Source organism: Anabrus simplex, chromosome 1, assembly GCF_040414725.1.
Source record: "Anabrus simplex isolate iqAnaSimp1 chromosome 1, ASM4041472v1, whole genome shotgun sequence".
NCBI lineage: Eukaryota > Metazoa > Arthropoda > Insecta > Orthoptera > Tettigoniidae > Anabrus > Anabrus simplex.
Window position 1 is genome coordinate 1524365304 of NC_090265.1, and position 144179 is coordinate 1524509482.

The 144179-nt window shown below is 38.7% G+C and overlaps 1 protein-coding gene across 2 annotated transcripts; it reads right to left on the bottom strand.

Annotated features, from left to right (window-relative positions):
- Positions 1-12433: 12433 nt before the first annotated feature.
- Positions 12434-105893, bottom strand: LOC136858477 (zinc finger C4H2 domain-containing protein). 2 transcript variants are annotated; one of them, XM_067138045.2, is made up of 5 exons: positions 105488-105893; positions 73111-73282; positions 72848-73026; positions 62620-62820; positions 12434-13676 (listed from the first exon to the last, which is right to left on the bottom strand). In XM_067138045.2, exons 1-5 carry the CDS (start codon positions 105541-105543, stop codon positions 13649-13651), a joined length of 636 nt encoding a protein of 211 aa, XP_066994146.2. In that variant the 5' UTR covers positions 105544-105893; the 3' UTR covers positions 12434-13648. The 2 variants fall into 2 exon arrangements, with proteins under 2 accessions (XP_066994146.2, XP_066994145.2); XM_067138044.2 differs by lacking the exon at positions 12434-13676 and adding an exon at positions 31881-32101 and having other exon boundaries at positions 105488-105885.
- Positions 105894-144179: the final 38286 nt, after the last annotated feature.

Below are 144179 nucleotides of genomic sequence, written 5' to 3' on the forward strand. Positions count from 1 at the left end.
GTAAGTCCTTTCAAAAGGGTGTTTAAAGGAGTGGGGATAGCAGTGATTCTATATGGAAGAAAGATTTTGGCAGTAAGTGAGTCCAATGCAGAACTTTGTGAATGACTTTGTAGTAAGACTTTAAATTTTGAAGGTTGACATTGTGATTATGCTTAATTCGGTAGGCTTTTTTTTTTTTTTGGTGTGTTTTATAAACTCTGCAGAGTTTTTTCTCAGGGAAGTTTGGAGGAGGTATGAAGTTGGGTAGCAAAAAGAGGTGAGATATCCTAATTTAAAGAAGAGGGGGGAATTGAGACCTCGACCTAGAAGTAGACAAGCTAGAGAATAATGAGACGCTTCATTGATGGATGAATTAAAAGCTAGAGTTAAGACAGGTAGATCAGCATCCCACAATTTGTGATTATCATGATGGAAAATTAGAAGAGCGATCTTCAAATTCCAGTGATACTTTTCAACCATATTGGCCTGACAGTGATAAGAAGAAGTAGTCATCTTCCTTAAACCCAAGCAAAAACACATATAGAATTAGTGATGGGCAGTCTGAGACGGGGCCTTGAGATTTCTTGAGACTAGTGCTAGCACCTGTTTCTTGCAAGAAATTTTGAGAGATCTTGAGAGCGTTGTCCCAGCATTGTGCAGCGGGCAGCGGGTCGTAGGCCTACAGGTAGACAGAGCTGAATGTTGTTTATGCTGAATCTGCGAATAGCTAAACATGAGCCTTCTCCATTCCGTAAATACAGGGTTATTCTAAATGATTGTCGGGTTTACAAAAATTCATAACTCACAGTGCAATTGACGTAGGAATATGAATCTTGTTTTATTGTGTACTGTAACTCATACAGTTATTTTGACATACATAGTACATTACAAATGCTCGATATGTGCGCCTTGTGTCATTCTAAACACATCTACTCGATAGTCCATCTCTACCCACACACGAGTCAACATGGCAAAGGTGATGCTTTTGAAGGCGGCTTGGATGCGCTGCTTCACTTCCTGAATATCCACCGGTAGAGGAGGAACAAATACCTGATCTTTATTAACATATCCCCACATGAAGAAATCGCATGGTGTAAGATCTGGTGAACGTGGTGGAAAGGGTAAGAGCATCAGATCACCTTCCGTTCCGCATCCCATCCATCGTTGTGGAAGTTCTTGGTTTAAAAATGCGCTAACCTCCCTGTGGAAATGAGTTGGTGCACCATCCTGTTGCAGCACGTAATCATCCCTGCCGTCACTCAACTGGGGTAACAGCCATTCTGTGAGCATGTCCAGGTAAGTCAGCTCTGTTACTGTCTGTTCATTGAAGAACAGGCCATAGACCTTCGTGTTTGAAATGGCACAGAACACATTCACCTTATGAGAGTCTCGCACATGTTCCACATAACAATGGGGGTTTGTTGCACCACAAATGCGAACGTTTTGTTTGTTTACCTTTCCACTTACATGAAAAGTAGCTTCGTCACTGAAAACTACTCTGTCAAGAAAACCATCATCTTCTTCAATCCGTTCCTGCAGTGCCATGCAAAAGTTGAAACATAGGGCTTTGTCATTAGCTGTTACAGCTTGACACAATTGTAGGTGATATGGCTTTACCTGTAGGCGCCTTTGAAACACATGCCATACTGTGTTTTGAGGAACTTGCAGTTCCCTGCTACATTTCGTAGTTGATTTCCTAGGACTATGGAGATAAATGCCCCTAATCAGATTCACATCCGCTTCTGACACAGCGGGACGCCCACTGCATTTCCGTTTGCATAAACAACCTGCATCCACAAATTGTGCGTACCATCTGCGAATAGAGTTGTCGGAAGGAGGCTCCTTCGCGTATTTTATCCAAAAATGGTGCTGGACTCTGGTAACGGATTAGTGTTGATGAAATTCAAGAGTACAAAAAGCTTTCTCCTTATCGCTAACCGCCATTTTGTTAAACACTGCTATTACTGTCATCTGGTGGTAACTTCTGTACTACAGTTGATGCAAAACAAAACTTTGAGAGTTTGACTAACCATTACTGTAACAATAAAAATGGTATGTTTTCCACGTTTTCAAAAAAAAAAGTTCACGAAACCCCGACAATCATTTAGAATAACCCTGTATGTGTCAACAAGCAACTAGGCTGTTCATTTATTTCACTTCTACTGGGGTCTATTTTGATGCAGTATATAAAGGATACATATTCTGGCATTGTATGCAGCAGTAATTAGATGAATGTGTAGGCTAAGTATGGAAACTGACAGCTACTGCAGATGTACATTGTTATCACTCATAATTTATCAGACCCCACATTCAATATCCATTTGAGCAGTGCTTATGTTTACCAACATTATGGTGACAAAGGAAATAATTCCTTACAAATTTATAGAGTACTAGCTGCACTACCCAGCGTAGCCCGGTTGGTTTAGGATGTTTACTTTTAAGATTAGTATCACCAGTTAGTTATGTTAAAGTGAATTTTTATAGAATTCCTTTCTGGGATATGGATTTTTACCATCTATTATATAGTTTTAGAGTTATTTAGATGTGTTTGATTTCAAGTTTTAAATTATTTCATTTTTGAGTAAAATTTTATCCTTGTGGAAGCTTGAATTGATCCTTTCAAAAAGATAATAAGTGATAACTTCATGTATTTATCAATCACGGTATAGATATGATCTACACGATTTCAACTGTCATTGAGACTCTCACCAATCAGCCTTGAGACCCCAAACGCAGTGGATTCAACACTAATCTCGGTCATTTTATACTATTCACTACAAAACCCCTTTCAGTGTACCGTCCCAATGGAGGCTGAACGTTGACTTAAATGATATTCAGGGAGTCACAACAATGAATTCGACATTGATATTGGTTATTTTCTATTATTTTTTAATTTTTGACGGTTATTTTAAATTCATTTTCACCCCTTCTCAACCTCCATACCAATTGCGGTGAAGTATGACTTATCCATCCAGAGTGTCACAGTTCAACTCAGTGAACTCGTAAACATTAATATCAGTCATTTTCGTTTATTTTTATATTTCACCATCTCCACAAGGAGTGCTACTGGTGTTTTACCCAATAGTATTTTTTTCAGATAGTAAGTCATATGTGTACCAATTTTGTATGAGGGCTATGTTGGAAGAAACATATACAGAATGACGCCCGGAGTATCAATATTCGTCTCACTACTCCACACTATTTTCGATTATTTTTACATCTCAGCCCTTCCCACCCCACTCCTAGCGTGCTAGGTCTACCATACCTCCTCGCAGTTTGTCTCACGATAGTAAGTCATAAATGTACCAAGTTTGGCTGAAATCTCTCCCGTAGCCCATAAAACTATGGATTCAACACTAATATTGGTCGTTTTTAGTTATAATTATATATCGCCCCCTTCCCTAGGGCTTCTAGGGGTGTCTTGCCCCTGCAGTATTTTTTACAGATAGTGTGAATTTATTAAATAAATTTAGTATTGTACCAAGTTTAGTTGACACCTATGCTGGAACATGCATACAAACACCCAAAATCTCGGTCATTTGCACATTTTCGTTTTTTCACCCCTTCTCACAACCCTGCTTACTGGGGCTCAACTTGGACTTAAACAACATCCGGAGTGTCACTATTCATTTCAGCCATCCCAAAAAGTATGGATTCGGCACTATTTCCCATTAATTTTATATCTCATTACCCCTCGCCCCCCACCCCAAAGGATGATGAACTTTGAATTTAAAAAATTCCGGAGTGCCACTATTCATCTCAGCGACCCCGAAAACTATGGATTCGACTTATATTTCCTATTACTATAATTATTATATCTCACTCCCACCTCGTCCCCCCCACTAAGGGTGCTGAATATGAACTTTAAAAATTCCGGAGTGTCACTATTCATCTCAGCGACCCCAAAACTATGGATTCGACACTATTTTCGATTATTGTTATTTATCATTCCCCCCTCGTCCCTACCACCCCAAAGGGTGATGAACTTGGACTTCAACAAATTCCGGAGTATCACTATTCATCTCAGCCACCCTGAAAATGATGAATTCGGCTCTATTTTATATTCTTCTTCTCCTTCTTATTCTTATTTCTCACTCCCCCTCACTACCGCCCCGAAGGGGACTGAAATTGGACTTTAAAATCCAGAGTGTCACTATTTATCTCAGCGATCCCGAAAACTATGAATTCAACACTATTTTCGATTATTTTTTTAACTCGTCCCCCAAGGCCCCCCTTTAAGGGTGCTTGTGGTGTCTTTCCCCCATGAGTTTTTTTTTCCTGATACTAAGTCATAAGTGTACCAAGTTTGGTTGAAATCACTCGAGTGGAATAGGAGGAGATGCAATACATACATACCTACATACCCACCTATAGACCTATAGATTACATAGACTCGCCTTTGCTCGTTGGGAACCCCCAGTTGCTCTTTGTTAGGAGGGGGGTGATAGCTCTTGTCATTCCATTGTTTATATTCTATATTTTTAAAAGTTTCTTAAATATTTTACATGTATAATACACAGCTACATTCTTCAAAATGTGCAGACCTATCAATGTTGGGACTATGACATGAAAGTACATCTCGATCACGGCATGTTGGATTGCTATTTCAAAATAATAGGCATAAGAAAGGTACTTTGTAACTCAATGCGGCGTGTTTTCATCCTCCTATATACAGCAAATATTATTCTCATCACGACGCGCAGGTCGCCTACGGGTGTCAAATCACAAGCCAAACATGTCCTCGGGCACTCCCGGAACTAAAAACCATACACTATTTCATTTAGCGGACTATCATGGTATAGCGTAAGCTGCTGTCGCCTAGCGACAATCTGTCCATCAAGTCGATCCAATCTTGGTGCAGCTTTGCAATTTAATAAAATTACTCATAATAAAAAAAACGACCCTACCGATTGAGGTATCTCATTGATTAGTATACCAGGCAAAGTATTCACTGGCATCTTGGAAGGGAGGGTGTGATCAGTCGTTGAGAGGAAGTTGGATGAAAACCAGTGTGGTTTCAGACCACAGAGAGGCTGTCAGGATCAGATTTTCAGTATGCGCCAGGTAATTGAGAAATGCTACGAGAGGAATAGACAGTTGTGTTTATGTTTCGTAGATCTGGAGAAACACTCGGCTCTTCTTCAAGTAATTCAGATGTTATATCATGTTATATATTTTTTTACAAAATTTTCAACACAGTTTGACCAGAATGTGATTCAAATCACACCACTGCGTCAATGATCATTCCGTTCTTGTTTTCCGGTTTAAAGGCAATGATATCTGTTCGTCTGGTGCTTCCATTTGCCGCCAATCCAGACACTTCCTCGTAGACCATATAGCGTCGTTCTTTGAGGTTGCCGGCCATCATGTGTCGAATGTTTACTTATGTCCTCAATTATAAACACGTGGGCTGAGTGTACCTCGAACCAGCCCTCAGATCCAGGTAAAAGTCCTTGACCTGACCAGGAACACTTGCATTGCTAAATAATTATTGAAGATATCATAAAACTTTGGAAGAAATCCTCTCAAGATTCCACTCAGAAACCAGAGTCCAAGCAGTGGGTTATGTATTTTCAGAGGCTTGAAATAGCCATTTTAGCTATATGTATTTTGGATTGATATTTTGAAGTGTTTTTTAACATACAAACAAATCATGCACTACAAATTGCTACTGCTACCTTGAACAGCATTATACAATTGTATAATTTACTTCATGAAAAAAGGGGAAGAATCTATCTCAGTGTGTTACCAATTAGATAAACAAAGGCAAACCAAAGGACAAATGAGAAAAGAGGAGATTCATAGTGATGTAGAATTTGATGGAAAATCAGGCATGAAAACCAATATATTCCTAGTAATATGAGACAGAGAACATGAAACACTAGGATTCAGTCTCGCAATCCATCAGCCCGGTTGTACCGTGTTAAGCACACACACAATAGCAGCCAGATGTTGTCTTCAGGCAATAAAATTGTTCCACAACATCCCTATGAGTTTAGGAAAGGTTATTCCAGTGAAGCTCAACTTGTAAGACTGGGCGAGTTGGCCATGTGGTTAAGGGTGTGCAGCCGTGAGCTTGCATCCAGGAGATGGTGGGTTCGAACTCCACTGCCGGCAGCCCTGAAGATGGTTTCCCATGGTTTCTCATTTTCACACCAGCCAGTTAAGGCCATGGCCGCTTCCTTCCCATTCCTAGGCCTTTCTTGTCCCATCATCACCATAAGACCTATCTGTGTCGGTGTGACGTAAAGCATATAGCAAATTGTAAGATACAGCAGATATTTTAGATTGAAGTGTGTGTACAAGTGGTTAGCCCATTTTCGAGGAGGCCAGGAAAGTTCTTAAATTAAGTCCAGGCCAGTAGTGTGGATACAACTTTTCCTTGGAAGGGGGTGTGAAAAGATTTTTTATTTTTTATTTAGAATTTGCTTTATGTCGCACCGTAGGTCTTATGGCGACGATGGGAAAGGAAAGGGCTGAGAGTGGGAAGAAGCGGCCATGTTGTTCATGACTACAGCTGTGTGCTTGCATCCAGAAGATAGTGGGTTCAAACACCACTATCGGCAGCCCTAAAGATGGTTTACTGTGGTTCCTAGCTTTTAACTCTGAATAATGTTGTGCCATATTTGATGCATTATCATAACTATCCTGGTGTGTCTTCTATGGGAATGCTTAGGTATGATAGGAGGTTCACACCGTGTTTCTCCCATTCACCTGCTCTATGACCATACACTCAGAAATGTTATGCATCTCTCTGGGGAGGTTCCAGACTCACAAACATACCCGAGTATAAGAGTAAGCTGATTAGGGTTTGTAGAATCGGGAGTTGAATTGACCATAATTGAGTAGTCCTTGAATGTCTTTGATTTCCTACACTATTACATTTAATACATTTTCTTGTATTAGATCAATAAATTCATTTATTCTCAGGAATCATACTTTTAAGTACTGTTGATGCAAATCAGAATAAATCTTGCCAAGCATACTTTCTTTGTGCTGCTATGCAGGTGCAGCCAGATCGACCTTCAAGAGGTTGAATGGACTGTATTGGTATTGGCCTATCCAAGGCTGATCATCTTATCAAATAGGACTGTCAGATTTGCTTCAGACACTTTTTTAACAGAACTGCAAACAGGAACATGAAGGACACTGAAAGAAACACATGCGATGCTGGTACGTGTTTATGAAGCTCAGGGACTGTTCTGACTTCATTCACCAAACTTTATTGTCACAGGTTGTATTTCTTTCAGCATGGTCTTATTTGTATTTCAGCATCCAAGATAAATTTTGATGGTAGTCTGTACAATGGTGTTGTCTGAAGAAGATAAATAAGATTTGGACAGATAAATGATGATAAGTGGTGGTGGTGATTATTGTTTTAAGAGGAAGTACAACTAGGCAACCATCCTCTATTAAATGAGGATAATTCAGTACATTTCTGATATGGCTGTAGCAAGGGAGAGGATGCTCGTAAGAGATTTTTGCATGATGCGTTTTGTCATCCTAACACTGCACTAAAAGAAGAGAAATAGACACATCATCACTATCTCCTCCCCACAATAAAGCAAAACAACTCTACTGGATAATTTATTTCTACTGTGTCATGAAACATCTGAAAGCTGTAAGTTGATTGCTGGCTGAAAGTGGGTATCTAAATAAGACCAAGGAACCGCTATGTGAACAGTTGTCTGAATGTTCTTAAAGCTACCAATTTTTTTGATTTTAGCTGTAATGAACTTATCATATTTTGAATTTCTGTTGGAAGGTGAACATGCAGGCTTAAAGGTGCTTTTAAAATATCCAACACAGGGCAAGTTTGCCATGCAGTTAGGGGCGAGCAGCTGTGAGCTGGGAGATAGTGGGTTTGAACCCCACTGTTGGCAGCTCTGAAAATGGTTTTCTGTGGTTTCCCATTTCCACGACAGGCTGTACCTTAATTAAGGCCACGGCCACTTCCTTCCCCTCCTAGCCCTTTCTTATTCCATCGTCGCCATAAGACCTCTCTGTGTCGGTGGGACGTATAGCCAATTGTAAAAAAAAAACAAAATCCAACGACAGTAAGCTCGTACCTGCTTTTAAAACTACAGACAACAGGGAAGCCACAGCCTCATTGACTACCTTGCTGTGTGTCCTCTGACCTTACCTGACAAGCAAAGAAACGCAGCACCTAAAGATATTTGAAAACTGAGATATAATATAAATTTTAACATTTCTGATGCTCTCCTATGAAATTTTTTATTGTGTACTGATTCTTAGTGAATGTTCTCAAATGTTCCAATAGCCAACTTAGACCATCCCAGATTACTGCCTATCGCAAGAATGCAAATTTTTGTTCCCATTTTCTAATTGTTACCTCCATGTGTGAGGGAGGGAATTCTCTAATCTTTTACTCAGTGTTAAACAGCACTTACAGGAGTGAAGAAGGCATTGAGCTCAGAGGATGCCGCTAGGGCTGTAGTGTTGATAGAGGGTAGATGCAGCTTGTGTTATGTGGCAGAGTTGTTACACTGTGCTCCATCAACAATTTCACGTACCGTGCAGAAGATTTGGATTGCAGGAGGCTGAAGATTTGACCACTGATTTCAGTCGAGCAATCTTTGTATTGAACTCAAAGAAATTGTGCTTTTTTGGGGTTCACTGACAGATTGCGAAGTTTGTTAGCGTGTTTTACATACGTGATTGTGTTATCTTCCGTGGATGAGTTTTCATTTATGACAGTGTTTCTACTAATTCTTCAATTTAGCTGTGAACAAGATGACAGCCACATCTTGTTATAATTTCTTGCTTGTTGTTGATTCTAAAATTTCTCCTTGACCTTTTTGAAAGGTATACTGTGTTAATTAACCCCACCTAGGTGTGCTCTACACCAGCTAAGGAATGGTAACCATGTTTTGTTAGCATTCAAGTGTTGTGTATTTTCAGTATGATATTCAACGCTTAAATTAGTTATTCTTTGTTTTTGTGTGGGTTAGATAGAAGATAACGAACAATTGCTGGTCATCTATGTAGGAAATCAGGTGATGCTAGATCCAATGTATTACTTCACTGTGAGATACGTTATTCAAGGATTCACGGAATTTGTGCTGGCATCTCTGATGTGAAAGTTCAGGTTTTTACTAGCACTGCTGACTCGTGGATGTGTCCATCGTGCTAATTACTAAGAAATTCGCAAACTGCTTCCATAGTTGGCGCTGAGTTAATAAAACTGTCCCCTCTGCGATAAATTTGTTAAAGGTACAAGAGGTCTTCATATTCACTGGTCCTGAAATCATCCCGATATGCCTATTAAATGAGATGGTACAATAACGACATCACAGGATTCTTTTTATGAGGAAGTGGCTTCTTGTAAGAATAATATACATGTGTTACATTGTATTCCCAAGGGTGCTAGGTATTTTGTCGCCAAAAATTTATGTGGGGAAACAGTAACTACTGATCATGGATTTTTGGAATCTAAGATCTGGCAGGAGAGGTAAGAGGGCTTCTCAGGTCATTAGCAAGTGAAATCCCTCTAAAACCACCATGAAGATGGGAACATGGAATGTACGAATGCTATTGAAAGTGGAAAAACTGGGCGGAGTGAAAGACCAGATAAGGAAGATAGATATATTAGGTATATGTGAGACAAGATGGGAAGGAAATGGAGACTTCTACAGAGTTTAGAGTAATTTAGAGTGGTAGAGATAAAAGAGGAAACCATGGAGTGGCACTTATAATAAGAGGAAAATGATCAAATAATGTTTGCAGTACCTACCTATCATGTCAGTGACCGGTTAATGATGGTGAAAATTAATAGTGCAACTGTGGACTTGGTAATAATTCAGATATATTTCCCAACATCGGCTCATGACTTGGAAGAAGTGGAGACTATGTATGAAGATACTGAAGAACTATTAAAACTAACTAAAGAAAAAGATAATGTCGCAATAATGGGCGATTTTAATGCAATAGAGGGATCTCATACAGGCAATAAGGCAGTATGAAATTTTGCTCTGGGGGAAACAAATGAAAGAGGTGAAACTTTGGTAGATTTCTGCAGTCAAAATGATATGGTTATTACAAACATATTATCTGAAGTTCCTCTTAGAAAAAGGTACACGTGGGAGGCACCAGACAAAAGACAATTTCAGTTAGATTATATACTAATGAAGCAAAGATACAGGGATCATATAAAATTATGCCACAGCTATCCAGGTCCTGATATAGATAGTGACCATACACTTGTATTAGACAAGTGCAATATTAGATTTAAGAACCAAAAGATCTATCAAAAAGAAGTGGAGAGTAGAAGGACTGAAAGAAGCAGCAACAAAGGAGGCTTTTGAAGATTGAACCAATAAAGTAGATAATGGAAGTGATGAGCCAATGCAGCAGAATACCATCATGATGAGGATAATTTAAGCAACAAATGAGCTTTTAGGAAAAAAAGGAAATTGGAGCCCAGAAAACCTTGGATGACAGAAGAAATACTAAACCTAATTCAAGAAAGGAATAAGCTCAGGGAGGAAAACAACAAAAGGATTAAAAGTCATATCACAACCAATGGAGAGAAGAAAAATAGAAATGGACCAAAAGCATTGCTGAAGAGATAGAAGAAGATATAAAAAGGAGAAAACAGGATCAAGTTTATAAGAAAACCAGTGCCCTTCAGTACAAAAACAGAACCAAATCTGCAGTAGTAAAAAATAAAGAAGGAATATTACTGCTAGACAACAATAAAATATGTGCTCGCTGGAAAAAATACATAGAAGAACTGTACGATGATAAGGACTTCAAGAATGAAAATAATCTAATTGAAGACATCAATGAGTGTGGAAGAGAAATGCAAGGTCCTCCAATCATGAGACATGAATTTGAACATGGCCTTCGGAGTCTGAAAGAAGGAAAAGCAACTGGTGTTGATGACATCCTAGCAGAATTACTGAAAAATGTAGGTAACAACGTGAAAGACCAATTATTCAAAGTAAAAAATGAATGCTACAAAAGAGGAATCATGCCAGAAGACTTCAACACAATGCAGAACCATTACCATACCTAAAATAGGAAGGACAGTTGACTGCACCAATTACAGAACACTATCAATATTTACATATGCCTCCAAGATACTCATTAACATAGTTAAGAACAGAATATAAGGAAAAGTAGAAGTATGTTGGAGAAGACCAATTTGGATTTAGAGAAAGCAGAGGAACAAGTGAAGCAATTCTGGCCTTATGCATGTTATTGGAGAGAAGGATGGAAATGAATTGAACAACTTATCTTATTTTCATTGACTTAGAAAAAGCTTTTGATAATGTGAACTGAGAACTACTGTTTGGAACTATGAGGAAAATAGGACTGGACTGGAAGGATAGAAGAATGATTAATCAATTGTACCTGAGCCACAGCACAAAAATAATCATCAAACATTGATGATGTCAGAAATGATCAGGTGAAACAATTCTGTTACCTTGGTAGTATGATAACAGAGGATAATAGATGCTTCCTGGAAGTAAAGAGAAAAATAGCATTGGCAAAACAGGCATTTATGACTAAGAAAAACATTTTAACCAGCACACACATGAATATAGATGTCAGAAAAATCCTTTGCAAAATCATTTGTATGGAGTAAACTGCAGTATGGAAGCGAGAGTTGGACTCTGGATAGATTAGAAAGGAATCGACTTGAAGCTGCTGAAATGTGGATATGGCAGAAAATGACCAGAACGAGCTGGACGGAAAGAAAAAGCAACCTGGAAGTCTTAAAGGAAGTTAAAGAAGAGAGAAGATTATTAAAAGAAATGGAAAACAGGAAATTAAAATTAATGGACATGTCATCAGACACAACACTTTCATCACTAACATTCTTGAAGGGACAGTGCTAGGAAAGAAAGGAAGAGGAAGACCTAGGATGAAGTATTTGGACGACATCAAGAAGAGGTTAGGTTGTGACAATTACATGGAACTGAAACGAACAGCCAATGAAAGAAGAGAGTGGTTGTATCGACAAGGCATTAGCCTTTAGAATATTGATTGATGGATGGAGAGGTATCAGGAACTGGGTTCGTACTCTCGCAGGCCAGGATCTGGTAGGAGGATTAACTTCTTCAAGGAATAACCAGTTCTTGTGTCTTCAAGTTCTGCGTGACCGGCACAGTGCTGTGGTTCAAGCCATAAGTCCTGCTACTAGCCTACATCTGATACGTCATTATTTATTTATTTTAATAAAGTAAATCACTTTTCTTGCACAATCTGAAGTGTTGAGTTTCTTTGTACTTTTTGTTTCTTGTCAATGTATGTTGATATAAGAAGTAGTTTAAATTGCTAAAACAGTAAATTCTTTAGTGCCTCATTTTTGTGCATCCCCTGAGGAGACAGTGCCCTTAAACAATAGTCTAGTTATAAATCCCACCTTGCAGGTAGATGTTTGTTGAACAGTTGTACAGCTCTAGAGTAATAAACATTAAAATGTATCACATCAGCACTTTATTAACAAATACCACAAATATACAATCATTTGCAATACATCAATACAATGTATATTTTAGTACAGAATAGCTGCCAGCCATAATGCTGATATAAAAGCTGGTTCTGGGAATATAAGTTCAGTACTTAGAAACTCATATATTAATTGTTCCATCCTCAAGTAGATAAAAGCAATATATATTTAGCAATTCATAGAAAAATAGATAAAAGAAGTCTTATGCAGGCACAAAAAGTTTAACTGAAGATTCATTATCTATAAAGAATCTTCAGAAATTCAGAGTTTATATAACTTAGAATGCAAAATATACTACCACACAATCTCTTTAAAGACTGAATAAATGAGATACGTATTGAAGATTACAATGCTCCATTCTTTAACAGACAGCATAGCATAACACTCATATTTTTATAGTTAGAGACAGAATCTCTCTCAAGGAATTACAGTTTAAGGACATTTAAAAAGTTATTTCATTACACTTAACACATCTTTTCTACAAATCATCATAGGGCAAGAACTCTCTTTATCTGAAATGATCTACTCAACGCTTATATCAGTTTTGAAAAAAGTCCTTCATGGAGAATTATACATCAAAAATGGTCTATGAATTTCCATTTTGAAGTACAGTATATCTCTGGAAGCAACTGCAGAAGATTTACCTCAAGTCTTCATGTAACTAATTCAAGTATGCAATGGGTCCATAACATATTCTAGAACCAAGGTTTCTACAGTGAAAAAGCAATTATCCACAAAATATTGTCTGGTATCCACTGTAGATGTTTTAAATATTGAATGTATAATGCTTATGAACTTCCATTAACTTATTTTGTGTGCAAAATATTTCAAAATTGTATTATATATTGGCCATATTAGAAGTAATGTTTTTTAACAAAGGTTTTTGAAGCATAATTCTTTTGATTTTGCACAAATGAGTTGCAACTTAATTTTCAGTAAAAATTAAAACACTCACACCCAAACATTATCTCTCTCAGTACAGTTTCTCAGGTCATTCACTTGCAGGAAGAAACAGTGTAATTTCTTAAAGTTTATCAGCACATATAAACACAAAACTTTGGAACATTATAACACACTTTCTACTCCACATCATTAAATACCTCCTTTTAAACCATTTCAGTAGATACACCTTCCTGGTGGAATGCACTGGCACCTATGACACAAGCATGTGGCTCAACATCATGCACCTCACTATCGCCTCCACTTTCTGCATTCATTTCTGCCATAGAAACATTGTTTATCAATGAACTATCATCTGAATTAAGATTAGTATTATCCAAATTGTTATAACTGATATTCAAAAGCAAAGGAATATTCTCATCAGAGAGCTACGCTTTACAACTTCCCACAATGATTGCTTGACACAGGGCTCGTGACTGTCAAGTTGTTGAAAGGAAAGTAAATAATCAATAGAGTTGATACAGCCACCTAAAGGAAGAAATGCCCTATTCCTATGTACTGTAAAAGAAAGTTTGACTTGGTTCAAAATCCATACAGCAGGTGGTAGCATAATGCAGACACTGCTCAATATCAGGCTCAAATCAACAGCTCATCAAAAGAGGAAAGTAAAAATGAACAGATGAGATTAACTTGCAGCCTACATGTTTTTACCAAGAGCAATTGTTTTATTGGTCTGCTGCATAGATTTTCACTGTGCTACGATAAGTATGTACATTACTGGTTCCATATCACCATTATCTGAATGTACGAGTTAATGATATTCAGATAAGGGGAGATAACGAGGAAGAGAGAGATTATAAAGAAGGGTCTTAACGGGTATTAAAAAGGGAAGGGCAGAGTGTGAGGTAGGATTGTTCATTTGTTCATCAGGAATACTACTGCACACAACATAATTTCTGTTAGGCACATAAATGAATGAATGATTTTGGTAGATTTAGCACAAAGTGGAATTAGGATGAGAATTGTCTCACTGTACTCACCATGTGAGGGTGAGGATGAGGATGAAGTTGACATGTTTTATGAAACATTGAGTGACACTGTAGTCAGGGCCAATAGCAAGAATAGGATAGTACTAACTGGCTTCTTCTTCATGTGGCATGTCTTCATAGAACGTTGGTGATCAGTAGCATGATCTGTTGTTTGTTCATAGCTGTTCTGAACAGAGTAAGCGTTATCACCCTAAACCACTGGGTCAAGTTGCTGAGCCACTATGTCCTACTTCACCCCAGACCATGTTTTCCATTAATTTTCCCTTGGAGTATTACTTGAAGAAGGTGGTATTTTTCTGCAAAATAAGACCAAAGTATTCTATCTTCCTTCTCTTGATGGTCTGGTTCTTCGTTCATATGGTGCAAAACTTGATTGGTCATTTTAGCTGTCCAAAGTATCTGCAGCATTCTTCAGTAGTCCACATTTCAAATGCGTGCAATCTCTTGCATATGGTCTCAGTTAGTGTCCATGGCTCAACAACGTATAGTAGGATGCTGAAAACAACATAGCACCGGAGTAGTCATGCCCATAGTGTAATGGAAAGGTCACAGCTTGTCAAAAGTTACACATGATAAATTTCGTGATTTTGTCTGAACTGACTTACACTAAGGTGATGTAAATTTCTTCAAAAGAAATCACAAAGTCAGTCCTCCAATTCAATACAGCATATAATATTTGATAGGACATGTTTCAACACTAATTTGGACCTTCTTCAGCTGAATAACAACATATTTAGAAGCTAAAATAACATATTATATCAGACATTATAATCATTTAAATCCACCATATTGATGTGGGTTAACAAGTACTAATACAAAATCTTATTATGACAACCCAAAAACATATTCAAAAAACAGGCCAATGACATGTAGTTTAAAACCTCAAATAGGAGTCCTTCACAAAATTCTATTAAAAGTATTGGACATACATAGCCAAAAGTAAATTATAAATACAGTTCACATGTGATAAAATCATCTTAAAAACACTGGAAATGTCTATCTTGAGTAACTTTTGAGTTAAAATTATTTTATGTATCTCCTCTGAGCAATAAAATGTTTCACTAGTCACATTAGCAAACACATAAGTTGTATCTCCTGATTAATATGGAGTTAGAGAGGTTCTTATGCTGTATTGAGACCTCGTGATTTATTTTGAAGAAATTTTACATAACTTTTTTGTCAAAAGTTTTCTAAGTTTCTGAAAAGAAGTTCTGGCCTGCTCATTTCTGCATCAGATCTCATAGGCAAGGTCCCAGTCATTATTAATGTGAAGTCCAAGGTACTTAAACGTTGCCACTTTTGTGATCTGATTCTTTTCTGCTTTAAGGCGACACTCTGGAGATAAAAATCGATATTTTGGTCACTTTGGCATTTTTTTTAAATGCTGAAATTGAAAGGACTGAGTTTCTTCTTTCTTGTCACAAAGTTATTTCATTGAATTCAAACAATTTATCACTTTAATAATGCTTTGTTTGCCAGTCTGCACACAGCAGAAATGGGCGTGGCATCTGCTGAACTGCTCTGTTAGGTAATGATGTCATTGTCATGTTTCCATTCAATAAAATATGCCTGTTCTTCGCAATTATGCATCCATGGGATGGGCCGAATGCCCCCCCCCCCCTCCCTTCTCCCTATATATTTATACAGACTCAAGCTGTAAGATCTACCATATTTCTGAATGATTTATAAAGCCTGTTAGAAATAATATTTCAGTACTCGACTGTCATTGAGCAACATTTCATGCTTGTATTGGTATTCCTGATGGTACTACAATAGTGCCGACAACTATAAGTTTTGTTATTCTTGTATGTTTAATCTTTTTTGTGGGTTCTGTGGTGGTAGCCAGTCTGTTTACTTTTGTGAAGTATGCGCACAAGTAACGTCTTGTAGTTGTGTATCAAGATACTGTTATTATTGAAAGAAAGTGTGCTGTAATAATTGACAGCTTGTATTCAAGGGAATAAACAATATGCGTAAACATAAATCAGCCTTAGCTAAGCGAAGAATTGCTGAACTTATTATAGGAAAGAGATGGGATTCAGCTATTACCAGACAGGAGTCTCCAGTGAAGAAATCAGGGACAAAGGTCATGAAATGTTATTGGAATCAGATTGTTCTCATCAGGAAAGCGTTGCATTAACTTCAAGCCATGTAAGTCCTGCACCTATACCCAACAATCATGACATGACAGAAACTACAATCCCCATAACTTTGACTCAGGAAAGTTAGCATTGTGAAAAACAAAATGCAGGTGAATAATTTTCCGTTCTTTGGAGAAGGAGAAGAAGAAGAGACAAGCTTCCAGAGTTACCAGTATTCATACAGAAGCTGCTAAGAAAGGAAGAGAAGGAAAAACATATGGTTCTAGTGACTTTTAGGTAATGAATCAGGAAGAAGACGTCACTTGAACTTTGATTTAATTTTCCCGCTAATTGTAATTTTTACACTGAAATCCCATTTTTCTCCCATAATTATTAGCCAGTAGCCTCCGTGGCTCAGATGGCAGAACGTTGGTCTCTCACCGCTGGATACCATGGTTCAAATCCTGGTTCTTCCACAAAGCAGAAGCGAGACAGGTTTTTCTCCGGGTACTCCGGTTTTCCCTGTCATCTTTCATTCCAACAACACTCTCCATTATCATTTCATAGTATTTATCAGTCATTAATAAATCACTTTGGGAGTGATTAATAGCCTATATATGGTTCATTCATTACACCCCTGACCCGGTCAAAGACAAGAAAACAGGCTGTAGGTTTTCATTTTTCAAAATTCAGCCAACTGTAAAAAAATTTGAATGGTATATGTACCTGTATCACAGCTATATTAAGTAACCTGCATATGGAATTTTTTATTGCAGAGTTTTTTCAAGTGGTAGAGATTTTTAAGTCCTAAATTTTAGAACGTGAAAATTACATAAACTTTATCTCCTTATATAAATTATATACAGAAAATTTGATATGTAATGACTTTAAAAGATGTATTATCCACCTAATTAAAAATTCATACATTAACATATTCATTGCATTTCATGAAAAAATTGGAATTAAAAATTTCAAAAAAGAATTCAAATTATTTTTTGGAAAAACTATTAATTATATATGAATGAAATTTTTGTGATATCTCTACTTTTATGTAGGTGACATTTCCACAAAGTTTCGTGAAAATCCATGCATTAGGTAAAAATATATTTTTATCTTCGGAGTGTCGCCTTAAGACTACCCCTCGGAGGGGGAGGAGTTCCAAAACACAAGCTATAGGAGCAAATAAGAAAAGACTGTGGATGGCGATGGTAGAATACAGATGACAGCAGGTAAGAGTGCTAACAGTTATGCTACGAAGATGGCTGTTGCATAGTTGAAGTTACTCTTAAAGCAATAATCACCACCATCAGAAAAACCTGCTATATTTTTGGTTATGAAATGGATTTAATTGAATAAAAAAAGGCACAAACATTTTAGAACATTACATTTACAAATCAACGGATTAAGTGGTAAGGTAAAGTAACAACGGCATATTGGGCAGTGCAGCCTATACCACAAGCATGCACTGTTAGACAAGAAGTTTTGTCATACTCGGGAAAGACTCTCAGTACCGTATGGTACCAGCGCGCAAGTGTGTGTTTCCTTGTTGATATAGATGATGGTGCCAAAAATGTGGCAACATTGCATACCAAATAAAAGGCTGCTAGTCTGAGAGTCAGTCTTATTGGCTTGACTGTAGCATTAGTTGCATTTCACGAACAGTGCGATGAAGAGACGGGATCTTTCTTTGAAGCGACAATGACATCTCATCTAAGGTAAGGGTTATTATTGATAGAACAAAATTATATTATCTCTTCAACTAATGAAATGTGTTCATAATTATGAAATGAAGAGTGTCAATAAGTATGAGCACCATTACTTTCCACTTATTCAATGTACTACGAAAATAAGTTTGTTGGTACAGTACTGTATTGCACGTCCTTATGGTAGCATTTTATGTTTTGTTATCAAACCTACAACTTGAAGTAAAGATACGTGCATACACCAGTACAGTATGTAGATAGATATATAGGAAAAATGACATATTTTGAAACGCTACAGTTTGTTCATAAATTTCTATCCGTTTACAAGTTTTTCTTTCCCCTTCAATGGTCTTATGCTGGAGAAAGTATCACAAACCCTGGAAGAGGAGAACACGGATATAAGGAACATATATACCATCAGATGCGGCTATGTATTCCAATAAGGATTCTGCGGGGTAGGATGAAGGTGGTTTACTTGACAGGAATGTCAATTGCGTGCTCCATCCGAAGTAGTATACAATGAAATAGGTGAGAATTGTTATGTGCAGTGCGATTCATAAACTTATTATTCCAAAAAGCCAGCACGTCGATGTGCAGGTGAAAATTCAAATCAAGTGTAAGAACGGAATGTGTAAAATGCAAGGTTTATTATGTGTTCTCTGTTTTGCAAAATTTCACACTGAACCATAGGTTAATGCTGAAAGAAAACTTGAAATCAGTTACGATGGAAGCATATTTTCCCTTGAATTACCGGTCTCATGCCTAATTATTGTCAATAATAGTCTATAATAAATCGATAAGCATAGAATTACATTTTGATGCTATTATTTACATCAATACAATTCCCAAGCACAGTCAAATGCTATAAAAAACGAACAAACCCCATGGCACTACAGCCCTTGAAGGGCCTTGGCCTACCAAGGGACCACTGCGACCCTTTGTATTAGGACGTTGATCAGCAGTATACAAATTCATTCTGCGATGTAACAAACTAAAATAACACGTTTTTACTGAGCATTACTTTCCCCTTTTTGCAGATTTTGGATGAACAGTCATTATTTCAATTTTCTAGAAGGTTTAGGTCAATATGTAGCATTTTGAAGAACGATTAGTCATTTTAAAATATTTTTTAAAAAATTTGTACATATATGATAAAGTTCAAAAGTGACAACATAAAAAATTATAAATTTTTCTTACATATGGTTAAATTTGCTAAATATCTTTCATGATGAAGCAAAATGACAGAAGTTGTTGCTGACTAAGGAAGGATAAGGGTGAGTCTTGTAGTTCCAAGATATGTGCATGAACACAAAACAGAACTCTGATAACTAGGAGAAAGTATTTCCTAACCTGTCTCAAGCACAAGGGGTACACCAGCCTTCGCACCCATCCCTCTAGCCAGTCATTCACCCATGTACCTCAAGGCCAAGAACAAATGGAAATGAGAAGGGATTGGAAACAACAGTTATGTAACTTCCCAATTCAGTACAGAATTTTCCTCCAAAATGCCAAAAGAGAAACCATCACAAAGTGCTTTTTTTAAAATTATTTACATTTGTATTATGCCTCACTGATATAGATAGGTCTTATGGTGTTGATGGGATATGAAAGGGCTAGGAGTGAGAAGGAAGTGACCGTGGCCTTAACAAAGATACAGCCCCAGCAACTGCGTGATGTGAAAATGGTAGTGATGGACAATGCTCTCGCTCAAGATTCCTGAGACTGACGTCTCAGATCTCGAGACCGATTCTCCTGTGCTACGTCCCAGTAACTAAGTGCATAAGCTCAATAGTATATCATCAGTAGTTATTGCGTGAAATAACAACCTCGTATGGAAATGTGTGCCGATAAATTTTGTCAGAAACCTGGAAAAGTATTGCATGTACAATTATGAGCCCCTTAATACCATTAATGAAAGTGAAAACAGAATGTCAGCATCATAAATGGTTCACAAGTTATTTGAGATGGACATCTTAGTTGAATAACCCTGCATAATTTGTGAATAACTGTAGATAGGATGTACACATACCTGGACACTTCGCAATTCTTGTCAACAGGGTAGCTTCTTGTGATGCAGACTAGACCGTTCTCTGTGACAATTCCCCTTCAGTGATATTATGTGTTTTTTAGTACCGGATCATCCCAGAAGTATTTCTGATATGACGTATTTTACTTCTTTTGAACTAACAAAGCGGGATGTGCTATATGGCATCTCTTCAAAATAATCCCACATCCACGACAGGTTGCATTTTAGACATCATCTTAAAGTTGTTGCATACAATCAGACACAATTATACATTGCACCATTGTATACCAAGGTACCTAATATGATGCAAATACTCTATAACATTGCAAGGAATTATTTCCTTCATCACCATGATGTTGGTTAACACAAGCACTGGTCAAATGGATATTGAATATGGGGTCTGATAAATTATGAGTGATAACAATGTACACCTACAGAAGCCGCCAGTTTCTGTACTTAGCCTACTCACGTGTGTACTTATCACTGCATACAATGCCAGAATGCGTCGGTATCCTTTATAAATATGTTATACTACATCAAAATAGACCTCGGTAGAAATGCAAGAAATGAACACCCTAGTCGCTTGTTGACACGTATTTATGGAATGGAGAAGGGCCGTGGTTGGCTATTCACATACTCGGCACAAACATTCAGCTCCATCCACCTGCAGACCTACAACACACTGCTCAATGCACAATGCGGGATGACGCTCTCGAGATATCTCTAAATTTTTCATGATAAATTTCAGGGCTGGCGGCAGTGTGGTTAGAACTCCAAATGCAAGCTGATAGGTACGTGGCCCAAACCGCACAGCCACTTGCTTGTTATCACAAAGTGTGTATAACAGATGGGTGCGTTTTATAATTGTGCTGTGTTAAAGTTAGTGCAGAAAGGAAGTTTGTCGCACAACAGCACAAAAAAGAAAACCTACCTGAACGCCGTAACGAGTGCGAAGAACAACAAGTGTTCTCAGGTTCTTCAGAGGCAAAGTGATAGCCTGGCACTACATCCAGCATTATGTCCAAGTAAACAGAACAGGGATATAAGGTACTGTATTAGTCACCAGAATTCAATTTGGTAAAATATTTTAATGTCTTGTACTCATTTTATAATTTTCTGTAAGTACACTTTTATTGATCTTTTTCAATCATTTTTTAGGTAAACAACATTAATCCCCTACTTATATTACACTTTATGTTTTCTGTATTTGTTTGATGCTAACATAAGGCCAAAGCAAAACATTTTATACAAAAATAACTTGATCTGGAGTGTAAATAATTGAATGATAGTGGGAAATCTAGTTTTTTAAATTATAAACAAACAAATCTCACTAATTAAAATTTTCAATTATTTTTCATTAAATATGTTAATTATATTTATAAAACCAAACCAAACCCCATGGTGCAACAATCCCTAAGGACCTCGGCTCCTACCAAGAGACCGCTGTTCAACTCCTGAACTGGCCGGGAATCGAACACAGGACCTCTGGGTAAGAGACAGGCACACTACCCATACATCGTGGGACCGGCTAACTAAATTCTTAGAGAAAAATGTAAAGACTGCACAGTCTTATAGGTTAAAATTCAAATATTTTATTTTCCAAATTCTTAATTTCATAGTAGTGTTGAGTTAATGGGTTGAATTTTTGAAAACTCGTATGTGCTGTTTAAATTTGTCAAGTTCATTTCGGTGTGCGTGTGTGTTTGAACCCTCTAACCTGCCCCTGGGTATGGCCTTGCTACTTACTACTTTCTTACTATGGGGCGAGTTGGCCGTGCGGTTATGGGCGCGCAGCTGCGAGCTTGCATCCAGGAGATACTGGGTTTGAATCCCACTGTCAGCAACCCTGAAGATGGTTTTCTGTTGTTTCCCATTTCCACACCAGGCAAATGCTGGGGCTGTATCTTAATTAAGGTCATGGCCTTTTTCTTCCTACTCCTAGCCCTTTCCTATACCATCGTCGCCATAAGAGCTATCTGTGTTGTGTGACATAAAGTAAAAAAAAACAAAAAACAAAACAAAAACAACACAACACTTTCTTACATTGACTGGATCTTCTTTACATTCAGGCTCAAGTCCATGGTGTTGCAGGCTTTAGCGACAATATTAAGCAGTTCCTTTAGATCCTGGAGACTGGTTGCAAGTAGGACAGTGTCATCGGCATACCTGATGTTATTTATGATGATGCCATTAACCACAACTATGAGTCTTTCCGTAAAGAGCATCTCAAAAAATATTTTCTGAATAGTTGTTGAAAAGCATTGGTGAATAATTGACACTTCTTTCGAGACACAACCATCAACTCTGGTACAGATTAACAAAATTATGGATGTCCCAACCATCAAGCCCTAATTCTTGAAGGATGTTCATGAGTTCGTTATGGTGGACTGTATCAAAAGCTTTATCGTAGTGACAAAACAAGCAAAAATATCAACACTGTCATCCCGGCACCATTGGACTGATAATACTGATGCAAGTGTAATGGACTAGTATAACTTGGAGACAATTCTCTAACCCACGGGTAAATAACAAAAATATTGAACTTCATTATTATTATGACTATTATTATTATTATTATTATTATTATTATTATTTACATAGTTATGTACAGACTTTATTTGGTATAAACCGTGCTCGTAACAAAATACATGAGGTTGTCACAACACGCCTGCTGTATGTATATTAATATGAGTTTATTTAATGTAAGAACATGTAATTAATAGTATATTACCTGTAAATATGATGTATAAATCCAGTGTTCACGGTAATAGTCCATAACAACGCATCTTGTCATTAGAGTTGTATAGAAAATTCCATTCATTGTAAATAGGTTATTGGAGACTCTAGAAATTGCAAGAAAACATGTTGTGTCATACTTTTCTAGAACCCTGGCCAGGCAATGTATATAAAGAGGCAGTCTTGGGAGTTGGGGTTGAGTTGTTAGCGAGAGTTGCTAGTGAAAGTCATTAGTCAAGTATGTGAACTTATGTCATGATTTGGTTGTATTGGTAATTGGTTGAAATGCTAATGGAGCAGTCTTCTTCTTCTTCTTCTTCTTCTTTAAGATGGCAGTGTATGTGTATGTATATGTGTATAATGTGTATATAGTTCGTAAATAAAACAGTGTACACAATTGACAGCATCTTGTGTGTGCGTCTTTGTGAGTACAACAATACTAATGGGTGATTTCAATGCGAAAGTTGAAAATAGAACTGAAGGATGCGAGAGGGTGATAAGAATGTGGGGAAGATATGGAAGTGTTTACTGGACTTCTGTGCTAGTAAGGGATTAGCAGTTACAAATACATTCTTCAAGCATACACATGGGAGGATAGCGGCGACAGATCCATAATTAACTATATCAAAACCAACTTGAATTCAGGACATCTGTCAGAAATGTGTGGTGTGTGGGCATTCTGGGGATTTTTCAATGATTCAGATCACTATCTCATCTGTAGTGAACTAAGTATCTCTAAGCTTAGGACAAAGAAAGTGAAATCTGTCTGCTGACGAATAAGGGTAGATTTTTTTTTTCTTTACAACTTGCTTTACGTTGCACCGACACAGATAGGTCTTATGGTGATGATGGGATAGGAAAGAAATAGGAGTGGGAAGGAATCGGCCGTGGCCTCAATTAAGGTACAGCCCCAGCATTTGCTTGGTGTGAAAGTGGTAAACCACAGAAAACCATCTTCAGGGCTGCGGCAGTGGGGCTTAGACCCACTATCTCCCAGATGCAAAACCACAGCCGTGTGCCCCTAACTGCACGGCCAACTCGCCCGGTAAAAAATCTCCAGGACGACAAAATTAGATAGAAGTACATGGATATAAGTGAATATTTTGAAACAATGGCCAGTAAGCAGGTTCAAGATATAGAAAGTGAACTGGTGGCATACAGGGATGCTGTAGTAGAAACAGCAAGGGAATGCCTCGGAATGACAGTGTGTAAAAATGGGAAGAAGCGAACATCTTGGTGGAATGATGAAGTGAGAGCAGCTTGTAAATGTAAAGAGAAGGTATATCAGAAATGGTTCAAAACAAAGACTGATGCAGATAAATGAAAGAAACAGAGCAAAACTAATAATTGTTGGAAAAATCGTGGGAAAAGTTAGGTAATGGCCTGGAAAGACTACGTCAAGCGGAAAGAATACCTTTCTGGACATTAATGAAGAATCTTATAATTGGAGGGATAAAACAATAGTATTTTGGGTAAATCACGTGAAATTACAATAGATTCCAGGGAATCACTGGACAGGTAGAAGGAATATTTTGAGATTCTTCTCAATATAAACAAAATCTTTCTGTGATATCACAACAACTGAGGTCATAGGGAGGAGGACAACGATTGTTTGGTGAAATTATGCTTGAGGAAGTGGAACGAGCAGTAAATTAACTCCTTTGTCACAAAGCAGCAGGAATAGATGAAATTAGACCTCAAATGGTAAAATATAGTGAGAAGGCAGCGATGAAATGGGTTCTTAGAGTAATAAGATTAGCATGGAATGTTTAGTAAAATACCTTCTGAATGGACGAAAGCAGTAATTGCACCTACCTATAAGCAGTGGCGGCCGGTCAGTACGTGCTACCGGGCTCCAGCACGTAGCTTGGAACTGTAAGGAATATTATTTATGTACAGTACAATTATCCTGGTGCCTTTTCGTTATTTTGAGTACGATATGAATTTGTGTTTTGTGAAAATCAGGACGAGATCTGTCGAACACCTAGCGCCGTTCTTCCGGGGAACAAGGCTCGTGCTCATGTGAAGTGAGCCCTTGCCTGTAGCCTGAAGGAAGCAATACGCAGGCAGCCAAGCTTGCAACATTCCCCCTAGCTGGCGGAGTATACCGTAAACCGGGATCAACTTTCACTGATCCCGTTTATAGTTACTTCCTCTCCCGCAAGGGGGTAGACTTACTCGATGTCTCCTGCTACCCTTATGTTCACGGCCGACTTGATGCGTCGCTCTAGCTAGCTCCTTGGAGCGCAGCGAGGGATCCAGTCGGCCGTGCTTATGTTGAACGTGGTAAGCGAACCTGCCACTAGAGAGTAGCATCGTCTGGGCTCGAAAGTAAAGCGTAAGTGGAGGCAATCTATCTCACAGATGCTTATTAAAATATCCATCTACCTTTTGTGTCAAAAATAAGGAATTCGTAGGTGAGTCAAAGAATCTTTGACTGACCCTAAATGTTATCCCGCATTACAATGTCATTTACTCTGGTGAAATGAAATAGCATACGGCTTTTAGTGCCGGAAGTATCCGAGGACATGTTCGACTCGCCAGATGCAGATCTTTTGATTTGACTCCCGTAGGCGACCTGCGAGTCGTGATGAGGATGAAATGATGATGAAGACAACACGTACACCCAATGATGGTTAAAATTCCAGACCCTGCCGGGAATCGAACCCGGGATCCCTGTGACCAAAGGCCAGCGCGCTAACCATTTAGCCATGGAGCCGGACATTTACTCTGGTAATAGGGGAGGTCTCAATGAATCAGTTGGCGGCTCTTTCAGTTGCTTTGTGCGGTTTTTAATCTCGCGGTTATATTACTGGTGCGTGTTTTTTCTGTCATTGGGTTAGTGCTAAAGTTTATACGAAGATTTATCAAATTATTTATCAACTGCAGTGTATATAAAGTGAAATTAAATTAGTATTCTTAGTGGGGATCTATATTCCCACGATTCTATTTCCACTGATGTAAGTTGCGCCATTAGGTTAGTAAAAACAATATTTCTCCAATGAATTATTTATCTCGTAGACAGTTGTCGAAGAATTCATCTGCTTCCAAATTAATGTTGTTTTTGTTTGTTCTGAGTTATAAAGCGTGGGAAAAGTTGTATTATTATTATTATTATTATTATTATTATTACCAAGTTTGAAGTATGCGTTGTTCATCATGGCAAAATGCAGATTTAAAACAGCGTATTTAGCTTGTTTTTTGTAGCACGTAGGATGATTTTTTCACGAGCCGCCACTGCCTATAAGCAAGGGAAAGGGAAGGATTGTAACAGCTATCGAAGTATTTCATTGATTAGTATACCAGGCAAGGTGTTAATTGGCATTTAAAAAAATAATAAAATAATGTTTTTGCTTTATGTCCCACTAACTACTTTTAAGGTTTTCGGAGATGCCGAGGTACCAGAATTTAGCCCCACAGGAGTTCTTTTACGTGCCAGTAAATCTACTGACAAGAAGCTGATGTATTTGAAAACCTTCAAATACCGCCGGACTGAGCCAGGATAGAACATGCCAAGTTGGGGTCAAAAGGCCAGCTCCTCAACCATTTGAGCCACTCAGCCCGGCATTTGCATTTTGAAAGGGAGGGTGCAATCAGTGGTTGAAAATAAGTTGGATGAAGACCAGTGTGGTTTCAGACCACAGAGGGGCTGTTCTAGATTTTCAGTATGCACCAGGTAACTAAGATATGCTGTGAAAGGACTGGACAATTATGTTTATGTTTCATAGATCTAGATAAGGCATATGACAGAGCCGAGGGAAAAGATTTTTTGAGGTTAAAAACAAACAAAAAAACAGGACAATTACACAAGTAAATATGGTATTAATAGGCATGAAAATGGAAATTTTTTACTACAGTCTTATGTGCTCCTCACGTAGATGGAGTGATCTGTTGTGCTAATTTTCGGACTGACTGATTGATTAATTGATTGATTGGGGCTTAACAACACTGCATCACAAGATTTTGTCAATTTCTTTCTCGTTTAAAACTGCTAGTTTTCTTGGGGCATTGTGTACATCATGGAACTTCGTAATCAAATTGCATATCGTATCAAGATATGAACTTTTGTGATTTAGCAAAAAGGCTCTGAATTTCTTTTTACTCATTCTGTAAACTAGTCTTCTGTGCATACAACTCCAACCGCATGTGGATGGTGGCAGTTGAAAACATCCGTAGTATACCCTGCCAGTCATAAGAGGTGACTAAAAGCGGTAATCCCTGGGGTTCTCAATTTGAGAGCATGGGTTGACAACCATAAGGCCCTTGCCGAGTCTAGCATTGTTTCCGCTTACTCATGCCAGGTTCCTCACTTTTTATAATCTTTCCGACCTGACCGCCCTTAGTCAATTTGTTCTCTTCTAACCACAAAGGTATTATTTACGAGACTAATGGAGTCTTTCATTTTCACGTCCTCTGCAGCCCTTCCCTTTCTTTTAACATTACCTTCATTTTTGTTAACATCTTCCTTTTTCTACAATTGCAACAAACAGCAAGACAATCTAGTTACTAATATACCTTCCTAATGGCACGCTGTATTTTCATGAAATCTGGTTGACAGCATTTCATGTGACTAAGAATAGTCACATGGTGCAATGGGACGACCCAACTGTAGCTGCTGCAAACTTAACCCATTTAAGTCACATTAAGTGGCCACATTGTTGACTGTGGAATCACATTTAATTTGCCCACCAGTAGTTTGAGCATACCTGTCACACAAAAACATGCATAATATTCTAACTAATGAAGATAATTCACCCAAATGTTGCATTCACGTCATTGAAATTATGACTTATCCATCCTTCATTCCTTGAATGACTGCTGGCTGTGGTACAAATGTTTCATTTTAAATAATTTCAAAAAGAGTAGATCCGTGTACTCTAAAAACATCGCAAGTTCAGGCGGTGGGCAGACTCTTAAGCATTTCTTAAACACTGCTGTATCCATGAAATGGATATATATATATCAGGATTATTGTCTTTATTCTCCAATTTCCAATCACTACAGTTCTTTTGTGGCCATGTGCGCTGGAAAGGACCTGGCGTGGCACTTTCTTCAAGGCTCTTCGCACTCGAATAACTTTCACTGTTGCTATCACTACTCTTGAACTTGGATTCATCTTCCAAAACATCATTATTGCCACAATCACCATCTAAAACACTGTCTACTAGCGCTTTCAAACTCTCGTCGTCATTATCGCAATGCCAGTTCTACTGCATAATGAATACTGAATACCGATAAAAATAAACTGTTGTTCAACAGACAACACTGTTTACCAACAGTTTATGCCTCTAGTTCCTTACAGTGTGTATTGCAAGGGAAATCTAATATACAAAGATAAGAGAGACACTGTGTCACTGTGAGCTAAGCTCATCATTTGATTCATGAGCCAAAACGCTGCACGTGACCACAATTTGTCAAATGATGCGAATGGGTTAACTGCCACAACAGGGAAGTTCTCTTATGAGATCCTCTCATCCCCCAGTAATAACGTTAGAAACCCAATCTTTACTACTGCATCGTTTACGTAGTAAAGAAAATTTTGCTACTGGCTGCATTCTCAACTAGTTAGTGGCTGCTTCCACCTATTTTCTTGTTTTGTATTATTTTATTCTTAACCTTTCTACCTGTCTTTTATTGACACCAAAAAGTATGTCATTGCACTCGGCGATTGCATTCTATATGTCTGTGTCTAATGGGAAGCTACTCCATGAGAACATGACACCATCTAGGCTAAGAATCCAACGCAGCCTGCCAGTAATCGCCATTAGGGTTGGCAACATTAAAGTTATGTCATTAGTTGATTCAGGAGCTCAAGCCTCCCTCATTTCAGTTAGACTATTAGAAGCCATAAAGGAGAGACATGAGGTACTTGTGATGCCTGTTTTCCAACTTAGGATCAAAGGGATTGTTCCAGATAAGTGCATTAAATGTAAATTACAGACTTTTATGGAATTCGTCGTGGGACATGTTCAATTTGAGCAAGTTTTTCTAGTGATTTCTCAGATGAGATTCAATGTTATCCTTGGATCTGATTTCCTCATCAAATATGGAGGAGTGATTGATTACACAGCAAACGTCATTACATTTTATAACGTTGAGCCTGTAGAATTACAGCTGATCAAAGGAGACAATGGTCGGATACAAGGGATAGATACCCCACAAGAAGAATTCGATGGTGGAAATAGCGATGCTGCGCCAGTTGGAGATGAAGAGGATGATCCCGATGAAGTGGGACCCGTTGGAGATGTACCCTTGATAGATGAGATGTACGACGACGGTCCAGACTATGTCAGCTCCGTAATCAATGTGATTGAAGACCCAGTGGTCAACAAAGACATTGCGGATTCAGTCAAGGAAATCTTCGAAACTTATCCAGATGTGTTCAATGATAAACCCGAAGAGATCCGAGATTTTAAATATCATCTGGATGTCAAGAATACTTCCACTTATAAAAGACGTCCCTATTCCATAGTACGGAGATGCAGAGCATAAGCAAGAACACATCATGGAACCACCGAAGGCATATATAATGCTTCCAGCCTAAAAACATACTTCGAGAGAGAAGCCTAAAGAAAATCCTTGTCGAATTTTCTTTGCCCTAAGAGGGGGGGACATGTACCGGGAACGCCGCTACGAGAGAAGTCCGAAGTATGTTTGTTGAACTTCGCGCGAGGTGGAGGGTAGGCAGCCCGCTGAATGCAGTGACGTACCCAGCGAGTGACATGGCCGCCGTAAGCCAGCTATCTGCTACCATATATGGTAATGTTCCAGCTTACCCTCAAAAGTACATTTTGCGCTAATTTATTGCTATTTCGACACTGCCATCTTAAAAACCTTTACGATGGACGTCATCTGTCAAGATTTCAAGAAAATCCGCCGAGTATCATAGGAGTTATAAGGGTAGATAATATCCGGGTTCTAGACACTTCCATGCGAATGTGTATAAAAGGAGGACCACCCGACCTACGAATTCACTATCTGTCACTCCGCCGTCTCTGTGACACGGGTGACAGGAGTATTGTGTGTGTCGAACTTCTAGTTGACAGTCTTCGAAATCCATGTATTGGAACTTCGGTATTTTCTCTAAGTGTTGTGTCGGGACTTTATCATATTCTTGAAGTGCCTGATTGAGACTTTGTTATTTTCTGCGAGCATCGTGTTGGAACTTTGTCATATTGACACATTGGAACTTTGTTATTTTTCATGTGTCGTGATTGGACTTTGATATTTTCTTAAAGTGCCATGTAGGAACTTCGTTATTTTTCTGAAGCGTCTCATTGGAACTTAGTTATTTTCGCCAAGTGTCGCGGTAAGACTTTATTATTTTCTTAAGGTGACATACTGGAACATTGTCATCGGAACTTTATTTTCTTCGAGTGTCGTGTTGGGACTTTAATATTTTGACACATCAGAACTTTGTTATTTTTTTGACGTGCCACATAGGGACTTAGTTATTCGACGAAGATTGAAAGGACTTTGAATTTTCACGAGTGTTGTGTACCACACTGAACATACGTTTCGAACTTATTCAAACTTGTATTTTGTGGATCAATTTCTGGAACATTGAAATTTTCCGAGCGTGTAGGATGAACTTGTGCCCTACCAACATAAACTTTCGTGTGAACGATATGACTTGTTTTCCCAAGTGCCTCATTGAATTTACGTCTTGTAAAGACTGCGAAACTTAGGGGACGTTCAACATTACGTTTAATTGCGAAATATGCAATACTTTCCAAGTGCTGCACGGGGACTTGTGTTTTGATTCTTATCCTCATTAAAGACTGTGACAATTCAGAATACGCATGTCACATTCCCAGAAAGCCTAGAACTTTCCACTATTTTGAGTGAATCCATAATTTATGAAATCAGACTTTTTCTTTCAAATATTAGTTTCTTTAATGGCTATTCACTTCGCCTACTGACGGAACAAGACAGTTTCCGAGTGCTATTTATTCAGTTCATTGCCAATGTGTTTTAAATCTTCAGAAACTATGCATTAAGAACTGTGGTGACAATAATCTTCTAGAACATTCTGACTTACAGTAAGCTTGTGTTATGAACTTGCATTTCTATCTGTACAAAGTCAAAGTCATCTTGTTCTTCGAGTGATTATTCCAGAACGTTTTGATTTAATATCCAGAGTGCAGTAATAACCATTAAAAGGTTATATCTGTTCAGACAGTGCCATGAATGTGTGGAGTGCCGTGCAGAAAACTCAAGTGTGAATTACGTCTCACATCGAACCCAGGAACGTGTGCCAATCTTCGAGACATTCCAGAACTCCTCATCCGAGCAGGCGTGGTTCCTGCCCAGGCGATGTCCAACGCCATCCCAGGACTTGGAGGTACCAACCAGCCACGACACTTCCATGCTGCCGTACGAAGGTGATATGAACTTGCTTTTGATGATCAATAAACTCAATTTATCAAAAGAATCTCTAAAATTGATAACAATACCCCTCTCTGTACCAACTCCAATAATAAAGCCACTTCCTAGGTTAAGAACCATGCTCGTTAATTTAATATCAAGCGCCTTAAAGATATGAACACTTTTTACGGGTACAATATATTGCTGTGTAACATATTAAAAAAACCTCGAACTATGCTAATAACACTGACAGCCCACAGAAGTATTATTAATACAATAATAAAATACAATTTCAGAGTGTATTACCCTCACTTAAATGCAATTAAAGTTTCACGGACAACGAACATAAATTCTAAGAATCACTTATGAATCACTTAGGAGTGAATTTAAATACTAACATACAGCAATATAAAGCTTTACATGCTAAGATTAAATTGCTCATCAAAGCACAAAAATACATTTTTGTGCAGATAATGCATAATGAGTTTTCAGAAGTGACTCATGCATATTATTCACCACTACTCACTGCAGAGTCTTTTGTACTTTTTCTATTTCAGATAGTTCTTTTTTTTTTTTAAGACTAAGCTTCCTTAGGGCTATGCATCGTTCTCATTCAATTACATATATTGCATTCTGTTCCCAAGGACAGTCTTTAATCTTTCTTCTTAGGTTTCTTGGGATTCCGACTTCTTGATTTGGCTTTGCACAATGGGCATATAGGTGCATTGCGATGAATTTGTTGGTGGCAAGAGAGACAAGACTTCATTGGTGGTGGCTGTTGCCTGCAACAAAGAGTTAACAGCTTGAGCAAGAGATAATACAGCAATAATGATGATTATATTAAATGTTTACAAATTCAGTTTTAAAATGTACAGCAAGTAAGTAGCACCAACCAGTAATTTGTTGAGTTCTGCAAGACATTCTACATACCAAAATCTTTGATTAGTGACATTGCACTTTCTGCCTTGAAATGATCAAGAAACCATCTCTGGTGACTTTCTTTAAAGAAATACAACTGTACATACTTTTGTATAGCTAACTAAAATATATTTGTTATTTTAAAATTATAGGGAATGGTCTAAATATCACTGGGTTATAAATAATATTCAAATTATTTATGCAATGCAAATAAATATTAATATTGAACGAATATTTATACATCAACATTTATAATAGTATTTAGTAATTTAAAGATGTTTCATAGTACGTATTTAGTTGTTGTTGGAGTTTAATTACTTGTGGAGGAACATTACTTCTGTTGCCTTTTCTGTCCAAATCAATTCCTGATTTTCTAAAGCTCTAATCTAAAAGTAGAAAATATTTCCATGCTAGATGCAACTGCTGATAAATGTTGCATAATTATTTTTACTCCTACCTCTGAAAAATCTTGTTTTATTTTCTGAATGCTTTTCCATCTCTCTAAGGCTGTTAAGACAAAAACTGACAAGCAACTGAATTATAGATATCATATCAGTAGAATGTAGCAGCCCGTTTCGCCTGATGACAGTGGTGATACAGCGTGGAATGGACTCAACAGGACACCATGTGTTGGGGAACCATACTGATCCATGATCACTGTGCAGCCTCCCAAAATGAGCAGAGATTGGTCGGGGCAGGGAACAGGGTGCCCACATCCATCTCAACAGCACCCCACATGTGCTCAAAAGAATTGAGGTTGGTTGATCTTATAAGCCAGGCAAGCATCCTCATGTCCGTGGAGTATTACTCGAACCAATCGGTCATAATTTGGGAGTGATGGGCTGTGCAATGTCTTTCTGTGAATACAGGTCTCTTGCAGGGTGCTAGAGCAGATCTAATGGTTGTAAATGATCTGAGAGCAGGTTTCTGTATCATTCACCAATGAGAGATGGTGACATACGTACCAGGGGTTCCATTTTATCCCACAGGAACAATTCCCATATAAGGATACTGCCATCACTGATTGAATTGTACCCTGCTGGGAAGAGGGCTCCATTGTGCCTCATTTGTATGGGAACACACTCATACCCTTCCATCGGAACGTACCAACAAGTACCTCAACTCGCCTGTCCAGGTACCTTTTTTTAATGCTTTGGAAATCTAATGACAGTGTTCCTTTGCCCAGGCCTGATTTTGTGCCTTGTGATATGCGGTGAGCAGAGGTACCCAGATGGGAGGGTGGCTTCTGTACCCCACTACAAGAAGATGGCTCTAGGTGATATGATTGCTCACACTTTGTTGTTGTGTTGTATTTAACAAGCAAATAATTTACTGCATTTAACAAAAAAATGGCTTCATGTTGCTCTGAGAGGGATAGGTCTTATGGTGATAATGGAACGTTATTGTAGTGGGTGATCTAAATGTACCAAATGTTAATGGGAAAGAACGACGGAATCAGAAAGTGACGGGACCAATTAGAGGGAGCAATATTCTAGATGTGGTAAAACAAAACAGACAATAAAAGAAAGAAAATGATCAAACATCCGTCCTCTCATATATCTATTTCCCTTACCCCCCTCTTCTAAAGCAGACACCGTGATCGTAAGCAACACGCCTCCTCCCCACTCCACAGCCTTGCCTCCCCCAAAGATGGAGCAAGCTTCAGAACACACGCATTACTTCACAAGACGGAAGGGTGCATCAGCAGTCGCTCCTCCAAGGGCACAGTAGATTTGTCAACAACAAGGTATGAAACCACTCTTTTATACACTAGGTTTCCTTGTGCAGAGTTAAAACACGCTATTAAAAGTAATCCCCCGTTTTATTTCATTTCAGAATTTAGGAAAGCTATTTTAATAATAGTATGATAGCAATCAGCTTCCGGGATCCTGAATTAATTGAATTCAAGAGACACTTTTATGAAATTAAAACAAACAGAATTCGCCTTGGAAAGAGCAAATGAAGAGAACATCCTTGTAAAATATAGAACAGTGACAAAGGAAAATTATTTTTCAAAAACTTTTTATTAGTAGACAAGTAGAATATCAAACATCATAATGAAAAAAAGTGCTGGAAACAAAAACTTTTCTTGACATCTGTTCAAATGAATAGATGTAGTGTTAAAATAGGCTAAAATTAGTAAATCCATTTTTCCTTTCCATTTCACCACCCCATTCAACCATCCACATTGATTTTAATTATTTTAATTTTTAAATTCACATAGATTTTAAGTAAAACAAGGTACTCATTAAGATGTTCTTAAGAAGATAAATGCTTTATAATTTCACCTAAGCATTATAAAACAGCTGAAGATGTTCCAAATGGAATGAAACATGTACTGTAAATGATTAACTGATTTGCTTAGTGCAAATATAAGTATCAAAAAGGTGGAAATTTACTGTTATTGATTCATTGTACATACCACTTAGTTAAGCAGCTCGTCTCCTTTCTGCCAATTCTTCCCAGTACAAACTATGCAACATTTTTGCAACGCTACTCTTTTGCCGGAAATCACCCAGAACAAATTAAATTGCTTTTCTTTGGATTTTTTTCCAGTTCTTGAATCAAGTAATCCTGGTCAGGGTCCCATACATCGGAACCATTCTCTAATTGCGGTCTCCAGGGACTTATATCCCTCTATTTACATCCTTACTACACCCCTAAATACCTTCATAACCATCTGCAGAGATCTGTACCCTTTATTTACAATCCCATTGTAACGGTATTTTAAAATTGGAATTACTGTAAACCGTGTCCACCTTATGTTGGCAGAGCTATGCAGATCTTTCTCTGTTTAGCTCTGTGTTGTCCTGCACACCTGACTGGTGTATTCCTCCCATCTCTTCCCATTACTAACGGGAGTCTGGATGCCCTTGGCCTCTGTTGGAGAAGCCATTTTGCAGTCGACTTCTGTCTTTTGTAACAGATAGACGCGTCATGTAGGCTCCGATATTTTACAGGGGTTTATCCCGGTCCCTATCCCTTTTGGGAAGGAAGCTTTATAAGTGCCCTTTTATTTTTTACTTCTACCTTCTGATCGTGTTTTTAAAACATAAATTGACCTTGCATGTTTATTTTTTGTTCTAAATCCCATTATTCTTCTGGTTTAAATTATTTCTGGTTTTCAGTAATCTTGTTTCAGTCCTTCTGTTATGAAGGCTATCAACCTTGTGCTTTCCCATTTGTAATTCTGTATCCGTTGGTATTTTTCCTACGCCTATTTTTTATTATGGTATGTTTTAATTATTTCTACCTAATGTGTCAGATATGTACTATTCATGTAGTATTATATTTAATGGGACATTATTGGCTGTTTTCCTAAATTCTATTATTGTTTTAATTACTGGTGGCCGATAACTTAAATATGCCTATCTGCTCTGAAGGCTAACATTTTTAACATTACCCTCTGTAATTCTGTATAATTCACCTTGTGCTGGTAACTTAGGTAATCACAGATTGTCATTAATTATGTATTGAAAAAATGAAGCTCACTTTTATTACGGTCATTTGTCACATGCTTTCATTACCCGATATTATTTTTCTCATCGTCTTGGTGACCTTTATTGTGGCAATTTTTGTTTTTTTGTGACTGAGACTTGAGTCTTATTTCGCAGAGATCAGGAGAACATTGCTGACTGACTTTACCTGACCTTGGTTTAAAAGTGTCGGTGGTGATATTTACTGATCTACCTTTGATTCACCACTACTTTGGATGATTGATTGTGTCATCCATTATCTGATTCTCCTGCATTTTAATTAGAAATTTATTGAATTAAGGAGTGATTTCTCCTTGACTTGACCTTGGTTTAGAAGCGTCGGTGGTGATATTTACAGATCTTACCTTTTATTCACCACTTTTTTGGATAATTGATTGTGTCATCCATTATCTGATCCTCCTGCATTTTAATTAGAAATTTATTGGATTGACGAGTGATTTCTCCTTGACCTGACGTTGGTCTGGAAGTGTTGGTGATGATTAGAGCCCGGATTTCCATGCAAATGCATGTTTTTAAATAAGCTGGTTACAATTCTCAAACTTTGCAAATATTCGTTTTATGGCTTAACGATTCCAAATAACCGTTCTTTTTCCATGCATGTTTGCATGTTTTGGCCTTTTTAGGACAAGATTCATGCATAATGCATATTTTGAAGATTTTGGATTTAATAGCGAATATTTGGACGTTTAATATTGCATAATATGACTTTTCTTGTGACTTTGGCGCATATATAATGCTAACTTCCATGATAGTGCCTTTTAGGAATGTTGGTTTGCAGAATTTGGGGCCTTTTTTCCACGTTACACAGAATGTCTATTACTGAGAAATGGAGACAATGTATTCCTGGCATCCTACAGGACAACCAAAATTAGTACATAATCCAATTAACCAAACACTTTCTTATCTGCTGCTTGAGTAAACATTGACGTAAGCCGGAAGGCCCCACGTGGATCTGTGTAATTCTTGGGATTAAATTGTCCCCGTTATACATTGTTATAAATCGAACCATAAGTCGTGCATTACTCATTGACGGCTCATTCTTTCGTCTGTGTTAGACGGACAAAATAAAACTTGTATCACATTTCTGTGACGCCGCGTTACTGAGCTAGCAGCTGGTTTTGCACTGAACCCTCTTCCGTTGTTATCCTGGATTTTCCTACCGGGAACTCTCACTTGTCACTTTGTTATCGCAGCAGGCAATCAATGCCAGTTATTGAGGAGATTCAAATGCGTCTGCCATCATCGCACGGAGAAGTATAGCTGCGGCAGCTAGATATAAGTTGAAAAAAGTGATCCGTTCAAATCCTGATTTTGATTCGTCAAGCTTATATAAGACGTATTGTAGTGAAAATGCAAAAGACGTACAATTTGACCTCACTTTGTCCCAAATGTCTTCAATTAACTATGCACTGTCACTTCTTGTGACGTAGAACTTCTGTGCTTAAGGTGTGTATTCACGTTTGAAACTGCAATTTCGGTCAAAATAATCAATATTTGGCTTTTGATGTCAAATGAAAGCCTGGAATTTCTAGTTTCCAAATATGTAAGTATCATTGTCCGGAGACATACAGAAAGGCCGTAAATTGCATTTAAATGGACCACTGCGTTCATGATTTCTCTGCTCCAGGGGCGTGGTCAGGTGCTAACATTCACTAGCTTTCCATACTCAAGCAGATTTTTCTACATAATTACATTTCAATACATTGCACTGGTGTTTCCCCATGTAGTACCTTTGTGAACCAAAAGATAGCATTGGTTGTCATATGATATATCTCTGGAGAAGGAATGTTGAATCTTGCATAAATGCTGTGCAATCCAACTATGAATGCCATGTGCTGTGTTATTTGTGTTTATATCGAGTAACTAACTTCTGCTAAGTGAATAATGGGTAGTAAGAGACATAGTGGCTATAAAAGAAAGCGCCGTTGCTATGGAAATAAGTATACAATGAATAAACGAAATATTACTGAGACAGTAGTCCAAAATGAGAACAATAAAAATAAACTTCCCAATGTCAGTAGTGCTTCTGAGTCTAAAACTTTCTACTTCGCATTATGACAGTAATTGTGGTGATTCTCGAGGTAGTTTTAACATTATATTTAGTGTGGAATGTGTAGAAAAAATGTTATCTTTGCTGGTATGTCCTGTCTGTATGAAATGTGGATCAATATCGCTGAAAAACTTCTGTAAACAAATTGGGCTTTTTTGTTAGTTTGGGGTGTAGTAGTAGTGATTTTCAATCTGAACCTCAGTGTACATCAAGGAGAATTGGTCACATTCCTGAAACTAATAGAAGAATTGTGTACGGGATGCGCTTCAATGGTTGTGGGCGAAGTGAAGCAAGAAAATTTTCGTATATTTTGAATTTACCTTCACCGCCCGCACCTGCAGTATATACTGAATATGTCAAGATTCTTGCTGAAGTTACCACTGAAAGTATCTGAGGAAGAAAACGATTCAAAGAGGACAAAATACTACAATAAGAGGGACCTACTTATGCATCAAACCAAACCAAACCCACTGGCACTACAGCCCTTGAAGGGCGTTGGCCTACCAAGCGACTGCTGCTCAGCCCGAAGGCCTGCGGATTTCGAGGTGTCGTATGGTTAGCATGAAGCATCCTCTCTGCCGTTATTCTTGGCTTTCTAGACCGGGACCGATATCTCACCGTCAGGTAGCTCCTCAATTCTAATCACGTAGGCTGAGTAGATCTCGAACCAGCCCTCAGGTCCAGGTAAAATTCCCTGACCTGGCCGGGAATCGAACCCGGGGCCTTCGGGTAAGAGGTAGGCACACTACCCCCACACGACTGGGCCGGCTCTTATGCGTCAGGAGGGTTTTAATTAGCCAAAGTAAGTAATTTCAATCCCGAAATAAACTTCCAAGATTCAAGTTCAATTTTCCACACAGTGAATTTCTCCAGAGTTTTCATAATTCAAAAAATCATAACGTCATCAAATTTTAAGTTATAGAATACATTGATATGTCAAATTGAAGCTTATTAAAAGTAGAATGTTATGAACTAAACATAATAATAAATAAGACTATAATAAAAAGGTACCAAATGAAAAAACAAATCTAAATATTCTAAAATTTTGACCGCCATGAAAAATATATTATAAAAAATATGATATCAATGAATTCTTAAATTCTGTTTAGTTCATCACATTATATGCATTATTAGGATGAATTATGCGCAAAAATAATTGGAATTAAACTATTTTCCAGAAAGCTATGATTTTTGGAAATTTATGCAAAATTTTGGAGTTTTTGTCAGTTATTTAGGAAACGGTACCGTACGTGTGAAATTTTTATAGTGTAAATATCTTCCGTAAATGCAAGTATTTCATTGTAAAAATTTCAAAAACATTGATAAAATAGTACAGATTTTGGTCCGAAACGTGAATACATACCTTAAGGATGTGCTGACAGACAAACGGACGGGCTTAAATCAAGGCAATTTGGAGAAATTAGTTGTTGTACAAATGTTTCAAAAGGAAGGGAATTTTGATTGTGCATATTTCCAGTTTATCGTGCATGTTTTGCTATACGATAAGTGCATGAATGCATGCATATTTTCAGATTTGATAGTGCATGGAAATCTGGGCTCTAGTGATGATATTTCTCACCTTACCAAAGTACTGCTAATTATTGGATGATTGATTGTGTTATCCATTATCTGACTCTCCTGGATTTTAATTAGAAATTTATTGGATTAAGGTGTGATTTCACCTTGAATTGAGCTTGGTGATTAAGTGTGGTGGTGACCTTGCTCTATCTTGCTCCACGTTCAGTTGTGAGCATTCCTTTTACTTCACTGGTCGTTTAATTTTATGTAATCTAACCTTGCCCTCTGGTTTTTATTCAATTAATATTAACTTCTCTCCTACCTTATTTGATTTTGGAATTATGTCTATATGAGTCCCTTGTGCAATGGATTTTCAAGTGTATTATTATTTTTTGAGGGCATCTGCTTCTAGATTTCTGCTCTCTGCTAACTCTTTAATATACTCTGTTCTTGTGTTAACACCGTATTAAAGTATTAGTTTCGTTTGTCTCCATTTATCTCTGTCAATTAGTTTTACGGTTAAACTATCATTTCCTTTCTTCTTCCTTTTAGGATATTAATTCTGAAACAAACAAATTATTTATTGGTTGATCTAATTGGTACCTTACGTAATACTAATGCTGTTATTAAATTTTACTATTTCTAAAACTTTTTTTTTTTTTTTGCTATTTGTTTTACGTTGCACTGATACAGATAGGTCTTACGGTGATGATGAGATATGAAAGGCCTAGGAATGGGAAGGAAACGGCCGTGGCCTTAATTAAGGTGTAAAAAAGGAAAACCACGGAAAATCATCTTCAGGGTTGCCGACAGTGGGGTTCGAACCCACTATCTCCTGGATACAAGTTCGCAGCTGCGCACCCCTAACTGCATGGCCAACTTGCCCGGTATTTCTAAAACTAGGTCTTATCCTTTCATGATAATGGTTCTGAACTACCAGTATCTCTAAAATTTACTCTCTGGTAAGACCCCAATTAGAGTACTGTATGGTTCCAGTGTATGGGACCCACATCAGGCATACTTGGAATGAGAACTGGAAAATATCCAAAGGAAAGCAGCACAATTTGTTGTGGGTGATTTCCTACAAAACAAAAAAAAAAGTATTACAAAAATTTTGCAAATATTTGTCTGGGAAATTCTGGGATTAAGTGGGATTTTACTTCAATAAAACAGAAGAATATTCCTTGAGAATCCACCTATTCAATACAACATATAATCCCACTTGAATACATATACATTTTAAAAATCAAATTGCAGGACATGTTTCGCCTTGAATTAGGTATCTTCAGCGGCATATACCGTATTTTCTCACATAGTTAACACCCTTGTATAATTTACGCATCTTAATACTTTTGGGTCCAAAGTGGAGAAAAAGAAATGTTCATGTATTTGACGCAGCCACTTCTTCGAACATTCATCACGCAGCTCCGGATGCATTTCGAAATAAAGATGTCAACTGCTCAAGTAACAGCCTTCCTATTGCGAAAGCAAGCATTCCAAATACAGGGCAACGTGCTGTTATTAGCCGGCAGGAAATCCCACTGCACTAGTTCAGTGAGAGAATCAGCCCAGAAGTGACTAGTGACGCGCTATTCCAGTCTGATACAAACGTATTTTACAAGTGTTTCGGGTAGGCCGCGGTAACAGAGAAGTGCACTTCAAGCGACCAACAAGCCTCAGAAAGCATTTCGCAGACAAAAAAGCGACAAATGTCTATATTATATTTGAAGTATCTTTTAAATGTAAATGAATGGTAAATAATTTTTAAATATCTGAATTCCTTGAATAATATATGCACCCGAAGTTTTCGCATGTATTTTTCATCAAAAAATTGCGTTATAATTATGCGAGAAAATAGGGTAATTATTTAAACATTAAAATTAATAATATAATTTGCAATAACTCATAATTACAAATTAAGTATATTTTTGTTTAACAAGGCTTTTTTGAGGATGATGTTATACCGCAGAGAGTAGTATGAAAGTTACCGAATTGTGACTGCAAAAAGCCCTTGGACAGCAGACAATGGTATGATGGTAAACAGGATGAAAAGTCAGGTTGTAAGTTTCACCAAGAAGAACAGTCATCTCAGTTTATTGCTGTGTTGACAGAGTAGAACTACCTCAAGGGTACCTCAAGTATCCCTCCCTGACTGCCGCAGTCCCCCTCCTCTCCCCTGTACATTCTCCTCCGTGCATTGTAATACATAGATACAACACAAGACAAGCAGCAATAGTCAGTAAGACGGGGCACATCACCTAAAGAGAGTTAGCTGCAAAAGAGGAAGTAAGGGGGTGAGTCAGACCAATCTATCTCCCCAATTAATGTATGTTTCTGAATCCTTACATTCTCTTCATTTAGTTTTTCTTCTTTCAGACTTCTAATAAGACTAAACACTACATCTTTCATTCTGCAACGACACATAAAGTCCAAGTTTTTTCTTCAGAGATAACCCTGAGAAGTACCCTCTTCCACACAGCAAATAAATACAACAAAAGCAGCCCTACTTCACTGATCCTTAAACTTTGCAAGACTTTTTAAAATGTGTGTTAAACTACCAACTTCATAAAAAAAAATTCAGCGCACATATTGCCCGACTACTTTACATATGTATATTTTCAAAACAAAAAGTTATAAAAAGCATGTGAACTGTTTCTATAATTTGTATTGTATTTTAATTATTGTCTGTTTTATAGACAAGGGCAACAAAAACCTGTTTAAAAATTGTTTTATAAGGGACAGAACTTTGTTAAGCCGGCCCCGCCGTATAGGGGTAGCGTGAGTGCCTCTTACCCGGAGGCCCTGGGTTCAATTTCTGGCCAGGTCAGGGATTTTTACCTGGACCTGAGGGCTGGTTCGAGGTCCACTCAGCCTACGTGATTACAATTGAGGAACTATCTGACAGTGAGATGGCGGCCCCAGTCTAGAAACCCAAGAATAACGGCCGTGAGGATTCGTTGTGCTGACCACACAACACCTCATAATCTGCAGGCCTTCGGGCTGAGCAGCGGTCACTTGGTAGGCCCAGGCTTTTTGAGGCTGTTGCGCCATGGGATTTTTTGTTTGTTTTTAGAACTTCATTAAACACCCAAGAAAATACGTTAAAATTTTAATCTTAATACAATTATATGTGGCTGAAGATGCCTAAATCAAGGTGAAATATGTCCCACAATTTGATATTTTCAAATGTACATGTAATCAAGATGGTTCATGGTGTGGGTTGCTGTAGTCACGTCCTAGTTCGTGAACCATGGGCAACGGCTGAGCGGCCTAGTAAGTGGTCCTGAGAGTCAGGATACCAGTTGCAATGGAATGAGAGTGGGATCTTGCACATATTCTGAGTCATGGCCCTCCTTGTGCTCAGGCGGCTAGGACTATAAAATCCACCGTGGTTCCTAACCCGTTAGAGGAGAGATCCTCACTTGGACTATGTATAAGTAGGGTAGCATCCTGCTTCACAGAATTTTCACCGTGCTCGCTCAAATAGTTCTAAGCAAGCCTCAGACCTTTGGGAGTAACAGAGTCCCACTCCTATTTGACAAGCAAAGTACTCCTACGAAACAACTTGGCAACCGATATGGAATTTGACGGGGAGCTATCAACATTAATGGGGCTTATGGAAGAAAGAAAGTAGAACTGGCTGAGTCAGCAAAGTGGATGCATCCAAACAAGGACTGATACACACAGGGAATTGTATGTAGATGAAACAGTGAAACAAATAGTTGTTGAATCCAAAAAGAAGTCTTGGGAAGATTTTGGAAATAATCTGGAAAGGCTAAGTCAAGCAGCAGGGATATCTTTCTGGACAGTAATAAAGAATCTTAGGAAGGGAGGGAAAATGGAAATGAATAGTGTTTTGGGTAAGTCAGGTGAACTCATAAATTGATCCCAGAGAATCACTGAACAGGTGTAAGAAATATTTTGAAAATCTTCTCAACGTAAAAGGAAATCTTTCTGGTGATGTTGCGAACAACCAAGCTCAACGGAAGGATACTGGTGAAATTACAGTATGCTTGAAGTGTAAAGGATGGTAAACAAACTCCAGTGTCATAAATCAGCAGGAACAGATGAAATTAGCGCAAATGGTGAAATATACTGGGAAGGCAGGGATGAAATGGGTTCATAGAGTAATAAGATCAGCATGGTGTGTTGGCAAGGTACCTTCTGATTGGACAAAAGCAGTAATTGCACCTATCTATGAGCAAGGGAACAGGAAGGATTGCAACAACTATCGAGGTATCTCATTGATCAGTATACAAGGTAAAGAAAGTGTTCATTGGCATCTTGGAAGGGAAAGTGTGATCTGTAGTTGAGAGTAAGTTGGATGAAAACCAGTGTGGTTTCAGACTACAGAGGGGCTGTCAGGATCAGATTTTCATAATGCGCCAGGTACTTGAAAAATGCTATGAGAGGAACACAGTTATATTTATGTTTCGTAGATCTAGAGAAAGCATATGACAGAGTACCGAGGGAAAAGATGTTCGCCATACTGGGGGACCATGGGATTAAGGGCAGATTATTAAAATCAATCAAAGGCATTTATGTTGACAATTGGGTTTCAGTGAGAATGGATGGTAGAATGAGTTCTTGGTTCAGGGTACTTACAGGGGTTAGACAAGGCTGCAATCTTTCACCTTTGCTATTTGTAGTTTACATGATTCATCGGCTGAAAGGTATAAAGTGGCAGGGAGGGATTCAGTTAGGTGGAAATGTAGTAAGCAGTCTAGCCTATGCTGACGACTCGGTCTTAATGGCAGATTGTACCGAAAGCCTGCAATCTAATATCTTGGAATTTGACAATAGGTGCAATGAGTATGGTATGAAAATTAGCCTTTCGAAGACAAAATTAATGTCATTACATAAGAAATTCAACAGAACTGAATGTCAGATTGGTGATACAAAGCTGGAACAGGTAGATAATTTCAAGTATTTAGGTTGTGTATTCTCCCTGGCTGGTAATATAGTAGGTGAGATTGAACCAAGGTGTAGTAAAGCTAATGCAGTGAGCTCGCAGTTGCTATCAACAATATTCTGTAAGAAGGAAGTCAGCTCCCGGACAAAACTATCTTTACATCGTTCTGTTTTCAGATCAACTTTGCTTTATGGGAGCGAAAGCTGGGTAGACTCAGGATATCTTATTCATAAGTTAGAAGTAACAGACATGAAAGTAGCGAGAACGATTGCTGGTACAAACAGGTGGGAACAATGACAGGAGGGTACTCGGAATGAGAAGATAAAGGCTAAGTTATGAATGAACTCGATGAATGAAGCTGTACGAAATAAACTGGCTTTGGTGGTGGGGTAATGTGAGGCGCATGGAGGAGGATAGGTTACCTAGGAGAATAATGGACTCTGTTATGGACGGTAAGAGAAGTAGAGGGAGACCAAGACAACGATGGTTAAACTCAGTTTCTAATGATTTAAAGACAAGAGGTATAGAACTAAATGAGGCCACACAACACTAGTTGCAAATAGAGGATTGTGGCAACGTTTAGTAAGTCCACAGAGGTTTGCAGACTGAACACTGAAAGGCATAACGGTCTATAATGAATATGCATGTATGTATGTATTAAAATCAATCAAAGGCATTTATGTTGACAATTGGGCTACAGTGAGAACTGATGGTAGAATGAGTTCTTGGTTCAAGGTACTTACCAGGGGTTAGACAAGGCTGCAATCTTTCACCTTTGTTGTTCGTAGTTTACATGGATCATCTGCTGAAAGGCATAAAATGGCAGGGAGGGATTCAGTTAGGTGGAAATATAGTAAGCAGTCTGGCCTATGCAGACAACTTGGTCTTAATGGCAGATTGTGCCAAAAGCCTGCAGTCTAATATCTTGGAACTTGAAAATAAGTGCAATGAGTATGGTATGAAAATTAGCCTTTCCAAGACTAAATTGATGTCAGTAGGTAAGAAATCCAAGAGAATTGAATGTCAGATTGGGGATACATAGCCAGAACAAGTAGATAATTTCAAGTATGTAGGATGTGTGTTCTCCCAGGATGGTAGTATTGTAAGAAAGATTGAATCAAGGTGCAATAAAGCTAATGCAGTCAGTTCGCATTTGCAATCAACAGTATTCTGTAAGAAGGAAGTCAACTCCCAGACGAAACTATCTTTACATTGGTCTGTTTTCAGACCAACTTTGTTTTATGGGAGTGAAGGCTGGGTGGACTCAGGATATCTTATTCATAAGCTAGCAGTAAGCAAGAATGATTGCTGGTACAAATAGATGGCAACAGTGGCAGGAGGGTACTCGGAATTTAAGATTTTAGAATGCTGAGTACTTACCTAAAATACTCAAAAGTACAGTACCATGCAAATTAATTGGTACATGGCAATAACACACACATTTTACATATTTTTTGTAATACATACCTTTAATGTTCGAAGTAAGGGTCTTGCCATCACGTTTGTAGATTTTATAAAAGCATACGACAGTATTCATCGTGAATCATTATTAAAAAGCCTTAAAGAATTTGGCTTACACCAAAAACTTGTTAACCGCATTAGTATGACTTTTAAAAATATAAAGGCGAAAGTTAAATTTAGAGGTGAATTATCAGAATCATTCACTATAAGAACTGGACTTCGACAAGGAGACGGACTTTCACCATTGTTATTTAATTGTGCATTGGAGAAGGTTATGTGTGAATGGAACAAGAAAGGACAACCAACTATCAAGATCGGTAGAAATATTAAACTCAACTGCCTTGCTTTTGCAGACGATTTAGCATTACTTGCAAATACAATAGAAGAGGCTAAATTTCAAATTGATCAACTAGAAGCCAACTTTTAAAGTTGATTTACCAGTTATTCAACTGAACAGTAATAAAGAGATTAAAATTGTTCAGAAATTCAAATATCTTAGGGAAATAATAACATGGAACACAAATGAAAAAGAAGCAATAGAACACAGAACAACTAAATTTAAACAAGCACAAAGTCTTACCTGGCCAACCTATAAATAAAAAAAAAAACCTCTTTCGATAAACGCTAAGCTGAAACACTATCATTCCATTGTTAAACCAGAGGCAACATACGCTAGTGAAACTTTATTCAAATTAAATGTAAAATCTACAACAGACAAATTACAGGAAACTGATAGAAAAATTCTTAGAACAATTATTAATAAAAAACACCAAGTTGATGGACAGTGGAGATTGTTGCCTAACAACATTGTCTATCGTGAATCAATAATATCTACAATGCATAAAAGAATTTCCTTTTCTGTCACATATCAAGATTACCGGATACCAGGATATTGAAACAACTATTTGATTATTTTTTGAAAAATAAAATCAATAATAATTGGTTCAAAAAAGTTCAGGATGATTTGGAAGAATTGGGTATAACTCGACAACAAATCAAAGACAGAAAAGAGAAGAGGATTTTGAAGAACAAAAGTATGTCTCAAACTAAAAACAGTTGAACGGAAACAATATACTATATCGAACACACAAAGGGCTTCCAGGTTGGAGAGGATGAGAAAGTTCTGGGAGAAGAAAAAGAAGAAACTCAAATGTATTGATTTATGTGCTCCAATGTGGGCGTAAAATATGTAAATAATACATACCTTTAATATTTGCTAATATCTAATATGTCATTCTTTCTGTTTTGTAAGTTGCTTTATATGATTTGGCACAAATTCCACAGGCTTTAAGTGCATATTTTTAAGTTCATCATCATGAAACTGCACTGTAACTAGACAAGTTTTTTGAGTTTCCTTTTGCAAAAAGTCCACATGTTTTCTACCGGAATGTCAGGGGAGTCCCTGGCCAATCTAAGACAGAAGATTATTCCAACTGAAGAATTTCTTAACTTTTTTTGAAGTATGGCAGGGAGCAAAATTTTGCTGAAAAATTCCATCATCATCTGGATGCTTTCACAGTCCATATTGATAGACATGAGCATTCTTTTTTTTTTTTTTTTTTTTGGCCGTGGCAAGAGAAACCAAGACAAATTCTTTACATTTCACAGCAACTTTGCTCTGCATCTTCATAAGAGAAGACTTTTCTAACCAGGATGATTTGAACTTGAAAAAATACGGGTCTGTTGGTCTACTGTCAGGGGTACTCTCACTTGTCACCAGATGACTTCCGAGTGGGAAGTGATGATGCTATCTTAGCTCAAAGTAAGATCTTTTCTGTTCAATACGTCCAATACATCTCTGTGTTGCAAAATGGACAGCAAGGTAATCAGATTAATCAAAGACGATGGGGAAGGAATATGGCAGATGAAATAAATATGTATATATTGAACCATACTGTTGATGACTTGATATGCGATATTTAACGCAATTGTAATATTGCGCAATAGGATGGCAAGCATATGGGCACGAAACTGAATAGAACGTGGGGGATTGGATGCGGTACCCTAGGAAGGGTGTGACCAAGTATGAGTGAAATGGAAGACGTGTTGGAAAAGGAAGGAGAGATAAGAATTTTGTTTTAGGAAGTACCATGCCATCTTAACAGCATTTAACGTGGGAAGAGACAGGTTTACCACGTCACGGGAATCGAGTGATATCGTCTCCCTGAGGGTTTTTCGGAGAGAAAAAAGGATGAAAAAAAATCACCAGAATTTTGTGAACATGATGGTATGTCTAACGCCATTAATATATGACAAATCCGATAATTCTACATTTTAAAAAAACCCGTGGGAAGCAGTGAAGTAACCACAAACCAGAGTCAAGTATGTATCGCTGTGGATACACTGGCTTGGCTTCGGTTTCTGCACCCTATAAGAGCTGGGAGATTTCGAGGGAAGGATCTCATTCAACTGCAAGATCGCTGGCAGCGCGTGTCATATGTATCCTTGTCTGTCTTGATTATCGCGCCATAAACCTTTGTTTGAACAAAGACTATGATTATGTTTGAGCGGAAAGTTAACTTTATTCAGAGAAGAAGTGATTTGAATAACGGTTTTATCGTGAGGTTAGATTTGAATTTTATCACAGTGCGGTCATGAATCTGTAATAGTTCTACCATAAACTCTGCCATATGTATAGACTTCTTCACAGAAGTGGCACGGATAGGCTCATAGTAAGATGCTGATTGGTAGTAGGATTTGAACCACGAACTGAAATTATTCAGGTTGTTTTGGACTGACGCACGTGTGGTTGAGTTAAAGTAACAATTTGGCTCGACAAATAAGGCTATGAACTCATATTCAGTAAAGTAGGCCTGCACACATACCCGTGTGTGGTTTCACAATAATAGAAACTATGACTTTAACTTCACCAAGCTTGTAACCTATCTGTAGTAGGAATTACGAATGTGTTGTGCGGTTAAATAACTGAGTATTTTATTCCAGTAATTCCCGCAACAATTTTCAAGACCGTGTGTACGCGAACTTCAAGCCAAGCATCAAGAAGATGTCTATGATGGACCTAACTGCAGACATCAGTACGAGAGGATCAACCATGGACGTCTTCATCATGTCTGGCTAAATGGTATAGCCGGATCTCGATGGAGAGAGCAGAGGGTCGCCTAAAATGAGCTAAGTGAACCATCGTTTTTAGCATGTGGTAGGATTAGTGACAGTTATGCAGAGTTAGTGATTAATTATGTAAATATGAGTTAGTTAAGCCCTTTGGCATGTAAGGTAATATAAGTAATATGTCACTGGCACCCTTCAGGCAATTGTATAAGATTAAGATCATGTCATATGAGTCCATCAGGTCATTTAATAAGATAATTTTGAAGTTATTAACGCCCTTGGACTTGTACAGTTTGTTATAGTATTTTACGGGTGATAAGGGAGTTAGGTTTTACTTAGGATAGTTTCTTTTTTGTGTTAAGTTAGAATATTCCTTATGCATGGTAACATAGTTTAGCTGTAAATAAGAATCATCAAAAGGAAAGCTTGTCATTCTCCGACATCGGGAAGGATAGAAAGGTTAAATTAGTGTTGAATCTGCATGATACTACACGGGCATGATTTATCTGCATGTTTTTACCATGATTAAGGTCTGTTAAGGAGACTGATACCACGTTGTAAGTAACGTTATCGAAATTTCTGACCGAGTTTCACACTACCAAACATTAGAACTGGGGCCTTGAGGGCATGATGTTTCGCCATATGTGAGTAGTGCTGTGTTTTTGTGGCAAGACGGATGGTATAGAGGGCAGAATGTAGTGGAGACTAGGTCAGAGCAGGAGTCTGTTTACAATTTTTTGTGCTCATCTGGGAGCTCTTCCCCTCCCACTTGGTAGGTCGACAGTTACTTCACCCCACGGGGTGACCGCCCATCTTTAAAGTCGCATGCAGTAATTTTCTTCTTTTCCTTTCCAGCTGAGATATTCATTTTTGTGACAGAGTTTTTCTCCGTCGGTCAATATCTGTGTGTACATAATGTGTGATATTCTTGTGTATTATTTGATTTTATGTTTGGTCGTTAGATTGTCTGGTAAGATTCCCAAGGGGTCATGAGTTGAACACTCATCCATCTTAGTGGAATCGCGGCCACAAGTAAATTCTGTGCCTTTTTAGTTGGGTTTTAACTCTGTCTTATTTTCATATTATGTTGTAAATATGTCCCGGATGCAAGGGAATTTCAGTGTTAAATTCATTTTCTGCAAAATGCTAATCCTAGTACTATAATTAATGTTTTAGGTCCAACGGTGTAGTACACTGAGGACCAGTTCACTAGCTCACATGTGTCGAAACACATGAACATCGTCACTCAAATTTATAATGTAATACATTCTTGGCATTTTCTGCACCATGAGTGCATCATGTTGTAAATAATGTTATTAGTTTTGATTAAATAATTGACTGTGCTTTCATCAATTAAATGGTTCAAATTTTAAGTAGTTCCTCATTTATGATGATAATTCAGTCCTATCAACACTCTCGTCGCAAGAACCAGACACGAGCTCTATTCGGCTGCCAGTTCGGTGATGTTTTTTTTGGACAAGTAAGCAGGTAAGTTACGAGCCCACCTATTTTCTGTGATTTATCCATTTACTTAAGCCCTAAAGGGTATAATATATACATCTGGGAAACAGATGGAGCGCAGCAAATTACCATGAAAAACTGAGTGAATAGAGAAAAACATGAGTACAAAATTTTTGGCTGCAGCCTTTGTCAGTGGAGGATAGAATGTTGGTCATTATTGGCAAGTAGACACTGTGTGAAAGATTTCCCTGCAACTCAACCTCTCCAACCCCCAGTCTGGTGGAGGTTCATTGATGGTATCTTTCTCCTGTGGCACCATGAAGCAAGCCTAATTCACTCATTCCTACACCACCTCAACTCGAGTTACAGTGTCCATTTTACTTGGCAGATCTCCCCCACATCTCTCACTTTCCTTGATGTTGACCTCCACCTACAGGAAGGCAAAACTGACACCTCCGTACACATCAAATCCGCCAACCATTAGCAGTATTTACATTATAAAAGTTTTCACCCATATCACACTAACCTACCTTTACCATTCAGCCTGGCTATCTGGGGAAAACGGATTTGTTCAACCTCTAAATTCTCCTCCTCCTCCTACTACTACTACAACAACAACCTGATGGAGGTGTTCACTGCTAGGGGTTATCCTACCCAACTGGTCGACCACCAGATCTCCTGGGCCATGAACTCTGTCCCCGAACTCCCTAAGCAACCTAACCCCGTACCCTTCATTTCCACATGTCATCTGGGTCTACACAAAATAAATAACTTTTTAAAACAAACATTCTATCTTCTCTCATCCTCATCCCACACATAGGATCTTCTTCCAAGAAGCTCCTTAGTCAATTTTAGGCACTCACCCAACCTCAAAAATATCTCACTCATTATGAACCATACCAACCTCCACCCACGTCTGGCTCTTTTCCCTCTGAATATAGATGCTGTAAAATCTGCTGTTTATATACACCAAGCATCACTTTTACCAGCAGCATCATCAATAAGTCTTACCCCATACAAGGTCATCATGACTGTACTTCAACATTATTTACCAGTTTCAGTGCAAACTCTGCCCAGCTTTCTACAATGGCTTAACTACCATTACACTAGCTAAACGTATATGCAGCCACTGCAGTACCCGCAAAATCCCCAACATACATCTTCCTGTCCCATTCACACCAGGCACCATCAAACTGCAGATAAAGTCCTCAAACAAAATATTTACTCCTTACTATCCACCCTGTTACCTTTAGTTTTTTTTTTTTTTTTTTTTTTTACAATTTGTTTTACGTTGCACCAGCACAGATAGGTCTTATGGCGAAGATGGGACAGGAAAGGCCTAGGAGTGGGAAGGAAGTGGCCGTGGCCTTAATTGAGGTACAGCCCCAGCATTTGCCTGGTGCGAAAATGGGAAAACACGGAAAACCATCTTCAGGGCTGCCAACAGTGGGGATCAAACCCACTATCTCCCGGATGCAAGCTCACAGCAGCGTGCTCCTAATCACACAGCCAACTCACCCGGTCTTAGAGATGCTGAAGTGGGGCATCAACTGGTGCTCAGGTCCAGAGAAGCATCCAGCCTTAACATTAGATAACTGTTCCATTTTGCCATTCTCTTGTCTGTTTGTCCCCCCCACACTTCCCACACCTCACACAGAGTCTACTTGCCAACAATGACCATAATCATTCTATCCTCCACTGACGAAGGCTGCAGCCAAAAATTTTGGACCCATGTTTTTCTTTTATGTGTACTCTATCCATGCAGTTTTACAGGGTAAGTAGCTGTGTGTGTGTTTTTTCTTCTTTTTTTCTCTCTAGGATGTTAATAATGGGTACACCACCCTGCCGTTTTTACAGACAGATGTTAATAACCTAGATATGTGTTAGTTACAAAATATTAATACATATTGAGTCATTAGGAGGTCCAAATGAAAACGTAAATACTGTAAAACTGTTTATTTAAATGATAAATTTTCATTATTGTCAGCATAATTGCATCAATCACATCAGAGTTCAAATGTTTAGCTTCATTATTATGTAGTGTTGTGCGTGAGCAGTGTCTGTATTAGCATGGAATCGCATGCAAGCATTCGATCAGTGTTGCCAACTTGACATTTGTATCCCCGTCATACCAACACCCGAAAATCTGCCAGAATCCGTCAAAATACAAATAATGTTACCAACCCTGTATCTCTAGGCCTAAATAAAAAGAAAAAGAAAAATGTCAACATATTTACTTACAGGCATTGATTAAAACAGTAATCCATCCACATTATCATGATCATCTGCAATGTGCCAATTTGCATAAGATTTTGTGGTTGTGCGTAATAATGACAGCATTTTTCATACGCATAGTGGCATGCACAGTGAGAATAGAATTCGTCATCTTGGTTTTAAGCTCGTTTCTTAAGGAGGTTTTAACATTATTGAGCATACTGAAGGCGATATCATACCTGCCAACTTTACAAAACCAAAAATCAGGAGATTTTGATTTTTAAATCAGGAAAAATCAGGAGAAATCAGGAGATACAATTGGTCAAAATTGCTTATTCTACATGTCTTGCGCAACACAGTACTACGATATATTTATAACACTTATTGTCTCAAAGCCCGACTGTTGCTATACGAGGCTACAAGGCTAAAAATTACACATCTCTATTCCCTCACAGGAAGTGCATGAGTGGGATGATCGGTCTCTGATAAGCCTACCGAAAATAGTATGAACTCATGCTCCAGATGTGTGAATCAGTCATGCACTTAGATGCCATAGATTAATATATTGCATCAAGCACCCGCGCAATTATGCGAAGCGCAATGCTATTTGGATCAAATAACTAGCTGATGTACCTGTGCTTCACTACGGAATTCTCAGGAAGACTGTCCTTATAGTTTTCCCAACTGAAGTCAACATCTCATTACAACGACGCCAGTATGAATGTCGTGATTAAAAGCAATGATTTCATACGAAATATTCGATAAAATGAAAACAGCACATTTTCTCACTTTTAGCGAAAGGTACTACAGTGTCAATCTAACAGTTCAAAGTTTCAGAGCTAGAATGACCAGGCTGCAGACAGTCGCAAACACTCTTGTGTAATTATTCTGTTTAAGTGTGCACACTGCTCATTCAAATCACTACCTCCGAGTAGGGATCGAATAGCTGGAATACTATGATGATCCAGTGTGTAACGTACCAGTAGTATGAGAAAATTTATGAACCAGAAGAATGGCATGCTAAAGAAGAGAGATCTAACTCCCCACTCCCCAGCTTCTTCCCGCCAGTATTCAGGCAGGCTGTTATACTTGAAACCCAGCAGTAATCCCGTCTATCGTAGATAAATGGCAGCAGAATACACAAAGCACATCACAACAAACAATGGTCAATGTAATGCTATTGTTGATCAATTTTATGAGCTTTCTATATTGGAGGCCTTCACATTTAGTTTTCTTCTGAATCTGTGATATTAGAGCATCTAATGTAAAGTGAGTCATCCTTTCTTTCATGACTCCCACTTGTGGTATTATTCAAGCGATCGTTCCTTCATGACTCTTCATTATTATAATCTTCAAAATTTAATCACCATCACCACCAATATTATTGTAGTCAGAACAGTAAAACTGAATAAGCAAATTATCACAAAAATAATTTATTCTATTATTACCACCTATTCAATACAAGCCACGTGCTTCGTGGATGAAATCTACATAATACTATATACACTTCTCAGGGACATGTTTCGCCCCTTGTTAACGGCATCATCAGCCTGTAGGTAACCTTAAGGTCAAATGTCTGAAACATTATCTATTCATATATGGATTACAATGAAAAGTATGTTACACATTAATCCATATATGAATATGACCACTAAGATAGGTAATTTAAAAAAAAAATTGGCACCTTTCCTTAAACTACCATTTCGAACAGAGTGAATAAAATTATTTATAGCATAGACTGTAGTTCCTTATTCCCTGACTTTACATACAATTCTGTTCACCCATTTTCTCGTACATCGGCGCTGATATGGACTTAGCAAATAATAATAATAATAATAATAATAATAATAATAATAATAATAATAATAATAATAATAATAATAATAATAATAATAAATCTAAATTCATGAATATCTCTGTTATCACAGCCGGTACGGTAAAAATGTATAAGACATAAATGATAGGAAATGTAATAATATATAACTTTAGTTATGTAGTATTTATCATTAGGGCCAATAATAACATAAATATTTGAGAATTAAATTTTAGGCCTTCCCCTAAACTACCATTTCACTCAGCGCGAATAACATTATTTATGGCCTAGATTGTAGCAACTTATTCCCCGACGTTATATACCGATTTTCATTAAATTCTCTTCAGCCGTTTTCTCGTGATGAGCCTGCGCACGTACAGACAGACAGACAGACAGACAGAAATTACGGAAAATTAAAAGTTATTTCTCCTTGTTAATATGGCCACGACCGGTACGGAAATACCATTCTTTTTAAATTCTGAGCAATGTACAGACAAAACATTTTATTTATATTGAGATAAATTAAAATTAGTCAGAATTGTCTCCAAATGGCTTCTAAAATCTCTAGAAAAGTCACCCGTCGTTATCATTGAAATTATATCACTATATTACTAAGAAAGCGACTAGTCTCTAGAATCGACCAAAGAGGATGGAATCGACTAGACTGACGTGAACGAACACGAACATAGCACGCGAGAACGAGAGATTGACAATCGATATGCGCGTCGCGATATACAGGTTTCAATAAACATCGCACATTCGCGCACATTTCTCGCATTAATAAACTTCGATATTTCGTTTTAAAGCGGCCATTGAGCGAAGGACTTCCGGCCACTGACGTAAAAAAGCTGAAATGGAGGGATTTGAAAACAAATGTTTGAAGTTCACCAAAAAATCGGGAGAAAAGATAGAATATTCGGGAGGCGGGAAAAACTGTCGAAAATCGGGAGTCTCCCGCCTGAATCGGGAAAGTTGGCAGGTATGCGATATATTTCATAAAAATTTTCCGTCAGAAAATCTGTCGTCAGTGAAAGCCTGTCACCTATGTTGAAATTCCAGTCACTTTTGATGGAAATACCGTCAAGTTGGCAATGCTGCACTCAATTCTGCCCGACGTCACAAACCCACATGGCACTTCACAGCAACCAAGTGGTTAGTTCCGGTGCTACATGATTGTGAATGAATAGAACACTAGAAGTTCTCTGTTATGTCTTGCTCGCGAGTCTTTAGTTGTGGTACCATAGACAACCATTAACCCAACTCAAGGGAGATAGGGCCACCTTCCTTATTCTCCACTTGAGTAACTCCTGCCTGGCGCATCCACGTTGGGGGGGTGGGCATCCTCTACTCCAGTAGGCCGGTGTAAAAGGATGGCTAAGTTCAGGTGGGGACCCAGTCTCACGGGGTATAACGTGGAACCCATGCCCAGGGTTACGGGTGAAGACCTTAACGGTGGATCCAGCAGAGAAGGAGACCTTTGGACTGGTGGGAAAGGCAGATGAGGCAACCCATCCTCGCTGGGGTTAATTAGTTGAGGACGTAAGATGGGGTAGACGGGACTCCGTCGTGGTGAAGACAACCTGTCTAGGAGTAGGATGCTCCAAAATCAATGTCCCCAGCCAGTGGATAGGGTTGAGCGTGGGGTTAACAGCCTCACCTTGTAAAAAACGCATTGTTCAGAGGACTTCTACGAGAAAACCGGATGGAAATCAAAGACGACAAAAGCTTAGGAAAAGGACATGAGTAAGGAAAGCGGATATAAACATGGCAACATGGAATGTAAGAACAATGTTGAAACCGGGAAAAATGCAAGAAATAGTAAATGAAACAAAAAGATTTGGATACGACTTAGTAGCGATTCAGGAAATAAGATGGAAAGCGCAAGGATGTATTGAAAAGAAAGATTATAACCTCTATTACAGTGGGCCGGAAGAAAGAACAGAACAGTTCTGTACGGGATTTATAGTACATGGGAAATTGAAGAAGAGTGTAACAGGATTTGAACCCATCTCAGATAGAATATGTAAGCTTCCGATTAAGGGGAAGTTTAGGAATATAACTGTTATATCAGCACATGCACCAATTGAAGATGCAGATGAGGAAAGGAAGGAACAATTTTATGATGAGTTAATACAAACCGTTGAAGAGGGACCAAGATATGACATGATTATTATTTTAGGAGATTTTAATGCCAAAGTGGGAAAGGAAGAGTGTATGAGACCAATAGCAGGGAAATAATACACTACATGAAGAATCAAATGAGAATGGTTTTCACTTGGGATAGTTTGCAACTACGACTGGTCTTATAATTAAAAGCACATGCTTTGATCATAAGAAAATACATAAAGGAACGTGGAAGATGCCAGGAAGCACAGTGGTAAATCAAATAGATCATGTACTAGTGACTAAGAGGCATGCGGCATCCATTATTGACGTAAGGACATGCAGAGGGCCAAACTGTGATTCTGATCATTATTTAGTAAAAGCAATAGTGAGACAAAAATTGGCAACAGGACAGAGGAGACAACCTACGGAAAGAAGTAAATGGAATTTGGAAAAACTACAACAACCAGAAGGAAAACAAGAATCCCAGTCAAAAATGAATAATACTTTACAGACGACTGGACAAGTTTCTGGAATAGAGGAAAGTTCAAAGGTGCATACAAAATGCAGCACAAGAAACACTGGGTATAGCTAAAAAGAAAAGAAATGTTTGGTTTGATACGGAGTGTGAGGAAGTGATTGGAAGGAAGAATGCAGCAAGAGCAAAAATGTTACAGAGAGATACAAGGTCAAATAGGGAAAATTATGAGAAATGCAGACAAGAAGCTAGTAACATCTGTAAGAAGAAGAAAAGAGAGATGATTAAGAAGAAACTAGAGAGTATAAAGACACAAAGGTTACAGGAGAGGACAAAGGAATTCTATAATGAAAATTATTTCAGGAAGGAGTATAAGCCAAGATTGAATGGCTGTAAGAATAAAGAAGGTAAGCTATTACAGAATGAAGAGGAAATGTAAGATGGACCGAATACTTCCGAGGGCTCCTTAACACATTGCTGACCGGATGCTTGAGCTTGTCACATACCCCGTGGACCGGACATTTTTCTACTAAGCATACTAGGGTGCACTTGATTATAAAAATGTACACAAATATTAAACAAGTCAAGATTTTATCTTTAAAGTTGGTGGATCTGCCTTTACAAAACCATCTTCAGCGTCAATTCCTAACACATCATTAATGTTTACATCGTTGTCCTCGTCAGAGTCACTTGAAAAAATAAGCACACTAGGTAAATTACGGCGTGCAGAGGCTTGAATATCACTTCCACTATCACTCTCACATTCAGTTTCCATTAATTCATTATCACTATATACATTTGAATGATCATCGGCATATAATTCTTCTAAAATATCGTCGTCAGCTAACACCGTATTCCGCGGGCGCTCCATGTTGTCATTGACTGAACCGGCAGAAAGAAAGTCGATGTTTCGAAACTAAATCAAAGAATAAGAGAGGCCGTGAGTAAAAGAAAAGTGGCAGATATACATCTACGATTTATTCTACTCATTGTGCAAGTCCGAAATAGTTTAATATATGGAAACCCGTCATCCATGTGTTAACAAGGAAAGAGAAGAGGTGGAAGAAAGTGAAAGGCATATGGAGCAGAGTGGGCCAGAACAATGGTTAAATGCCCCCACATTGAAAGATGTAGAAAATGCTATTGCAAAATTAAATAACCATAAAGCAGCAGGAGAAGACGGAATAACAAGTGAACTGATTAAAAATTGTAGCAAAGAAATGCTACAAGAGATACATGAACTGATTATTAAGATTTGGGAGGAAGAACGGATACCTGATGAGTGGAATACAGGAACAATTTTCCCAATATATAAGAAGGGAAATAAATATGAATGCACTAATTATGGGGGAATTACATTACTGAATATCATCTATAAAGTATTTTCAAATATCCTATTACAATATCTGACTCCATATGCTGAAGAGAGATTGGATGAAGCACAATGTGGCTTCAGGCAAAATAGGAGCACATTAGATCAAATATTCGTGGTTCGTCAAACGATGGAAAAATGCTATGAGCATAATATAGATCTATATATGTTGTTTGTAGATTTTAGACAAGCATTTGACAGTATATACAAGGATAAGCTATATGAATATATGGAGACAATAGGAATACCACAGAAACTGATTAGGATGTTCAGAATCACTTTAGGAGAAGTAAGGGCAAAGGTGATGGTGGATGGAAGAATTGGAAATGAGTTCGCTCTTAATACAGGAGTCAGACAAGGTGATGCACTCTCAGCTACTTTGTTTAATCTGGCAATTAACCACGCAGATGATGTAGTGTTAATGGCCAGGAATGATAGATATTTGAAGGAAATGTTTCTTGAAATGGAGGAAGAAGGAAAACGGATGGGATTGGAGGTGAATGACAGTAAATCCAAGTATATGCATGTGACTGTTATAGAGGGCAGAAGAAGTCAAGATAATATGACAATAAATGGGCATAGTTTTGAGAATGTACGAAGTTTCGAGTATTTGGGAACCATGCTGACAAACAATAATAGAATAAGTGAGGAGATACATCGTAGAATAATAGCTGGAAACAGGGCCTATTATGCAAATCTTACATTATTTAAATCTCGGCTATTGTCTAAACCTACAAAATTCAAAATATATAAGACCCTTATTAGACCTGTAGTGACATATAGCTCAGAAGCCTGGAACCTTTTAGTTGATGATGCAAATAAATTAAGAATATTTGAAAGAAAGATCATTAGACGAATATATGGCCCAATTCAAGACCAGAATGGTTGGCAGATAAGGACACATGCTGAAATACAGAACATATTAGACCAGGAGAATATAGTTAGATTTATTAAGGCACAGAGACTGCAATGGCTTGGCCATGTGGAAAGAATGGAGGAAGATCGAATGCCAAGAAAAGTAGTTAAATCCCGAATAGATAAAAGACGGCGACTAGGAAGGCCCCGTAATAGATGGAGCGATGAAGTTGAAGACGACCTGAGGGCAATGAACATCCACCCATGGAGACCAGCCACTCAGGATCGAAGTAGATGGCGGACTATTGTAGAAGAAGCCAAGGCTCACACAGGGCTGTAGCGCCAGATAAGTAAAGTAAGTCTTACTCGTGATAATAACACTAAAATAGTTCAATTTCTGCATTAATATTATTGTTCATACCTTGAGGGAACAAAATTGAAATTTTATCATATTAATTTTTTTTACGTAGTATTCCCTGCCTGGCTATTCATTTCTGCCACACAGCTGATGAAACTTTCTAGGGAGAACACTGTATATATCACTCCTGCTAGCTTTCTTACCTGAGCAGAAAGGAAGAAAGAAAAGAAAGAAAAAAATGAAGTGGAATGAAAGACCAAAGGACGAAAGAATAGAAAGAAAAGTGAGGGGGGTGGGGGTGGGCAGAAGGACATACTACAACAAAGTTGATAAAACAAGAGTAAAAAGAAGTAATAATTAATGCAGTAACCAATGTACACAGATTATGAAAGTATGACACAGGCTACAGTAGAGTGAACCACCTAGTGATGAGGAGAGTACGAATTTGGCTCCTACGTAAATCTTTGATGGCTAACAACCAGGTATTCCTTAATTGACAGCCACTGTCCCTGTTGAAATTATTAGGATTTTTACGTATTTCCACCATTTCCTGAAGTGTGTTGATATTTAACCCTACCACAATGAACACAATTCTCATCATTTATGAATGACATACTGTCTCAAAATCCACACAAAATCAGTTCCTTGTATGTATTAGACCCCCCCTGGCTTTTCGAGACGAAGAAAATGAAAAAAAGAAATCTTGCATATAAGACCACTCAATGTAATTCATCAGAGATGAACAATGATTCCGCTTCAATTGCAGCTCTGATGATATCGCACAAATTTGTGAATAGTTTCATCCGTACGACGTACACAATGAAAACACGCATCGAAGCCATGCAGAAAATCTGTGTTTCGTAGTTAGGAAATGTCCACCTCCGTAGCGTAGGCCTATGACGTCGCACAAACAGGGAATAGGCCTAGCTTTGTGTCCAACCCGCGCATTGCAAGCATGCATCAGTCATGCTATATGTCTGTGTTTTATAGTTAATAATGTCTGCCAGAGTAACGGTTAGCACAATTAGCTGCCATTCTCGGGAGTCTGAGTTTGATTCCTGGTACCGTACTGCCAGAGATTTATGAATGGCAGGAAGGTTGATATGTGGTAAAAACGGCAGGCCTACATGTAAGTCCCCTCCATTGGGGGTGTGTCTAAAAAGAGCTGTAGCACCTCGGGATGAGGAAATGAGTTTACTTTAGTTGAGAAATATTCGTGGTTGTTGCTATTTATATATCAGGCGAGATCATTAACAAAGTGATTTAATATCTCGTAATTCGGGCCAATATAGGTACTTTTTGGAGAGAAGTAAGTTTAAAACATGATAAACGCTATCCAATTAAAACGATTGTTTTACTCGCCAACGTGATAAATGCGAATTTTTAAATCTTGCACTGAATCCAATAATAATAATTTTATGTCCCCACGTACTTTAAACGATTTTCGGAGACGTCAAACAAAACATACTAGGGTATGCATTAATAAAAAAAGAGACAACGAACGTACAAAATTAAACATTATGATAATAAAACGCATTACCGCCACACCTGTAGAAATCCAGAAATGCAGCAAACTTTCCTGTTATTTAGTTTTATTCTTTCTGTCGAGGAACTTTTGGCACTATCCGAGCGATAACATACCTAACCTAAACAATGTGGTCTGTCTTATCTCATGGACAGCTGTTTACATAAATCCTGATGTGATAAATGTAGAGAACAAGCATGAAATATGCTTAAAAATAAGGGTTTGGGTTTCAATAGCTGCAGTTATCAAAAGAATGTTTCCAGTCACTATGTATTACATTCGGAAATACAACCCGTAACATACGCTTGTTATCAGCTGGTGGTTTGGCACGCCTTCTAGAGCATGGCTTTATTCGGAAGGAGTGGTTTCTGCTACACATACACCAACTGGGAATATCAGAGACCATCTCCAGAAACCATTTGGGAATAGATTCACACTGTTTAGACTCTATAGTTGGGAACGAAACTATTTTTAAAAGGTTCAAAAAGACGGGACCTTGTATGCTCTCGATTGCAGTGCATGGCTCAAAGAGAATGAAGCATGGCTGATGCGGCTAACGAGAAAGCAGTGAAGATGACGTCACTTGGAATGCCGACACGCCGGTAGCAGGGCAGGGAAGTTGGCGGCGCAAGGCGATAATTTAAATGAAAGCAGTGATCAGGTTGACTGTGTGGTAGACATACTGCTCAACTGACAGACACAAATGACTGGCCATTAAGTTCTTTTGTATCAATATTGCATTATATGATAATATGATACCCTTACCCCTTTTTTCTACGGGGTTGAGTATGAAGTGAGACGAATGTTCGTAGCAAGTTTTTACGACTGTATGCCCTTCCTGACGTCAACCTCATCAGAGAAATTAACGAGATGTAACGAATGACGTGATATGAGTAACTAAAGTGGACTATATCTACTTTGTATGTAGGCCTAAAAGTCGTGTTCACCATTTATTGTCTTTTCACGTTTAGAAATACTGCCTTCCGACAAAAATAGCCAGTATAACTCAAAGACATTCATAAGTTTGTTAAAGAATAGTGTAGAATGTTTACATATACAATTTATAGCTGTTTATAGCCTATAAGTCATATGTTCGCTGCACAAAATTTGAGGTTATTGCATATTAGACCCCCCTTTACTTTTTTTGGCTGTAAAAGTGGGGGGGGGGGAAGGGGGTCTAATACACGAGTAAATACGGTACTTAAATGAATATACTGTATAATATGTTGAAGTATCTACAAGAAAACTGCAATGGTTATAATAATAAACAACTGTCTTAACAGATAATACAGCCTCCGTAGCTCAGGCAGCAGTGTGCCGGCCTCTCACCACTGGGTTCTGTGGTTCAAATCCTGGTCACTCCATGTGAGATTTGTGCTGGACAAAGCGGAGGCGGGACAGGTTTTTCTCCGGTTTTCCCTATCATCTTTCATTCCAGCAACACTCTCCATTAGCATTTCATTCATTAATCATTGCCCCAGAGGAGTGCGACAGGCTTCAGCAGCCGGCAGACTTCCTATTCTCGCCACTAGATGGGGGCTTCATTCCATTCCTGACCCGGTTGAATGACTGGAAACAGGCTGTGGATTTTCATTTTTCTTAACAGATAATAACTGCTTCACATGAGCAACTGGGTTGATTTCCATGGGAGAAGAGGAAAAGCACACCACCTTATTCAAAAATACTATACCCTTACCTGAATGTAGGTGTAGGTCCAGGTGCTGGTGGCATAGGCCTTTGTTCTGGTTTATTTGAACTTTGAACTAGTTGAATTGGTGGTTGAGATGGTGCCAGGAAGGCTGAAGCTGGTCCTTGGTGTGCCAATGCCAAACCTGAAAGGGATGGTTCCTCTCGAAGTTCAGGCCGCCAGTCGGACTTGTAATGCTTTTCAAAGTAACTAGAAGTGCAGAATAAACACCATTTTTAATAAATGAAAAAGTATGCATATGTGATTATGGTAATGAAAAAAAAAAAAACTCATACTCAGGGATTTAGATGGGTTGGTACTCAGTAATGGAAGTTCAAAAAATTGTAAAGTGAGTACCAAAAGCTACAAGGAGTTTCCATACAGGTTAGAAAGTGGTGGTACTCTCAGGTTCTCATGAATATTCTACTGATAAATATTTCGCTATATATTGGATTTCATCTAGCCAAAGAACTGCTTTAGCAGTCTAAGAAAACTAAGCTTGTTATCTTTTATTTAAAGCAGAAATTATCATTCTAGAGACCTGAAGCAAAGAGCTAAGGAGTCAAAACACATTATAAGGAGAGGAAAGAGTCAGGTATTTGTGAGATCAACTTAATATTCAAGTAAGATAATTAGAACTTACAAACAGTAGAAGGAAAGAAAAAAATGAAGAGGTAAAAAAGCCCAGACGATCCCCCACCTGTCAGTAATCAACACTTCAACACTATTGCAGTATCCACAGCAGAGTGCAAAGTAGCCTTCAACTTAGTTAATGAAATTGTGACTCCTGCTACAAGTGCTCTTTTGGTGAAACCCATACGAGATGTTTTTATAAATCTCACAGGACCCCACACTCCAGCAGTTTGATCCACCATCACATGTGAAGACTTGGTTGTCATTTGGAAAACATTCAGAAAATGACCCCAGCTCTTGGAAAAGAAAAATGATAACAGAACCTCGCTTCTATGGATCCGTGTGAAAAATGCTGAAACATTAGACAGGTACTGGTAGTTCATGGTTTCCAACTAAAGTCCAGCTTATATGTTTAAATTTACAGCAATACAGTATGTGACAGCAGAGATAATTCAAAGTCAAAATACTTTAAAAAATGTATCCGTAAATGACAACATGTGGGAAAATGAACTCTGCATGCATACATATCTTCTCCATCAATTACTTGATTTGGACATCATAAATTTATAGACTCATTTGTAAAATCAGTGGCTATTTTATGCCATTCTTAAGCACTTGTGGAGATAAATGTCTGCTGTCTAATTAAATCACATATTGTGCTGTGTTATACTTCCCCTCATGGTCTCTTCAGTGGGAAAATAATAACAAAATAATAATATTTTTACATCCCACAAATTACTTTTGATGGTTTTTGGAGACGCCAAGGTGCCAGAATTTTGTCCTGCAGGAATTCTTTTACGTGCCAGTAAATCTACCGACACGAGACTGACGTATTTGAGCACCTTCAAATACAACCAGACTGACCTGCCACGTTGGGTCAGTGGAAAAATTATGGTTTTATATACATATATATAATTGACAAATACATTGCAATCAGGAGAGATACTGGTGGCAATGCATACTTACAATAGTATGACAATGAAGTAAAATTATATAGCCCTAACATGAAACAATTCCATAAAAACAAAATACAGCATTACAGATATCAAAGCAAGAAACAATTTCTACTACATGTTCCCTTATGTTTGAAGTGTCCTTAGTACGATCCTGGGAGAGAAGATTCAAAATACTGTATGAGCCGAGAAGCCATATTTAATTACATCGATATCTTCCCTTTCTTTGAGAGTACTCCTCATTTTTGTCATATTGCTTGCATTGTCTGTAACGAAACTTCTCACATTACAGTTTACTTCACTCTCACAACTTTTCACTGAAATATCGTGTGTGTGGGGATGCCCAGATGTATCAACTGTGTTGAACAGATGTACGTACCTGTTTTCACTGGTCACAGTAACACATACAATGGGATCATTATGCACATTTGAGCATCCATCCAAGCTCATACAAAATGTATGCCCAAATAAATCCTTGAAATACTTATCTATCTCACTTTGATAAATTTCTTCAAGAAGGGATCCAGCTACTGCAGCAGATGATGGAGGAGTATAGCCAGGTCACAACATACTTACAAGTTTTCTGAATTCTGAATGATTAATGGAGCAGAAAGAACTGTTTGTAGCATGACAGAATTTTGCAAACTGTTTATACCGGTTACCACAAAAACTATGTTTTGACATAAATATACCTTATGGCTGGGGCTCATAGGAAAATTTTCATCATGAAATTAGCAATACAAAATGAGTGACAAGATGTTACCTAGCAACTGTGCAGGCTGATAAGTTAAGTATTGATGGATGGGCATGACTGAAAGACATATTATCAAAGAGGGGCGTTAAGAGTACAGATGGCCGATATGATCTTGTAGGCTGTAATGTGAAGTATTGATGAATGGCCATGAATATACTTGTTGACTCCAAATTCCATACAAATGTTTCTCGAAAACAATGCAAACAATATTATCGTTATCCATTTGAGTTTAATTTCTTGAGAGGCATATTTCTGATAATTTGATTTCCTCAAAGGGAAATTTGACACCATCTCTTTTTTTTTTTTTTTTTTTGCATTTTCATATTTAGTGTCCATGATAATGAATTTACACCCAAAGGCACACAAGTAAACAGGAAACGTCACACTGTTTTCACTCAAAACATGTACTTATGGTAACCATTGAAACTGTCATTACTACTATCATTACTGCAATATACAAAAAATGTGCACATGGAGCCATCTGTAGAGAGCAAATCTGCAATGAGCACCAAACTTGAATTGAAAAAATTGAAAGGAACCTGAAGTTCTTTGTGCAGTGGTGCCACGCCCACCTTAGACCGAGATATGGGCACAATGATCCATTAAAATCAAATTTCTGAACATATTTATCCACAAAACATGTAAAACATATATATTCTTATAGAAGAATTAAGCTTCCATCAGGAAAAAGTGAAAATTCTGTCCAAATATGTTTCAAATGTAGCCTACACGAATAACTTAAATAGTTGATTTTTACATTAGTGTGAAAAATGGACAGCAGACAATAAGATGAGAATAAGTTAAGCCAACTGATTTTAATCATAGATATTTATTATAAAATAAACTGATTTAAATCATGAATTTTTATTTTTAAAAATCAACTGATTTAACAACAGCATAGCCTGTAGTAAAGTTTGACAATTCACTAAAAATCGAGAATGAGCTATGCACGAATTCTGGTAGCTACATCGTGTTTCTTCATGTAGCCTATTACTTACAAGAGTATTTCAACAGATGGCAGTATTATCTGTCTAAATCACAGAATTTAGCAATATTATTGACAAGTGTGCAGTAGTAGATGTTGTCACTCAATGTCCTTTAAAACATGGCTTCTTGCACCAAACTAGTGCTTGATGAAAGTGATATTTTCGATATTTTATGTAATCGTATTCCCTCATATCTAGGAAAAACAGAAAACTTTACTAATATGTAGATTACATATTCATAAAAATATGAAATGCACAGGAACATGCAGTAGGCTGTAAAACTAATTCCAATCATAATGAAATGTAAGAGACTGTTTCAAATTAATATTTGGATGTCAATAATATTTCCATTTATGCATAAAATTATAATTACACATCTTCAGTATCATCTTCACTCTGAGCATCTTTGCTAAAATAGTCTTCTGAGCTACCATCGTCACATAAAAATACATAAATAAAATTTTATAGGAGCTCCCATTTCTGTTATTGTTACTATTATTATTGAAGCAACTACAGTATTATTTTTATATCATTCTCATTACTGTTGTTGGTTTGTAATTGCAATGCACATTTTACAAGATCAATCTACGGTAAATATAATAGTATTTAAGAAAACTGTACTTATTTAGTAGACTGTCAGATTTTTTTAATTTGCAAAACATGGTATAACATACAAACACTTTTAAAATCTCAAGTGCTAGCTGATGTGAAAGGTGGTGGTGGTGGTGATTTTTGTTTAAAGAGGAAGTACAACGAGGTAATCATCCTCTTTGAACAAATAAGTGGAAAAGAAATTTAAAATATAAAACAAAATTATTTATTCAACAAAGGAATTTGGAAACGCAGTACAAAATAAAACAAAAAATAATTATAAAACTAGGCCGAAAGGATTACTAACGTATCAAAAGGGAACGTACGTTCCCTGAGTAACAGTACACTTGTAATTTACATACCCTTGATAAGTCCACTGTCGCACATAAAGCGGATGACGAGATCAGCAGTAGTCGCGTCATCGGCTAGTATGCGTTCGAGTGTTTCCTGCAGGCCGAGGCTCCGTCTTAGGCCAGAGAGATCGGCGCACACTGTGAGGATGTGGGCCACGGTGAATTCGGCACCACAAGAACACACTGGGGGGTCTTCCCTCTTTAGGAGATAAGAGTGCGTGGATCGTAAATGACCTATCCTCAGCCTGCACAGTACTATGGCCTCTCTCCATGAAGGTCGGAAAGAGGACCGCCACACGGTAGTTGTCTTCTTAATTGCTCTCAGCTTGTTGGGAGTTCGGATATCTAGCCACTCCGATTCCCAGAACGCCAAGATGGTTCGACGTAGCTGAGAACAAATATCCTTAGCAGGTACATTGACGGGTCTTGGAGGTAAAAGTGCAGCTTCCTTTGCTGCTTCATCCGCAAGTTCGTTTCCCGCAATCCCAACGTGGCTTGGAAGCCACGCGAAAGTAATTCTGGTGCTAGCATCGCTTAACCTGGCTAGAAGGTCATGTATCTGCTGCACCAGTGGGTGTTGCGAGAAACAGGTTTCAACAGACTGCAGAGAGCTTAACGAATCGGTACACAACAGAAAGTGGCTTCTTTCGTCACACAGTGCAAACTGCAGAGCCTCTAAGATGGCGTAAAGCTCTGCAGTATACACGCTACATACTTTAGGGAGCGAGATCTTCGTACTCATATCATCAATGACAAAAGAGCAACCAACATTATCTCCGATTTTAGAACCATCCGTGAAGATAAGTCTCGCGGCCGGATATTGGTGAACAAAGTCCTGGAAATACCTCCGATGAACGGAGGAATCCGTGTTCACCTTGGGTCCACGGAGCAGATCTAGACGTATATCCGGTCGCGGAACCAACCACGGAGGTACCTCGCTATGAGTTCGTTCAAGACAACCACCGATATCAATATTCAAATCATGACACAAGCTATCAATCCGAAACCCAACCGGCCGTGTGGCATTCGGCCGGTCTTGGCACCGCTGGTGGTATTGGGTGCGATAGATGCATTGATAGCTTGGATGTAGCGGCATTTCACGAATTTTGGCAGCGTACGTTAGGAGTAACTGCTGCCTCCTTATCCGTAAAGGTGGAACTCCCGCTTCAGCGAGTAGGCTGGGAATGAGGCTAGTACGGAAAGCACCCGTTGCCAGCCTTACTCCACTATGGTGAATACTGTCTAAAAGGCTCAGCGTAGATTTTGATGCTGAGCCATAAGCCGCACTTCCATAGTCAATTCGGGAGAGGACCGTCGCCGTGTAAAATCGTAGCAGTACCGCACGGTCAGCCCCCCACGAAGTGCCGCTGAGAAACTTAAGCATGTTAAGTCTCTTCATGCAGGCAACCTTTAACTGACGGATGTGGGGCTGCCACGTAAGTCTCTTATCAAAATGGAGACCCAGGAATTTGCAGGTGTCAACCACTGGTAAGACACTGTTTCGCAAGCGGAGCTCTGGTTCGGGATGCACAGGCCAACGCCGACAGAAGTGTACAACTGAGGTTTTCGCTGCTGAAAATTGAAAACCATGTTGCAGGGCCCATCTGTCGACTCGGTTAATAGCTTGCTGTAGCTGTCTCTCTGCAAACGCCACCCTTCCGGAGCTGTAATGTAGAGCTAAGTCGTCTACATACAGCGATGGAATGACTGCGGGCCCAACAGCGGCAACTATGCCGTTGATGGCGATTGCGAACAGCGTGAAACTCAGTACCGATCCCTGAGGTACTCCATTTTCCTGAACGTAGTATTGAGAAAATGCATTCCCTACTCGGACTCGAAAGAGACGGAGGGACATGAAGTTCTCAATAAACGTCGGCAAATTTCCCCGAAATCCCCACTGGTGTAGAGTGGAGAGAATCCCATATCGCCAGGTAGTATCGTAAGCTTTTTCCAGGTCAAAAAACACGGCGACTAGGTGTTCCTTCCGGAGAAAGGCCTCCTGAATGGCGCTCTCCAGTCTGACCAGATGATCAGTGGCAGACCGATGAGAGCAAAAACCACACTGGTAGTTAGACAAGAGGCCCTCCCTTTCCATGGCCCACACAAGACGCCGGTTAACCATCCTTTCAAATAGCTTACAGAGGCCATTTGTAAGGCATATTGGCCTATAACTATCCAGAAGTTTTGGATCTTTACCTGGCTTGGGAATTGGTCTTACAATTCCCTCACGCCATTGAGATGGAAACACTCCCTCACTCCATATTCTGTTGAATAGGGTGAGGATATCCTTGAGACATCTGTCACTCAAATGCTTAAGCATTTGATTATGGATTTTGTCCGGTCCAGGAGCCGTATCTCTGCATAGCGCAAGTGCACTTCGCAACTCCCACTCTGTGAAGGGCACGTTGTAGGGATGCGAAGCACTAGAGGCAAAAGAGAGATGGTGCGCCTCTGCTTCGCGCTTAATTGGAAGAAATGCAGGGTCGTATCTCCTAGAGCTGGACGTATCTGCGAAATGTGACGCGATGTGGTCTGCAATGACTGAAGGAATCGTAACTATATCTCCATTAATGGAGATTCCGGGTACTGAGGGCACATTCTGTACTCCGACAATACGGCGGAGTTTTGTCCACACTTGTGATGACGGAGTATGTGCCGTGATGGAGGACACATACTTTTCCCACGTAGCTTTCTTACTTTCTCGAATCAAAAAACGGGCCTTCGCGCGCAGACGCTTAAATGCGATATGATTGGCCATCGTAGGATTCCGACGATAATGCTTAAAAGCCCGTCGGCGATCACGTATGGCTGCTGCAATTTCGTCCGTCCACCATGGGACCTGTTTCCGGCGACGAATACCGGACGAGGAAGGAATTGTTTCCACTGCAGCAGCCAAAATTCCAGTAGTAATGGAAGAGACATGGTCGTCAACAGACTCCAGCATATTATCAGCCATCACTGCGCGTTTTGTAAATTCTGGCCAATTTGCCCGCCGAAGTAACCAGCGCTTGGGTACTTCGGACTGTCTTTGATTCAAGAGAGACAGAATTATCGGGAAGTGGTCATTATCACAGAGGTCGTCGTGAACTTGCCACCGTAGCAGGGGAACTAGCGCACGGCTACACAAAGTGACATCCAGGTGTGAGAATGTGCCATGCGCGCTACTGAAATGTGTCGGTTCCCCTGTATTGAGCACACAAAGATCAAATAGGTTGATCATTCGCTCGAGCTTCCTCCCCCTAGAACAGGAAGACGGAGAACCTCATAGTGTGTTACGGGCGTTCACATCCCCCAGCATGAGGAAAGGAGGAGGCAACTGAGCGATCAAATCTTGTAGTGCATGCATATCAAGGTTATAATCCGGTGGAAAGTACACGTTGCAAACCGTTGTCATTACTGGCAACGAAGTGCGAACTGCAACTGCATCTAGCTGAGTACGGAGCGGTACTTCTTCGCTGAAGATGTCGGAGCGAACTAGGGTACAAACGCCCCCAATTGCCGCGCCATCCACAGCTACTCTGTCTTTGGAATAAAGACGATATCCTCTCATAGTCGTGCCGTGTCCAGGTCTCAAACAAGATTCCTGTAGACAGACTATGGAGGCCGCATAGACGGATATCAGTTGACGTAACTCAGCTAGGCGACAGTGGTAACTACTGCAGTTCCACTGCAATAGTGCCATTGTGTGGATTGGTAGTGTTGCGAAATTAGAACAATTGCTTGCCCTTCTTTTTGTCAACTACCTGCCATTTTCCGCCGTTGTTGTCGGTATTGTCGTCACCATCCACGACAATGAGTGGTTCAGTCTCCATTGTCTCCTCAGAAGAAGGAGGCGCAGTGACTGGACCCTCCGCGGACGGTGATCTCATTGGTCTGGAACAGTGGGCCTTCTTCCTGGGAGAACTAGGTTCTCCAGAAAGTGATCGAACAAGAGGGCGTCGGGGCCTCTCGCTCTTGCCCACCATTTCTCTCTTTTTGGGAGGAGAGCCGGCAGATGGCTTGCCGGATTTCTTCGGTGATCCTGTGGACCCCGACTGAGTTGGAGAAGGCTTCTTCTCCAATTGTTTGAGGGAGCTCTGTGGCTTCACCTTCTCCTCCTTTATGATCTGGGCATTGGAAGGAGGGCTGGACTTTCCAGCCCTATTTGGGGAAGTCTTTCCCCCCGCCCTGTTGGGGGAGGACTTCCCAGCCGAACGTTCCTGGGAAGGGCCCTTTCCAGGCAACGTCGACAGTAACGCTCTTTTCGGTGCTTCACATGCTGAATCTCCAGTTTCTTTAGTTACTGAATTTTGTTGCTGGCTTTGACTTTTCAATGCATTTTCAGTACCGGTGTTCTGTACAAAACTCTGTGGAGTGATCCGTACGTTTGCGACCTTTTCCGCGAATGAGATGGAGAACTCCGGAGCAGCCATGGATTTGAACTTCCTCCGGGCGTCTGGATAAGATAGCTTATCCAGCGTTTTTATCTCCTGGATCTTCTTCTGCCGCTTGAATGTGGGGCACTCCTTGGAGATTGGAGCATGCGTACCCGGGCAGTTGACACACACAGGTGGTGGTGTGCATTCAACCCCAGCATGCTCGCACTTCCCACACATTTTGCAGGTCGTCGAACCTGTACATCGCAATGAGGTGTGGCCAAACTTTTGACAGTTATAACACCTCATTGGTGCCGGAATGTACGGACGAACAGTCAGGCGATACACTGCTACCTTTATTCGTTCAGGTATGGTCTCAGCGTCGAAGGTAAGGATGAAAGCACCCGTATCGAGTAGCTTATCACCCACACGCCTCTTCAACCTCTTCACGTCAGTTACACCCTGACGTGCTAGGTACCGGATCATTGTATCATCGGAAGACTTAACCAAATCCCTGTGGAATATAACTCCCTTGCAGGAGTTAAGGGTTTGGTGCTTCTCGATTTTCACCTCTACGTTACCGAATAACTTGGCTTTAAGTAGCCGTCTGGACTGTTCAGCCATAGATGTCTTGATAAGTACGGATCCATCTCGGAGCTTGCGCATCTCGTCGACTTCACCAGCAACAATTTCTTCAATTGAATTACTTATCATAAAAGGACATTCGTCAAGGAAACTTTTACCATCGACCCTGGAAGCAACCAGGAATCGAGGAAGACGTTCGTCACTCATGTAGTCTACAGGAACTGGAGTATACCGCTTACGTTTTTTACCAATATTTGACGCTGTTTTTTGAAGGGTGCCACCCTTTGTAAAAGTACTCACGGAAATATGAGGTCGACCTCCTCCAGAGGGCGCCCGGTATCTGGAGGGGGTCGCTTGGAACTACTCTCCCAGTAGCCATGCATCACCTCGCCACGACCCGAAACTTGTGATTGGGGGAGGATAAAACCTCCGTACTAACCTAATTATTTTTTTAATTTAATAATTTTTTAATTTATTTTTTAATTTTTTGAAATTTTTTTTTATTTTTCTGTAATGTCTAACCTAATCTACCCGAGGCAGAGAGGGTGGCCAGACAGGAAGAGGAATGAAATTAAAGATGGTGAGAATAGAAGGGTAGAAATAGTGATGAAGAATAAAGAGCACGGACACCTCTCAAGCAACTCGGGGGACACCTTGTTAGTCTGGCCCTACACCGAGGCCTATCCAGCATGGGTAACCCTGAGCTGGCACAGCCCTCGGGATCAACAAGCACACAAGCCCCAACACCGACTTCAAGGTCATGGTGTCCCTAGAGGAGGCTGATGTGAAACAAACAAAATTTTTCATTACTACATACTCAAATAAGAACAAAGAAAAAGAATCATGAAAATATCTCCTATATGTACAGAGATATTATTATTTTTAACCCTTAAAAATGCCCAGTCCTGAACGTTTGTTAGGGATATTGATGCCCAGACTGGAATGGGTTAAATCATAATTTAAATCATGATAAAAATCACTATTTAAATCATTGCAACCTGGTTTGTAGGAATATGGTTTTACTCACTCAGGTGTTATGAGATCTCCTTCCTCCTCATGAAGTTCTGGAAGTCTTTCTAAACCAAGATAGTCACGTCTCATGCGATCAATATCTAATTTAAGGGGACGGTATTCTTCATGGATTCGTTTAGCAGTATCCAGTGCTCTATTTCGAGACTCTTCAGATTGCTTGATCACATTTTCCATCTGTAATTGAGCTTTCTTTACACAAAATTCAATTATATTAACAAACAGCAAATATATGAAAAGTCAACATTACAAATAACTTACAGCATTTATATCTGCATGGATCTGCCTTAATTCCTCAACATGAGCCATCTTTTCTTGCATTAACAAATCCATTTCCTGTTTGTATTCTGAAAGGCATTTTTCTTCCTGTTCAGTTGCTTCAACTTCATGGATAATCCTCACCTTCATTTTCTCCAACTGCAGCGTTTTTGCTCTACAACATAAACAAGACAGACTTCATTCCTCACAAAATTTAAAATATTTATGAAGGTCAAATGTATAAAATGAAACAAAAACTGTTTCTCTCAAAGGTGTAATAAGGTCATGCTTTGAATTATTAATAGGTCTAACTATGATGCACCATTATATAAATTTAAGAAAGACAGAGTTTAGGATAATGAAACATTTAAAAAATCAATTCTCTCTCTTACATCCTACGATGTCAGGAATGACATAACTTCTCAGTCACCCTTTAAACAGCAATGACACATGCTCTACAGGTCTTTTCTATACAGAGTGAGTTTTAAGTTCACCGACAAACTTTAGGGGGTGATTTCTGACTGAAAATGGAGCACAAAAGTTTCATCACCTTGTGCCTGGAAATGCATAGTTTCCACGGTAGATAGGACTAACGATATTCTCACATAACGTGCTGTGTGCATTTTGTGTGTTGCAGTTAGTGTGATTTATGCAATGTAGAAGCACAATGGTCTGGTACTCATTCCAGAAACAAGCCGACATGGTGTTCGTGTATGGCCAAGCAGGTAGAAACAGTCGAGAGGCAGCACGGATGCACAAAGCCACGTACCTTGAGACACAGCACCACCCCCATCACATAATATTTGGAGCCATTTTTCAACGTTTGTATGAGCATGGGGTCCTTCGTGAAAGAAGATGTGCAGGGCGGCCGCAGACTGCGTGTACACCAGATGTGGAGGAACATGTTCCCCATGAATTTGAGAACAACTCTGGTAAAAACTCCAGGCACGATCTGTGGGCTACAGAAAATCCTCACGGAATGGTTGAAGCGTCTCATCAGCAGCAGTTCCACATCAATGTTTGGGCAGGGATAATAATTATCCAACTATTGGCGACCACCTGCTTGGACCAGTTCTTCTTCCACAACACCTGAATGGAAAAACGCATTTGACACCCTGCAAAACACTCTGCTTTTGGCAATACAACAAGCAATGTGGCTGCAGCACGATGGAGTGCCAGCCCACTTCCGCATTACTGTTCGCCGATACCTCAACAATATCTTCCTCAGACATTGGATAGGACGTGAAGGCCCTGTTGAATGGTCTGCTTGATCATTGGACTTAAACACCCTGGATTTTTACTGGTGGGGGCATCTGAAAGACATTGTGTACGGTGAGCCTGTTCCTGATGTTGAGACCCTTGAACAGCATGTCGATGTAGCCTGTGATGCTATTCGAACACAGGCCAGAACAAGTGAGGCAATCCACGATGCGAAATGTGAACGCGTGCATTGCATCCTATAGAGGCCACTTTCAACATCTGCTGTGACATGGATGAGATTCAGGCCATGTACTGTGTGCCAGGGCGCTTTGTTTGATGTCATTCTGCAGAGCTATCTACCGTGGAAACTATGCGTTTCCGGGCACAAGGTGATATAAACTTTTGTGCACCATTTTCAGTCAGCTGAAGTTTGTCAGTGGACTTAAAACTCACCCTGTACATATAAAATAAAGAGTTTTGTCTGCACATTGCTCAGAATTTTAAATGATGATGATGATGTTTGTTGTTTAAAGGGGCCTAACAGCTAGGTCATCGGCCCCTAATGGTACGAGGTGACAAAACGAAAATTAAAACTTTAAAATGTATCCACTGACCAGAATCTAAAACGAATTATGATGAAAAAATGATTGTGAAACAAAAAAGATCAGTGGATCCAATTGACAATGCTTTAATTACTGGAATGATACTCATTATCTAAAGGGGTCCAAATTCCAGGTCACTGGTCCCTCATAATGGTACTAATCACTGGTAAAGCAGAACCATGGTGTTCTTTCTATAGTAGTACTAATCATAGGTAATGTAGTCTCATTATGTTTCTCGCATGGTGGTAACTAATCACAGGTAATGTAGACCCACGGTATGTCACACACAATGGCACCACTCACAAGCAACGCAGACCCATGGTATTCCTCACATTGTGGGACTAATCACGGGCGCTGGTATTCCCGTGGTGTTGATTACATAGTGGTACTAATCATAGGCAATGTAGACCCATGCCTATCACAACAGACAACACAAACCCATGGTGTTCCTCACATAATTGTACTACTCTCAGAAAATGCAGACCCATGGTTTTACTCACATAGTGATACTAATCATGGGCGTCAGCCAAACCCGTGGTGTTTCCCATGTAGTGGCATTAATCACAGGTCTCATAAAGTGGTACTGCTCATAGGTAACGCAGACCCATTCTGAACACAGTGGCACCGACCAGTGGAATACATATGATGACCATTATCACAAACAAGGCCCAAACCCGCAGTGTTTCTTGCATAATGGTACTGCTTCTATGTAACATAGACCCATGGTTTTCCTCCCAAGGTGGTACTAGCCGCAAGTAACGTCGACCCATGGTGTTCCGCACGTAATGGTACTAATCTCAAGTATTCTCATTGTTCTAAAAACATTATCTCTTGATTGCCCCTTTTAGTCACCTCTTATGACAGGTAGGGGATACCGTTAGTGTAATCTACATCTGCATCCTCCACCCACGGGGGTCAGAATTTAAAATTAATGGTATTGCTGTATCAATTAAATTAAAAATTAAGAGTAAAATATTTCCACCTTTTCAATACAAAATCACAGTTCAATACAGACCATTCAAAATGAAATTCATATCTCTTAATTGCTGTATCAGCCGTGTGCACAGTAACATGGAAATGCACTTTTTAACTTTCTGTCATCTCTGTATGTATATACACGTACACACATCACGAGAAAATGGCTGAATAGAATTTAATGAAAATTGGTATGTAAAGCTGGGGAATTAGGCACTACAGTCTAGGCTATAAATAATTTTATTCATACTGAGTGAAACAGTAGTTTAGGGGAAGGCCTAATATTTAATTCTCAAATACCTCTGTTATTGGTGATCCTATCGATAAATACTACATAACTAAAGTTATATAGAATTAAATTACCAATTATTTACAGTATGTCTTATACATTTTTACTCTACCGACTTTGATAACAGAGATATTAATGAATTTCGATTTTTGCCAGTCCACATCAACGCGAACCATGAGAAAATAGGTGAACAGAATTGAATGAAAATCGGTATGTAAAGTCAGGGAATAAGGCACTACAGTCTAGGCTATAAATAATTTTATTCACGCAGGATAAAATGATAGTTTAGGGGAAGCCACCTAAAATTTAATTTTTAAATACCTATTGTTATTGGTCCTATCGGAAAGTAGTACATAACAAAAGTTATAGAGAATACAATTTCTGATCATGTATGTCTCATACAGTTTTACCATATCAACGCCGAGCATTGTTAATAATAGAAATACTACTCAATCGTGTTGACTGGCAATGGTTTTGGTCATAATTGTCTTAAGGTGTAAAACCGCATGGTCATCGGCCCACATCGACAAGGAAAATTGTGAAGATGATTACAAAAAATGAGAAAAAAACCATAAAGAAACGATCACTTGAAGAATAAGACAAGAGGGGGTCATGAAAGAAGGAAGGACTCCCTTTATATTAGATGCCCTAATATCACAGAGTAGGAAGAAAACTAAGTGTGAAGGCTTACCATATCGAAAGCTCATAAAACTGATCAACAGTAACATTACACTGTCCATTGTTATGATGTGATTTGTCTCTTCTGCTGCCAATCTCTGATAGATGGGATTACTTCTGCATTCCGAATAAAACAGCATGCCTGAATACTGGTGGAAAGTAGCTGGGGAGTTAGGTAACTTTGCACATTCTATATGATTGTCCCGTCAACTATGGGTACAAGCTAGTACTGTCTAACATTCTATGCCAGAAGTCATCACGTAGTTGCTCTAGGGAGCAGGTGTTACTTGGTCCGCTCAGGACGGCTGTTTGTCATGAGACAAGAGAGCAGCGGACATTCGGGTTGCATACTGTGGTCGTACTGTACTTGCCGCTTGGAAATGTTACCATATGAACAACAGCTTTTATAATAATATATTATATATATATTTTATAATATAATAATAATAATAATAATAATAATAATAATAATAATAATAATAATTTGGAGCATGGATCATGTGATACAAACAGAACACACATTACAGAGTATAACAGGACAAGATAATTATTCAAGGAAATATACAGCAGTGTGCAATATTTCCTGAATAAACACATTTTCACAACTTACTGAAGCTTCGAGACATGTACATTTACCAAAAGAAAATACAATTTATGTGATTTGTACACACTCTTTGCACTCTCATTAACATACATTTCAATATTTGAATGGCATTTATGACTGTGACAATAAATTCAGCAAGCGAACTGAAACATATCATTGGTGTAAGACCTTTGGGCTCGTTTAGATAGTATTGTATCAATGTTTGGTACTATCGTTTGCGTACTAGCTAATCTCAAAACATTTCAAGTTTTCATCGGTGAGCCTACTTCTGTGTCTACATTTTAAAGTCTTCACATAAATAAGTTGATCCGAATATACATACATGACCATTAAATGCGTACAATCTAGGAAATCTCTCTCATGAAAAATGAAGAAAAAATTCAGTCAAACTGTTTGTGTTTGCAAACCTAACTTTCATTTGAGTATCACACTGGAAGTCAATCAGTTCTAGCTGCAGTTCTGGTCTAACAGTTTGCACATCCACTGAGAAGGGCATAGCGAACACCTGCAGATACTTTTCTAATGCCTGAATATCATGAAATATTCTCTCAAAATCGTCATATAGAGACATTAAAACCTCTTCATATTCTTCTAATATTTTTAATGGGATTCAATATTTTATTACATATTAAACATTTTGCTGCGTTATTTTCTTGAACTATTAAATACTCTTCTTCCCAGGAAGGTTTGAAACTTGTTGGTGTCGATAGCCTACGCTGTGCTGAACTCTCTTCCATAGTAAATGCAACATTAACTGACTAGATTTGAACGTCGTGTGGTGTGAGAATAAAGGTGGAAACACGCTACTGTCACCTCACAGAGTTCACGCGTATCGTGTCGCAATCTAACCTGTCCAGAAAGATATGCTATACCCTTGCACTACTGGTCTGCAGTACACTCTACATCATGCACTTCCCCTACTTGCTCGCTAAGCTGCTCTCATTCCTCGAGAGTGGGGAGCAAACTGGCTCCATAGGCATTTTGCTCTCGATTGACGATGCCTGTTCTATGCTATATATCTCTGCATAACTGAGCAACGACGCTTAGGCACCTTAACTTGTCTGTTGGTATGTCAATGATTATATCTGATAGCATTCAAGATCACCTATAAGGAAAATGGCAATGACTGACTTCTATACCCATATCCCCATTTCTCAACTCAGTTATATGTCCGACTCGTTGGCTGAATGGTCGGCGTACTGGCCTTCGGTTCAGAGGGTCCCGGGTTCGATTTCCGGCTGGTTCGGGGATTTTAACCTTCATTGGTTAATTCCAATGACCCGGGGGCTGGGTGTTTGTGCTGTTCCCAACATCCCTGCAACTCACACACCACACATAACACTATCCTCCACCACAATAACACGTAGTTACCTACACATGGCAGATGCCGCCCACCCTCATAGGAGGGTCTGCCTTACAAGGGCTGCACTCGACTAGAAATAGCTACACAAAATTATTATTATTAACTCAGTTATATTACCCGAGGATGTGTGCATGCCACTCTAGACTCTCAAAACATTCCCAATTAGTGGTAATATTTCAAAAGTACATGTCACATTCTTTCAAATGTATATATTAGATTTCCTCAGTTGACTCACTTTTGAGAAAGAAAAAAATAGCTGCCATGACTTATGAATCAAACCTCGTAAGTATTTTCAAAACAGAGTGAAATGTTAATAATTGTACCAGAATCACAATTCTATCTGATGCCCCCCCCAAAATTGAAATCTAGCAAAGAAGTCAGCTAAGGATAACATGATGACAAGCATAATTGGCGGTCATACAAATTTTAGTGAAAAATGGAACTGTATGTATAGGTACTTTAAGGCAGAAACAGGTTCCAAGAAGGATATTCTAGGAATCATTAATGAACAAGGGGAGGGTGTATGCGAGGATCTTCAAAAGGCAGAAGCATTCGGTCAGCAGTATAGGAGAGATAGGATAGGAATGGTGGGAGGGGGAGTGTTCATTCTGGTGAAAGAAGAATTTGTAAGCTACGAAAAAGTTAAAGATGAGACACATGAAATTCTAGGTGTAAGGCTCATTTCTAAAGATAATAGGCAACTTGATATATTTGGAGTGTACATATCGGGAAAGGGTAGCACTGATGTGGATTCGGAATTATTTGATAGGATAGTCAGCTATGTGGGAAACGACGTGGAAAGAAATGTGATTGTAGCGGGAGATCTGAATTTGCCAGATGTAAATTGGGAAGGAAATGCGAACGACAGGAAGCATAACCAACAAATGGCAAATAAGTTAATATGGGAAGGACAGCTGATTCAGAAAGTGATGGAACCAACCAGAGGGAAAAATATCCTGGATGTCGTGCTGATAAAACCAGATGAGCTCTATAGGGAAACTGAAGTAATAGATGGTATTAGTGATCATGAAGCTGTTTTTGTGGTAGTTAAAAATAAGTGTGATAGAAAGGAAGGTCTTAAAAGTAAGACTGTTAGGCAGTACCATATGGCTGATAAAGCAGGCATGAGGCAGTTTCTAAAAAGTAACTATGATCGGTGGAAAACGGTAAATAAAAATGTAAACAGACTCTGGGATGGGTTTAAAGAAATTGTTGAGGAATGCGAAAACAGGTTTGTACCTTTAAGGGTGATAAGGAATGGTAAAGACCCACCTTATTATAATAGAGAAATAAAGAGACTAAGAAGGAGGTGCAGACTGGAAAGAAATAGAGTTAGAAATGGCTGTGGAAGTAAGGAGAAATTGAAGGAACTTACTAGAAAATTGAATCTAGCAAAGAAGGCAGCTAAGGAGAACATGATGGCAAGCATAATTGGCAGTCATACAAATTTTAGTGAAAAATGGAAGGGTATGTATAGGTATTTTAAGGCAGAAACAGGTTCCAAGAAGGACATTCCAGGAATAATTAATGAACAAGGGGAGTGTGTATGTGAGGATCTTCAAAAGGCAGAAGTATTCAGTCAGCAGTATGTAAAGATTGTTGGTTACAAGGATAATGTCCAGGTAGAGGAGGAGACTAAGGCCAAAGAAGTAATAAAATTTACATATGATAACAATGACATTTACAATAAGATACAAAAGTTGAAAACTAGAAAAGCAGCTGGAATTGATCAGATTTCTGGGGATATACTAAAGACAATGGGTTGGGATATAGTACCATATCTGAAGTACTTATTTGATTATTGTTTGGTCGGAGGAGCTATACCAGATGAATGGAGAGTTGCTATAGTAGCCCATGTGTATAAAGGAAAGGGTGATAGACATAAAGCTGAAAATTACAGGCCAGTCAGTTTGACATGCATTGTATGTAAGCTTTGGGAAGGCATTCTTTCTGATTATATTAGACATGTTTGTGAAATGAATAATTGGTTCGATAGAAGGCAATTCGGTTTTAGGAAAGGTTATTCCACTGAAGCTCAACTTGTAGGATTCCAGAAAGATATAGCAGATATCTTGGATTCTGGAGGTCATTGATGGTTATGAATTTCATGTTTTTGGTCCGTATTGAACTGAGAATAATATATAAGTAATAATAATAACAACGTAAACGTTTCCACCTTTTCAATACTACAATATATTCACAAAATTACAAATTACACGGTACTAGTTTCGACCCATCTAGGGGTCATCATCAGCCGTATTGGAGCAAAGATCATTTGTGGCGAAATCCTAAGAAAATGTTATTTTAAAGAATAACAAGTGAAATGAGATGTCATGGCAATAGTTAATAATACAAGGAATATACATACTAAGAGGTTTTTAACAAAGAATAAAGTATAAATGGGGTGTTGTAAAAATTATAATCATGGAAATCAGTAAGTTCTTGTATTGAAATGAAATCTCAGAGAAACCCAACATACTCTTCGATCTATTTATCACTTTCCTCAGAAACAATAATGCAGCCAACCTAAACTCAATCCTAAATTTAATCAAAGGTACTTTTCCAAGACAGTTACACTTTCTCCCGCACCCTTCAGCCCCACCTTAAGCCCTCTTCCTAAGCCATATTTCATTTCAAGGAAAGATCTTAATTGGAGTAATCACATAAATGGGATTGTAAATAAAGGGTACCGATCTCTGCACATGGTTATGAGGGTGTTTAGGGGTTGTAGTAAGGATGTAAAGGAGTGTGCATATAAGTCTCTGGTAAGACCCCAACTAGAGTATGGTTCCAGTGTATGGGACCCTCACCAGGATTACCTGATTCAAGAACTGGAAAAAATCCAAAGAAAAGCAGCTCGATTTGTTCTGAGTGATTTCCGACAAAAGAGTAGCGTTACAAAAATGTTGCAATGTTTGGGTTGGGAAGAACTGAGAGAAAGAAGAAGAGCTGCTCGACTAAGTGGTATGTTCCGAGCTGTCAGCGGAGAGATGGCGTGGAATGACATTAGTAGACGAATAAGTTTAAATGGCGTTTATAAAAGTAGGAAAGATCACAATATGAAGGTAAAGTTGGAATTCAAGAGGACAAACTGGGGCAAATATTCATTTATAGGAAGGGGAGTTAGGGATTGGAATAACTTACCAAGGGAGATGTTCAATAAATTTCCAATTTCTTTGAAATCATTTAGGAAAAGGCTAGGAAAGCAACAGATAGGGAATCTGCCACCTGGGCGACTGCCCTAAATGCAGATCAGTATTGATTGATTGATAGTATGTAAAGATTGTTGGTTACAAGGATAATGTCCAGATAGAGGAGGTGACTAATACTAAAGAAGTATTAAAATTTACCTATGACAACAGTGACATTTACAGTAAGATACAAAAGCTGAAAACTGGAAAAGCAGCTGGAAATGATACGGTTTTGGAGGATATACTAAGGACAATGGGCTGGGATATAGTACCATATCTGAAGTACTTATGAAGGAGCTGTACCAAATGAATGGAGAGTTGCTATAGTAGCCCCTGTATATAAAGGAAAGGTTGATAGACATAAAGCTAAAAAATTACAGGCCAATCAGTTTGACATGCATTACATGTAAGCTTTGGGAAAGCATTAATTCTGATTATATTAGACATGTTTGCAAAATTAATAACTGGTTTGATAGAAGGCAGTTTGGGCTTAGGAAAGGTTATTCCACTAAAGCTCAACTTGTAGGATCCCAGCAAGATATAGCAGATATCCTGGATTCAGGAGGTCAAATGGACTGTATCGCGATTGACCTATCTAAGACATTTGATATGGTAGATCATGGGAGACTACTGGCAAAAATGAGTGCAGTTGGACTTGACAAAAATGACTGAATGGGTGGCTATGCTTCTAGAAAATAGAACTCAGAGAATTAGAGTAAGTGAAGCTTTATCTGACCCTGTAATAATTAAGAGGGGAATTCCTCAAGACATTTTTATTGGACCTTTATGTTTTCTTATATATATCAATGATATATGTAAAGAAGTGGAATCAGAGATAAGGCTTTTTGCAGATGATGGTATTCTGTACAGAGTAATAAATAAGTTACGAGATCGCGAGCAACTGCAAAATGACCTCTATAATGTTGTGAGATGGACAGTAGGCAATGGTATGATGATAAATGGGGTTAAAAATCAGGTTGTGAGTTTCACGAATAGGAAAAGTCCTCTCAGTTTAATTACTGCGTTGACGGGGTGAAAGTTCCCTTTGGGGATCATTGTAAGTACTTAGGTCTTAATATAAGGAAAGATCTTCACTGGGGTAATCACATAAATATGATTGTAAATAAAGGGTACAGATCTCTGCACATGGTTATGAGGGTGTTTAGGGGTTGTAGTAAGGATGCAAAGGAGAAGGCATATAAGTCTCTCGTAAGACCCCAACTAGAGTATGGTTCCAGTGTATGCCACCCTCACCAGGATTATTGCTTCAAGAACTGGAAAAAATCCAAAGAAAAGCAGCTCGATCTGTTCTGGGTGATTTCTGACAAAAGAGTAGCGTTACAAAAATGTTGCAAAGTTTGGGCTGGAAAGACTTGGGAGAAAGGAGACAAGCTGCTCGACTAAATAGTATGTTGCAAGAGACTTCTTTAAATGGTATGTTCCGAGCTGTCAGTGGAGAGACTGGTGTCTTTAAAAGTAGGAAAGATCACAATATGAAGATAGAGTTGGAATTCAAGAGGACAAATTGGGGCAAATATTAATTTATAGGAAGGGGAGTTAGGGATTGGAATAACTTACCATGGGAGATGTTCAGTAAAGTTCCAATTTCTTTGCAATCACCTAAGAAAAGGCTAGGAAAACAACAGATAAGGAATCTGCCACCTGGGCAACTGCCCTAAATGCAGATCAGTAGTGATTACAGAGCCCAGTTTTATTATGTGATGAAACACTGAAAGCACTGGGAGTACGGAAAAGGTATGGTAATACATATATTTAAAGAAGCCAATAAACATGCAAATATTACATGAAGCTTATCAAGTAGTAAATATCAAATCATTTTATATTATTTGATCTTACTAGTAATACGAAACAGATCTATAGCAACCGGCACACTTGCCTGCAATACACTTTTTGGAGTTTATCTGCCTATCTTTCCCATATAAAATAATAATAAACTGTCTGGACCGGTTACCTTGCTATGGTAACAGAGTAGACCGTACAGCCAGCATCTCAATGCCAACTGTCGAGTGGCAATAAATAACTTGATTCCCTAAGAGGATCAACAGCTTTGTGCCCTTTAGATGGGCGGAAGAAATGCCATTTAAATCCATAAAGCAGTGACCATCTCAATGCAAGTGGCAACTGCGGCTCCTGTATGGAGCAGCAGCAGTAAAGGAGAATATCTGAGGCGGATTATCATTAGGATGACAACAGCAAGGACCATTGCATAGGAAAAGGTAATGGTTAACCACTCCTATATCAAAGGCCCAAAGACGGAAAAGGAGAGTATCTGAAAGGCGGAAGGAAACAAAGACCTAGAGAGTCAACCTGAATGAAATCGAGGATAGATAAAAGCTCTGTAAGCTTCAGGGAAAGCAGTTTGCCTAGGAAAAGAGGCTTCCAAAAACAAACCTCAGCTCCATGACTATCCATCATGGTTCGAACTCTTTGGGAGCTTACTAGACACTTGATCTATCACTATGGAAAAAGTACAAGATGAAAATGATACCCTAGCCAATAACCTCTATGAGGGAATCAAGCGCTGCAGAGTGCCGGTAAAAGTAATGCATTGGATTGTGGGGGTGCTACACCTAGTGTGAACATCAAGAACCAGTCGAAGGCTCCCTCATCTCATTGAATCAGGCCCAAACACCTTCTATATAGGAACTTTAAATGTCTGGACACTTACTACAGATTGAGCTCACAAAAGCTTTGGACACACACACTGCCAAACTTCTAGCAATTTAAAAGACATATCCTATTGGAGGATATTTCAATGATATATGGATACCAAATGTTCAAATCCAAGGCTGGGATTACATCTGCTAATTTCTTTTTTCTATTTTCTTTACGTCGCACTGACACAGATAGGTCTTATGGTGACAATGGGATAGGAAAGGGCTAGGACTGAGAAGGAAGCAGCTGTGGCCTTAATTAAGGTACACCGGGCGAGTTGGCCGTGCGTGTAGAAGCGCGCGGCTGTGAGCTTGCATCCGGGAGATAGTAGGTTCGAATCCCACTATCGGCAGCCCTGAAGATGGTTTTCCGTGGTTTCCCATTTTCACACCAGGCAAATGCTGGGGCTGTACCTTAATTAAGGCCACGGCCGCTTCCTTCCAACTCCTAGGCCTTTCCTATCCCATCATCGCCATAAGACCTATCTGTGTCGGTGCGACGTAAAGCCCCTAGCAAAAAAAAAAAATTAAGGTACAGCCCCAGCATTTGCCTGGAAATGGAAAACGATCTTCAGGGCTGCCAACAGTGGGGTTCGAACCCACTATCTCCCGAATACTGGATACTGGCCGCACTTAAGCGACTGCAGCTATCGAGCTCGGTCGTCTGCTAATTTAGTAATTCTACAGACAGCCTTCTTAATTCATACAACCATTGTGAATTCTGTAGTGATTTTTAAAGCCATTTCTCCCTTTCTGTCAACTCTTACTTTCAAGTGTGCTGAAAGACCTGCACCTAGCGAGCCGAACCCGTCCTGGGATATCCTGGCACTAAAAGCCATACGAAATTTCATTTCACCAAGTGTGCTAACTAGGATTCCACTGTAATCAACGCTCATGTTCCTATCAATCAAGACAATACCAGCATTCCTGAGAAAGTCGAGACCTTCTCAACTCAACTTGATAATGTCCTGTCTGGAATTTACATACATACATACATACATACATACATACATACATACATACATTATCATTATAGACTGTTATGCCTTTCAGAGTTCAGTCTGCAAGCCTCTGTGAATTTACTAAACGTCGCCACAATCCTCGATTTGCAACTAGTGTTGTGGCCTCATTTAGTTCTATACCTCTTATATTTAAATCGTTAGAAACCGATTCTAAACATCGTTGTCTTGGTCTCCCTCTACTTCCCTTACCCTCCATAGCAGAGTCCATTATTCTCCTAGGTAACCTATCCTCCTCCATTCGCCTCACATGACCCCACCACCGAAGCCGGTTTATGCATACAGCTTCATCCATAGAGTTCATTCCTAAATTAGCCTTTATCTCCTCATTCCGAGTACCCTCCTGCCATTGTTCCCACCTGTTTGTACCAGCATTCATTCTTGCTACTTTTATGTCTGTTACTTCTAACTTATGAATAAGATATCCTGAATCCACCCAGCTTTCACTCCCGTAAAGCAAAGTTGGTCTGAAAACAGACCGATGTAAAGATAGTTTCGTCTGGGAGCTGACTTCCTTCTTACAGAATACTGCTGATTGCAACTGCGAGCTCACTACATTAGCTTTACTACACCTTGATTCAATCTCACTTACTATATTACCATCCTGGGAGAACACACAACCTAAATACTTGAAATTATCAACCTGTTCTAGCTTTGCATCACCAATCTGACATTCAATTCTGTTGAATTTCTTACCTACTGACATCAATTTAGTCTTCGAGAGAATTTTCATACCATACTCACTGCACCTATTTTCAAGTTCCAAGATATTAGACTGCAAGCTTTCGGCACAGTCTGCCATTAAGACCAAGTCGTCAGCATAGGCCAAACTGCTTACTACATTTCCACCTAACTGAATCCCTCCCTGCCATTTTATACCTTTCAGCAGATGATCCATGTAAACTACGAACAGCAAAGATGAAAGATTACAGCCTTGTCTAAGCCCTGTAAGTGCCCTGAAACAAGAACTCATTCTACCATCAATTCTCACTGAAGCCCAAATGTCAACATAAATGCCTTTGATTGTTTTTAATAACCTACCTTTAATTCCATAGTCCCCCAGTACAGTGAACATCTTTTCCCTCAGTACCCTGTCATATGCTTTCTCTAGGTCTACAAAACATAAACACAACTGCCTATTCCTCTCGTAGCATTTTTCAATTACCTGGCGCATACTGAAAATTTGATCCTGACAGCCTCTCTGTGGTCTGAAACCACACTGGTTTTCATCCAACTTCCTCTCAACGACTGATTGCACCCTCCCTTCCAAGATGCCAGTGAATACTTTGCCTGGTATTCTAATCAATGAGATACCTCGATAGTTGTTGCAATCCTTCCTGTTCCCTTGCTTATAGATAGGTGCAATTACTGCTTTTGTCCAATCTGAAGGTACCTTACCAACACTCCACACTAATTTTACTACTCTATGAAGCCATTTCATCCCTACCTTCCCCCTATACTTCACCATTTCAGGTCTAATTTCATCTATTCCTGCTGCCTTATGACAATGGAGTTTATTTACCATCCTTTCCACTTCCTCAAGCATGATTTCACCAACATCATTTTCCTCCTCCCCATGAGCTTGGCTGTTTGCAACACCACCAGGATGATTTCCTTTTACATTGAAAGATGTTCAAAATATTCCCTCCACCTCTCCAGTGATTCCCTGGGCTCTATTATGAGTTCACCTGAATTACTCAAAACACTGTTCATTTCCTTTTTCCCTCCCTTCCTAAGATTCTTTATTACTGGTCCAAGGTTTCCCTGCTGCTTGATCTAGCCTTTCCAGGTTATTACCAAAATCTTCCCATGACTTCTTTTTGGATTCAACAACTATATGTTTCGCTCTATTTCTTTCATCTACGTACAAATCCCTGTCTGCCTCGGCCCTTGTTTGGAGCCATTTCTGATAAGCCTTCTTTTTACATTTACAGGCTGCTCTCACTTCATCATTCCACCAAGATGTTTGCCTTTTCCCATCTTTACACACAGTTGATCCTAGGCATTCCCTTGCTGTTTCTACTACAGCATCCCTGTATGCCACCCATTCTCTTTCTATATCCTGAACCTGCTTACTGTCTATTGTTTGAAACTTCTCACTAAACTTATCCATGTACTTCTGTCTAATTTCCTCGTCCTGGAGATTTTCAACCCTTATTCGTTTGCAGACAGATTTCACTTTCTCTACCCCAGGCCTAGAGATACTTAGTTCACTACAGATCAGATAGTGGTCTGTATCATCGAAAAATCCGTGAAAAACTTGTACATTCCTAACAGATTTCATGAATTCAAAGTCTGTTAAGATATAGTCTATTATGGATCTGGTACCCCTAGCCTCCCATGTGTAGCGGTGAATAGCCTTATGCTTAAAGAATGCATTCATAACAGCTAAACCCATACTAGCACAGAAGTCCAGCAAACGCTCTCCATTCCCATTAGCTTCCATATTTTCCCCACATTTACCAATCACCCTTTTGTATCCTTCAGTTCTATTCCCAACTCTCGCATTGAAATCGCCCATTAGCACTATTCTATCCTTGCTGTTGACCCTGACCACGATGTCACTACTCAATGCTTCATAAAACTTGTCAACTTCATCCTCATCTGCACCCTCACATGGTGAATACACGGACACAATTCTTGTCCTAATTCCTCCAACTGACAAATCTACCCACATCATTCGCTCATTTACGTGCCTAACAGAAACTATGTTGCGTGCAATGGTATTCCTGATAAAGAGCCCTACCCCAGACTCTGCCCTTCCCTTTCTAACACCCATCAGGTACACTATATAATCTCCTATCTCTTCCTCATTATCTCCCCTTACCCGAATATCACTTACTCCTAGCACATCCAGGAGCATCCTCTTTGCTGACTCAGCCAGTTCTACCTTCTTTCTTCCATAAGCCCCATTAATATTGATAGCTCCCCATCGAATTCCATTTCGTTCGCAAGTTGTTTGCAAGGAGTCCCTCGCCTGTCAAATGGGAGTGGGTAAATATATGAAGCAGGACGCTACCCTACTTACACATAGTCCAAGTGAGGATCTCTCTTCTAACGGGTTTTGGACCACCGGTGAATTGTATAGTCCTAGCCGCCTGAGCACAAGGTGGGCCATGACTCAGAATATGTCCGAGATGCCCATTCCCATTCCATAGCAACTGGTATCCCGACTCTCAGGACCACTTACTAGGCCTCAGGTTACTTCAATGCCCTACAATTATAATAATCCTGTTGGGTAAGGACCTTAAGTTTAGATACACCAAAGAGTTCACACGTGAACCAACCAAAATGGGGAATGCTTAATCGACACCTGCAAGCAGATGAACCTTAAAATTCATCAAGAGAAAAAGAATATTGGCACTTGCCTAATGAACTGATTGGTGAACGTCAGATAGACCATGTTAGCATCTCTCAGTGCAATTTCCACAAGATACTGAACGTGAAAATGCTTACAGGTACTAATATTGATTCAGACATTATCTAATTAATTAGAATGCAGTTTATACCACATCCAATCACAGAAGATCCACAGATTTTGGATCAACACCTAAACATATGTAATTTATAACAGACAAAACAATGTTGCAGGAATAATTATAACATTAAAATACATATAACAAATATTATGGTTATGATCTTCTTGTCATAATATGATGAGGACCTCAGGCTGAAGATGGCCACTAAGTGGCTGAAACTAGTCCCAAGATTGATGTAATATAATTTACCTGATATATTGTATTGAATTTATTTCTTATAATCTCTAAAATCACACTAGTGAGAAAACATTTCCAAGAAAGTTCAGGATTCTGCTACTGTAACGATCTAGCCATAATGGAATGAACAGTGTAATGAAGCTCACAAAAAAAAAAGGATGGTCTCTAGCCTAGCACTGAAATGAGAGAAAAAATTGAAAAATTCCTGCAAAGTGATTGCTAAAGTGATCCGTAAAGCAAAAATGTGTTTGTTTAAAGATTCAGCTTGAGAGCATTAAAGAAATCTTCAGAAGTAAAAACACACATGATTTTTACCATACTTTAAAATCCAAACTTACTGGCTACTCAGTCCCTTCGCTATGTTTTCAAGACGAGAATGGCAATCTTATTTTGAATAATTAACCTATGATTACTGCGAATGATTAGCTCAGTATTTTCAGTTCTTATGATTCCAATTTCGTTGCCAAGATAGAAGAACTCTTTCGTGATATGCTTATGAGAATCAGAAACTTCCTAAGGAGGGGGCAATTAGCTCTTATTCCTAAGGAGGGGGCAATTAGCTCTTATACATCCTCTACATTAAAAAAAGGCAATAAAGCAGATGTGATTAACTGCAAAATTGCCTATGAAAACCCATCAAAAGCGCATCAAAGTTACATTGAACCACAGATTGGTGAATATCAAAACATCTTCCATTAAGACCTGTTCCTGCAGTGAACAGATCCTTTCAATGAAGAGTATAATCAAAATCAGATCTCTCTGCACCGAACCACTTGTTCTGACTTGTGATTTCAAGAAGACCTATGTCTCACTTGAATGATTCAGTCTTCTTGATATCCTCAAGAATATTGGCATGGACATTAAGACTCATTCCAACATCAAACTCGGACCACCATCTACTCGCAAGTGAAATTCGTGGGGGAAATATCTAATCCTTTGAGATTAAGACCAGTGTTCTCTCAAATCCCATGGCACAACAGACAAATCTTCTCAGCTATTATTCTTGGCTTTCTAGACTGGAGCTGCTATCTCACCATCAGACAGCTCTATGACTGTAATCACACAGGCTGTGTGGACCTCGAACCAGCCCTCAAATCCAGGTAAAATCCCTGACCTGGCTGGGATTTGAACCTGGGGCCTTCAGGTAAGAGGCAAGCACACTACCCCTACACTACGGGGCCAGCGATGGGCTCAGACCCATCCTTTTCAACTGTGTTCTTGAAAAGGTCATCGGTGAGTAGATAAACACGACTACTCAATAATGGTATTAGGCTGGCATTGGATCCAAAGCAGTGAACATCGACTGCCTTGCTTTTGCAGATGAAGTAACCCTAATGGCAGACCACAACATCGCCTCCCTCCAGGTTGAAACATTACAAGTAGCTGAAGCTGTAGGTCTCCAGAAAATAATTTAAGTATTGATGTCTGACTGTGATAATACCATTGCATTTCTTCATACCAAATACGGAAAAATCAAACGTTTCATTTATTTTAAGTATCTTGGAGAGATAATTTTCTTTAATGCGTTGGAGAAAGAGGCTCTGAAATATCAGGTTAAAAGCATGGAAAAAACTTCTAACCTCTGCAAATCCACTTATCAGTCCATATCAATCTCATGACAGGCCAAATACCACCACTACAACACTGCAGTATTTCCTGAAGCCTGATGTGCTGCTGAATTCTTGACCCTCACTCACCATGGTGAGATGGAAATCTAAAAGAAAGGAAATTCCTAAAGAAGATCCATTGCCCACGTAAAAATTATGAAGGCAGATATCGCTTGAGGTCAAACACACATTTGTACTCTAAATTTGAAAAGTTTTCATTTGCTACGAGGAAACGACTTCTAAAACCAGCATATCTTTGAAGAAATCTTGATCTTGTCATGACTTGGAATTGTACCACTCTGTGCAATAGAGGAGGATCTGACTTGTGTCTCAGAGACATTGGTTCAAGAAGGATTCTGTAGTGAAGACTAAAGCTGGTGTACATAGGTTAAAGGATCTTCCAGAAAGGGTGAGAAGATGACCTGGTGCAAAGTGGTCTGATGAGCACAGAATTGCATTATCCATCAAGATGAAGGAGTAGTGGAAATCCAGAAAATCTGACAAGTGTTAGCTGTGGACCTAAGAGGCCGAAACGATAAGTTAAAAAAATAACAACAAGCCGACCACAAATACCTCATATTATCTCTAAGAATCAGAATGTAAATAGCATAACAGAAAAGAAGACTGTTGTGGTCTAGATCCCTACTTTTCCTTATTTTAGTGGTAAGTTCTCAGTTTACTGTTCTTCTCACATTGTTAACAGAGTGTCAACAGCATTGCAGATTTCCTAGCCCTTGTTCCGTACTTAAAATGAGCATTTTGTTTATATCTGGCTTGCACTATAATCTCCTGTAAGTCCAACCTCATGCACGTTGTGGGAGATGGGCAATAACATGAAGTAGGGAAGTGCCTGTGGGCATGAAGTACACCACAAAATTGCGTGCCCTTGGACTACTACGGTAGCTGTGAAGAACCTACAGGAATCCTGGAAAGTGTTAGCTAATGGGGCTCTGATGAAGTCATCAATGGTCGTGAAGGCGGGAAGATTGAGTCTATTGTCGCCATAAGACCTATCTGTATCGGTACAACATAAAGTAAATTCTAGAAGAGGTGGATCTTGCTACGGCAGAGCTGGCGGAAGAGGTGCCCTAGCTTTCCTGGGTAAATACGACAGCAACCACTGCCTTGTAGGTGAGTGAGGGACCTCTAATAATTAAGGGAGAGAAGCCCTACAGAAAACTCTTGTAAGGCTGGAAGCAGAAAGGGACAGCACCTGACCAGGATAAGGGGCTTTGGCCAATAACCTAAGTTAACCCAAATATCTTGCTATTGGCTTTACGTCGCACCGACATAGATAGGTCTTATGGCGACGACAGGACAGGAAGGGGCTAGGAGTGCGAAGGAAGCGACCGTGGCCTTAATTAAGCTACAGCCCCAGCATTTTCCTGGTGTGAAAATGGGAAACCACGGAAAACCATCTTCAGGGCTGCCGACAGTGGGGTTCGAACCACTATCTCCCGAATACTGGATACACTTCAGCGACTGCAGCTATCCAGCTCGGTGAACCCAAATATCAAAATCATAGAAAATGAAATAAGAAATAGCCAGATGTATTCTAAAGATGTGACATTTGCTTTGAGAAAGGACTCTCAAACTGGTTTATGGAACATTCAGACCATGAGGCAGACAAGGAGACTTGAAGAAATATCTAGAGGAATGACACATCACCTGGCAATTTTGGGTCTTGGTGAGAAGAGATGGACATCACCAGAAGCAATGAAAATATGATTCCAAACACAGCTCTCCACAATGATCCAGGAGGAAATCAAACCCGTGGCTGCCCAACGAAACGGTGGCTGGACAGAATCAGATGCAAGCGACAGGCCTTAAGGCCAAAGATGCCACGGGAAGAAGTGGCGATTAAACAAGCGGACCCTGCACCATTGCGGAATACACGCCAAGAAGAAGAGTGAAACATGATAGGCTGGCTTTGGAGAAGCTAAAATCAGAGAAGGAAACACCTTGTTATACTTGGGTCAATGTGACGATAACCACAGTGAGGGAGTAGCTTTGTTTTTGAGTAACAACAAGAGATTGTTAGAATGGTGTCCTTTATCAGAATGGATCATTAATGCTCAATTTGCATCCAAAGCAAGACCTATCAGTATAATGCAATGCTATGCACCCACTGAGATGGCTGCAGAAGAAGAGAAAGACAGTTTTTAAGGTAAATCACACAAAATTTTGCACAGTGTACGAAAAGGGGACATCTTGATGTTAATGGCAGATCTAAATGCAAAGACTGGAGCTGAAAATTAAGGCCTGGAACATATCACTGGAAGACATAAGAACACAAAATGATAATAGAGAGCAGTTTATTGATTCATGTGGCAAGTTTTGCTTGGTTATGCGAGGTACGATCTTTCCTCATAGAGAATGCCATAAGATGACCTGGGTTTCCCCTGATCTTAATATTGAAAACAAGATTGACCTCCATGCCATAAAAAGAAACTGGCAGAACTCTTTGCTTAATATGAGAAACAGAGGAGTACACGTCGGTAGCGACCACCATCTTGTCACAGTGACTGTACGCAACAGTTAGAAAACTAAAATGAAGAAGGTTGAAGTACAATACCAACAGGCTGAAAAAAACCACAATTAAAGAAGAGTTTTCAACAGACCTGCAGAACCGTTTCGAGGAGCTAACCAAACTTGGAGAAACTGTACAACAAGGCTAAGCTAACCTTCAATACAAACTGTGAGGCAGTAGTTGGGATAAAATAGAGAGGAAGACCTGAATGGATATCACAAGATACCTGGTTTTTAATCCAAAGGAGAAAAGTTGCCAAAGCTAAGAAAACTGCGGCATGAATACGAGAAGCTAAAGGGAGGACACATATGGACTACACTAGGCTATGTGTTGACACTGGGTTTCGCCCTATTCCTACATCATCATCATCATCATCATCTCACACCCAGACGTGCAGGTCGCCTGTGAGTGTCAAATAGAAAGGCCTGCACCAAACATCTCTAGACATGATATCAATCAATCAGGAGTGCACTGCAATCAATAAAAAAGTAAAATGTAGTTTCCGCAAAGATAAAAGTATCTTTGTGAACAACCTAGCCACAGAAGCCCAGCACGCATCAGAGGTAGGAGATACTGGAACCCTTTATAGACAACTCACTGACAAGAAATTCAACAGCAGTAAGCCCATTTAAGAACAAGGATGACAACCTTGTCTCCTTGAGAAGAGCAGTTGAAGAGATGGGGAGAACACTTTGCTAATGTCTTGAACAGAGTCATTGAGGAAACGGAGGTGGTCAAGGAAAAAGAAAAGGAGATATCCCAGAAAATCATGAGATCTTTACAGACTCACCAACCAAGCAAGAGGTACAAAGTCACCAAACACCTGGGGCAAAGCAAGTGGTACAAAGTCACCAAACACCTGGGGCAAAGCTGCAAGACTAGACTATGTAATTCTTGGAACTCTTAAAGTAGACCACAGCACAACTGCAGATATTCTGCTTCCACTACTACAACCATTTGGTAAAAAGAGGAGCTTCTCAAGGAATGGAATAAGGGCCTGTTAATTAAGCTTTCAAAGAGGGGTGATCCATCTGCCTGTAACAACACTGTGGCAAGTACGCTGTTTTCACGTATCACAGGCAAGCTTCTAAGAGTGCTGCTCACGTGCAATACACATGTAACACACACAATCAATGGAATACCAGTCATCCTTCTGCATGTTGTTTATTGATTCTGAGAAGGCTCTTGACATTATCACTACGTCTAAGATGTGGAGAGCCTTGAAAAACCTTTGGTATTCCTAAGAATTTCATCAATTTGATCTGAAGCCTGTATAATGAAATGGTATATGGCTTTTAGCGCCGAGAGATCCCAGGACGGGTTCGGCTCGCCAGGTGCAAGTCTTTTGATTTGACAACTACGCCTATGGAGGCGACCTACGTGTTGTGATGAGGATGAAATGATGATGAAGACAACACACACACCCAGCCCCTGTGCCAGGGAAATTAACCAATGATGGTTAAAATTTCCGACCCTGCCGGGAATCGAACCCAGGACCCCTGTGACCAAAGGCCAGCACGCTAACCATTTAGCCACGAAGCCGGACTGAAGCATGTATGATAACTACACATAGCAGGTTGAACACCAAGGTTACCTGCAGAACCGACCAAAGTTAAGATGTTTAAAACAAGGCTGCCTGCTCTCACCCATCTTATTCCTTATGGTTCTAGACAATGACACAACTAGAGTAATGATCGAGAATACAGAGGAATCTTGCACAATATTCTGAGGACTTGGATTGCTCCAACGACATACACTTGGTGGCTTACAGTTGCAACAATATGGAAATTAAACTTAAAGGATGAGAGCTGGAATGGCCAGGCCGCAGACAGCCGTAAGCCGAGAACACACTTTTATTTTCGGCGGGGGGAGGGAGAGGGTAAGAGGGCGGGGGGCGAGAGTCCCAGGGCAAAACTATGCCCTTTTACTCATCTGTTTCCTAGGAGTACCCAATGAGTCGGAAAATCTTAATTCACTACACTGGCAGGGGGGGAGGGGGAACTATCTGACTTGGAGGCAAATTTTTCCTCCAAGCCAGAGGAGAAACCCCCTCTTTGCTGCTAATTTGGAATAAAATGAATGTAGAATTAAATAAAAGTGAAGAGGAAGAAGCTTTTCTTAAGAAACGGCTCCTTTCAGGGTTGAATTTTGAGTTATTTAGTGAACTATGGTGCTATAATTTGGAATAGGCCGAAATTGTAATTCTAGACCAAGTCATAAGTTAGCACACGCTGATTATTCCAATCAGCACATCAGAGTAGGGATCAAATAGCTGGAATACTAAGACGAACCAGTGCGTTACTTACCAGCAGTATCAGAAAATGTAAGAACCAGAGGAATGGCATGCTAAAGAAGAAAGTTACCTAACTTCCCAGTTATATCCTGCCAATATTCAGGTAGGCTATTATACTCTGTACGCAGCAATCTCATCTATCGGAGATGAGTGAGAGCATAAGAGACAAAGAACATCCCGAAAAACAATGGTCAATGTAATGTTGTTGTTGATCAATTTCACGAGCTTTCGGTCTTGTAGGTTTTTACATTTAGTTTTTTTTTTTTTCCTGACTCTGAAATACAACTCTTATCATAAGTCGGTACGGCAAAACTGAATAAAACATAAATGACTGGAAATTGTATTCTCTATAACTTTGATTATGTGTAGTACTTTTCGATAGGACCAATAACATAGGTATTTAAAAATTAAATTTTAGCCGCCTTCCCCTAAACTACCATTTCACCGGGCGAGTTGGCCGTGCGGTTAGGAGCGTGCAGCTGTGAGCTTGCATCCAGGAGATAGTGGGTTTGAACCCCACTGTCGGCAGCCCTGAAGATGGTTTTCCGTGGTTTCCCATCTTCACACCAGGCAAATGCTGGGGCTGTACCTTAATTAAGGCCACGGCCGCTTCCTTCCCATTCCTATCCTATCGTCACCATAAGACCTATCTGTGTCGGTGCGACGTGAAACAAATAGCAAAAAAAAAAAAACAACCTACCATTTCATCCAGGGTGAATAAAATTGTATGAAGGTTAGACTGTCGTTTCTTATTCCCCGACTCTATATACCGATTTTCATTAAATTCTGTTTACCCATTTCCTCATGGCTTGGCACTGATATGGACTTAGCAACAAAAATACAAATTCATTAATATTTCTGTTATAGCCAGTATGGTAAAAATGTGTAAGATATAAATGATCGGAAATTTAATTCTATATAACTTTAGTTTTGTAGTTTTTTGCACCTCAGTGCATTAAATGGATGAATGAAAAAATATTTATTTATTTATTTATTTATTCATTCAGATATTGATGGCCTAGAATGAATACCTCGTATCTCACAAAGTTCTTCCTATCCATTATTTCCCTAAAGACTAGTTACAGCTCCCAGCCACACATGAATATGCAGGCCATCAGAACAATGTTCGTTGTGTTCTTTTTTCCTCTGCCGATGTGTGAAGGTAAATGAACCTTACTGTACCGTACTATAGGAAAGTATGTCTGCGCGACGTATTTACTAACTCCTAGAGTATAATTTTTATAAGGTTCATTTTCCTTTACTCGTAAACATAGGAAAATAAACCCAACGAACATTGTTCTGCTGGACTGCATATCCAAATGCGGCTGGAAGGCGTGACCAGTCTTAAGAGAAATAACGGATAGGAAGACCTTTGTGAGATACGAGGTATTCAATCTAGGCCATCGATATGGCTTTTAGTGTCGGGAGCGTCTGAGGAGTTTGGCACACCTGGTGCAAGTCTTTCGGCTTGACGCCCATGGCTGACCTGTGCATCTGAGTGCAAGATGATGATAATGAGGTAGGGAGATTGTGAATCCCGGTGTCAGCACATGGCCTACTCTTGTCGAATAACACCAAGGGGGTTTGCTCAAGGTTTAATGCCACTATCCTGCAGATGAATCACCATAAACATCGTCATATACCCTCACTCCATATGAATACTGATTCCAGGATTTTGACACCTAACCTAAATACTAGAAATTGTATACCACCACTTTGCCTGCAAAACTTTGGCTTACATTTGTGAAAAACTGTTCAATCAATCACTACTGATCTCATTTAGGGCAGTCGCCCAGGTGGCAGATTCCCTATCTGTTGTTTTCCTAGCCTTTTCTTAAATGATTGCAAAGAAATTGGGAATTTAATGAACATCACCCTTGGTAAGTCATTCCAATCCCTAACTCCTCTTCCTATAAAAGAATATTTGCCCCATTTATTGTCCTCTTGAATTCCAGCTTTATCTTCATATTGCGTTCTTTCCTACTTTTAGACATCACTCAAACTTATTTGTCTACTGATGTCATTCCACGCCATCTCTCTACTCAGAGCTCGTAAATTTACTCATTCGGGACAAATATTTCAGGTTCCCTATGGGAATCAACATCTATATCACATACCACTTAGTCAAGCAGCTCGCCTCCTTCCTTGCAAGTCTTCCCAGCCCAAAATTTGCAACATTTTTGTAACGCTACTCTTTTGTCGGAAATCACCCAGAACAAATCAAACTACATTTCTTTGGATTTTTTTTTCAGTTCTTGAATGAAGTAATCCTGGTGAGGATATATACTGGAACCATACTCTAGTTGGGGTCTTACCAGAGGCTTGTATGCCCTCTCCTTTACATCCTTACTATAACCCCTAAATACCCTATGATCATGTGCAGAGATCTGTACCCTTTATTTACAATTATATTTATGTGATTACTCCAATGAAGATCTTTCCTTATATTAACACCTAGGTACTTACAATGATCCCCAAAAGAAACTTTCACCCCATCAACGCAGTAATTAAAACTGAGAGGACTTTTCCTATATGTGAAACTCACAACCTGACTTTTATCCCCGTATATCATCATACGATTGCCTACTGTCCATCTCACAACATTATCAAGGTCATTTTGCAGTTGCTCACAATCTTGTAACTTATTTATTACTCTGTGTAGAATAACATCATCTGCAAACAGCCTTATCTCAGATTCCACTTCTTTACACATATCATTGATATATTAAGAAAACATGTATGTTTGTGTATGTTTAGTCCTCAACCCAAAGGCTGGTTGGATCCTCAACAGTTCCGCCATCAGTTGTCATAGATGGCCTAAGCATCACTGAAGAGGCGTACTAGGGAAATGAGGAGTGAGGTAGTTTCCCCGTTGCTTTCCTCACCGAGCCAGAAGTTGCTATAACATATCAGTCTGCCAAACCCACTGAAATGCGTGCACCAACTGGCACTATGAGCAATATTTTCACACCATTCATAGCAGGGACTGGCTACAGAAGGAATGGCATTACTAGCATCACTCATACTTCAAACACTTTCATTTTGTCAAATCCAAGGATAAAGCTGAGACAGATCAATGAAAGTAACAGAATTGCTCTAGCCCATACCAGAAGACATAGTGCACTGTAAACACTAGGTCCCGCCAGCAAAGGCACATAAGAAAACATAAAGGTCCAATAATACTGTCTTGAGGAATTCCCCTCTTAATTATTATAGGGTCAGATAAAGCTTCGCCTACTCTAATTCTCTGAGTTCTACTTTCTAGAAATATAGCCACCCATTCAGTCACTTGTTTTTCCTAGTCTAATTGCACTCATTTTTGCCAGTAGTCTCCCATGAGTAGAGCCCTGCACGGACATCCGCGTAGTAATTTCTAAATAATGACTTATTGATTTTCACTCAGCTATACTCTTATTTTTTCTTGTGGTTAGGTGACTCTTGACAGTGGTAAAAGAGAATAGTGATATGTAAAGAGCCTTGAGACCATAAAGCCGTAAATCCGACCTAAGCCTAACCGGCTCCTGCCCGCAATTAATGGAAAGAAGGAACAAAGGTCAATACGTCGGTAGTTGTCGCAAGAGAAAATCAATCATAAACCTGTGACTGTAGAGGTTCTGGTGCCAGCTGTCAGGCCTATTGTAATATATTAACAGATCTATCCGTTTCGATACCTTGGGTGTAGCCTAATATACTGTAATTAAATACTTAAAATATCCGTGGATAATCATTCGCGGATGCAGGTACAGATATAATTTTGTATATCCGCGCAGGGCTCTACCTATGATCTCTTGCTGGAATCCTACAAGTTGAGCTTCAGTGGAATAACCTTTCCTAAACCCAAACTGCCTTCTGTTAAACCAGTTATTAATTATGCAAACATGTCTAATATAATCAAATAGAATGCTTTCCCAAAGCTTACATTCAATGCATGTCAAACTGACTGGCCTGTAATTTTCAGCTTTATGTCTATAACCCTTTCCTTTATACACAGGGGCTACTATAGCAACTCTTCATTCATTTGGTACAGCTCCTTCATGCAAACAATAATCAAATAAGTACTTCAGATATGGTACTATATCCCAACCCATTGCCTTCAGTATATCCCAAGAAATTTTATCAATTCCAGCCGCTTTTCTAGTTTTCAACTTTTGTAGCTTACTGTAAATATCATTATTATCATAGGTAAATTTTAATACTTCTTTAGTATTAGTCACCTCCTCTATCTGGACATTATCCTTGTAATCAACAATCTTTACATACTGCTGACAGAATACTTCTGCCTTTTGAAGATCCTCACATACACACTCCCCTTGTTCATTAATGATTCCTGGAATATCCTTCGTGGAACCTGTTTGTCTTAAAATACCTACACATACTCTCCCATTTTTCACTAAAATTTGTATGACTACCAATTATGCTTGCCATCATGTTATCCTTAGCTGATTTCTTTGCTAGATTCAATTTCCTGTTAGGTATCTTTAATTTCTCCTTAACTTCCACAGCCATTCCTAACTCTATTTCTTTCCAACCTGCACCTCCTTCTTTGTCTCTTTACTTCTCTGTTATAATATAGTGGATCTTTACCATTCCTTACCACCCTTAAAGGTACAAACGAATCAACGAGCCAATGCCTGACACCTTGGTCACCAATGGCTGACACCCCCTGTCAACTACTGGTTCTGGAAGTCAAATTATATTGAAACTAGCAAGGTACCCGTGATTCGCTACAGTATTATACTGAAATTTATAATTGAATGCTTATAGTTTTAGATATATAATCTGCCGAAATTCGCGATCTGACTCGTTCTCTGCGAGAATCCGCCAAAATTCGCGATCTGACTCGTTTTCTAATAGATTACGGCAAGTCTCCCTCCATTTTTCAATCTTTCTTTCCAGCAATCGATTTCGTACTTCCCGGGCTAGGTCCAGGTATTCCACCCAGTCAGTTGCGTCCCTAAATCTTTGCCATCTTTTTCCTATAAGCATTTTTAATATGGATGAAATCCTTCAGGAGATCCGGCGTGGTGTCGTCTTGGGTGCCTTGGCGATTCTGAACCCGCAGCCGGACTGCATTCTTAGTCATTACCCGTCCAGGACCCGTTTCCAGCGCGGTCCACACATTTGACGACGGTCCAGAACATTATTGTTATTATTATTATTATTATTATTATTATTATTATTATTAGATGTTCTGGACCCCACAGCAAGATGCAAGACCGTTACTTGGCGGTAAATTACATCTGCTGCCACTGTCATTGTTGAGAATGTGACCAGCACCATTGTCGCACGTAGGAAAGTGTGGGGGACTTCTGGCCATACGAATGACATACTTCCGTGCATTATTGACCTTATTATAGAGGTGAAAAACTGGACGGTCAATCTCATTCCTATCGTTTATTTCAAATGTGTTTAAATTTTTATTTATATGCCAGGAGAAGGTACTGTAATCTAAGAACATTCTCCGAAGGGAAAGATGGCTCTTGAAAACGAACCCAGGAAAGATTAAAAATGATCTGCTTATGATCACAATAAGTACATCGAAAATCTACAGCCTGTTTCCAGTCATTCGACAGGGTCAGGAATGGAATGAATAAAGCCCCCATCTAGCGGCGACAATAGGAATTGTGCCGGCAGCCGAAACCTGTCGCACTCCTCTGGGGCAATGATTAATGGATGACAAATGAAATGAAATTATATTGGACAGTGTTGCTGGAATGAATGATGACAGGGAAAACCGGAGTATCCGGAGAAAAACCTGTCCCACCTCCGTTTTGTCCAGCACGAATGTCACATGGAGAGGACCGGGATTTGAACCATGGAACCCAGCTGTGAGAGGCCGCCGCGCTGCCGCCTGAGCAACGGAGGCTCCTTATAAATACATTATGAACAGTAAAATCAATTGGTCTCAATTCCTTTTACACCCCACCGTCGTTAAGTTTATTAACCCCCGCCCAAAGAAAACTAAAAGAAGGCGTGTTTCTTTATGTTTAAAAGAGATTCCAAACACAATTGTTTACGTCTATTACCTTCCGTTTTCAGATTAAAATAATTCACTTTTTTCACTTTCACACTCCTCCCCCCCCACTCCCGCTCAAGTGAATTTTCCGGCAAAAAATACTTGTTTCTTTAATAGTAAAGGATCTTCTAAATACCAATTATCACGACTGTAACTTCTTCAGTTTTTGATTTATGTGTCCTCATGAAAGGAATTCAACTCCTTTTCACTAACGCCGCCTAAGATGAGACCCCCCACAAAACGGGCTTTTCTTTGTCTTTAAAGGAGATCCAAATACCAATTTTCACGTCTGTAGGCCCTAACAACTTTAGTTTTTATTAGATGTAAGTATTCTCATACAATTAGGTCAATTAATTTTTCAATTTTTTCACCTCCCCCCTTCCCCATTCATTGGATTTTTCGAGAATTCGTGCTTCTTTACTTTTAAAGCAGATTCCAAATATCAAATTTCACGTCTGTAACATCTCCATTTTTGAGACAACAGTAGCCTAATTAAAAGAATTCAACACCATTTTCAGTCACTTTCACCCCCCCCCCCCTTCCGCCCAAGTGCTATATCCGAAAACTAAAAATACACGTTTCCTTATTTTTATAGAGATAAAAATACCATTTCTCACTTCTGTCACATGTTAAGTTTCTTGAGATATACTGTATAAATTCTCATTTTAAAATTTAACCCCCGTTTTAGTTTCCCTTAAGAGGAGTTTCCAAAAACAAATCACCAATGTTTCTTTACATTTACAGGAGATTCCAAATATCATTTTTTACGTCTGTAACATCCTACGTTTCTCAGATATTCTGTAGATACTGTCTTTCAAAAAATTCACCCAAATATGTCACTCCTGTTTAACCGCCATTAATTGGATTTTCCAAAAACAAAAAAATACGTGTTTCATTATTTTTAAAGGAGATCCCATATACAAATTTTCAGTTCTGTAATATCTTCAGTTTCTGAGATATATGTATCCTCATTAAAGGCATTCAACCCATTATTCACCATTTTACACCCCTCCTATTGGGATTTACCAAAAACAAAAAAATACATGTTTCTTTATTTTTAAAAGAGATTCAAAATACCAATTTTCACATCTGTAAACGTTTACAATTTTAGGATGTAGATACACTCATATAAAAATTCACTCCCCTTTTCACCCCCCATTATTTCGATTTTTCAAAAACGAAAAATACCTGTTTCTTTATTATTTTAAAGTAGATCCCAAATACCAATTTTCAGGTCTGTAATATCTGCAGGTTCTGAAATATAATTAGCCTCATTAAAGGCATTCAACACTTTTTCACCCTTTTCCACCCTTCCTATTGGTATTTTCCAAAAACAAAAATATACGTGTTTCTTTATTTTTGAAGGAGATTCTAAATACTAATTTTTTACATCTATAAACTTTAAAAGTTTTGTGATATAGATACACTCATTTTAATAATTCACCCCCTCTCACCCCCACCCCCCCCATTAATTGGATTTTCCAAAAACAAAAAATACGTGTTTCTTTATTTTTAAAGGAGATCCAAAACACCAATTTTCAGGTCTGTAATATATTCAGTTTCTGAGATATAAGTATCCTCATTAAATGCATTCAACCCATTTTTCACCCCTTTCCACATTTCCTATTGGGATTTTCCGAAAACAAAAAAATACGTGTTTCTTTATTTTTAATGAAGATTCTAAATACCAATTTTTACATCTGTAAACTTTAAAAGTTTTGAGATATAGATACACTGATTTTAAAAATTCACCCCCCTTTTCACACTCCCATTAATCAGATTTTCCAAAAACAAAAAATGTGTTTCTTTATTTTTAAAAGAGATCAAAAGTACCAATTTTCAGGTCTGTAATATCTTCAGTTTCTGAGATATGAGTACCGGTATCCTGATTAAAGGCATTCAACCACTTTTTCAACCTTTTTCACCCCTCCTATTGGGATTTTCTGAAAACAAAAAAATACGTATTTCCTTATTTTTAAATCAGATTCTAAATACCAATTTTTACATTTGTAAACTTTTAAAGTTTTGAGATATAGATTCATTCATTTTAAAATTTCACCCCCCTTTTCACCCCCTTAGCGACGGAATATCCAAAAATCCTCTCTTAGCGAGCACCTACATCTTAATGTGAATGTATCCCCAAAATTTCATTTCATTATGTCCAGTAGTTTTGGCTGGCGATGATGAATCAATCAGTCAGTCAGTCAGGACAAGCTATTTTATATATATAGATTAACATAGTTTACCTTGTATGTTAAAAATACCTCTTTTAACATAGCCAACTCCCTTGCAGAACAAGACCAATAGATGACACCCATAACAACATATGCAATTTAAGATTAATCTTTTCATCTAGTCTAAAGCATATAAATAGAGCCTACAACCCTGCAACCCATTATATAGTAAGAAACTTCACCTTCCTACATAAAACAAGTTGTATAAGACAATACATTTCCAATTTAGCTCTTAAGGAATGTGTCTAGAAGAAGGGAAATATTGAGTCATACATTCACAAGTCTTTCAAAGATCTGTTTCACATGAAAACAATTACACCACTGATCCTAGGGATCAGTTCAGGTAGTCAAGTAAGGGTCAACAATGCTGCCAGTACTTGTAGCCTGCTACCTGCTGGGAATGTGGAAATTCCTTAGTGTTAAGACGTTTAGACTGAGTATCACCTATTGGTATTGCCAGGCAAGGGTGTCATCTATTGGTACATTTACCTTACATAATGTAGAAAATGTCCAAATCAAGAAAGAAATGACCCGATAAGTTTAAATGAATTGAATATGCAAGGGCCAATCTATCAAGATAAAACTGGTGGATGTCAACATTTGCGTATTAATAGAATACATTTGCCTAAATCCATCTGCTTGTTTAACAACCTCTGTAATCCAAGTTGGCTATGGAGAGGTGTACTTATCATTCTTATGAAAATGCCAATTTTCAGGAAGAGTTCTCTCACAGTTTTGGCAACTAATTAACCACTGTGAAAACTTAAAACACATGGTTATTAGGCTGCCCTTCTATTTACAAATTATACTGTGTTCAACATTTAGGAGAAACCAGGTTCCTTGCAAAGGAGATATATTTAAGGCAACTCTAATTTATACTGTTGCTGACCATGAGAAAAATTCCAGCACATGCCAGTGGTAAAGAAAGTAAAAAGAAGGTACCATATTTGCCCCATACTGATTTTGCAACTGTACAAAGGATTTTTTTTTTATTTTTTAAATAGGCCCTAACTTTATATTTTTTGAAATGTTTGGTCAATGGCAGGTTATGCTAGGAATCTGGTTACAAAAGGATGAAGAGGTGAAAGTCATTTAATTTATCTGTAGTGTAGAGAAGCAATGGAAGTTTTATTTCAATTTTTAGCATAAAAATAATAAGCTTCCTTTCCAAGAGCTTATTTTATTTCAAACTAAAGGTAAATAACATTCCCATTATTTAAAACTATTTTGAGGAGGATGGAGCTTATAACAGGTACTGCAGGTACCGGTAAGTTTATATTCCGGTACTAGACTACTTCCAAATTTCTAGGAGCCCCTCATATGCCTAATTCGGATATGAATCTCCCCTGGAAAAACTATGTCATCTCAAATGTAAACATTTTGTATACCTTATTTCCTTCAGAGCTTCCAGTTTAGCAAATATTGTCCTTTCGTCTGTTGCCATTTTGAACCGGTTAGAAGCACATTAACAAGATGAATAGCTGTAGCCTACTTTTGGGGTATTTTTCAACGCGAAATTCGTACACTGACAACTTAAAACGATAAGTTAGTGGAGGTTTTGTCGTTTTTATTGATTTTTGTCTTTTGGTTATAAACACATTTGCTCGGGATACAGGTTAGCCGTTCGAAATGCATCAACCCTAACGTGCACCGAATGTAAGTTTCAGTTTTGTAATTCTAAATATGTACATGGCCAAATGCAACAACAAAAAATTATACCCAGTACAAACACGATCACTATCTGACAATCAAAATAAATCTACCATGTGCTGGTTCTACTTTCCATTACGACAGACTATTGCTCCTGGCACACGTGTGGAGTGCCTAACATACGTTGTCTTGACTTGTCTTGCGGATATTTATTTGGGATTCAAAAGACTCTTTCCCAGTCACAAGATCATTAATATATTACACTTATATCACAAAAACACACGTTTACAACACTAATGCCCGATTTTAGCATGATCGCCTAACATACGTTGATATCAATTAATACACTCACACTGTCCTTCTTCGTACTTTTAGAGAACTTCGCATAACGCAGCGTCAAATAATATTCTGCCAAAAGACACTATGTAGTAAAGAATTAGTTGAGAAAAAACAGAAAAAAGAACGGATCCGTATTGACGTCCAGCCATTTTATCAAAGAAAGGAATTAACCCACTCGTCATTTTTATCTTTGACTTCGCACAGGTTTAAAGATTTCTCACGGCGTCACTTGGTAGGGTGGTGGTGGTGATCATTGTTTTAAGTGGAAATACAGTTTGGTAACCATCCTCTATCAGAGAGAAAAAGGAAGGGATCCGACAGTTCGAAAAATGAAGGCATCGGCTAAAGAAAGACCGGCCATTTGAAGGGCGCGAAAATGAAAGACTGCCTAGGCCTCTCAAACCTAATAACGTAGGGGTCGGAAAAGAAAAAAGTTGACCAAGGGAAGTCGGATAGAATAAATGAAAGGGAGGAGCCTGGCACAAGTAAGATGAAGCCAGGGCTCAGCTAAGGCCCCTGTGGTCACCAACGCACATTCCCAAGTTAAGATCCCTTGGTGCCTCATTCAGTCACGTCTTACGACTCAGGCAGGGAGCACCGTGGGTGTTATCAAATACAGTAGAGACAATACACGACACTCAGCGAGATATCGAGGGACAGCTATTAGAGCTCTCTCTAGCGGGTAGACCTGAGAACTACTGATTCTGTCATAAGAGCACGTGTATTTGTGTGTGAAGTTTTTAGTGTTATTCATGCGTTTTCAGTGAGTTGACATAATTAAATAGTAGCGTGTGTCATTCCTTGATATCTCCTCTCGACATGAGGGGAAAGGTATGTTCTGTGTTTGGCTGCAGTAACTATGAAGTAGAGAAGAAAGCGCGGTCTTTCTTTCGCTACCCTCGTGACAAGAAAATGTAAGTAATATTGTGTTTGCATATGTATTCTTCCAGTGTCAAAGAGATTTTTATAGTACTTCATAATCTTCTGACCTGCTCGACCCATATTTAAACTGGCTTAAAATATAATACACATATTTTATAGTATAGTGCAGCAGTTATAGTATAGCCACCGTCGAACTGTCTCCCATTTTAAGAAAGCTAAATCCGTAAGTGTCGCGTATTGTCTCTTCTGTATTTGGTGTTATTCTACCACCCCCAGTGGTGGTGATTATTGTTTTAAGAGGAAGTACAACTAGGCAACCATTCTCTATATAACACTAATCATTAATCAATACCGATGTGTTGTTGTAGGTGTGATCTGTGGGTTTTGAAATGTCACAGAAGTGATTTGGATAAGGTGTACAAGAAAGAAGAGACGTTACGCTTGTATAAGAATTATGAGATCTGTTCAGATCATTTCCAGGCCAGCGACTTTAAAAATCCTATACCTACTATACAGCCAAGGGTATGTTACATTTTTACTCTTATTGTACGTAAATATTCCTCAAAGCAGCACTATCGACAAAATTTTCATACCTTTCCTTCTTTTATCCCTCTTCTCAGATTAAAGCCGGGATTTTATAGATTTTTCTTTCTGTCAGTAGGCTTCATGTTAAGAGGAAAATTGTCCAGCTTTTAAATGTTAATTCATTGCATCATGTGTGTAAGGAATGTGCCGATAATGTTATTTGCAAGTGTCTTAATGTGATTATACAATGTTTTTAAATGAGAAAAAAGACAAATCTAACCGTATAAGTTCAGACAGGAATACTAAATCAAAAAGTAATGCATAAATGAAAGATCAAGCCATTTCACAGCAGTCCATTTCACATCTTGTTTATATGTCTAATTTCAGTCTTTAAATAATAACCTTTAAAATAATTCTTCATTCGTTTGTCCAGAATTGCTTTAGCAACTTCGAAGTTAATAACTCAATAATACTTTCTTTCTAGACGCAATTTATTTGTCCATTTTCGTACATGCATTTCCATTGATATTTGAATTTAGCGCGACTTTTCAGGTCAAGTCACTAGGAGCGCCACCGTCGAATTGTCTCCCATTTTAAGAAGGCTAAATCCGTAAGTGCCGCGTATTGTCTCTACTGTATTTGGTGTTATTCTACCACCCCCAGTGGTGGTGATTATTGTTTTAAGAGGAAGTACAACTAGGCAACCATCCTCTATATAACACTAATCACAGAGAAAAAATGGAAGGGGTCCGACACTTCGAAAAATGAAGACATCGGCCAAAGTAAGACAAGGGCCACGAAGGACGTGAAAATGAAAGACACCCTACCCTCGCAAACCAAATAGCGTCGGGGTCGGAAAAGAACAAGAATTGACCAAGGGAGGTCGGATAGGATAGATGAAAGTGAGGAGCCTGGCACGAGTAAGTGGAAGCAATGCCAATACTCAGCTGAGGGGCCCGTGGTCGCCAACCCACGCTCCAAAGTTCAAAGGCCCTGAGGCCCCTTGTAGCCGCCTCTTACGACAGGCACGGGATACCGTGGGTGTTATTCTACCGCCCCCAACCACAGGGGGGTTCTACCACCCCCACCCACAGGGAGAGCATGACTTGGTAACCGGCAAGGCACCACCCGGGCATATTCGTCCTGACCCGGGTGAAAGTCTTCACAATGCAAACGTAACGTAATGTAAACTTAAAATTAACATTAACTTAGAAGTTAGCTGCCATCTTATCTAATGGAACCATTCACAATGCGCCGACGTAAACTTCACTGCGAGTCCGTAAAATTAAGGGATTGCAAAGTCCAAGCTCTTGCGGTTAATTTTACGTTAACTTTAAGAACCAGCCCTGAACCAGGCAATCAGAGCAGCGGTAAACATTGTATTTTGTGCACGATATGACTTCTTTCAACGAAACACTTGTAATTCTCTTTCAAAGTGATCTTTGTGTGTATGTATGACAAAAGGAAAAAGAATTATAAAGACGCTGTACCGAAAAATAATAGGTGGAAATAAATATCCTGTAGCAATGAAATCTGACGGTAAATGGCGGGAGACAAGCTCGCAGCGCTGGCGAACGTACGAGAGACAATCCCTGTCATAAATAAAACAGTGTCCCTGTATATTTTTTAACATTATGACTACTAGATTACGAAAACGATATCATCCACACAAATAGAACTAAACAACTCATCGGGGTGTGATAGATAAGGGCATAGATGTCGGTAAAGGAGACCTTACATTTCTTTTTATTAGAAAAGGGGAAACAAATCGTAAGAAAGGCAAACATTTCAGGTTTCATCCAAGTGTCCAAAACGAACTGATGAGGGTCATTTCCTACAGTAGATTAACGAAATCGCACTGAGATAATCTTCTTTGATTCAACGTATGAACCCATTTTCTGCACCGTTGTTTAGATCGCCCTTTCAGGTAGGCCTACACAGCTCCCAGGAGCAAAGGAATATGAATTCCGCTACCACGTTGTTTGATTCCATCGAGGTATTGACGTATAAAACTGCGAGATAGCCCAAAACCCGACTTCCGTGCTAAATCACATGACAGTGTTTTGATTGGCTGCTGTGTACTCTTTACGTTAATGTTACGTTCCTCCATTGTGAATACCACAAATTTTACGTTAATTTTACGGTTACGTTACGTCGTTAAGTTTACGATTACGTTTGCATTGTGAATGGGGCCTATGGTTCCAATCTGTACCTAGCTTCAGGTAGTTTCAGCCTCCAATTTTAGATGGCGCTGGAGGTCATTCATAACGTGTAGATAGTTATATACAGTTTCTGTAGATGGCACGCAAGTAGGCATGACATGAGCGATATTAATAATTAAAGGCAGTTTGTCTCGAAATGAAGTATTTCAAGTCTAACCTCAATCAGTGGGCCCTTCTAACAAATTAATTAGTCATATAACGTCAACCATTGTGGAGTTAATATTGCTGGATTGCATCGAATTCGACTACACCCATCGATTACGGTCTAACCTTGTTCGAACTCGTATCGATTTTAAGCGATAGTTCCCATGCTGCTATTGCTTTGATTGTGTTGTTATTTGGCGTTCTATTCTATCCATGTGCCTGCGTTGTTAGAAATAGAAATCCAGCAAATAAAACGAGGAGAACAACATCCTATGGATAGAAAGATAAACACTTTAGTTTCCGGGTGTGGGAATATCTCACGGAATTTTGACGTGAGGTTTCGTAGCCTCCCGAAATCCTAAGGAAGGTAAGAGGTTATATTTATATATATTTAAAACCTGTGAAATCATTATATTTTACGGCATAACATCACGTACAAATTGCCGATTTTGAATTATCTTTTACATAACCATTCTGTCTAATCACTAACGTTTACTGGTTACTGTTACCATTTTACTTTTTCTATTAAATGATATAGATTCAGCGTTTGTAATTGTACTTGTATCATTTGTTGCAGATTTAAGGAGTGGGTGGCATTTTGCCAAAACGAACGGTTGTCGGGGCAGGCGCCGAAGGAATGTACCCAATTATATGACTGCAGTGCCCACTTCACTAACACATCGTATCAGAACGAGTTACTGGTTAGGCTTAATAGGAAGGCTGTACCTTCACTTCGTGCACCTTCTCATCCCCTCAATCATGTTCTCCAAGTATCTCCATCTGTCCAGCCTACTCCTCCTGTCTCTCCTATTCTTGTAGAACCTTGTAACCCAACTCCATTTCTGTCCTCAAGCAACCTTGAGATCCATCCTTCTTTGCCCGGCACCTCAACTCCTACACCACGCTGTGTATCTCGCCTTTCCTTTGGTCCTACAATCCTAGATGCCTCTGATACAAGTCTAGGATGCCTACCACTTGAGGAATCTTCCGAGCCTTCATTTGTAGCCTCTTCTGTTACTGATTCAGTTATTAATGATACTGATGCAGAAAGTACCTCATTATCAACTGGCTCAGGGAAATGAAAAGGAAGAAGTTGACCTTGTCTCTGCTGAAGATGCGTACTAAGGCAGAGTTAACTCCTTTAAAGGAGAAACTTTTGAATTAGGTCTGATGAGAGACAAGGCCTTCTTTCGGTTGCAAAAGAAGTATTGGGCTAAGAAAAAGGACCTGATAGATATTTCCTTTTGTAAAAGCAAGCAGTTACTATTTTCAGGTCACAATTACGTTTCTCGAAGAAGAGACCACGGGGAAGGCGCTGGACCATGGAAGAGAAGATCTTAGCACTGTCTGTTTATAAGAGTAGCCCAAGATGTTACTCACTCCTGAGTAAAGTTTTTGTGCTCCCTTGTAAAAGAACACTGCAATCCTTGATTAATTCTGTGCCCTTCACTGCTGGGTTCAATGATGCCATCTTCACCACACTCAAGCATTCACTGAAGGAAATGTCGGATCGTGACAAACTGTGCTATCTCATCTTTGACGAGATGTCACTGAGAGAGGCCCTGCGTTACAATTCGAAATTTGATTGCATTGATGGTCTGGAGGATCGTGGACACCTGGGTAGGAATAACTTTCGGGCGAAGTATGTTCTGGTGTTCATGCTTCGTGGACTGGTACGGAAGTGGAAGCAGCCCGTTGCTTTTTACTTCAGTAACAGTGGGATGTCATCAGTGTACCTAAGCAAGCTCATCCTGGAGGTGCTCGGTGCTTGTTTTGATGCTGGAGCCAATGTCATGGCTACGGTGTGTGATCCGGGTTCCAGTAACAGAGCAGAACTGAATGAGCTCAAGGGAAAGAACTTGTTATCAACTGATGATCCGGTTTTCTCCTTCCGAGGCAAGAGCATTGTCACCATTTTTTATCCTCCCCATCTCCTTAAGTGTGCTCGGAACAGTCTCTTGAAATATGATGCGAAAATTGTTGTCACGACTACCAGCTTGCAGTTTGAAGATGTACCAAGCTGGCAGCACATAGAGACAGTATATGAGGATGACAAGAAATGTCCATTTCATGCAATCAAGAAACTGACCGATACACACATAGCACCTGATTCCCGTGCGAAGATGAATGTCAGCATTGCTGCCCAAGTCCTCAGTAACACTGTTGTTTGTGCCTTGCGAAATGGAGTTCGAAATGGTGAGCTTCTATTTCTCATGGAATTTTAAATGTACAGGCTGTAGAATATTACTCCTGACGATCAATATTTAATGTCCAGTTTCATTCATTCACATTATTTATTTCAAGCCTCTTGCCATGGGGGGGGGGCCTTGCGACCGCACAATACTGCAAATTTTTGATGACTTAATGGACTCCTTCAATGGATGTTTGCCGTATCCTGTGAGTGAGTACTATTGTAGCATATTTCTGATAATAGGAAAGAGCAAGTATACCTAGGTAACAGAAAGTTACTAATAATTGTCACATATTACTGACTTGGTTTATCTTGTACTTTTTTTTACAGACGGAGCTCCACTCAAAGTGCGATTGGAAGTTAACAGTCCACATTGGAAGATGTGGGAAGAGGCCGTAAATTGTTTGGATTCTTTGATTTTTATACTATCTTCCAGGGTTGTAGGTCAGTCGCTAAAAGAGAAGAAAATTCCCTTCCAGCATGCTTGGATTACATCCATTAAGGCTATGAAACTTTTATGGACAAATATCAAGTCTTTCACCCGCACCTGTGAGAACCTGGCTGCTGAGGTTCGCTATTTGCAGCTGAGGTATCTTAATCAGGATGCTCTTGAAAATGTGTTTGGGTTAATTCGATCACATTGTGGTTGCAATGATCATCCCACAATGTGGCAGTTTGTAGATGCACTGAAGACCTGCATCATGAATGGTTTGGTATTTGGAGACATCCTGCGAGGTTCCAATTGCACGAACGATGTCACTGTTGATTCTAATGAGGCCAGATATCCAGGTGACAGCTTTATGCGCTCTACAGCCTATATTAATGGCTATATTGCAAAGAGGCTCTGGGACCTTGGTCCCTGCGAGAGTTGCAGGTCTGTTTTGCGTTGTGCTGACACAGATCTTTTTCTGCATGAAGTCATTGACTCTCGAGAGAAGGACCGGCCAGATATCCAGGTGACAGCTTTATGCGCTCTACAGCCTATATTAGTGGCTATATTGCAAAGAGGCTCTGGGACCTGGGTCCCTGCGAGAGTTGCAGGTCTGTTTTGCGTTGTGCTGACACAGATCTTTTTCTGCATGAAGTCATTGACTCTCGAGAGAAGGACCCCAATCAAAGACGCTTGACATGTCCCTCGGAAAGTCATTTCTGCTCTTGCATGGGGCGTGACTCTCGTTGAGAAAATACTTGATGCAGATCGAAAGATGGCAGATTTGAATAAAACTCTAGCAGGGAATTTGGAAAGATAGATTGAATTTTCTTGGCTTCACAATGTTGGTTGTGACCATGGCAATATTTTACTGCAGAAGTTTCTCAGAGTTATTTGCTTCATCTGTGTAACTTGGTGGTGCACCAAGTATAATAGGGGAGTCAAATAATCTGCTAAAATTCAGCGTAAACTAAAAAAAAAGTCAATGTATTACAAGCTTCAGTGGTTCCGTATCTTCTAAGTAGGCTATCTGTCTTGGTCTGATACTATAAGTTCTACGTTTTTTATAATGCACTAGAGTCCCGTTAATCCGAACCCCGTTAATCCGAAAGTCCGGTTAATCCGAACTGAAATATTCATTTTTTTTAAATATCCTTATTGAAACGAAAGAACACATTATAGAATGAAGATTTACTTGCATTTTATTTGTCATATTTTACAAGAATAACTTAATGGAAACATAATTAATCATCATAATTCATCAATCACATGTCGTTTATCTTTACAAAGTGTGTTAATTTCTTTTGCCGTAGTGATTGGAACCTACTCGAAGATGCAGTGTTAAACCAGCGTCTCATAAACATCACATCAGTAAACGCTAAAGAATGGACATTTCAAATTACAGTATGTACTCTACTGTATTGTAGAAACTTGGCATGTTCGATCCTAGCTCAGTCCGTTGGTATTTGACGGTGCTCAAATACGTCAGCCTCGTGTAAGTAGATTTACTGGCACATAAAATAACTCCTGCGGGAGAAAATCCCGGCACCTAGGCGTCTCCGAAAACCGTAAAAGTAGTTAGCGGGATGTAAAAAATAAGATAATTATTAGAAAATATTTTCCAGTTAATCCTAAAATTTCGAACAGACTCCGGTCCCAATTCGTTCGAATTAACGAGACTCTACTGTATATGTATTTCACCATGGGATGGTCCTGAAGATTGTTTATACTAGGAATTCATATTTTGGAACGTTCAATTTCAGAGAAATACACTTCCCTTGCAGTTCCACACCCTCTTTTAGTGTTTAAATGAGTGGTGGTGCTGGTGGTGGTAGTGATTACTTTTTCAGGGAAGTAATTTAGTTAAAAGGAACCACTAAAGTGAAGTAATACACTGAAGTGATATTTTCTTCTCTTTGATACTGTTCTTACAGTTCCTTAATGGCTACAGATGTATTAAAAAAACAAAAGAAGCCAGCAGCTTTATACTTTTATGTGACTGGTGATACGATCACACCCTTGAGACCTCGAGTTCTTCTTGGTATCCAAACCCGAGTAACATGACTTTCCCTGTAAGTAAGTCACATGTTCATTGAACACATTTACAGTTGTCACCTTCGTCTCAGTCATGTGATTTGGCTGTAACAACCCTGTGTGAAGTGTTTTTAAAACATAAATGACCTATAGAAGTAGTACTATGAATATTATTATTTCCCACCTGTGTGAATTTTGTACAGTATTATCGTGCATTAATCAAACTTTTGTAAGTGTCAAAATTGCCATGTGAAATGTCGGTGATGTGTGAAATTGTCTTTCTGTTACTTTCGAAAGATGTTCACATTAATATCAAAGGCTAAAATTTTACTTCCCTGCGAATTGTCATGTATTGTACACTAACTGTTGTGCGGAAGATGCGTACTGATGTACTATATTCAAGACATTGTTTACAACTTATCCACAAAATTCACCTAAATATGCCTATAAACATACCTACTGAATGGAACTGCAGTTACAGATAGGCTTCTATTTCACTGTCTTCTACACTTGTTGTGGAATTTTTTCTGTGCTTAATGTTAAAATTGTGAATGTGATACTTCAGGTTAATATTTTTTTCTACATTTCTGGTCACTTTTGATTTCTGTTTTTTATAGTAGTAATAATACATTCCTGTCTCCTTATTTTGTTTGTATCATTATTTGCCAGTCCTGAAATCCTGTATTTCCTGTTTGAGCACACCTCAGGGACTGGAAGTGGAATTATTCTATAATAATGTATTTCTACATATTTCATGTGTCAGTGGATTTAATTCTGTTATTTTCATTTTCAAATGGTACTTGGATATTGATGTGATACCCATTCTCTTGCATATGCATATGCCTTGCTCTGCTGTCTTGGTTTTGAAGGGATTTCTTATTTGATATAGTATCAGCTTTGTGTTAATGTGTCATTCATTTAAGTTAAACCTGCTTTGAGGTGTGAGGATATGTTCCCAATAAAATAGTATGCCATACGAACTAGGGGTGTCAGAACATTATGTACAACATAGTAAGTACTTGAAAATAAAAATATATGAATTACAATGTATTGGCCATTCTAATCGACGAAAGGTAGGGGGGGGGGGGGGCGGTTGGGACGGGAGGATTTTGGGAAGGGGGTGGCAGGGTAAGGGGGGGAGCTTTAAGCCTAACCGGATGTGCGTCACTGCGGCGGATGTTACTTCTCTGCGCTATCTGTTGATAGTAATACTAAGGTATTGCACAGAATGCACACTGTGGTGCTATCGCTGATGGGAGACTAAAACTACTAGCGCCAAGTGGCTTGGTACCGAAATTTACCATTGAGTTTCATCTCTATTCTATTCTATTCTCTTTGCAAGGCACTTCCTAGAACGACTGACCCCCACATAACTGGAATACGATACTGATTTTTGCATGATACCTATTCCAAACTAAAAATATTACGTAGACTTTTCCAGCCCACGTCCTTCATTTGCTATCTACAATATGTCAGTTTTATATCTAGGCATTTTTCTATTTTTGTCTATGTGGTTTCCCCCTGACTCTTACTACCCGATTACACCACTATGATACCTTATCATCTCGTCTCTCGTCTGACCTGGTAGCATGTGGAACATGGAGACAGGTAGATATTTCCTACAGAATCACTTCTTGCCAATACTCCCTACTGCCTCTTTCTCTTCCTAGAATTAACAGCACGTAGGAGGTGATTCAGATTGTACTGATCGTCACGCAGGGGCAGCACGTTGTACAGCCTGGTCTCCTTGGGGTCCCTGGAACCTAGTCTCCGATCACGGAGAATCTGGCAACGTCTGGATGGCCGTGGCACATGGCACTTTTTCCTCTTTGCCCGAGACATGGCTCTATATACGGTGCAGTGGTGCAGCCTTATGTAGATAGATTTACCAGCAAGTCAAAGAACTCCCGCGGAACGAAATTCCAACACCTTGGCCTCCCCGAAAGTCCTAAAAGTAGTTGGTAGACGAAAAGCCAATAACATCAGTTACCGGTACTATTTAATGGTATCCCACATATCACATTTCCCCGGGTCCACGACATTTACAGGTACTTTACGGCAGAAACACGTTCCTAAGAGGACATTCCAGGAATCATTAATGAACAAGGAGAGTGTGTAAGTGAGGATCTAGAGAAGGCAGAAGTATTCAGTGAACAGTATGTAAAAAATAGTTGGTTAGAAAGGTAATGTCCAGGTAGAGGTGGTGACTAATACTCACTCAGTATTGAAATTTACCTACGATAACGAAGACATTTACAATAAGATGCAAAAGTTGAAAACTAGAAAAACACCTGGACTTGGTGATATCTGCGGATATACTAAAGATAATGGATTGGGATATAGTAACGTTTATGAATAATTAATTTGATTATTGTTTGCATGAAGGAGCTTTACCAACAGGGTGGAGAGTTGCTATAGTAGCCCCTGTGTATAAAGGATTGATCTATCGAAGGCATTTGATAGGGGAGATCATGGGAGACTACTGACCAAAATGAGTGCAATTAGACTAGACAAAAAGTGACTGAATCGAAGGCTATATTTCTACTCGGATAATCAGAGTAGGTGAAGCATTATCTGATCCTATAATAATTGAGACGGGAATTCCTCAAGGCAGTATTGTTGGACTTTTAAGTTTTCTTATACAAAAATGATACGAGAAAAGGCTTTTAGCGGATGATGTCATACTGTATAGAGTAATTAATGTTACAAGATTGTGAGCAATTACAAAAAGACCACGACAGGGTTGTGAGATAGAAAAGGGGGTTAAAAGTAAACTAGCGATATTCACTAAAAGGAAAAATCCTCTCAGTTTTAATTACTGCGTTGATGGAGTGAAATTTATTTTGGGGATCACTGTAAGCACGTAGGTTTTAATACATAAGGAAAAATCCCCATTTGGGTAATCACATAAACGGGATGGTAAATAAAGGTTACAGATCTCTGCACATGATTATGAGAGTAATTAGGGTTTGTAGTACGAATGTAAAGGAGAGGGCATACAGGTCTCTGGTAAGACTCCAACTAGAGTATGGTTCCAGTGTATGGGACACTCACCAGGATTTCTTGATTCGAGAACTGGACAAAATTCAATGAAAAGCAGCTCGATTCGTTCTGGGTGATTTGTGACAGGAGAGTAGCGTAATGAAAATGTTGCAAAGGTTGGGCTGGGAAGACTTGGGAGAAAGGGAACGATCTGCTCGACTAAGTAGTATGTTTCGAAATCTCGGTGGAGAGATGGCATGGAATGACATTAGTAGACGAATAAATCTGAGTGGTATTTTTAAAAATGGGGCAAGTTACAATATGAAGTTACAGTTCAAGAGGACAAATCGGGACAAATATTCGTTTATAGGAAGAGGCGTTAAAGATTGGAATAGTTTACCAAGGGAGATGTTCAATAAATTTCCAAATTATTTGAAAAGACTAGGTAAACTACTGAATTTGCCACCTGAGTGAGTGCCCTACACTTTTTAATCTCCTATATCTTCCTCGTCATCTCCCCTCACCCGTATATCATTAACTCCTAACACATCCAAATGCATCCCCTTTGCTGACTCGGCCAGTTCTACATTCTTTCTTCCATAAGCCACATTAATATTGATACCTTCCTTTCGAATTCCATTTTATTTGCCAAGTCTATTCCAAGGAGTCTCTCGTTGTCAAACTGGAGTGGGACTCAAGTACTACCATAGATCTAAGGCTTGCATAAAACGTTTCTGAGCGTGCTATATGAACATCTCTATGAAGGGGGTATGCTACACTTTCTTACACCTATTTCCAGTGAGGACCTCTCCTCTAACGGTTTTATGGGCCGTCGGTGGATTGTATTGTCCTGAATACAAGGAGGGCCATGTCTCAGAATATGTCCGACATACCCACACGCTATTCTATAGCAAATGATATCGCGTCACTCAGGACCACTTACTGGGCCACTCAGCCGTTGCCCATGGTCCACGAACTAGGACGTGACTACAGTAATCCACCTCACGAACCATAGGTTTTAAGAAGAAAATATAGGAATGCAGAAAATGATAAAGATAATTGTTATGATAAATGTTAGTGCAGTTGGGCTGTACCTGATGCACTTGAAAATCGGTTACCTGGGTATCCCACATACAGTATAAAGACACTTTTCTTACGAGTTTTCTGCTAAAGTTTTTTTCTTTTATCGCCTCAATTCCTTTATCTCATCTTCCATTTTCTTCGCCTTATTCCTCAAACTAGCTATTATCTTATTGTTCTGGACCACTACCCCCTTTTACACTTGTTAGCTCCTCTTTCATACAGTCCTTAATTTCTCTCATTTTGCTGGCTTGTTCCCGTAGAAGATCTCTTGTCTGTTCTGCTTCGCGGGCCTCCTTGACTAATTCTTTTATCTTCCCCATCTCTTCCCATCCAATCGCACCAGCAGGACTGTGTCAAGAGTTCATTTCAACCCCTCCAATTACCAACACCACCACCACTACCGAAGCTACCATCTGAATTGTGGTAAGCCCCGCGTACAGTCCGGGACTGTATTCCATAGCCCGCCTCACGAGCCTTCCTCGCCCGTGCTAACGACCTATCGACGCCCGGTACTGCTGAACAGTGATCTCCACGTCAGCACTCGCTTAGTGTACAGCCTTCCTCTTCGCTCGCACGATTACAACATGATAATTATTGGAAGAATTTGGCCGCTTTGAATACCATGGTACTGGAACTGTGAGGAATAACAGAGTCAAATGAGCTCCTCTGAAAAACCCAAAGGATATGAACAGACCCGCACACAGGATTCGTTTTCGGATGTGGACGGCTAAGTCAGAAATCTAATTCTATCTAGTATGACATTTGATATTATAATATAAATGAAATTCGGTTATTTCTGAAACATGAATTAAGAATGTATTTAAGCATTTTGAAATTTATTCCACTCAGAATCTGAAAATTTATATCGATATCATTAATAAATTTATTTCATTGCCAATCTGCTACTCCGAATGATTCTCTAATTGCATGAGTGTATGTGACTATTTAAATAATTGAAACATTGTTGATATTCGAAATTCTCATAACATTTGAAGACTGTGCGGTACGTAATACCAAGACCGGCTCCAATTCTCAGACCGTAATATTAAAAAAACATGGCGGCCGAAGTAGCCGGATTGCTGAGGTTGGCTAACGCGAAAATATCACGTACAATGGTGGTAATTTAACATTTTAAATGTAACATTAAAGGGAGAATCACTTTTTCACGCAAGAAAACGCTTCGTCAACAAGTATGTACCACACATAATCAACTAGAATCACATATATTCTACTAGAAAAGAGAACAACAAGCTGATCATTTAGATATTTCATTTTGTCAAATAACTTTTTCTTTTATATTTCATTTCGCTGGATAGAAGAAAATACTTGATAAAACGTTTAAAATTATATTTATAACATCATTTTGAATGTTTCAAAGTAAATTAAGGTGCGAGCATCCACAATGTGTTCGCTCGCATGAGAAATATGAAACATAATTTGTTGCCTTAGTTTTGAAGTCGTGGACAATTTTTTATATTCAACACCAAATGAAATGGAAGTACACCCGAAATAATAATGTTATTGGCTTTACGACCCACTAACTGCTTTTCTACGGCTTCCGGAGGCGCCGAAGTGTCGGAATTTAGTCCTTCAGTAGTTCTTTTTAAGTGCCAGTAAATCTACCGACAAGGCGCTGATGTATTTTAACACCTTCAAATACCACCGGCCTGAGCCAGGATCGAACCTGCCAACTTGTGATCTAGGCCAGTGTCTTAACCGCCTGATCCACTCAGCCCATGTAGACCCGAAATGATTATGTTAACCCAATGAACGGCCCTGGTGATGCTACCATAATGTTGACGTATGGCATAGCAACACTTCAGACAATGAAAATAACTTTAGTAATGAAACGTTCAGACACTAAAGATATAATAGGTTATTACCCATTCAAGTACAAGAGTGCAAAATCCCTATTGACTTTAAACACTGATATTTAACCACATGGACGTGCTTCAGTTCGGTGTAGTCTGCTTGACAACACATAACCACAACAAGAATCGGAAGGTGTTGGTAGTGTAAAACCCTGCGTTACAAACCCAGCTAAGCCCACCAAGTCACTATTTCTTCTGCGTAAAAGTATATAGATAGCTCAATCTGTCACAATGACAAGTTTTTATACTCCAAGATCCAGCCAAACATTTCTTCAGGCAAGCACAGGTTATTGTAAACTACACTTGCTTCTAAATCACTCGACACTTTAAAGCACATAGACACTGATGGAATATGATAATATCAATTATATTATATCTAAATTAATATTTTTTGAGGAACATGAATAGTTTCACCGTTTGGAATTAAAGAAAAGTCTTCCATAACCCCAGATTTATCCTCAAAATAATACCAGTATATGCACACTACAGTTTTATCACCGACTTCAAAGTAATCACGATGTATATTCCTGATCCATTTCTCTCTGTTTCTCTCTGTTTTATTCCGTAGGAAACTTAAGAATAGCTGTATGAGAGGCATTGGCATAGTTAGACTTAAACCTGGTTTCCAATAGATCAAAATAAACACAATTATCACATTACTGCACACGATTACAGATACCAAGTGTCCACAGACTCATATAAATACACTCGCACGCTTATATTCTACAAATAAACTAACATACGATAACAACAAACCAAAACAAACCCACATTTCCAACATGTCCGGCTACTCGATTCGCCATCTTTGAACGATCGAGAGTAGCTTTAAGGTCTGAGGATTGGAGTCGGTCTTGGTAATACGCTGATATTTAAAGCAATCGATATATCTGCGCATGTCAGAATGCAGCCAAAAAGAGAGCTGATTGGTTGACCTTGTGCTATTTTTTGGACAGTGGTCCGGTATGGACGTGTTCTGCGCTGTGATCTCTGTTTGCGAGGGTAATCTTGTTCCTCTTCTAGTCATGTATGTGGATCCTAGCTAGTATTACTGGATCTAATACCATGAAATTTAATTTGAGATGTCAGTATAAGCATGGTGAACTGAATATTTCTACCACGGTAATCATATAGTGATCTTCCAACTTAGTACAATGCTAGTGTACGAATGTACTACTACAGAAACCAGTTGCAAATATGTATGTACTCTTGTATTTAAAACATCATCCTCGTCATTACTTTTCGAAATTCGAGTGACTTATCAAGACATCTATAATGAATTTGAAGTTAAATCATTGAAAAATGGCGTAATGGCGATCGTTGCAATCTCGCTTGGCGCAGTATCCGAAATCCAGTCTTGCTTAATTTAATTTTACCTCGAATGGGACTATATTCTTTAGGCACTTATTCAACAAGGATAAATTATACGGGCACTGAAAATAATATACTCTTGTGTAGTTGCGATATAAAGAAACAATGTTTAATATCTGTATATACAAAATAAGAATTTTGTCTGTATTGCTCATAATTTAACATATTAGTTTTTCTATTTCGGTAACAGTAACAATGAAATGCAATTTTTCATTTTCCGTCTGTCTGTCTGTCTGTCTGTATGTATATATGTATGTACGCGCATCACAACAAATCGGCTGAAGAGAATTGAATGAAAATCGACTTGTAAAGTAAGTCACTACAATATAGGCGATAAATAATTTTATTCACATCGAGTAAAATGGTAGTTAGAGGAAGGCCTAAAATGTAATTCTCAAATATTTATGTTATTAGTCATCCTATCGAATAAGTACTTCATAACTAAAGTTATATAAAATTTCATTTCCGATGATTTACGTTTGTACATTTTTCCCGTACCGGTTATGGTAACAGAAATATTCATGAATTTCAATTTTTGTTGCTATGTCCATATCAAGGCCGAGCCACAAGAAAATGAGTAAACAGAATTTGATGAAACCGGTATGTAAGTCGGGGGATAAGAAACTATAGTCTAGGCTATATGTAATTTTATTCACTCTGGTTAAAATGGTACCGGTAGTTTAGGGGAAGGCACCTAAAATTTTATTTTTAATTACCTATGTTGTTGGACCTATCGAAAAGTACTATATACCGGTAACAAATGTTATGGAGAATTCTATTTCCGATCACTCATGCCTTATTCAGTTTTACCGTACCGACTATGATAAGATTGGTGGTGGTGGTAATTATTGTTTTAAGAGGAATTCATGAATTTAGATGAATTTAGAATTTTGTTGCTTAGTCCATATACGCTGAGCATTACTGACATAAAAATATAGATCAGTCATGTTAACTGAGGATGGATTTTGTCGTGATTGTCTTAAGGTGTAAAGACGCATGGCTATCGGTCCATATCGACAAGGAAGATTGAGAAGATGATTATAAATATGAGAAAAAATCGTAAATGAACGATCGCTTGAATAACACGTCAAGAGGGGGTCACAAAAGAAAAAGAACTCACTTTACATTAGATACCCTAATATCACAGAGTCGGAAGAAGACTAAATGTTATAGCCTACAATACAGAAAGCTCATAAAATTGATCAACAATAACATTAGATTGACCATTGTTTGTTGTGATGTGCTTTATGTCTTCTGTTGCCACTATGATGCAAGTGTAATGGATTAGTATAAATTAGAAACAATTCTCTAAACCCATGCGTAAATAGTGAATATATCGTGCTCGGCTAGTAGGTGCTATTATTATTATTATTATTATTATTATTATTATTATTATTATTATTATTATTATAGTGACCTTGAAGGCGATAGATTTACAGTAAGTGAAGATATTAATCTTGAAGAAACCAAACGCTTTTGGACTACAATTTGGAAATATGACGAAAGACACGATTATGAGCAACTGATCCAAGAACTAAGTCCAGTGGAAGTGGATGTAGACATGGATAGAGAAAAGATAAGAGAGGTCATATCCAGGTGTATAAACTACCTAGCGAACTGGAAAGCAACAGGACCTGATTTTGTGTATAATTACTTTATTAAGAGGATGTATGCATTACATGAGAGGTTAGAACAACCAATCTACGAAATAATCCAAAACCCAGACTTGATCGATGAAGAACTTTATGCTGGGATAACATATTTGATTCCAAAAGTCCCCAATGCAAACATACCGCAGCTCCTGAGGCCAATTACATGCCTTTCGAATTTATTCAAATTAATCAGCAAAGTGTTCGTGGTAATAGTCAATGATTTCTGTGACGTGAACAATATTATCTCAGGTAATCAAATGGGAACACGCAACCGATGTCAAGGCGCTAAGGAACAAGCTCTTATAAGCAAAACCATAAACGAAAAGTACAATAATAAATTGTATACTGCTTGGGTGGACATTCAGAAAGCATATGATTCGTTGTCACATGCATATCTAATTGAATGCCTACGTAAGATACATAGGCCAGAAAACATCATTAAATTTGTCAATAGAACACTTGACAAACAGAGAACAACATTAATATGTGGAAATAAAGTGGTCTGTGACGTGAAAGTAAATAGAGGAATATTACAAGGAGATGCTCTATCACCCAAGTTGTTCGTAATTGCTATGGAATCGTTGAGCAGAATCTTAAATAAGAACTGCGAGAAGATCCAAGCAGATGAACATGGAAGAATTGAGTGCAACCACCTCATTTTCATCGATGACATCAAATTGTTCGCCAAAGATGCGCAGACATTGAACGAGCTGAGCCAGTGGACGAATCAATGTCTTAACAACATTGGTTTTACAATCAATCAGCAAAAGTCAGCGAACAATATCAATTCGAACCATATCTTTGGAGAGAAGATAAATGACGTGGAAGGATACAAATACCTAGGAATATTAGAAGACTCGGAGGAATGTAATTAAACCCGAGAATAAAGTTATCATAGCCAACAAGATCGAATCACGAGTAACAAATATATGCCAAACAAAGTTGAACGCGAGAAACCTGTTTGGAGCAATAAATGAGTATGCGTTGTCAACTATTAACTATTATATTGGCCTGATTCCGTACGAGCACGAAGAATTTAACGACATTGATCTGAAGGTGAGAGGAATCTTGAGAGAGCATAATATCGTCAGAACAGCAGGTAATATGAGACGACTGTACCTGATAAGACATGAGTTAGGAAGAGGATTACAAAATGTTTCTGAGAAGGCCGAATTGATTTTACTTGAACTATGTAAATATTTGTCAACAAACACAAGAACGAAGTTTATCGCAGAAAGTGAAAGAAGAAATGCAACCCATCTGGGACTGATTGAAGAACATCTGAAACGGAAGTACCTAATTGAGGACGGAAACGATGTAACGGTTAAAATAGTTAAGCAGAAGCAAAAAGATATTGCGAATGGATCGAATCATGGCTAAGTCAATGCATTCCACATTGTTCCGTGAACAACAGGAGAAATTTGTAGACGTAAAACAGTCATCGTTATGGCTAATGAGGGGGAATATATCTCCACAAGAAGAAGGAATGTTCTGTAAGATACAAGACAGAAACATCTTCTTTAGTCATGGGAGTATATTCCAGAGGTGCCCACACTGCAACCAGGGCAATAAGACACTAGACCATCTGGCAACACAATGTGAACGAATGCTTAATTTGGATTACAAGAAACGCCACAATGACGTTGTCAGATGCTTGCATTTCATGTTCACAAAAAAGTATGGGCTGAATAATTCTAAGAAAATAAAGAACTATAAAGTGGAAAATGTCATATCCAATCAGCGGATTAGAATAAAGTCAGACGTCATCATACAAGCTGAGCTTCGCATTGAACACAACAAACCGGATCTGATGATACATGACCTTTTAAAGAATGAAATCCTGTTAATTGAAGCTGGAATCACAAACAAAAATATCCTAAAACAGACTGAAACCACTAAAGGAAGAAAGTACGAGATGCTAGCCAACGAACTCTCACTTATGTACAATGGAGCCAAGGTGACGATGGTCCCTGTGGTAATAACGTGGGACGGGCTAGTTACCAACTTGTTCAAGAAGCACATGGACAAATTGGAAGTGAGCAAACAGCTACAGGCCTACCTACAGACCATTGTACTAAAACGAACGTGTGAGAGTGTGCTAATCGACTTCAGACGAGGCAACTTGTATAACGAGTTGTGGACGGAGGACTTGCAAAGAATGATGGACCAGATGGAGGGGGCCCTGGTTCCGTAAATGGTGTGCAAAAAGTGTGTATATAAATGCGTAGAATCATTGGATGTAACATGGACTTGAAAACAAATTGAATAAATTATTTATTATTATTATTATTATTATTATTATTATTATCGTAGTTATGTACGGGATTTATTTGGTTTAAATCGTAATCGTATTATTTTTGTGTTGTATGATTGATGAATCCACAAAGACATACACAAAATGCTGTCAGTTGTGTGCACTATTTATTTACAAATTGTATTTACATCTTCCACACACGCACTAATGAACTGTCATCTTGATAAACAAAACACTACTACGAAGAATAAGGAGAGACTGCAAAAGTTGCAAGTCAACCACCAACCCCCCAAAAAACAATTCACATGCTTGACTTCAAACACTTGCCTACCAGGACTTCCACACAAGTCTCATCAACACAACTCAACTCTACCATCAAGACTGCCCCTTTATATACGTTGCCTGGCCAGACTTCTAGAAGAATATGACCCAAATAATTTCTCGTAAATTCGATAGTCTCCAATAACCAAGTTACAATGTAAAGAATTGTCTATAGCTCTCTGGTGTCAAAGATACGTTATTCTGTTTATTATAGTGTGTTGCACAATGTTACATTAAATTACACATCACATATACAGGTAATAAAAATTGTATACTATGAATTACGTGTTCTTACAAAAAATAAAATCATACCAATATATATATAGCAGATGTTTCATGACATAACCTCACAAATAATGCGATGATGATTTATACAAGAACAACGATAATAATAATAATACTAACGGATGTAAGCGTTTCATAGCCATACCTCACAAGCCATGATAATAATAATAATAATAATAATAATAATAATAATAAAATTTGCATTATTACCTGTTACCAAATAGAGTAGAGCACAATACGCGACACTCAGCGAGATATCGAGGGACAGCTATTAGAGCTCTTTCTTGCGGATTGACCTGAGAACTACTGATTCTGTCATAAGAGCACGTGTATTTGTGTGTGAAAGTTTTGGTGTTATTTATGCGTTTTCTGTGAATTGAAATAATTAAATAGTAGCGTGCGTCATTCCTTGATATCTCCTCTCAACATGAGGGGAAATGTATGTTCTGTGTTTGGCTGCAGTAACTATGAAGTAGAGAAGAATGCGCGGTCTTTCTTCCGCTCCCGTCGTGACAAGAACATGTAAGTAACATTGTGTTTACATATATATTCTTCCAGTTACACAGAGGTTTTTATAGTACTTCATAATCTTCTGACCTGCTCGACCCATATTTTAACTGGCTTAAAATATAATACGCATATTTTATTGTATAGTGCAGCAGTTAACCTTCAATACCGATGTGTTGTTATAGGTGTGATCTGTGGGTTTGATTTCATTCAGGAAAATACATATGCATATGAGTCTGGCTGGTTGTGTTCCAAGTTACCCCATTTGGAATGCCGTAATTCGTCGTCAAGCACTGAAGAAAATATAGGTGATTTAAGAAATGTACACATTTTGTTGAAACAATATGATGCAAATATGCTTTACCCTAATTAATGGCATTATGGCAAGTATTGCTTATAGGGGCAGTTTGAATGTTTTTGAGGCAAAATTTATAGTTTTTCTTTCTGTTAGTAGGCTTCAAGTTAAAAGGAAAGTTGTCCAGCTCTTAAATGTAAATTTATTGAATCATGTGTGTAAGGAATGTGCCGATATTTTTCTTGACAAGTGTTTTAATATGATGAAACAATGCTTTTAAATGAGAAAAAATCTAGCCGTGAACGTTGCACCATCCTGCGGGGAATAATTTTCTTGCACCATCATGGGCGACCTATCAAGTGCTCCGGCTATTTTCCCCTCCTCCGACTATCATCTCTTCGGATCAGTAGAATGGATCAATGCATTTATGAAAACGATGCTTAGTGTCGGTAGCTATACTTGCTTCTATCAATCAATGAATAAATCAGTGACCACGCCATTAAAAAAATTAAGCAACGCCGCAATCTTCATTTCACATGTCACATTTGTCATCAAAAATAGTTCCTAAATTGCCACGCGACACCTCTCAGAGATAATTAAAATGCATCTATGAATAGTATTTTTTACGTGAGGTCAACTGGGAAACCGCATTTCCTTTTAATAAATTATCAGCGATACCATCCATCCGTCGGAATCAATGTTAAGTTGTCCATGTCCATTCATTCGAGAAAGAAAAAAATAATAATATTAATAATAATATTTTTTCAATTAATTCAAAATCATCTTATCTACCATAATTATATCAGCCTATTTTCAATAATAACCTCTAGATTGTATAAATCTACAATTTTATTCATGATTCTAGAATCATAAAAGAAAATACAATAACAGTCATTTACATCAATCACCTTTCTCTTCTTTCTGTTGAAAAATATAAACCTAAACTATCTATGATCTGATTCAATTAATCCTCTTGCTAAATACTTGCTATCCGCATCATGAAAACAAAGAAAAATTCTCATAATCACATAAATCGTAGGTATCAGTCATATTTGATGAAGATGTAATCAAATATTCTTTGAAATTAAGTATCTCATATTAATAACGACAATCAATTGGTAAGCAGATAAATAATTATTGGTTAAAAACCAAGTCCCTAAGCCTTTGAAAAATGCATACTAAATATGCTTAATTAGAGTCCCTCGTCTCTTGTTTTTTTTAAAAATGCTTATTTTCGTTGATACTGAATTCATATTTTGTCACTAAACAAAGGCATATCTTCCAAAATTGTAACGTCAGCAGTGTGAAGTAAGTTCCAAGTATATATTAGCTCAGAAATGGCTATTTCGAACATATATTGATCATTAAAAGAAAAATATTGGTCAGTTTGACCATGTCATTTGGTAAAATAATCATATTACATCCTAAAATTAAATGTAGGTATCGTATAATGATCAGTTATTATCGTAGTTCTATCAGAAATTATACCTATCATGATTTATGGTTGCACCTATGTCCAATCAAGTACCTTAAAATTTGTAGGAATATATTTGGTAACATTATTTATTTAATTGTGGCAGAGATTCAAATTATGAAGTCACTTTATCCATAAAATATATCCTTGACACCAAACATCAAATAACATTCATTACAACGTTGACATATTCTCCATGAAGACAACAAGTTTACCCTTATTTATTCCTTATTTCGGAAATTTAATCTGAAGACAATTTACGGTAACCAACATACGAATTCTGCGACGTATTTCATTGTATATATGTATCATTAACCCAATATACCTTGCATTACTATTTTAAAGTCATGCCGCATACGTTAAATAACATTATTGGTTAGTAACACATCGTATTTACTACCTAAAAAATTCATAAGTATATTTATCTCTCCATATACCAATATTAAATATTATAATACCGCGTCATTCATTTCCATAAATATATCACAACGAATAATTATACGTATAACCACATCAACATGTCGCTCAAATCCTTACTTTCCTACAAAACATAGATCATTCCCATCTAGGCGGCAAATCATCTTAACATATCGTTAATATACTATAGCGGTGCATTTCTGGGTTAAGTTTCACTTGTAATACACATGATCACATTATTCTGTAAAGGAAACACATGTATAAACAAAATAAGTTAATATTTACTCACATGTAGTCGTGTCGTAATTGTAACCAAGTCTAAACAACTCAGCAATGGTAATTATCTTCTTTAAAACGTTACGTCTGGAATATATCACATTGTGTAAGTCGTTTCATTTCCATAATGGTTGAAAACATCATTTGAAATCTCTCCTTGTTTAACTTTAAGCATTCCTATATCATGACATTGATTATATACACTCGAAGAATACCTACTCCCATAATGATAAATCAACTAGGATAATCTCATTGCAAAGATAGTATCGATTGAGATTTCATCACGAAGAACTTCATAACAAGCTACATACCAATGTTTACTGCAAATATTTATATACTACGTCTACGACGCATAAATTTCAAGATTATAAAATAATTCTTTGGAACTTAACTTGCAACTGCCGATGTTAGATGACTGGGTTAGGCTCCGATGTTGTCATCTTAGGGCTGCATAGATAGTCTCCAACATCCGTTATGTCATCCTCAGGCGGTAGTCTCAAGACTCGGGCTAGCAGGAACAGCTGGGCGGTCTACGTCGGAAAGTCGGCCCCATCTCCGATTTAGCCTCTCATGTTGTAGCCGTTAGTCATATGTGAAAGAAACATTTCCAGCATCGTAATTAATGTCACGACCATAGCCTTCAAAATGTACTACAAACAAGCTAGATTATAGTTTTGTATCAGGTTATTATAGCAGAAATTCAATGTCAATTTCCCGTAACAGACTTTAACAGGTAAATTATCGAATTAGCTCTTAATTTTTCATTCAGACAATCAGCATACGAGAAGTCTAATTTGTTTTGGTATTTCGCGACGACCTTCAGTTTGTATTCCGACTACTGTCCAAATATTATTTAATTTCTTCTGCTTTTCCGCCTCGATATTAGGTCAGATATCGGCGTAACTTTAAAAATTCTTCAATGTGCTGGATCTTTAGCTCTTGCTCTTTTATATATCTCTCTTCTTCTTCCCGCGAGGACTATTTTCTTCGTGGATGAACTTGCTTCGAAGTTTTGCGTAATTTTTTTTATTGTTCACTCACTTCTTTTTTTAACAATTTTAAAAACTTTCTACTATTTTTATCACGGCCGCATGGATCCTTTATATCTTTATGTCTAATTTCGTGACGTAGGCATACTTGATTCGCCAAATGAATATCTTTGCCGTCACATTCATGGCCTCCTTGATTTTATGCGTCCGTATTAAATATTATGAAATCACGGCCTATTTAACTTAATACATTCGTTCTTTTTAGATGTACGGCTCAATTAAATAATCTCCGTGAACTCATTACCGTGCATGGCAAATTTTAACGCCGTATGACATCATTTATTCCGTTATTAGGACGATGAAAACGGTACAACGTTCAGGCAGGAATTCTAAAGCTAAAAAAAGTAATGCGTAAATGAAAGATCAAGCCCTTTCAAAGCAGTCTATTTCACATCTTTATTATATGTCTAATTTCAGACTTTAAATGATAACCTGTTAAATAATTCTTCATTCATTTATCCTGAATTGCTTTAGCAACTTTGAAGTTAATATCTTAATAACACTTTCTTTCTAGACGTAATTTATTTATCCATTTCCGTATATACATTTCCATTGGTATTTGAATTTAGCATGAATTTTCTGGTCATGCCACTAGGAGCGCCTCTTGCGACTTGTCTCCCATTTTAACAAGGCTAAATCCGGAAGTGTCGAGAATTGTCTCTACTGTATTTGCTGTTACAGAGGCAACGTATTTGAAGCCCTCTCCGTAAACATTTTAGAACTGGAAATATCGCGGTAGAAATTTGTACCACTGTTCTCTTTCGCCAAAGCGTCTTACTGTTACTTTATATGTGATTTAGCCAGGGCCGATTAATGGGGTGGGGGGCTAAAGGGCCCCGGTCCTTGGCCGAGCCTAAAATTGTATAAAAAGGCCTGCTGCTCCACCTCCGTGCATGTATATGAATATTTACGCTCGCAAAATATCGAACACGCACTCCTCCTTCCTTCTTATCAGCTGTCCGCGTTAGTATTTCATCACAGCTAGAATCAATTGCCGTCCGGAGACACGAATCTTCGCTACTTACGCACTGTAATTATTGTAAAGGTTATTGTTGACGAAAATTTAAATCTGGCAGTTTGCAGTTCGGGCAAAGGGGAAAGGGGAAAAGAGGTCTAGGAAGTTGAGCGGGATGGCACAGGGGAAGCACGGTGGAATGCGCATGCTATACTATATCTTTGCATAAGGAAGAGAACTTCCAGTTCACCTCTTATTATAGAACCATTCTTAAGTTACAACTGTAATGTTCTTGTAAAATGGACAGAAAATATCCTAGTGGTTCAAAAAAACGTAAACGTAAATTAAAATACCAACATTTGAAAGAAATTGAAAAGTTGCCGAAATTATCAACATTTTTTGACAGGAAGTCTACAAGTGCATCGATGACTGAAGAGACTGTTACTGGCGAATTTGAATCTTCCACAGGTAAGCGAATAGTGTCATATCTTAGTCTGCTGTTTTAAGAGAGATTAGGTCTTTACGGAACTGGAAAGCGTGAGCATTAGGAAGATGGTTTTAGGAACAATGAAAGGGAAACCTAATGTTAATTTTAAAATACAGTCACGTTGTGTGGAATACTCGAAGTCGTAAATAGTAAATTGCTGACCTCGTTGGTGTAGTGGTAGCAATAATGACTAGCAGTCCCAGAGAACCAGGTACCTTCACCGGCGCTGCCTGAGGGGGCCTTGATATGTGGTCTCATTAACTTGTTCAGGGCACTCCGAATAAAACCCGGACCCGACACGGTGTGGTCACACGTTTACTTACTTAGTAATAAATTATTTAATAAATGCAAGAATTAAAAAACCCAATGGTCTACAGCCGCGGAGGACCTTGCCTTACCAAGTGATCGTTCTCCAACCTCTAGGACATGCAGATTCCGAGGTGTTGTGTGGTCAGCACAACGCATCATCTCGGTCGTATTCTTCGTTTTCTTGCCCGGGGCTGCCAACTCTCCGTCAGATGACTCCTCGATTGTAATCACGCAGGCTGAGTGGCCACTTACCAGCCCTCAGGTACAACTGAAAATCGCTGACCTGGCTGGGAATGGAACCCGTGGCCTCCGGGTGAGAGGCAAACACGGTACTCTTACACCACGGGGCTGGCTAAATACACGAACACACAAGTAAAATTTGAACACACAAGTAAAATTTTACTTGTGTTCTTATGTTGCAGGTTCAGATTTAGTCCTCAAGAATGAGGCTATGTGGGTCATAGAGCCTCGTTGCAGCTCTTCCACTGCTAATGACAGTCCTGCTTCAAATCTTCCTTCTGCTGATCCTGGTTATTGGCCTGAGTGCATGATGGACGAGTTTAGAGAGCAAGCTTGGGTCTCAATACTTCCAAACCGTTCAGTTACGGGAAAAAAACTTGAATCCAAACAAGTGCAAACATCACAAAATCGTTATTTGTCAGAGAGTGTGTTTATGCGCACACTCAGAAATTGAGACTCTGTTGAAAGGATTTGGCTTGTATATTCACCATCTACTGTAATAGTGTTTTGTTACCATTGCAAATTACTTTCAAATGAGAAGATGAATTATGCATTTTCTTCACATGGTTTTTGTAACTGGAAAAAAGCAGACGAAGCTGTCAGTAGCCATGAAAACAGTATAGAATATAGGAATGCAATTCATTCTTGTCTGTATAGGGAGACAATTTCCTCACGAGTTGATAGTCAGTTAGTTAAACATATAACTTTAGAGTCCCAGTACTGGGGCGAGGTGTTGAAACGAATTGTGGCAGTCATAAAATTTGTGTGTGTGCGAGGACTAGCATTTCGTGGAGGAAATGAGATTTTTGTAGTGCATAATAATGGGAATTACTTAGGAATCCTTGAACTAATTTCCCAGTTTGACCCTTTTCTGGAGGAGCATATTTCAAAACACGGTAATGAAAGAAAAGGGAAGCCTTCGTATTTTTCAAAACAATTACCGAAGAACTGATTCTTTTAATGGGGGAAAAGGTGTTAAATACAATCCTAAGTGAAATAAAAGAATCAAATTACTATTCACTGATAGTAGACTCTTCCCCGGTTTTTTATAATTCTCTAGCAACATGGCGGTAAACAGTGATTTAGTTTTTTCTCCGAGTGGTGATATGTTTGGTAATAATATGTGTATGAAGTGCAATGGACCTCTTCACGGAATTAATAGTAGTCTTAATGCTTCTTATGAGTGCGTATTTAAGAATAAGTTTGGTAGTGAGGTGTCGGATCCGGTAGACGATCTCGTTTCCGATAACCTCACTTTGGACTCCTCGCATTTGAGGTTTAGAATAAGAGATCTGGAACTTGAACTCTCATCCAAAGATGAAATAATTAAAATGTTATGAACGGATCTAGAAAGTGTTCTGCTGGAATTGAAGAACTTTAAACAAAATAATGTTGAAATGCAGAGACAATACAAAAATGATTTTAAAGGGGTTAAGTCGAAGAATGTTAGGCCTAACCGGAATCATATTGCATTTAAATATTCTGTAAATAGTAATATAGTGACACAAAACAGTTTTCAAGCGTTAGAATGTAATGATCATGAGACAATCATAGAACAAGACTCAGATGCAGTGTCGAAAAGACAAAAAAATCGCGTCGGTGACCGGTACATAAACATTCCCGTGCAGTAATAGTGGGGGACTCGATGATAACAAATGTTGGACCCGAAGTTGAAGAGGGAATTGCGTATGCTATCCAGGCATACGAGTGGGTCAACTTGCTGAACATGTAATTAGTGACAGTATTAAAGAAAATCCTGAAGCCCTGATAGTTCATATTGGCACAAATGACCTTCATAATTTCTCAACACCTAGTGACATATTGACCGAACTGATAGGTTTATTACTGCGATAAAAAGGAGTTTCCAGCGGCAAAGCTTTGTCTCAGTGGCGTTTTATATCGGCATGATGTTGATTATCGCTATGTAGATGCTGTAAACGCCACTCTTGGCTGGTTATGCCGAAATGGACATGTCCTTTTTTTCGATGATTATAGTTGGCAGTGATTTTTTCAAATCAAATCATAATCTCTTTATTTGCAAATGAGGTGTCTACCTCGGTGGCAAATGGTACACTAGAATACATTATTGTCAAGCACTAAATTTTTAATTAACAAGAGAAGAAATTTTTTCTAGAATACAATAATATACAATTTATGCTAACAATTTGTTTCTATTGCAGGAGAGCACCCATAATGTTATGTATAAAAGTAATAGGAATATCATCTACACCTTTAGTCTTTAATTTAATCGAGTACAAAGCCTTTTTAACCTCATTTTCTGTGACACTGTGAAATGTGAATGGTGGATTGGCTAGAGAGGAGGGCGGTGAGTCGGTGCAGTTAATTGGGGTAGGTTGAATATTTATTCTACTAAAATAATCGTTCAGTTCGTCAAGTGGAATGTCAGGAGTTGTCTGTCTCTGTGGATGTTTTCCTATTCCCACAGCTCTAAGTTGGTCCCATGCGCGATTAGAATTTATAAGCTGTTAGCTGAAATCCGGAAATATATACCTTTTTTTATTATTTCTGATTAACTGCTTTGTGCGATTTCTTAAAATGCGGTAAGATTCGAAGTCTGTGTCACCTTGGGTTTGTTAATAATGTCGAAATAACGAGTTACGGTGGAACATCATTCTCTTGGCTTCACCATCTATCCATGGACAAGAAGGGCTAGAAACCTGTATTCGACGTGTGTATGTGTGTATTTCTTTGTAGCAATATTTGTATGAAATGTCACTTCTTTATTGCTTATCGCATGACCATTATTAAAATAACATTACCGTATTTATTCTAAACCAGAATATTGCATCTTTACTCAAACTGTTCATTCTTGCAGTCATTTCACTTGTACTCGAAATATATGAAATGCTGCAGTATGTTGGGATGGGAGTAACAGAGATAGCCGGAGGGTGGGGATTGTCATCCTGGTAAAGAAGGCGACTAAAAATGGCGAAATATCGAAATTTGCCTACGATAATAAATACATTCATAAAAATATATAAAAGATGAAAGCTAGAAAGGCAGCTGAGGTTGATAACATTTCTGGAGATATATTCAAGGCTATGGGTTGGGATATAGTGCCATATATGAAATATTTATTTGATTACTGTTTGCATGAAAGAGCTACACCAAGTGAATGGAGAGTTGCAATAGTAGCCCCAGTGTACATGGGAAATGGTGATAAATATAAAGCGGACAATTACAGGCCGGTCAGCCTGACATAAAGCTCTGGGAATATCTTCCTGATTATATATTACACACGTTTGTGAAATTACTAACTGGTTTGATAGAAGGCATTTCGGGGTTTTGAACAGTTATTCCAGTGAAGCTCAACTTGTAGGTTTCCAGCAAGATATAGCAGATATTTGAGATTATTGATAAAAATGATGGCAATTTGACTAGACAAAAGAGTAGTTGAATGGGTGGCTACATTTCTAGAAACAGAACGCAGAGAATTAGAGTAGGTGACGCGTTAACTGATCCTGTAATGATAAGTTGTGAAGGGGGGGGGTGGATCCCGCAGGGCAGTATTATTGGACCTTTATATTTTCTTTTATATATATATGATATGGCTGAACATCTGGAATCACAGATAAGGATATTTGCGGATGATGTTATATTGTATAGAGTAGTAAATGAGTTGCAGGGTTGTGAGCGACTGAAAGAGGGCTTAAACTATGTAGTGAGATGAGCAGCAGACAATGGTATGAATGTAAATTAAATGAAAAGTCAAATTGTAAGTTTCACCAAGAGGGATAGTCCTCTCAGTTTTAATTATTTAGTTGAAGGTGTGATAGTACCTCATGGGGAACAATGTAAGTACCTAGGTGTTAATATAAGAAATGATCGTCCTTGGGGTATTCTTATTAACGAGGTGGTTTAGTCAGAAATATTACAGATTTCTTCACACGGTTGTGGGAGTATTTAGCGGTTATAGTACGGATGTAAAGGAGAGAGCGTATAAATCTCTGATAAGACCACATTTAGAGTATAGATCCAGTGTATGGGACCCTCACCAGGATTACTTGACTCGAGAACTGAAACAAAACCCACAGGAAAGCAGCACGATTTGTTCTGGGTGATTTCTGTCTCAATGGAGTATTGTTAGTAAGTAGAGTACCTAGAAGAAAGCTGGACCAGAGTTTCGATAGAAGAATTCTGGACCAGCGGCAGCCACTGCGCATGCCCCGTGCGCTTCACTCCCTGAAGGGTCCTCTCACTTGGCAAGGCGTGTGTGGAATGTTAACTACACATACTGCAAGGTCTTAATGTGAGAGGTAATTAATTCTTGAAAGGTGTGGGGGGGCAAGGTGCTGTGACTGGATTTTGCTGGAGTAGCTTTCACTGGCTAAGGGGGTCAACCACATGTAGAATGAGGACAACACACTCAGAGGTCTTTATGTAAGAGGTAATTAATTTTCTTGAAAGGTTACTCTTGTGGGCAAGGTACAGTAACTATGTGGCAACTGGATTTGCTTTAATAGGTCACTTGCTGGTGAAAGCTGAACAGGATGTTAGTTTATGTAAAAAAAAAATGATCCCTCACTCCTCTCTTACTAGAGGGGTGAGGGGGAAACACTAAGGAGTGCTACAGTGCAGCTGTTACTAGGCAAGATCCGCTTTCTAACTTGTTGAAGGTTATCTCTGTCACGAACAGGATGTTTATTGTAGGTTGTAATTTTGAGTGAAGGTGAACTAGTGACAAGTCCAGCCTACTGGTGAGGAGTGAAGGTGGTGGCAGGGAGTATTTAAGGAGCAGAGCACAACATGAAAACTATCATCTAGTGGGAAGAGTTCTCTACTACTACTACTTTTCTTTCCTCTTCAGTAAGTGTAAGTTTATTTAGTTTGTTAATTTTAAAAAAGATATAGCAGTTTCAACAAAATGGATATGTTAATGAAATTAAACAAAATTGCCAAGGCACCACAATTTCATAATAGAAAGTTAAGTGAGTTGCAACTTAACCATCCATTTAAGGTTAAAGCGCTGAGAGCGGTAGAAACAAGATTTGGGAGGAAAATAATCTATATATATAAAAGCAAGTCGGGCTGGAGCGATGTATATATAAATATTTAAAAATGAAAAAAGACGTGAATTAATAAGGCACTTCCAGAAATCTCAGAAATTTGAAACTTGGTACGAGGGAAACTGATGACCCCAAGATCCCTAGAAAAATCAGAAATTCTCAAAATTCCCTGAAGGGGGCACGCTGGGGGGGCTCAAATTTTGGGCTCAGCATAAGAACACAGTCGTATAGTATATCCAAAACGATAACCTATAGGTTTCGTGGGCTTAAAAATTTTCGCGAATTTCCTCATTTTTATCCCCTATCCCCCCAAATCAAGATGGCGGCACAACCTGCCAGACGAGGTAGACAATTGAAATTTGGTGAATATATAGCTTTTGGTCCCTAACCGACGGGAAAATTCCAAGATGTTCAAATTTTTCACTTTTTACCCCCAAAGATATCGAAATATGGAGGCAATTTTAATGACTGTGCAGACATTCCTTTTGAGCTATTTTTTGGCTAAACGGTAAGTCGTATCACAAAACGGATGGCACAACGTCCCTTCAATTCGGAGTGATCTACAACTTTGGTCCTGTGACATTTTGTCGTATCTCTCTCCCTTATACGTTAAATTTGGCCGTATTTCTGGATTGTTGGTAAATTTGGTGATTTTTACAAGTAAATTTCAATGTTTGACACACTTATAAGAATGATAGGATGATCGCGCTAGGTGTGCACATTGGCACCATTAAGGGACATATGTGTACCAAATTTCATGATTCTAGCTTATACATAAGTAGGCAAATTGTAATGTAAAATGTTAAAAATGCACCCAAATTTCACCCTATCCAATATTTGAACTCAATTTACCCCCTTAATATGGGAGATACGAGGATATGGTTTAGAAACAAAGATTTAGAGCAATAAATGAGGCGTCTGATGGCGCAAACCGTTTCTTAATATCATAAACCGTTTAGGAGATATGAATCTCGAAGTGGAAGTCTGTACTTTTCAACGTGCTCATGCTTATCCGTCATCTATCTATCTATATATATAAAAGCAAGTCGGGCTGGAGCGATGTATATATAAATATTTAAAAATGAAAAAAGACGTGAATTAATGAGGCACTTCCAGAAATCTCAGAAATTTGAAACTTGGTACGAGGGAAACTGATGACCCCAAGATCCCTAGAAAAATCCGAAATTCTCAAAATTCCCTGAAGGGGGCACGCTGGGGGGGCTCAAATTTTGGGCTCAGCATAAGAACACAGTCGTATAGTATATCCAAAACGATAACCTATAGGTTTCGTGGGCTTGAAAAGTTTCGCGAATTTCCTCATTTTTATCCCCTATCCCCCCAAATCAAGATGGCGGCACAACCTGCCAGACGAGGTAGACAATTGAAATTTGGTGAATATATAGCTTTTGGTCCCTAACCGACGGGAAAATTCCAAGATGTTCAAATTTTTCACTTTTTACCCCCAAAGATATCGAAATATGGAGGCAATTTTAATGACTGTGCAGACATTCTTTTGAGCTATTTTTTGGCTAAACGGTAAGTCGTATCACAAAACGGATGGCACAACGTCCCTTCAATTCGGAGTGATCTACAACTTTGGTCCTGTGACATTTTGTCGTATCTCTCTCCCTTATACGTTAAATTTGGCCGTATTTCTGGATTGTTGGTAAATTTCGTGATTTTTACAAGTAAATTTCAATGTTTGACACACTTATAAGAATGATAGGATGATCGCGCTGGGTGTGCACATTGGCACCATTAAGGGACATATGTGTACCAAATTTCATGATTCTAGCTTATACATAAGTAGGCAAATTGTAATGTAAAATGTTAAAAATGCACCCAAATTTCACCCTATCCAATATTTGAACTCAATTTACCCCCTTAATATGGGAGATACGAGGATATGGTTTAGAAACAAAGATTTAGAGCGATAAATGAGGCGTCTGATGGCGCAAACCGTTTCTTAATATCATAAACCGTTTAGGAGATATGAATCTCGAAGTGGAAGTCTGTACTTTTCAACGTGCTCATGCTTATCCGTCATCTATCTATCTATCTATATAAAAGCAAGTCGGGCTGGAGCGATGTATATATAAATATTTAAAAATGAAAAAAGACGTGAATTAATGAGGCACTTCCAGAAATCTCAGAAATTTGAAACTTGGTACGAGGGAAACTGATGACCCCAAGATCCCTAGAAAAATCCGAAATTCTCAAAATTCCCTGAAGGGGGCACGCTGGGGGGGCTCAAATTTTGGGCTCAGCATAAGAACACAGTCGTATAGTATATCCAAAACGATAACCTATAGGTTTCGTGGGCTTGAAAATTTTCGCGAATTTCCTCATTTTTATCCCCTATCCCCCCAAATCAAGATGGCGGCACAACCTGCCAGACGAGGTAGACAATTGAAATTTGGTGAATATATAGCTTTTGGTCCCTAACCGACGGGAAAATTCCAAGATGTTCAAATTTTTCACTTTTTACCCCCAAAGATATCGAAATATGGAGGCAATTTTAATGACTGTGCAGACATTCCTTTTGAGCTATTTTTTGGCTAAACGGTAAGTCGTATCACAAAACGGATGGCACAACGTCCCTTCAATTCGGAGTGATCTACAACTTTGGTCCTGTGACATTTTGTCGTATCTCTCTCCCTTATACGTTATATTTGGCCGTATTTCTGGATTGTTCGTAAATTTGGTGATTTTTACAAGTAAATTTCAATGTTTGACACACTTATAAGAATGATAGGATGATCGCGCTAGGTGTACACATTGGCACCATTAAGGGACATATGTGTACCAAATTTCATGATTCTAGCTTATACATAAGTAGGCAAAATGTAATGTAAAATGTTAAAAATGCACCCAAATTTTACCCTATTATATATTTGAACTCAATTTACCCCCTTAATATGGGAGATACGAGGATATGGTTTAGAAACAAAGATTTAGAGCGATAAATGAGGCGTCTGATGGCGCAAACCGTTTCTTAATATCATAAACCGTTTAGGAGATATGAATCTCGAAGTGGAAGTCTGCACTTTTCAACGTGCTCATGCTTATCCGTCATATATATATAAATAAAATCGTAACGACCGTGTGTCTGTACATTGATTATTTTGGCGAAATTTCCGTACAGTTATCCGCTTCAGGTGTAATAATGACCATCTGCATCATTTTTAGCTTTGGTGTCTGTTTGTCTGTTTGTTTGTCTGTTTGTCTCTTTGTCTGTCCTTCTATAACTTGAAAACTACTGGATATATTTCCACCAAACTTCATATTTAGAATCCAGCTGTCCTCGGGTAGGTTTTAGCGCAAAAAATAAAATCGTAACGACCGTTTGTCTGTACATTGATTATTTTGGCGAAATTTCCGTACAGTTATCCGTTTCAGGTGTAATAATGACCATCTGCATCATTTTTGGCTTTGGTGTCTGTCTGTTTGTTTTTCTTTTTGTCTCTTTGTCTGTTTGTCTGTCCTTCTATAATTTGAAAACTACTAAATATATATTTCCACCGAACTTCATATTTAGTTACCACCTGTCCTTGGGTAGGTTTTAGCGCAAATATCGTTTCTAAATCCCTGAACTGAGTGGGGATTTTTACGAAACCGAAACCGTGATTTTGCACTCCCTCAAAGTATACACAACCGAACTTAATGGAAATCAACCTGCCTTAATGGAAATTAATTTCTAAACCTTTTTTTCTCATGTGCATCATTTCGATAACAGGATTTAGTAAGGGAGATATCATTAACGGACCGTTTTTCGGTACAAATCCCAGCGGACTTAACGCAAGAGAGGGTGCGTGTAAAGCGTACTTCTTACAACTTGAAAACTAACAAGATATTTGAACCAAACTTTATATATAGCATCCATCTGTCCGAGGGTAGGTTTCCTTGGTGTCTGTTAGTTAGTTAGTTAGTTTGTTTGTTTGTTTTTGGTCTGTTTGTCTTTCTCTAACTTGAAAACTACTGGATATATTTCCACCAAACTTCATATTTAGAATCCACCTGGCCTTTGGGGAGGTTTTAGGGCAAATATTGTTTCTAAATCCCTGAACTAATTGGGGGTTTATACGAAACCGAAACCGTGATTTTGCACTCCCTCAAAATACACACAACAAAACTTAATGGAAATCTACCTGCCTTAATGGAAATTAATTTCCAAACCTTTTCTTCTCATGTGCATCATTTCAATCACTTACAGGAAAGATAGTATGATCAAACTCTACACGAACATTGGCCCGCCCAGTACCCATATGTGAGCCAAATGCTATGTCACATAATTATCCGAAAAGTAATGCAATGTAAGATATTCTTACACAAATTTCAACCTATTCAACGTTTCTGATTCAATCTGACCCATGAATAGATTAGATGCGAGAAAATATCATAGGACCAGCAATTTAGATCGCTAAATACTGCTCCTTACGGTACGATCCTTTGTCGATATGACGTACCGTTTAGCAGCAGTTAATCTGTAAATGAAGGTCCGCAATATTGTAAACATTCATATACTTTCGGATGTCCATCTGTATATATTCATTGATGTCGATTTGTAGCGATCGAGAAAGGATGTGTCTGCTATTGTAATCAGCACTCCCTACAACGACTTTGACTGCTGGCAGTAGGAATGGGGTCCTTCTCCAACTCCTGTGTAACTGGCATTAGTAAGGAGGGCCTACCATTTTAATGAATAATTCACTTTTCGATTTGTCTTGCAGAAGGCAAGGGATCATGCAGTTTTGTTCGAAAGTCCCCTACTCTATTGTGTTTGGCTCTAGGCCAGGGTGCCCGCCATTATAAACAAATGTTCCAATCTAAAATTTGACTAGCATTAGGCATAGTGGCCTGCTATTTTCATGGAAACTCACTAATTCTGTGTGACTGGCAGTAAGCTGGCTAGCAGCAGTAAAAAGGGACTGTCATTATAATGATAACTGCACAACTCAATTTTGACTAGTGGTAGGGAACTTGCCTGGTATTATAATAAAAACTCCTCAACTGTAACCTGTCTGAAAGTAGGAAATGGGTCTGCCATTGAAACTAAAACTCCCCAAAACGATTGTGACCGCGCAGTAGGCATTGGGGCCTGAAATTATAATGTAAACTTGCCAACTCGATTGTGAATGGCAGTAGGCAAGTGAGCCTGCCGCTATCATCACAACTCCGCAAACCTCACTTTACATTGGAAACAACGTATGTGGACCTCCCCATGCTATTTCTCGGATAAAGCTAAGAGACATGCAATTTTAAAACAATCTCATTTGATGAACGCACAGTATTTACGTCGATATCCGTATACAATGTAGAATACCGTAGCGAAGCACGGGTACATTTGCTAGTCGTTGATATAGAAGGGGAAGATGAGGAGACTGTGAGTGTTTTCCTGCCGGCGCAATTCTCAAAACTTACAGCAGAAGAAATAGAAGAAATAAATTCTTTAAAAAACAACTTGAAAATGATGTACAGAGGCATGGAGAGGGGCTACCATCAAGTGTGCTTCCTACAGTAGAATGTCATCAGTTACGACATCTATTTTAACTAAGTAAGTATGCAGAGAGTATTTTCGTTCTTAATGTAATTTTTTTTTTCGCCGTATTCGCATAATTGTTTTGTTAATTGAAAATAGTATGTGGTGTTTCTTTTCAGGTCCGAGGTGGTAATATGATGAAGTGGAAGAAAGTTGAGATTAAACCAGGAACTGAACATCAAGCATATCCAAGCATACAGAGTCGTCGTCTTCAAGTACATCGAGAGGAGGATGTGGTCGCTACTTCACAGCCTGTTGAAGATGAAGCGGGACAACTGAGCGCACAACAAGAACAAGAAGTGAGTGCTAATTGTATTGAACTATGGAACAGAGGGGGTTCTCTTTTTAATTATACAGTATATGTGACGAACCTGAGTAAAGCTTATGAAAGCCAGCAGGAAGTGACAGCTGCTGTAGTGCGATTTCTTTTGAGTGAACTTTCAAGTAATGAACATTTTCTACTATTTCTTGGCTATAATACATTCGAAGAAATTTATAAAATTGAATTTTCCTTTTCGTCACAAAATTCAAATAACATTTCCTATTACCGTAATACATTGCTAGGGAAGCTTCAGGAGGAGTTTCCTAGCGAAGCTGTACACTGTTCACGCGATGCAGAAGGTAGTGACCTAGCTCGATGGTTATACTGTGTAATGACGGATTGTACATTCTTGATAAGTCGTTGCTACAGCAACTGCTGGACTTGTCTTGAGATTGCTGAAAAATTTAGCACCAAATCGTAATTTTTTTTTGTAGTCATGGAGTATCCTTCGAGCAGCAAACGTAGGAAACTAGACATTAATTTACAGACAGATGAAGATGCGGGTAGAATGCAAACTCATTTTGATAGAGCGTTTGAACGCATTCGCGCGTTTATGAGGGAGGTAAATGGATCAATACTAATTTCATATCGGTTCGAACCTAGCGACGAGCGAGAAGAAGCTCAGTTCAAGCTGATTGAAAATCTTAACGAGCTAGAGGAAATGCGTAATCAGATGTTAGAAATTTATTTTCACGCTCGCGCTGTTAATGGACTAACTTTTCAGATAGAAGATTTGTCTGCTTTCCAGTGTAAACAAATCGAGGAAGCTTTTCGGCGCAGAGTGTACACACTAGCGGTGGTAAATGTTAACAATGATTTCTTACTCCCCGAAGAGTTCCTAGATAAATCTTACGTGTGGTTTAATAAATACGTGAAGGAAGCACTCAAGACACAAGCATTAAAAGTAAATACCGTTCTCTGCACACAACATGTCCTTCACGATAAAATCG

Excerpts from the sequence above, each read along its gene's own strand:
- LOC136858477 (XM_067138044.2), bottom strand. The coding sequence starts at position 105,543 with ATGGCAACAGACGAAAGGACAATATTTGCTAAACTGGAAGCTCTGAAG. Across the intron at positions 73,283-105,487 it reads GAAGCTCTGAAGGAAATAAG|AGCAAAAACGCTGCAGTTGG; the intron begins GTATACAAAATG and ends TTTATGTTGTAG. Across the intron at positions 73,027-73,110 it reads TCCATGCAGATATAAATGCT|ATGGAAAATGTGATCAAGCA; the intron begins GTAAGTTATTTG and ends GCTCAATTACAG.